At 41.2% G+C, this 144,179-nt stretch overlaps 1 protein-coding gene across 1 annotated transcript; it reads left to right on the forward strand.

Annotated features, from left to right (window-relative positions):
• The first annotated feature begins 34,831 nt into the window (after positions 1 to 34,831).
• Positions 34,832 to 107,079, forward strand: LOC118248097 (contactin-3-like). The gene is made up of 20 exons (XM_035546717.2): positions 34,832 to 34,902; positions 59,823 to 59,918; positions 71,204 to 71,407; positions 71,736 to 71,838; positions 72,843 to 73,027; positions 81,300 to 81,436; positions 83,720 to 83,849; positions 85,124 to 85,274; positions 92,476 to 92,603; positions 94,002 to 94,177; positions 97,178 to 97,295; positions 98,415 to 98,573; positions 98,655 to 98,804; positions 99,531 to 99,601; positions 100,469 to 100,703; positions 100,851 to 100,966; positions 101,651 to 101,837; positions 104,325 to 104,437; positions 106,227 to 106,395; positions 106,979 to 107,079. The coding sequence occupies exons 1-20, from the start codon at positions 34,848 to 34,850 to the stop codon at positions 107,077 to 107,079; spliced, it is 2,784 nt and encodes a 927-aa protein (XP_035402610.1). The 5' UTR covers positions 34,832 to 34,847.
• Positions 107,080 to 144,179: the final 37,100 nt, after the last annotated feature.

A 144,179-nucleotide genomic window follows, 5' to 3' on the forward strand; every position in this document is an offset into this window, starting at 1 on the left:
GAAGGCCCAGGAACACTGGGTAGTTGTTGTAAACAATTAACAAGTTGGAGCCCACTCAGTCCGTACTGTCCCATGCAGCTCATTCCAAGAGCAAGGAGTGAAGCTGCCTGCAAAAGCTGCCTGCAGATGGGGAGTATGTGGGGTTTCAGGGCTCAGGGGTAGAGACGGTCACACCAGCACAATCCTGGCATCATCTCTTGATGTCCCTAGCGTGGGAGAGACGCGTGCTGTGGCAGGCCACACTTCCCTGGTGCTGCTGTTGGGCCTGCCTGATTTACAAAGCACCCTGAGCAGTGACAGACCCCTGCTCTCAGAGTCTAAGAACATTCACTTGTCTTGAGCTTAACGCGTGTGTCACTGCAGTGCTCACCGCCAGCACCCAGGAGATGGCTGGTGCTCCAAGCTAGGGCTGCGCGGGCACGTTAGACCTGGCAGCACCCAATTCCTTGTGGCGTTTGAACAAGAGTCCCTCTTCGCTGCCTTTCCTTCTCCACCACTGCTGAATGTGGGCTTAGCTGCACAGTCCCAGTGGTTTTCTGTGCCTACTATAACTATTTCAACCCTTTCTCCTTTTTTTCATCCCAGTTAAACTTCCCCTGTGGTTTCGTGCAAAACATAAGGTGTCCCTCCCGCAGCATTTCAAATCCCTCCACCTGCCTCTCTGGTTGTGTTTCCATCTGCCTGGCCCTCCTGTTTTCTCGGGGCCATTTTTCTTTCCTTTACCCACACATGCTGCTGCATCTTTCCTTTTCAGCATATTTGAGCTTCATGGCAGTGGAACTGCGTTTTGCGCATGACAGAATCATTTGATACATTAAAATAATTTTCTGTTTCCACTGATTCAGCAAAGGTTCATAGTAGATTTTAAATAGCCCTTAACCTGGAATATTAAAGGATTCTTTTTTTCTTTGTCCAAAACAGAATTTGCAAAAAAGCTCGAATATGTTTGAAATGCATAGCAATTCAAAGCAATAGTCCTGCCTGAAATACTAATATTTACTTTTATTATAACTCGGTTCTGTGCAGAGAAGTCAGCAAAAAGAATTGTGTTGTAAGCACAAGTCTACCCTTTGCTTCAGTGTATGATTACAGTTCGTTTTCGTGGTGTAGTTTTGTCTGGCAACGAAGCACTTAATAGTGGACTGAGATTCCTGAAAGGCTGACCCCATGCTATTCGTACCTACCTCATTTCCAAATTCAGTTATTTACGAATAAAGCCAATTACAGGGTACATTATAACTTAATTCTATGATTAATGATTTTGCTTCCACTGGTAAATAAACTTTTTTTCTACTGGAGAGGGACAATGTTGAAGCCGAAACAAGGGGCAAGAATATGTTGGCCTCTTCAACTGGTGATTATTAAGTTTTCTGGAAGGTAATTATTTTTCTTCCTCTCTGATCAATGTAGTCTGATATCCATTTAATCTGTAGTCTGTAGCCACCACATTTTATAAAAGGCAAAAACCAAGGAACCTGAAACGATCTGTTTTCCCACTAGGCTAAAGGAAAAGCATGGAGCAGACTTGTAGGCTGTCGCCGCTTCCCACCTGGATGCTATAGCTATTTTAGATAAGAATGTTATTGCCATTGTGTTGAATGGATTTTATATGATGGTATAAATATGTCAATTAGTATTTCAATTAGCATCTGTGACTAATCCTGCCCACACTGGGAAGTTGCAGAATGCAAGTTTCTTACCAAAGAGTATGTTTTTGTTTCTTTGTTATTCAAGTGTAATGCCAATTGACAACTTCAATAGTGGGGGATAGGACAGAAAATTATAATCTTTCTTTTAAATGGAAGGTGAAGGATTGGCTAGAAGCATTTGCAGAGGGTGAGGTCCTAATTCTCCTGTATTACATGAAATTCTACATTCGACTGCACATTATGCATCAACTCCTACAGACTTTCTTTTAAACAGTTGAATACTCCAAAGTTTCATGACCTTTATACAGGATTTTGTCATACAGCTTTGTTCTCCTGCTCTCTAGCTGATAGTATAGCTCCTTAAAAGTTTAATTAAAAACAGTTATTTGTAACTCCATTAACATACTGTCCACACTATTACGTTCATCTATGACAGGGCCATTTTACAATGCCTTAACATTGTAAATAGTCCTTTTTATACTTAAAATTTCTTAAGTAATTAGTCTACTTATGTTTCATGTTGAAAATAACACAGCCTTCAAATGTGACTAAAGCATAGTCCACAAAAGATAATGAATAATAATAACAATTAAAAAAAAAAAAAAAGTTGGTTTTGGCACTCTTTTAATACATCTGGAAAGGTATTTCTTTTTCATTTTTCATTATTTCTTTTACGCCAGTAGAGGGCACAACTGTTTAAATCACATGCATTTCATATGCAGTGTACCATACTAAAGGCAATATAAAAATTCATAAAAAAGTAAAATACACATCTATTTTCAGTAATGAACACTTAGTGGAGTTTGACTGCATTATCAGCAACTGCTAATAGGAAAGAAAAAGGTTATTTAAATGATTTTGTATGCTAGAACTGCAAGAGCGTTTGGGTGTTTCTGCAGTTCACCAGCATAAAGCAATGTTTAGGCCAATGGGATTAAAAGAAAGAAGGATAAAGATACAGTAGTGCACTGATTAGAATAAAAACAATATTAGTCTGAAACCATAAAACATGAATTAGCTGCTTGTAAATACTAGGAATTAGAAGGTCTGGGATTTTTGTATTCAAATTTCATATATAAATTTGGCAAACTTTATTAAAAAAAAAATCTGTCATGGGAAATCAGTTCTTGGGCTAATTTTTTGTTGTATTATTCCATCTGACATCCATGTAATGGGAATGAGAGAGGAGTTAAAACCATGGGTTTAAAAATGACAAAAGAACAGTTCTACATTTTATGCATATCTCGTGGTAGTCTCATTCCAGTGCTTATTTTTGGAAGGGCTTTGAAAAATCCTCAATTCAATAGATGAACGGCTTACCTAAAATTGTAAAGGAACAATTAATTAACAGAAAGAGTATCTAGTAGGAAAAGGTTTTTTAAAAATACAGGAAAAAAAAAAAAAAAAAAGCAGGAACTTATTTTCCTCTACTTTCTGAGCAACGTCTGCCAATTTTTGAAGATAACTATGTGCAAGATTTCAGTGCACAGAAAGCCTAATATAGGATTTATTCTAACCCTGAAGTTACTCTGTTTCACCCAACCACCACATCGGTGTCAAAAACTTTGGCAAAATTATTAAAGAACATGGGAAACCGTGGCTTGAGTCATTGTTTGTGACAAAGTCACAGGAAGGATCAACACGGCTAGAAGTGCCAAGACCCCACCAACCCATGCTGAGAAAGGTGCTGGCTGAACCATTCAGCACGATGCCAGGAACTGAGTCAGAGACCCCTGGGTCTGCAGTGAGCTTAGAAAGGATAATAAGAATAATATATCGATGGAGAGTGAGCAATGCATGTACTAGAAAACAGCTAGCCTTAGCAGGGACTCTGCAAACTTTTCAAAGTCATTTTTGAGTTTGTGAACCTCTTCCCTTCATAATTTAAAACTGATTCTTTTTGTCTTGTCGCTCATTTTTGCTGATGTGCTGCAGCTGAAAAGCAGATTTTCTAGTGTCTGCAGTTCCTCTTACAATGTTCTGTGTAACTAAATTGAGCAGTAGAATAGGTTAGAGTTAGCAATTGCATCCTTAATAAGTGTTCCAGCATCTCCAAATCCCTCTCAGTCTTCAGATCGGGTGTCTCTACAAGGTAGAGCTACAAGGACTTTCCAAACATTAGCTTGAAAACAATGAGAAACAGCCAGCTGGGGACTTCTTCCCTCCTGGACCGCTCTTTATCGGTGCAGTGACACCGTGCAAACACAACTTAATGACTTTGGGTGATTAAGTATAAAGTCAATTGGAAACTGCAATTGTTGGACATTGTAGTCGTAGATATTACCCATGTGAAAAATGACAAGTTTAAAATAGGTACATGCAAATGCTAATTTAAGGGTTTGATTTCCATTCGTATTTGGAGGTGGGCTGGTTGGATGGCAATGTCATCCTTACATGTTTCTAATGCAATTCCCATAATTTGTTTGGGACTTCTAGACGAAAATCTTAGCAACTTCAATGCTCTCAGACTCTTCCTTTTTATTTTAGAATTTTCTAAGGATTTTTAAATTTGCTTTCAGTATGTTAAAGTCCAAAACTACCCTCATGCTGAGACGCAATAACATTTTGGTTGGAGGTCATTAATACGCTATTTTCCTTATTGTTTCTGTTTGAAGTGCACTTGCACGGAGACATTTGTATTCATTACAGATGAGGAGCCTTCTCATCAGGGTATTTATAGACTTCAAAATTATTAGTACTGATTTCGGAAAGTATTCTAGAGCAAGACAGGAATTAAAGCATATGTTTTCATAGCGATGAACATAGATACTGACTGAAGTACTTCACTGAACTGAAGTTCTTTGGACACTTTTTCATCTTGTTTGTCATTCAGGTATGCCATTTCTCCTTTTGTTTTATTTTTTCATAGGTCAGCATTATTTATGTTTGTGTTTTTACCTGCCTGCATCTGATCCTGCTGACAAAGTTTAGGATTAAGTGCCCTTACCCTTATGTTTGGGTTGCCTGCGCTAACTCATGAATGAAACTGCGTGGTATTAAAACCTGAATCTACATCATCATATTAAAATTTGAAAAGTCAGATGATTTTAAAGTTCTATGTACAGAAGTACACTGTTGGAGCACCACTCCATGGTTGCATGGAGGATGCATGCAAGAAATAAGAAATATCAGCTGACGGGTGCGATGCTGAAAGCATTTCCTTGTATTTGGGTGGCACGGCGACTGCCTTGAATTTCCCATCTGGAACTGGAAGCTTTGGGGGTGACTAAAATTCAGCTTTACATTAGAAATAAATATTGTCCATTACAGAGCTAACTTTACAAATGTGTATCCTTTGAAGTTCTGTTGAGTATAATGACAAATCACAATCACACTAAGAAGGGAAGGAGGAGCAGCCAACTGTTTCCTTCACTCCCCCGGCACTATCACATTTCCAAATGCTTTTAGGGGGTATTTCTTTGCTGCTCAAAAATTTACTAACCACATTTTTACTGGCATTGGCTGCCTCTGTTTTGGTTTCTGTCTCCCAGCCCTTAACAGCAGACTCAGAGTGGTGTTTGAATGCATTTAAGCTCTGGGTGTGGGAGCTCCTTGGGACTCGGTGAACAAAACATCTGACTTCCCCAATAAACTCTGCTGCATTCCTGGTAAAATTAAAACATCTAATTCAGAGGATGTTCTATATTTAGTAAACTGTTGAACAGTACATCAGGCAATTTGTTTGAACAAAGGATGGCAGGGGTTGTGGGAATATAATTTTGTGTTTAATTCTATTTGATTAGGAAAGTTACACAGCCTGTCCTTTAGCTGTTAGGACAGCCATAAAATGTCTTTGCCTTCTGCTGACTTGCTAGCCAGGCCTCCAGGCATCAGGCTTGTTTCTGCGTAGCATTTCAGCTCAAGGTTGCCAGTTAGTACATAAAGATAAGAACAGATCCATTGCATTTTAATAGATCAAAAAATCAGGCAACAGTACAGTGAAAATAACTTGATATATAAGGAAGTAACTGTATATTAATGCCTAGTAGCTGCAGATGTTCAGACTACTGTAATGCTATTAAAATGAGTATCTATTAATATACAAATATTTCAGTGACACAAAACCAGAGACAACAGAAACCTGAACTAAAAACAAAACTAAAATTGCCTCTTTATTGGAATTAGCCTTCAATCACTTATTCATTTCTAATGGGAAAAAGCCTGTACATCTGAAAATATCATGCTCTCACACATTTCTCCCTCCCATAATTCATAGATTGCTTTTATGCCTCCGTCCACCTATATGTGAAATCATTTCACCATTTTAATTTTCTCTCTCTGTGATTTCAAGATATTGTATATCAGTTTGCACTCAGAGGGCACTTAACCTTCCTATTACCATTTTCTTTCTGTCTCATGCTCTCCAATACTATAACACATAATTCACTTTCTTTTATCAGTTTTGTATTAGTCACTGTGGTCCGATCTAGGTTCTGGCCGCATTAAGGAAATTTGCATCCATATAACAACATCGCTCTGGTTATTACACCAGCGTAAACCTTTAATACATATAGTCTGCGTCAGGACAAAGTGAGGCTTTCAGTGCTGCCGTTTAATCCCGTCACATAATTAATTTCCTCAGTGCAGACAGGGCCTCTCGTTAGCCTCCTCCTCCCAGTCTTTCCCCCTGCTGCTCCAAACACCAGTTGCGCTCTGCTTTTATTAGCACAAGCGGGAGCTCATGGTGACAGTGAAATGGAATTTTTAAGATACTGGTGATTTGATCAATTGCATTTGATGCCAAAATAAATGTTACCATTGACTTCAGTGAAATTGGGCTAGACTGCTGCTGGATGCTTCTAAAAACACTCCTTTTTATCACAACACCTCCTAGACCTGTGGACAGCAGGATTATACAAAACGGTGATAAAATACAGATGGCCATGGGCATGGGGAGCGTGTCTGATGCTGGTGTCAGTGTTAGCCACACCAACGCTGTGAAATGACGGGAGCAAGGACACGAGAGAATGCCGCTTATCACCCATCACTGCCACAACAGGGAGTCTCCCTGTGCCTCGAGGAACTGGCAGATTATCTTGTGAGGTACCCATGCAAAATACCATCCAGTTACTACATTTGACCTTGGCCTTGAAAAAATGCATAATCCATTAACTGTGCCTGCAGAGCAAGGCCTCAGGTAAATTGATATCAATGTTGGCTTAAGAAGAGAAGCATTTAAAAATTAGAATGATTGGATTTACATTAAACGTATTTTTAAACAAGGTCCCATAAGTACCACTGGAAAAAGCAGATTTCATATGCCTTTAACTGCATCCAAAGCATCATATAATTTTGTCTATATATTTTGATTACTGACATTGCTATGCCTGAAAGCGTGTTTGGAAAATGAAGGTTAAAATAACCCTTATACCAAGAAAGACAGAAAACTAAATTTTCAACTTTTTTTTTTTTTAAATAATATTCTATTGTCTGGTAGTCATTTCAGACTCAAGGAATTGATTTATCTGCCTCCAAAGAAAGAGACAGTGGTGATTCTGGTCAGTGGTAAGACCAGAGCAATGGTCCATCAAATCATGTTGACTATACATCCCATGTTGACAACATCCTTGAGGTCTTTTGCGAAACAAGTTCAGTTTAAGCTTGAGGTGAATTAGTTGGTGTTTCTGCCAGTGGATAAGAGAGTCTTTGAAAATGAAAACGTCTAGGAGACAAGGTATGATTGATTTTTTTTTTTTCTGGAGGAAATTATGGTGGATCTGAGCCTACTTGTTACTGGTGGCTAAATTCCCATCAAAAACTTGGAAAAAAATATCGGTTGTCAAAGCAGACAGCAGACAACAGCAGTGCACAAAACAGTTATATAGGCAAACCATGTGCTGAAAGCACGTGAACATGGTGAGAAGCGCTACTTGAAAGTAGACACAGCAACTACAGCAGTGGCAGAGAGCGGTGTGTGGGGTGCAGCCAGGGAGAGCAGGGGTGCTCAGCTGGTGGTTCTCCTCTGTGCCAACTGACACCAGGATGGAGACGGTTAAGTTGGGTCTTCCAAGTAGATTATTAATTATTAATAGGGAACTTTCTTAGCTGATTTACTTAAATACCATATTCATTTATCTGCTTATACCCATACCATGCTCATAAATTAAAGTGTTTTTTTTTTTCTTCACTTTAATCCTTAGGAAGCATTAATTAGATAACACTACAGCAGAAGCATCCCTGTTCTTCTCATATAATTTGAGACATGCTGACAGTGATGTTTGAATGACAAGTGGAAATGAGAAGAAATCATTAGGCTAGAAGTAGCGTGAGACATTCAATTAAGTTGTTATTATTGAACACATATATTACAGCAGCGTCCAGAAGACCCAGATGGCAGAAGGGTACCATAGTATCAGGTGCTGTGTGAAAACATGCCATCTAGCCTCAGAGAGTTTAATGGCTGCAAATTGATTATCCTCACTAAGTATACAGTGATATTGCAAGTTTGCAGTGTTTCATGAAACGTTTAATATAGGAAAAAATACTTACTAAATGACTATTTCAAATACTACAAAATAAGTGAGAGAAAGAGTGCTTTATTTCCTCTTTTACTTGTATTCCCAAAGGTTAGAGTCATCTCTTTGACCTCACAATCTCCCAAAGTGCCTGTCTGGCAAACTTCAAGAAACCTGCATCTTCTATATATATTGGTACCCATGATAGGGTTTTGAAGTCCTTTATTTAAATAAATACTGAAACTGAAATATATATATATATATATTAGTAGGCCAAGGCAGTCAAAATGTGGGGCTGGGTTGGAGGTGGACAAGGATACTGGGCAAGGCAAACTGCATTCTCCAAGTTTTAACGACGACTGTGGTCAGTCAAGCATAAAAATACTGGCCAGCCTTCCCGTGCTGGTGTCTGGCACAGCTAAAACTAATATTTCTGAGTTGAGAACCATGCTTTAGGGCCGAAATCTTGTCAGATCTCAGAAAGCCAAGTGAATCGGTGTAGTGAATACATTCACAGGAGACCTCTGAGGAAGCTGGATCTGCAGAGGCCTACCTCCGGCATTTCAGGCTCTGCTTCCAGGTCCATGTTCAGTCAATGCACCAAGGAGGTGACCACGGCCACCGTAGTGCTCCCTGCGCTAGGGTGTGCTGGAAAGCTAAGGCTTGGCCCTCATCCTGTGATAAGACTTTGTGTAATAATAATAATATATAAAAAAAGGAAATATTCAAGGCAAAACCCCAAGTGGTGTTTCAGACATGAGGTGGAGTTTCCGTACTTTAATCCGTCAGCTGACATATGGTACCAGACCGAGTACGTGCTCCTGCTCGGTGCCAATGCTGAGCTGAACCGTGTTAGTCTGAGACTTGGTGCTCAGCTTGTGAACGGTAGCTCGTTAAATCACATTTACTGCATCATCTCTATGAGTCCTTTGTGATTGTGCTCTGCCAATTAAAAATGCATTTTGTAGTGTTTTCGAGATAATTTATTTTTCAACATCGTTCCTCAGACCAACTACATATTTCTTTACAGAAGTGCCTGCATTTCATTGCTGGACATGACATAATTATAGGCTCCTGCACTGGCAGAAGGGCAAAGATGGTCTCCTCAGGTCCCCCCAGAGCGGGCTCCCCAGCAGCCTGGCCCAGCAGACGCTTTGTCTAGCTCGTCCTTGTCCCAGACATGAGGCCACTGTCTCCCAGTTAGCACACTTCAATGTTTCACCTTACGGGCAAACAGAGGGGCAAACTTAAATCCCAGCTGTTGAAGAAGCTAAGTTTTCTTCTTGTCCTTCCTCTGGACAACCGGAGGGCCATGTATCGCCGCCCTGCCTAGAAGGCCAAGCCCTTCCCGTCCCTCACACCCAGCAGCGTTGCTGTGGTATTGCAGCTTCTTCCAGGCCGCCATGGAGGCCAACCGCATGGTGGACCTCACTCTGTGTTGGGATCCTGGAAGGTAACAGAGGTTTTGGGGAACTTCGTGCTGTTATGTAACCTGCTAAACAAGGGGCTGATAGGAATTCTGCTCAGGCTTAATTACAGCAACACAGCTATAACACTGCGATCAGCTGGAGCCAGACTCAATAAAATCTCCATCCGGCTCCTGCACGGAGACCTACACGAACCTGATTCTTTGCCTGGGCTCCCAGCCCAGAAATTAGATGAAGTTTTTTATTTAAGCTCCTGTGTCAACCTCCTTCATAACCACCCTGCCTGAGGCGCAGCGAAACTGCGGGGGGAGAGGCGGCTGCGGGAGGAGCCGTGCCCGCTGCCCGGGTTGAAGGCAGCCAAGCCCTCATAAACCCTCCTGCCACGACCCGGCTCCATTTTGGCACCGGTGCCTTTCTGCCCCCCTCACAACGTCTCCTGGTGCCCCAGGTCCACATCGCCCTGCCCGGGTTCCGCCTCCCCTCAGGCCCAGGAGCCCGGTGGCGGTGGGCGGGGAGTCGTGGCCGTGCCCGCCCCGCTCCGCCCCGCTCACCGCCCCAGCCGAGGCACCGGGCGCTGCAGGAGCCGCAGGATCGCGGCGGGGAGGGCGACGGCTGTGTGGCTCCGTGGCCGGGCTGAGGGGACGGCAGGGAAGGGAAGGCGAGAGGGCGGCTGTAACTTGGCGGAACAAAGTTGGGGAGGCTCGCACGGAGGGTAGCGAGCGCCTGGGGGCAGCCCCTCGGCGGGCGCCCTCCGCTCCCCGGGAGCTGCGAGCCGCTGCCGGGACCACCCGGGGCGTTCGTGCCTCTTGCACCCGGAGCCGCTAACCCCGGCCGGAGGGATTGCGGCTCTAAACTGCGCTTCTCCGGCTTTGCTTCTGCTGATAACCAGCCCGAAACACACCGACGAGAGTACGCGAGCCGCTCCGAGGTCAGTGATCACGCTGGCGCGTTGGGCTAAAAGCAACCGGGCTGCCGCTGTTCGGGCACCCTTGGGGTTCGGCCGGAGAACTTTTCCATCCGGCAGGAGCAGGGCTGTGCCGTGCCGTGCTCCACGCCAAGTTCCTGCGGCGGTGGCTGCGGGCTGGCCCCGGGCTGCCCCCCTGCCGGCTGAGCCCCCCGGGAGCCGCTGCCCCTCCGGAGCTCCGTGGGTGCTGTTGGGGTCGTACCGCCCTGGGGTGCCCGCTGCCGGTGTCCCCGGGGTCGCTGCTGGGTGACCTTGTTGCCACCAAACGCGGTGCCAGGCTGGGATTAACCCAAGCCCCATCCCTGCTGTATTGCGCACCGCTGAGAGCGGCCAGCCCAGGTGGGAAATGGTCCAGCCACAGCTTTGGGTGCAGCCTTGATTACCTTGCTAATGACACGGCAACTATTTTGTGTGTGTGCCATACTGATTTCAGCTGTCTTCAAAGTGTTTGCTTGACCCAAGGGGAGTTATTTTTATTCTGAAGTGCCAAAAAAAAAAAATCTTACAAAGACGAGTAAACTCTTTAAACTACGGACAGCTGTATTTTGCAAGAGAAACTTGAAGTATAGCTTAAGCTGCATGCTGAGTTTGTCCAGTGATATGCTCTTTGCTTTTTTAAATATACGTGGGAAGTTGTGAACAAGATACTGAAATTAATGGTAATGCTGAGCTAACTTTTAAGAGTTAAATGCATGTTGCTACTCCATGTGCGTCAATTATTCCTAGCATGTTATTTACTATGCAAGAGACTTTCCGTAATTAACTAGCAAAGGAATTTATGAGAGCATCAGGGGGAGAACAGCGTAGTAAATGCGTACAGTTCATACCAAAAATGCTGCCAATCAGATGGGGGGACTGCAGTTTAAAGGTGCGTTTTGTCCTGTGATTCTTCTGGGCTGCAGGCTCTCTGTTTCCCCGCGTACGGTCGCTTCCCTTGCTCATCAGTCACCTACAGGCTTTGTAGTATTTCTGCTCCTCCGTGTTCTTGCTCTCAGCATTGCCTTGTGCTGGGAACAGGCTGTGGGCTTTCTGAGCCGAAAGCGTCAGTGTTTCCTGCTCTGTTAGGAGAGAGGAGGTGTAACTCACTGCCACAGCTGTGCTCTCAGGGCTGAGGACGTGCAGGATGGTGCTGGCTGCCTTGGTCCAGCCTTGGGTTTGTGGGTGCTCCCCTAACGAACAGAGCGACGGGGAGGAGCTGCCAAAGGAGCCTGCAGCTCAGCACCGTGGGTGTCAGGGGAAGCGAGATGAGATCATAACTCCGCGTATCTTAAGGCTCTGGCAACATGCAGCAGTTACTTAATTAATGCTTGAGTGGAACCCGTGCATCTGGCATAACCTGCTGGTGGCTGGAGGTAGGCTGGGTTCGGGTCCGTGTGGTGGGAAGGCTGGAGGGAGCTGCTGGTAGAAGATGGGGATTTGGGTGGGCTGGTGGAGTCCTGCTCCAGATCACTCTTTAGGGTCTCCAGTGCCTGGAGCTCCTGCAAACTGGATTGATTTTTGCTTTGTTCCTTTGTGGTGGAGACTGATTCTTACAAGTGGCATAAGCCTATGGTCTTATATGCATGAAATTGATGATCAGGGGCTATTTTGATACCAGAAATGTTAAACTTGAACTGCTATCCGGAAACAAGATTTTTCACTATTCTGGAACAAAGAAAAACAAATGTTGTGTGCTGCTGTTATCTGTGAGAAGCCAGAAAGCCTGCTGAGAGAGGGAAGAAGTTATTAGTGCTGAGGAATGACTGCAGCTAGTGCTGAGTATGCTTCTTGGGTACGAAAAAGACTTTGGTTGAATTAAGAAATAATTGCAAGATTTACTAAAAATTGAGAAACATGGGTAGTCTGTTCATCAGTAAAGTTTGCGTCTTAGTTTTCATCCTTCTTGGTGCTGACTTTGTCACATAGGTCTGTCTTGTTCTGACGTCAAATATGTAGTCTTCTAGTTCATATTTAAAAATTAGTGAACAGTGGATTAGAGTGGAGTAAGATGCAAATATGAATGAATTCCAGCTGAACACTACTAAAATCACAGGTGACTGTACAGGATATGATTTCTTCAAGAGATGGTTGTGATGAATGCATTGCTTAAGCCTGTGTTGTACGTGGGTGGTGTCCAGGTGGGCTAAGTGTCAAGATACTTTGAAATCAGCTTTTGTTTAAAGAAGTTCAGAAACTTAACTGTCTCAGTTCTTCAGGATGGTTTCCATGGCATGCTCAGTCTCTGGAAATGAAGGAGCAGAAGACTTGTTTTGATGCTCGTGTTCCAAAAAATTGCACTGTTGCTGCATCCTTAATGAAACATCTGCAGTGACAGTAAATCCTTTTCCAGGTCTTTTTTGCAGCTCTACAACTTAAATTTCCCCCAGAGGCAGCCTCTTGCAGCCAAAATAGGGAAAGATCAGCTGGTGATTATACCAATTAAAAACAATTAAAATGCAGAAACATGAACCTGATAGAGCTGCAGTCTTCTCTTGTGCTAACATCTTCACCTTTCATTTAGTGAAGCTATTTAAAGTCACAGCCCCAGCTTCTCCATGCAGATTTGGGTATCCAGATTTTATAGCTTGTGGTGTAGGAGAAGACATTAGAGGAGAAATTTAAAGAATCATTGGCGATATCTTCTTGTGCCTCTGACACAGATGAAAATCAGCTCCAAGCTGATGGTGGTAGGTGGATGGCCTTTGCAACAGAAATCTATCCAGGAGGGTCTGGATGACTAAAATGGAGGGGAAACAATGATTTGACTGCAGTCAACTGAAACTTTACTGTATGTGGATTTTTAGCATGCTGTGTAATGCAAAGAAAAGAGGTCCTAATACAGACTGAAGGCAAGTGGCAGAAGTTCAAAAAATTCTTATGGATTCTTAGGCTTGTTCTTGGTTGAATGAAGCAAGAAAGGTGGTGGCGGCTGTTGGTGAAATAATGCAGATAGTTGGTCTTTTTGTGTCAAGCTAAAATATGCATATTGAAATCTGGGCTCAGAAAAGACATTAAAAGTTAGCTCATAAATTATACAGCAGTGGTATTATTTGAAAGAGACATTAGTTTCATACTTTTGAAGTAGCACTCTTTTAATGTAAGAAAGTATAATATTATTCCTTAAAATCAGCGAAATAGTTCAGTGAGTTTCATGCATTAAGGTGCAAGTTCACAGCATAAATATCTGGTTTGCTTTGAGGTACTTTCAAAGCAATAGGTTAGGTTTATTTTCTGGAAATATTACGTGTTGTCATCAGATAACACTTGACTAACTCCAGATAGTCAAGTTGACGCTTATGGTTATGAAGACTATGCTTCTGAAATTAAATGGTTGGCTGAATTGTCATTTTTCCTGAGCTGTCATGTTACCTTCTTTGTGTTGTCTGGAAGTTGTCTTGTAGCTGAACCCCAACACTGCAAAAAAATTGGGATCTCTCACCATTGGAGCGCAGCTCAATAGCAATGTGGCTTCAGATCTGCGCACGCAGGCAGGTGAATAACTGCAAAAATGCCGTGGGGGTTGTTTTCCTCTTCATTTAAGTGACTGTTCCTTCTGGTGAGGTTCGGTGATGGGCAGAGGGCAGTTTTGAGGTTATTACTTAGGAAAACGCACACTTAAACATTCAATTACAACGAAGAAAACTCTTGAACGTTACTGTAGTTTAACAGTTTGAGTTTTATTGAAAATCCACAGTTAAATCCAGGTTACTCTGCCACTTTCATTTAAGCTGAGCTGTAGGGGGCCACCCTCCATTAATTATATTTAAAAAAAAAAAAAAAAAGCTTTTCTCCTTATTCCTGTCTTCAGCATACTAACTTATATTAATAATAATAATAAAAAAAAAAAAGTATTCCTCTAGCTCTGCTGAAATCACAGTGCCATGTTCCCAATTTGGGGAGTATGTTGCGGTTCAATAGGCCTTGACAATTCTGAACAGTATTATCGCTCAACGTATTTTGGTCTTTCATGAAATTTAAAATATAATAAATTACAGCTGTTTGTAGCTGTAAGCCTGTATTTGGAGTAAATTGGTGAGGAAAATGAACTAGTTTTCCCCAAGCTGACTTAATGTAAAGCATGGCCAGTGTCCCTCTCGCCTGTGCTGAGGTCAGAATAATCATTTTCAGTGTTTTGCACTACTTGACTACATAAGGAGCAATCCAGTCTAATCCAATCCAGAGCAGGTCAGTGAATGATAAATTCTGTTTAGCTTACAAGCATACTGATGTTCACAGTTCATTTACAGAAAAATCATGCATCTCCGCTTTTGAAGACGCTTCATTTGTTGAAATCGGCTTCTCTTGGAATTCAAAGTAAGATGTGAGATGAAAAATACTGTTTTAATGCCATACTACTGTGGAGATATTTTGCATGGAGAAACTGTGAAATCAGGCTCTTACGCTTCATACAGAAGCCGTAATTTCTGAATATAACCAAATAGTTTAATTTCATCCTGGTTTGAAGTAAGGCTTATGCAGTCACCTAGACATGCTTCTATCTTGCTGGTCTCTTTCAACTAAAAAGCTCAAAGGTGGTCTGCTCCTTAAATGATAGAAACAAGGTCTCATCTTTGCTACCCAGCCAATTACTGGAGGTGCAGAGTCAGGGAACTAAAGGTTTTCTGATTAGAGACAGCTGGTGGCAATGCCAGGGAGTGACCCTTGGTGGGTCTGATCTTGCATACACAGGTGCAGGGGTGCAACACTCACCTGGGTAATGGGGCCGTGTTGGTAAAAACCTACCTCTGCAGAAGTGAGAGTCTTTGCATCCAAAGCCCATGACTTAAATGTCAGCGCTTACAAAAATAACTTCTTTCTTCGTTTAAATAGTAACTTTTTTGTCACTTACAAGTACAGGGCAGATCAGCGTGTGCCCAAAGGACTGCAAGTGAAGCCCACTGCTGCATCGTGTGTTATTTAACATCTCTGTCAGTGTGGGGTTTAAATGATAATGAAACAAAAAGGCTTTACATGTGTGGATGTTTTTTACAACGTTCCGAGTTTTGTTTTTTTAAATATATTTATCTATAAGGCTGTTCCACTGAGTTTTCTGTCTGCAGTCAACTATTTTGTTGCAGGAAATTGTTCCTTACAAGAAGACCAGAGGGTATTTTTAAATAGAATATCAATTGCAGCAATTATTTAAAACTTTTAAAACAGCATGATTTATAAATGTGATAGTATGAGAACTGTGGGATGATGATTATCCAGATAATTATTGCATGTTATCAAAGTACTGCAGGTCTGAAGGTGGGATTTCTTCTGGTATTTCCACGGTTACTGAAGAGAGCTGTGTTAAGAACCTTCCCTACCTCCTGCTAGCGGATATTCTTCTGGCCATATGTTTCTTTCTGGATGTTTATGGTTAGCAGAGGAGGAGGGTGTCTCTGGGCTCAGCCCTGGTGACAGGAGCAAACCTCATCACAGGTGGGGCAGGATGTCGGGGCCGTGGTGTGCATTTCTCTTGTAAAAGCAATTGTAAAGCAACTGAGTCATATTATGCCACTTCCCATTGCTGCTTACCTAGCAGGAGATAGCTCTTTTAAGAAAGAGCTTCATTAAAAAGTTCAGTGCTGTATTGTTTATTTCCATTCAAATAATTGACTGCGTTGAGGGCTTTGCTCCAACAGTGCTTTGGCTGTTAAGTCCCTCCAGCCACTGTTTTCCATCCCCTCTCCTCTAAAACGTAGTCACGTGCAGTACTGAAGGAAAGGATCGTTGCAGAGAAACCAGGAATGCATTAGAAGGAGCAGCTGGTGCTCTTCGGTTCTGCTCATGCTGCCAACCGTGGCTCACGAGAAGGAGAAATGAAGGGCACGGTAACAGGAGGGAGGCCGCTGCTCTGCGGGCTGTGCTTCGCTGCAGCCTTCAGCCTTCCCCAGCCCCGAGAACGACCAAAGGAGCCTGCTGCCAGTTGGGCTTGGAGTGGGGTGCCCGGTCTCAAGGTTTGAGCTCAAACCTGCTGGCATGGGGCTGAGTCTGTGGGTAAGGAGCAGAGCTGAGTTTTAGCTGCAATGGGTCTTTTCATTTTGATGGCGTGTTGTTTGGTTTTTACCACAGAGTCTGTAACCGGATGATGGGTAGGCCACTGTTGCCAGTGTTGAATTGCAAGGGCATGTTTTTACAAATGCTTGCCCTTGAAATTTGCATGAAATAGTTTAACAATTTCTCTATGTCACGTGTCTCTATGTCTCTATGTCTGCCCTGAATTCATTTCACTGGCCCGTAAAGTGAGATTGTTAACAATATTAGTAAAGTTTCTCTTTACCCTTAGGATTTAAGAATAGAGCACCTTATAGTTATCAAAAGGCAAGCTTCGCACTGAAAATTTGTGCTACATCATAGGGGAATTTATTTAATCTCTTGATTGAAGTTAAAACAAGCAAGCAGCCTTGCTGCCTTTGAAAGATGCCTGTTAGGTAAGTGCTCGTTTCAGGCAGCGCTCCCAGCTTCTGGACTGTTCAGGTCTGCATCTGGCTTTTTAGGAAAACTTCTAATGTTTTTGTACATGAGCTGGCATTTGCAATATACTAGTGCTGGCTCCAACTCTTTCCTTTCCATCTGTCCTAATTTCTGCTCGTGTTGACTAAATACGTTCAGCGTGTTTTTTGACTGTGAAGATGACTGTATGAAAATGAATGTCTGCTTTGGATAGCCTACAAGGAAAGGATGGATCTTGTAACTTATCTCTGTGTTAAGAGATTACATGCGAATATGCAAAGTGGATCATTTGTTAGCAAAATGACTTGTGAAGTGTAATGGGTGTTATTTATGTGGGGTTTCCAAGTGCTGTCCTGTAACTGTCCTTCCAATCAAGCTGAAGCCACAAGATGCAGGGAATTGAAGCCTTCCCAGAGACCGCTGATCCTGTCAGTGGGAAAATATAAATATCAGATCTCTCTTCCAAGTATCTTTTCCTGCCTCTGGATCTCATGAAGTGCACTGCTGTATATAATGGTTTAAATCAATGGCAAATGCTGCTGGGCAATGCCTCTGACAAATTTAATGGAAGCAAAAGCTATTTAGTTCTTCTTTAAATCAGATTAGCAGAGGTATAAAGTCAGTCCTTCTGATAAAGATGCGAAGTTGGTCCCAGTGCTTTCCCATTAAAGGCTGCTGGTAATAAGTTGATCAACTTGGAGCAGAGGAAGGGGAATAAAGAGCTAAGCTAGAGGATAGATTTCTACCTTGATCTGCCCCCTGTGGTTGTCTCCTGTTTGCGAGCTGAAATAGTTGCTTTAGTAGCTAATGTGTGGCTTAACCCTTAGATAAAAGGTCAAGTTCTGTGGAAGTTCTGCGAAAAGCTGCGCGGAGTACATCAGTGGGCTTAATGCTCTTGTTCCTTGCCTTTTCATCTGTGGCCAACATCTTTAGCTTACATCACTGAAAAACTCCAAAAGGGTCAGGTAGTTTGGGATCTTCAGAGACCATTGTTGAATTACACCAGTGCAGCTCGTCAGGTGGATACACGTTGAATGGGCTGGATGACTGCTGCTGTAAGCGTGGGGTATGATCGGGGTGGCGCTTGCTATTTAAAAAGAGATTTTGAGCATTAACTTGAGTGTAACTGCTGAGTGGGAGGGAGTACCGATGAATGGAAACGGGGAGAGATCTGTGTCACTTTATGAATGAATTAAATGCTCAGAAGGTTACGCAAATGAGCAAATATGAATAAATACTTAAAGGCCCTTAAATGTTGAATACTGAAATATGCAAAAATGTTGGAAACATGCAAATTGGCTGTAGAGGTTCGCTAAATCTTCTGGTCTGTGTAATAGTGCTTCAGATACATCCAGTTACCCAGCGGGACATCTGTGCTTCCCTGCCCGTGTGGCCTGGGGGGCTCCGGAGCCCCCCGAGACAGGGACAGCGCCGTGGTAAATGCGGAGGCTTTTTGCTGAACCATCTTCGGGGATTTTTTTATTTTATTTACTTTTGAGATGAAGCCTGAGAACATTAAAATGGAGAAGTGTTTGTTTGATTCTTTGCTTGAAGAAAGTGAATTGATTTCTTTGTTGTTTTTATCTGTTCTGTAACCTGATTTAAAACAGACAAACTAAAACAACTCCAACAGGGAGAGCTTTTATGTTTATCAGCCATATGGTATACTTTGTTATGTATCAGTCTCTAGCTCTCACATCTTATCTTTAGGGTTTTTTTTACCTCTTTTCTCTTAAATTCTGAAGCAAGCTGCTGGGGTCAGGAGGTTGCAGATGATGCTTTCATATGAAAAAGGAGAAGGGGAAGAGTTTACAGCAGAAATGAGTTTTAGATACAGACTTGAAGAATTCATGAGTTGAGGCGAGGAGGGAAAAAAAAAAGCTTTGCTACATGTGTGTTGGAGTTCTTGCCTCTTCCAAACAAAGCCCAAGACATAAGTTTTTAAGTTTCTTTTATGTGCAGTCATTGCTTTACAGAATAAAAAGCAGATTTCAAGCTTGAAGAAGAGCAGGAGGAGGAAGGTAAACAAAACAAACGTGCCAGCCAGGAAGGAAGGAAATGCATTCACGAACAGATTTTCAAGCCTAGAAGGGATTAAACAGATTTTCTTGGATAATGAGTAAAAAAAAATTAGAGATGCCTAAGTAACTTAACTCAAAGGTTATAGTTAAGAAACAGCTAAGGTTGACAAAAAAAAAAAAGATTGAGGAACCTATCCCATAACCCCTTCAGTTGACCTGCATCACTCTGACTGTTGCTTGGTCTGGGTGAATAAGGAGGTACGGGTTAAGACAGCATTGCTGCTGGAGAAGCATCCTTGTAACAGAAACCTCAAAATGGTGAAGTCTGAGGAAGAACAGAACTCGAGGTGCAAAAGCTTGTAGCACTTCATATGAGCTCTGTAGCTGTGTGGTCCGTAGCATCTGTTTGGGTGCGTAAGCTCACATTTTTAAACAACTCGCACCTCCTCTGAATAAAGATTTATTGATTGTACAGAGATGTTCTGTGTACTCGTTAGGCTTGTGTGCACATCATTAGTGGCATATGAATAGCCTCTCTGTGTGCTGAACTCTTTCCACCAGAGAAAACACATTCTTTCGTCTTGTGGACTGAAGATCTTATTTATGAAAAAATAATAATAATAAAAAAAATGTATGTACTTGACCAAATGGCTCCCTGAACTCGGGATGAGAACTTTTTTTTCTTCCCTGAGGTTAGGCATCAGCTAACTTGGACCCACGCTTGGACCCGTCCAATAAATGCTGGTAACGCTGTGTGATGCTGGTAATGCTGGTGAGCTCTGTGGCCACTGCCACCCAGCTGTAAGGGAAGTGCAGTTCCATGGCTCACTCTTTCTGACAAGGTAAAGGACAGCAGCTGCTCACGCTTGGACATCTATTTTTTTATTTTATTATTTTTTTTTTTAACTCTCGACTAGGTAAGAGTTAGCTTTTGTCTCAGAAGCAGCTAAATTAATATAAAACGTAATTATTTCCCTTCTGCCCTGCTCCCGACCCCTCATTTTGCATTGTGCTTTGTCGCATAGCAGTAACAAGAAGAATATTGCTGCTTTTCCAACGTCATTCTTATTCAGCAAAATTCTGCTGAAATTATACCAGAAAGAAGTGATGAAGCCTTCCAAAGAATGGGCAAATGGTTTGTGGAATCAAATACAATTATTGATGTAGTTACGTGTGTACAGTAGTTTTCCTTTTAGATGTTTAGCATAATCTGTTTATAGATCTTCCAGTTCATCCGTTTCTCACTAGAATTGTTGTAACTATTGGATTTTGAGTCTCATGTTGACTATCTTTGCTATCGTATTGCTAAAGAAAATAAGCATCTGTATAGTTCTGGGAAAGAGCTGTGATTCTAGTGCTTTAAATGATGTAGTTTAGTCTACTTGAAAATCCTTTTTCCTTGATAAGCTTAAAATGCAAACAGAAGCGGTATAATATTAAACTGTGCTATTTTTGTGTGACTGTTATATGAAGAACTAATAGGGCTTCCTTCCCTCTTCTCCTTGGGAGAACAAAATAAGATTTTGGCTCTTGCTTGGCACTTTGTTTTGTAGTAAGCTCTTCCTTGCCATGTAACTGTGGTTCACACTTTGAAATCCAGATTGAAAGCTGCAGTATTTCATCAGGTACTAGCACCAGTGCACCATAAAGCCCTTCTGCAGATCCTTTCTTTATCATTGATCTTCAAAAAGCAGCTGAAATAAGCGGATCTTCACCAAGAAATACACTGGGAGGTCCCTGGTTGGAGAGGTGAGTGGTCCCGGCCACCTCGAGAACCCGTACATCTGCCACCCCCAGGGGGAGCGACGTGTCCTCACCTGGTGTCTTCCATGAGGTGCTGGGACTGAAAAAGGCATCTCGGACTTCTTCCTCACATTTTCCCATATTTTCTTCAACAGCTTTTGGGAAGAGTGTAGTGTCTTTTTCACTTAGGTCCCAGCTTTCTTCAGCTGAAGACTAGCTGCAAGATTAAAGGCTTTGTCTTTATCCAAACCTGTACCAAGAATATTCTTGACTGAATCCATCGTGGGCTGATAGGATGTTTCATCCAAAAATAAACCAAATAGTTTATCAGAAGTCTGTTCTCTGACTAGAATACTTACAATACTTATACTTGTGTTATTTTTACAACTATTTGCAGAGGATGGTAAAGCAGCTGCTGCTTAGTCAGGCTCTGTTTGGAAACTGCAGAACAGTCTTGTTCGTGCTCCCAGAAGCTGGGCTTACTGTGCAGATACGCTGTTTCATACAAGGGAAGCATCAAGGAAAGCAAATAGGGCACTTGCCTCCTTTACTAAACTTGACCTAGGTTTTAGTGGGTGGATAGTTTTCACCCCCTTCTTTCCTCAGTAAGAGGGCAGAATAACATTACTCAAGAGGCATCAGTTCTGAGTGTAACTTAACTTGAAAACTGCTTTGGTATCACTTGCTGAATGTACTTCAGAGTTAGGAAAGTTGCATAAGCTCCTTATCTGAAGCTAAGCAGCTTAAGGTAGTAGCAAAGCTCTACCACCTCGTGCTTCCTGCTGTTAAGCTATTTTACCATATAATCATTTCTTCTTCCAGCATCTGAGCATCTTAAGTCTATAGATTTGGATAACTTGCATAGTTAACTGCTCATGTCTGTCTGTTTTCCTGAAAGAGCAAAAAGCTGCCTGACCTTTGGTATAGTTGTGACTTAAAAAAAATAAAAATTAAAAAAAAAAAAATCGGTAAAACATGCAAAAAAGTGACAGTAAATAGTAGTAAGGGTACTAAGCATTTGGTGAGATTAAACCTGAAGTTTTCTGCAGTCCCTTTTGATTCAGAGATGGATGTGGCTGTGGGTTCTGGATGTGGTTGAGGTTCTGTCCGAGCCCTTAAGATCACTGAGCACGCCACCCTGAGTGCACTGCCTCTGTGGGAGCATCAGGTGCTGGTGGGGCGGAGGTGTCCAGCTGCTCCTGCAGCCTTCCTGTTATGGTGGGAAGAGAATTATATGGAAGCCTTAAACATAAAAATCACAAATAGACACAGGTTCAAGTTGTCTCAATTGTTCTAGCAAAACAAATGCAGGAGCCAAACCGTGTTTGGCCTTATGTGTAGGACTTGAACTGCCATCCAAGTTTAAATAATGGACAGTTCAGAGCTTAATAATTTATTTGTTTCACATAATATAAGCCTAAGAACAACAGCAGAGACTGGAAACCTCATCTCTCACTGCTGCTTACTGCAGTGGGGCTTGCATAACCCATGTTTCTGTGGCTGAATTTCTTTTGTGCCCAAAGATTCTCTTTCAAGCAGATAAGTCCAGAGTGACATTTTTAAGAGAACCAGGCTAGGAATTTATTGTACTTGATGTATACAACATCATCCAGAAGGGAAAAATACCATCTTTCGCTACAGGTATCTTAGCAAAGTAAGCAGAAGAAAATAATTTCCTTTATCCTCGTGACCCTTTAAATACTGTAACAAAGGGAATCTTCTCCCAATGCTTGGTTCTCTTCAGCAGTCAGCTGAGGGAAGAATCCCTGTTTCTACTTGGCTTTCAGAAAAACTTCAAGTGCGTCAGTATGAGGGTTAAGCACTGCCGAGCGTTAGTGGCATGCAATTCTAATTAGAATTCTGTACAAATTCTAAATTTGTAAGGATTCACATCCCCTTTTGATCCCATTCTTCCTTTCCAAAAGGACTTGTGCAGAAAGTCTAACTAAGACAGGAATGAGCATATCCTACTTGGATTAATTTGTGCCTGTCTTTCTTGGGAAGCAGTATTGCATAGTGATTTGAACTAACTAAATAGCACACGTGAAAATAAAATGTTTGAAATTAAAACAGGTATTGCAGCAGAGAGACTTTTTTTATTTGCATAAGAGGAATGTTAATGTTACTGCCATGTAACATCTACATGCTAAATTTTATGCATTTACGCTTTCCATGTTTATATATGTTAAATTTAACCTAAAAACGGACTTATGAAAACGTGCAGTGTTACTTTTATGAACTGAGGAGAAGAAAAGTGGTAGTTCACACTTCTATTTTTCTTTAATTCTTGCTTTGGCAACAGAATTCTTTCCCAGGTATTTTTGGACCACCTTTTGCTGTTACTTACTCTTAAGTCTCCAAGTTAGCATGTTAAAGGGCTTGTGCTGGGGAATGTTCCACACAAAGAGCCAGCAGCAGTCACCTGGAGGATGGCACAACCAACCTGCCCTGGTCTGTGTCTTTATTGCCCCTGGTCCTAGCAGCTGGGTCCTCCCTCCGCAGGCCTGTGGGCCTGCAGCCTCAGGTCTCCCGGGGCCACCCAGTGCACTCTAGCTGCCCCCAAAAGCCTCCCAGTGACCCCAGTGTCCTCAAGGATTCCCTAGAGGCCTTCCAGTGCGGCCTCCAGGCCTCATGTGGCCCCCTCAGTGCTCTCGGAGACCCTCTGGAGGCCTCCAGGGCCCTGCAGTGAGCTCTAGCACCTCCTGAAGGCCTCACTGGACTCCCCAGTGCACTCCCCAGTCCCCTCCAGCCATCCCAGTGTCCCCCACAGGCCTCCTTCAGCTCTAGCTCCAGTGCCAGCTCGCTCCGCAACTGTGTGCAGCCCAAATTTTGAGCATGCTTCATTATTCGTGTTATTTATCTTGTTCTTTGTGAATGCTGCAGACTCCTGGTTGATGCATCCTGATATACTCCACAGATTTTCCGTGCATTGTGTGGAAGACTTATCTTCTTTAGATAAAGATGTGTGTATATACGTGTATATATGTGTGTATATACATGTATATATGTGTGTGTATAGGCGTACAAAACCCTACTTTGATTCACTGGGCTGTATTTTACATACTCTGGACTTTTCTTACTAAAAGTTGGTACTTCTAGAAACAAAATTACAGCAAGGCTTTATCATCAGTTGCCAAAGTTCTATTATGGCATTCTTCTCCTCTGCTATGTTAAATATGTGTAGATCTAATTAGTATTGTAAGAATGTGAAAGAAGTCTTGAAAGCCTCCCGTAATACTAGGCCTTGAAAACTGCTTCCTGGATTCGTTGTGTGGTTAGTTGAATTTAATGGTCTTGTTAGATTTAAAAAAAAAAAAAAGCTCCAAAAGCCTTTGAAGAACTAAAATTACTTTTTATGACTTGGAAACGTGCATTGTAGGCACAGCTTCAAATACTCTTGTACAAGGCTTTTTGTAGACCAGATTATGCTTTATATCCTTGCTTTAATAATACCTCTTCAAAACTAGGCATAATCTGTTCTTGAAGGGGCTGTTTCAGGCTACGTTCCAATCTTCTCATTCCCTGTCCTATGCAGTGAAGGATGCAGAGGCATCCCAAATATTTTTAGTAATTCAAACGTCTTTCATGCCATATAATGGAGATCTGACTATTGAAAATTCTTATTCAATTGTAAATAATTTCTTCCTGTGAGGAAGAGTAAGACCCCACGTAATACATGTTGAGTACATGTGAGTCTCATACTCCTCACAGAAGGTATTTCCTGTTGATGAGGGTAACTCCAGAAAAAAAAATGTGATTGAAGATCTCTGATCTTCTGTAGGAAGACTTGTAGGAGCATCTGAAAAGTGCTAAGGGTTGCTTCCTCTCAGTCTTGGGGATTAGGAACATGTTACGTAGGACTGTCCAGAAGTCTTTGCTCCTTTGCCTGTAGTGTAGGGTAGTACAAGCTCCATCACAGATGGAAGTTGCATATGACCAGTGATGGCTTTTTAAGCTATGCACCATGTCCCTAGCATAGCTGCTCATTTCTGTTGTCTACTGGCCTTTTTCTGGCTCAAAACATGGGTATGTTGTTAAAATATATATAAACAACTTCCACGCAGTGCTTTAAATAAAAGGCAGTACTGAATCTTGTGAAAGGGAGTAAGGAAGCTTGCCTGCTTGTAGCCTGCTGAGGAAGGGCTGAGCTTTCTGATTCAGTGGGTTTATTAGTTCTTAAAGAATTATGAATTTAGTTTGAGGTCATTTCTGGACAGGCACTTTCTTTTAGTCTGCAATACACGATTAATAGTGAGAGCAATGCCAAGTATATTAAGACGTGAAGTGAACCTTGGAGGTCCAAAAGAAAAATAGCATCTGGCGTCAGGGACTTGTTGCTACTTCCCTATTAGATGCTGTGGAAGTGCATTTTTTTTTTCTGTAAAGAAAAGGTAAAGTGAGATTTGAGAAGCAGAGAAGAAAAGTATAAGCTTTTTGGTTAGAAAAGCTTCAGGTTTCGTTCAGGCATAGGTATTCTGAAGCTGCATCTCAAACTTGCTTTGGCAGCCATGAATGATTTCAGAACAAGATTATAAATGAGATGAAATAGAACTCCTGAACCTAAAGAACTAAATTTGGATTTTTGAAAATTCCTTGTTATCTGTCTGTTTGACCTTCCTGCAGATTTGTTTTCCTGCCAGGGCATTTTGTATAAAATTACTTTTAATACTTTACAAACCAAATTAACCTTCCTCCCCCTTCTCCTCCTCCTTCCATGGTTTTCGGAACCTCTGTCAGCCAGAGATTTCCTAATTTGAATTTAGTTCCTCGGTCAGGAAATTGATCTTTCAGTACTTCCGATATTCTTAAGTTCATTGCCATTAAATGTTATCTCTGTATTTTCAGTTTAGCTCTCTGCTCCATTTTTTTTAAGCTGAAGCTGTCAAATGTATCCTGCAAAGCCACTGTAGTTGTTATCACATCTAACCTTGTACCGATATTTAAAGAGATCTTGTTAAGTAATTTACACACTGCTTTTGTCAAGCCCACTCCTTTTTTAGCATGGAAGTGAAGTTGTCTTATGTGGGAAATATAAACGGGATGTTTTGCAGCCATTTTGGCTAACAAGTCTAACGTTTGCTCATTACTGCTTTTTGTGGCCATTTTGTGGCACAGAACCTTTGTGTGCATTAATCTTGGGCTAGACCCTGAAGTTCTTCCTAGCGTTAATGGAAGAAAATTCAGTTGAAATTTAATTTCTTGCGTTCTGCTTGTTTCAAATCATGGTCTTATGTTGAGACTCAATTTCCTTCCTGGAGACCTAAGTAACAGGGATACCTGAATAATAACTATAATCCCTAAATTACGCAGAGCTCAGATTACCTGCTGCTGCTTCATTGTTCACTGTTTCCTCCTTCCTCCCCTCTACTTTCCAGCGTGGGGGTCTGAATATGGTCTTCTACTAGTGGTGAGGCAGCCAAGAAAGCGTGCGTGTAAATTGGTGCTGTAATTCCTTAAACAGTAACCCTGGGGTGAAGGGGAGTTGGGCTGTAGGGGACAAAAGAGAGAAAGCAAGGAGTGGGAGAAGGCAGGGGGAGTGTTTTGTTTAAATAAAATGATTAAGAAATACCGTTATCATGTGGTCTTAATAGTAACTGTGACATGGTTTGATTCAGTTATACAGTGCACTGGTGTGTTCAAGCTAATCAGCTGTAGTAATCAACTGAACATCTGTAACTACTTTATCATATTCTCCAGTGGGTGTTATTCTGTCTGTTGGTGCAGTTTGTGGTGTGTTTTTTTTTTTTCCTTTTAATAATCTCATTTGGGGGTTAATATGTCTGGTGCTAGTTTGAAATTTGGCTGAAATGCACTATTCAAGTTTTCAGGCAATATCTCATACTTTCTTTAAAAAAGAAAACTTTGCATAAAAATGCATAAAAATACTTAAGAACTTTATTTCTATTCATATGAGAGGAAAGTGTCTCAGGCTGAGTAACTTTTAAAGTGAAACTTCATAGACATCAATGCAGATTAAGCTGCCTAGGTCTCGGGTAAAAAATGGGGGAGTAGGGAGGAGGTGCTGAAATGGGTTCAGATGTAACCATTCAGCTGTGACTTTGAGCTTTTCTTTCTTTTCACATCAGTGCTCTATCCTGCAGGGGATTATTCTCTTGCATGTGACTTGGAGTGAGATAATCACAGACTTAGATTAAGGGTACCTGTGACCATATCTCCTGAAGCTCGCTTCCATGCTGAAATTGGTGAATTCTTCTAACTCACTCCTCTATTTCCAGGCTATATGTATTTTAAAAGAATAAGAGAAGGCTAGTAAGATTACATACAAAATGTATGTTTATATATATTAATATTTTAATATATTCTATAAAATATATATGATTCTTTTCCTCTTGTGTCAGTATACTTGAAGTATTTATGCCGTTTTGCCCTTCCTAGTATCTTACTGCTCAAGAATTTATTCTTCTTTTACAATTAAACAGTACATCTTTCCCACTGGGGTTCTGCTGTCCAGCTGCAGGACGGGCGTTGCGGCCCCGCTCTGCTGAGCAGTGGTGAAATGGGCTCTGTCCTGCCGCGGGCTGTGCGAGGTCCGGGTCTTGGAGTGGGACTGCCGTGCCTCGTTTCCCTGAGTGCTGTCGGTGTTATCTTCAGCCACGTAAAACTGCTTGATAAGAGTTATTCCTGAATGTGGCTGCCTTGAGGTGGAGAGCCACGCGTGGTGCAGCGTTTGCATTTGGTGACTGGGAGGTAAGCCTGGCTGAAGGATGTGCTGAGCATCCTTGCCAAAGGCTTTCCAGGGAGCCCTGCTGCTGGTGGCTTCCCCACCCACACTGCTCCATGTCTTCACACTGAGTTTAGCTTTCAGTAAAGGTCACCCAGCACATGCAGATTAACGTTTATTTCGTACCCTGAGGTCTCTGCTGATATTTAAAAACAAGAATTTACTGCTAGCTCATTGGTGTGTGACACCGTTCGACCTTGCCTACCATGGCGAAACTGTATATGTCTAATAGCAAAAGAAGAAACCAAAGAGGATCCCCTTTGCTCACCTGCAGGTTTCTTCCTCTGCCTATCTGCAGCAGAAAACAAGCCTGCGGAGTCTATCCTAAGTCTGCTTGCTTCTCCTTGGAGGGAGGAAAAATGAGGATTTTGCAAAGAGGGAAATGTTTTTAATTACTGTTGACGTGGAGCAATGCATCTCACCTGGCTGTATGGGTTTTTGATGTACTTTCCTTTGTGGTGACTTCCTGGTAAGTTATGTGAAGAGCTGAATTAGTGGTTCAGGGGGAGAAAAAAAAAGTGCACAAAACCTGACAATTGGACATCTGAAGCACAGTGCAGGAAAATCTGTCCTTTCTTGCTCTGAGTAAATTGGCTGGAAAAGTCTGCATTAAAATGTATTAATTTAAAGCCTTTAAAATGTGAAATCTTGGACCTCTTTTCCATTTAAAAGCAAAGTGGAGTCTAAGCTGCAGTGGAAAGCCACAAGGGCCCCAGTGGCAGCCTGGCTTGAGAGGTGAAACTGAAGTCCTGGCACTTAGGTGCCGCTCAGCCCTCATGGGGCTCCCCGGCCAGCTGCCTGCAGAGTGGGCGCTAATGCAGACTGCGACAGGGTGAGGTGTTCACGTCCTTTGAAGCTCCTTGGATCTGGCCAAGGAGCATCAAACTCCAACTGTTTGTGCGGTGGGAAGGGATGAGTTGTATTTTGGCAACCGTGCAGGATAAGACAAACTTTTGAAGTTGTGATTTATAGGAGGTAGAACCAAAAGTGTTTTGAAACAAATAGTGTGCTACTTGCAAGGGAGTGAGGAAGGGCTAATAAAAGTAACCCGAGCTGCCAAAGGTCAGTTGTATTTGTAGACCGAAGTATTGGCTCATCGGAAGCATCACTTTGCTATCCCGAGGTGCAGGAGGTCAGCGAGAGCTCTGGGCAGACTCCGTAGTCATTGGAGGCATGGAGATGGAAACAGAGTAGTTGGGTGCTACACAAGGCATAGTTCATCCAATTCCATATCAGTAACTTTATCATGATTCTAGAGCCTTAGATTATTTTTAACCGACTCACGACATCGGCTCATCTGGGATCAAAGAATTTCCGACCCTTGAAGTAACTGTCTTGGGACACCTGGTTAAAGGTGATGACCCATACGTGTTATCAAAAGGGTGTCTGAAATTGGTAAATCACAGGGGGAAAGCTTGGGACATACAAATTATAGGAATAGGGGCCTGAAAATAGCAGAAAATAAGTGTGTGTTTTTTTTTTGTGACGAGTCATTCTTCTGGAGGGATTTTTAGACAGAAGGAAAAGGGAAAAAAAAAAAAGCTTTTGGAAGTTAATGTTGTTTGAAATCTTATTCCAAGAAAGGAAGCATTGATGGGCAGAGCACAGGTTGTGTCACCAAGAGTATATTGAGATGTTAACATTACTGTGTGTTAAATGGTAGGATTGTGAAATCCAAGAGGCTGTTGTATGGACATTGTGTGCATGCATTTTGGGAAGACATTCAGTAATCTACTGAAGTGTAGAGGAGTGTATCTGTATAAGGGTAATAACCAGAGGTATTTGAAGTAGCAGCAGAAGTTAGCTTTTGGCGATGACTGAATGTGAAATATATATATTTTAAAGTTTAATAACTCTTGTGGGCAACTTCAAACTTCTCATTTTGCTGAATAGACACGGCTCCTCATTACTGTGGGTCGAGAATCTTTACAAAGAAGCGGCAGCCTGAAAGTCTTGGTGCACTAAAAATGCCCAGCCTACCACACGAAGTGGAGGCATTATTTTTGGCATTGAAGGTAACGTTTTACTTGGAAACTGGAAGTGAGCTTGATGGTAACTAGGGCACAGAAAGTCTGTATGCAGATGAGCACTGCAGCCACCTCCAAGCCTGTTCCTCAGGGCTCTACAGCCAGCGAGAGGCAGCAAGAACTCAATCTGCATTTCCCTATCAGGACCGTACCGTGCAATGTCTTAGCCGATGCCTGTGCACTTAACACTGTCAGAGAATAAGGTGCCTATAAGACAAAAAACCTGATATTTTGTCTGGGAATAGACATCTGTCTGTATTGTTGTTTTGTTTTTATGCTACGTCTTCTGTACCCAAACCTTTCAAAGAACATGGTAAGAAAACATCAAATGTTCGGTTTTGTGATGTTTCTGATTGAACTGGTTAATCACATGGCGTGACTAAGAGAGTGGTTTCTTGAAATGTAGTGGTTTCTGCTGACTTGCTGGGCAGAAAAAGCAGACGATATCAGGATAAACTTTAAGAGTGAACTTCTGTGCAAATATGCTTTCTCTCATCATCCATGGATTGGTAAATATGGAAGCTGTTTCCTGAAGTAAAGTAGAAAAAAAGCGATGTGACTTTTTCTTTAATATCTATATTTTGCATTTAAAAGTTTAACTTGCTATCAGTGCAATACCTTCACTGTACCAATGCAAAGAATATATAATGTATTTCTGAATGGCAATAACTAGACATACCAAACTTGATTCACTGTGTTCAGGATAACTGTATTCCGTGTGGCTTGGGAATGGAGTTAGTATCGCTTATAATGACTTATTAATTTTAAATTTTATCATGTAATTGATTTAATAGAAAGAGTTGAAAGAAATCTGACACTTTTTTTCCCCTGTACTTAAGGAAAAAATGCAAAGCTAGTTCCTTTGTGAAGCTTTCCCATAGGTGTACCGAAATTGATTTAGGTAGGCAGTCTCCACGGGTGGTCAAACTGTGCAAAGCAAAGACCTCTGGCTAGATTTAAAGAGGCTCTCAAATTGCTAGCACACAGGTTAATGCGCAGACTTGTAAAAGCTGGTGGTCTTACGATAAGGTAGGATTCCTGAGGAACTTTAAGATAAATGTCATTCTGTAATTCTTTTCTCTTTGCAATTTCTCTGCTTTTGTTGACGTGGAACAACTGTTTGTGGTAAAAGGCTCAGCCGAGTTACAGCTTTCTTTAGTGGGTAGTGCTCTTCAGGGGAAGAACTGTGGGTGCTGGGCTCAGGAGCCTGGCTGCTATGCTCAGAGAGCTCCTCAGTAACAAGAATAAAAGATATAAATAAGGTAGAGATGCACTGTGGTGCTGTTTGTAGAGAGATGATTGTATAGAGAGAGTGGGCATTCAATTATGACAATTATTCTTTGTTCCAGTGGGAAAAAGAAGGACAAGTATAGGGTTAGGGAAGATGCTCCGTAGACTAGAACCATCCACATGGTCCCTGTACCATAAAGCTCACAAGGCTTATATCACGTGCAAAGGATATATGGGCAGGGGAAGCGGGACCGTGGCTGAAAGAGTCAATAAATGCAGTAAGACGAGAGAAGTTGTAGCGCAACTCTCCACAGAACAGTTGCTGGTACTTCTCTTTTAAGCTTTTGTAAATTCATCTTGGTAAGAATGTCTATGATGCTTTTAATTAAGTCTCTGCTAATGACACTGTAGATGACTTTAATCCTACTTAGTGATTGTTAATGGTGGAGTTCATCTAAAACTTTCTCCTTGTCTTTTTATGCTTACAGTCCAGCTTCATAAGGATGATTTGTCTAGTGCTGATATCCCTGTAGGGACAGGAAGGCTGAGTAAGAGCCACAGGCAGCCTAACAACTGCTACAAGCCTGCAAAGGCTGCCTGCTAATGAGTGGTGCTACATGCAGTTGTGGAACAAAGTCCTAATGAGCCCCCAAAGGAGTTGGACCAGCCACAGTTCTCCTTGGAGCACCTTTTAAACTTTTCTTTGGAACGAGCCACAGTATTGCTTAGTAGGGTTTTTAACTGTTTTTTGTCATGATTCTTAGCTTTTAATTGGTTAATTCTCATTTATCTAGAGTTTAACACAGGTGTACTAGACATGCTTGCGTTTCTTCCAGTGGGACGTTACCAATAGCGGCCCCATCGCATTCAGTACTTGTACTGTAGCTCACTTTTTTAAAGCCTTGCCATCTCCAAAACAAATTTACACAGATACCTTTGTCTGGAGATTTGCCTGCTTGCAAATGGATGTTGTCAGAGTTGAATTAATGTTATTGAAATACTGAGATCCGCTGAGCGGTGCGGTAGCCTTCGTGATGCTGCTTTAGGTGAGGCATGCTGCTAGGCTCCTTGAGCAGACCAGTGTGAAAAATACATGTGGGTTTTCATGGGCTGGCTTGGATCTTGTTTATCCCTTAAAATACTCAGGTTTGCAAATGCGTTCACTTTCATAAATGATCTGCATGGAAGATGTATTCCCTTACCGTCCATACATCAGGCACGGAAACGTAAGGAACAAACTCAGAACTTTGGATCCCAATAGAAGCTCCAGTGAATTTAAATACACGCTTGTATTTCTTTTGCCAACTCTAGCACTGGATAGGTGTGCCTTGAGTTGGTATTTCCACGTACAGTCAGCACTTCTGAGGAGTTCATCTCAGCAGAGACCGATCCCAGGGAACCGGGCTGTCTTGTTATTGAAGCCAAGTGTAGAGATCGGAAAAGTCGCAGAAAGACTGGCTTGATAAATGATGTGCAAACGTAGCACTTCTCTAGTGGTTTTTATTGCATTCCTTTTGCACTTTCAGAAGTGCAACTCTCTTCAACTCAGACTTTTTTCCACTGCGTGTGGAAACTACACCGTTACATCTCCAAAGCCAGAGTCCTGCCATCCCAGCGTTGGTTCCTGTCAGCCTGAGAATATGAACTGCAAGAGGCAGAGACTTGATTCAGGGACGTGAAGGATTTAGAGCCCGCCATGTGGGTATTCTTCATTGAAACAGAGTATATTGGATGATTTTTCACAGCTAGCAATTGCATTTTGAGGGAAATGAAAAATGGATATTTTCAATTTATTTTTTTCCAAAAAAATAGATACGACTACTTGAAATGGCTGGGGGACATTTTACACTAATCAGCGCATCTCATTTTTATGATGCCCTGTGGAGATGACTTTAACTAAAATGTTGATCTCATAATTTATCAAGATGAGATTCTAATAACTGTTTTCCTTTGCAAAGATATGCTGACCTCTAGTGTCAGCACCTCAGTTTATTTTTTTGTTTTGTGGTTTGTAATCAATACTGAAAAACCTGTTCTTGGTCTTTGCAACTCTCCTGAGTTCCAGGAATTTCTGATCAGTTTAGACTCAGTGACGCTATGAATTCCTACAATTCAAACTGAAACTTTAACTTGGGCTCATCCAGATCTGAGAAATTCTATTGAATTCTATTTTGTCAAAGCTCTTTTGCAGCTTCTTCTCCTTGTTTCCTAGTCTCTTCCCTAGTCCCATTTTATTATTTCTCTATGATATTATTAATCCTTTTGCTTCATTGTCCTCTACTTCGCCTTTTCTAATTTTATTCCCAGCCAACCCCTCTTGTTCCTGTAGCTGCAGTAAGTCTGTATTCTGTTTGTCTAGTTTTTTAATATTCAGTTTAAGCACCTCCTTCAGGTATCTCCTATCTTGTTCTCTGCATGGACTTCTGCTGTCTGAGCATGCAAACTGTTGTAGAGCCTAAACTTGCTCCAGCCCTTTCAGAGCCTGTACCAGATGCCTTCAGGGCACATTAAATAAGGAGCATGCCTACCTCTGGAAAGCTCTTGGCAAACATACAGTGCAATTAGAGCCCAGCAGCTTACGCCAGCCTGGGTTTATCATTATATTACGGTGGCGTTGTGCAGCAATTATTACTTCTAGTTAATAAAATGCACAGGATCCCTCAGAAGCAACATGCAAAATACTGCGGTGCTGAGGCTTCCTGGTTCCCGATGCTTTGATTTCTTTCAGAACTTAACTCTTAGGGATATGTAAGGTACGTTTTTCTCAGCAGCAGATTTTTGGCCATTTCCTAGACTGTGAGAGCTAGACTCCTGCCACACCAGCGCTTCAGGGTTTTGGCTTTTACACACACGAAAAAGGAAGCCCAGCTTGTGTCATGCAGCTGCCACTTGAGTAGGACACAAGTTGGTAGTGGTGTCTGCATGAGCCAGGGGCTTGCAGGGAGAGAAAAGGTGCAGCTCTGGTGACAAAGAGCAGTGCCATCTTTCTCTGGGGAGATTACATTCTTCTGGAAAGTTGTGGGCTGGGGATGTGTCTGAGGGAATCCTCTGCGTGATCTCTCTGCCTGGGGTGCCTAGATTGAAACTCAAATGCTAGATCCCCAGAAATATTAGAAACTTTTAACTGTGATATGAAATAGACTGGAAAAAAATGTCCAGACATCTCAGACTGGCACCTCAGAATTAATGGTTGTTGTTTTGCCCTTCGTATTTCTGTGCGTTGATCCGTAGACTGCAGTGCCGGAAGGAAGCATTTGATCTCGCCTGATCTGTGTACTGCAGAACCTCAAATTTTGCCCAGCTACTCTTCTTCTGAAAAAAACAGATGCTGTGGAAGTGACACACACATAATGTAAAGGCCACAGTTGTCATACGACTTCAGAAAATTTACTGCAAAGCTTTTGTAGGAAATAGCAAAATTAGAATGCCATACCCAAGTTAGTAGACCTTGGCAGATCCTTTATAATCGAGCCAGTAACACAGATAGAAATGGAATCTAGCAAAACATTTCGTGGCATATCATCACATCTGATGTGCCTCAGTGCCACATGCTCATGTTCTGGTTTTTTGGTTGCTGCATCTTCCTCTTCAGGCTTCTGTGCTACTATTACGCACATCAAGTGCAGCTCTGGTATGGTAAAACATAAAGGGAAAGGTAGATGGGACTCTAATTAAATCAGTTATTGCACGTGTTCAGGCTGTTGTTAGCAAAGCGTATACAAGGCAAGTGGAACGAATTCTTCTAATAGTTGTGTTAAACTCAAACTTCTGTTCTTTATATGTGATTGTACCTCATGAACCCTCTTTTTTCTTTTAAAACTCCCGTTTCTTACAAATAAATGAATGTCAGAGATTGCCAGGAAGCAGGCAACTACAAAATCAACGTACTTGCCAGCTGTGCTCCTGCTGAATTACATAATTTCTAACACCTTGTATGCATACACATCTGCACTTCTGTTTGGGGTTTGGTCATAGGAAAAAGGAGGCATTTTAGAGCATCTGTCCATTTCGTATTTATTAAAAAGCATGTTTACAAGGAAGCCAATTCTTAAGTTTGAACCCAATCATCATCCCTCTTTTTGTTCTCTTAACAGGTTAAACATAAGAGTAGAGTAAATGTGCAGTTCATCTGAGAAGGAACCGAAATTACTGAATTTTGACAACTGAAGATGCTGCTGCTGTGGAAGCTGCTGTTCCTGGTATTACTTGCTGGCTGTCTTGGAGGTAACAAAATACAATAATGCATGCAATACAAGGGTTTCAAATATTAACAGTGAATGAATTAAAATAACTTCTGCTCCAAGGTTACTAGCTCTGCTTTCAAAGCAAGCAGAAGATAGTTGATAATGGTAGAGATGTTATTAGAAATGCATGCACCAGAGGTACGCTAATATAATAGCTGCAGCATGTGTTTCTCTGTAACTGGAAACTTCAAATTCTTGCTGCTACTGGGGATGATTGCTTCAGCTTTTCTCAAAGCTTCGTTTATTTTAGAATAGGTTTATTCATGAGGAGCTGTGCTGTGTTATCACTGCACCAATTCAGCAGTTCAGAGGTTTGCTTTCTCACTCTGCCAGACAGTAATCCAGCTAGTCTTTGGTGCTGGGAACTGTGCTGCTTTTCAGGTCTTCTCCTTCTGCCACGGCATCTCTTCTGAGCTGTTGTTCTTTACCTTTCTGAGTTCAGTACTCAGAGTAGCATCTGAAGTCCCTGACTCGTTTTGGTGGCTGCTCAGCACGTGCTGTGCTTGACCATCCCTAATGATGTTGCTTTGTGTGAGGGGGTGAGACGAGGCCCCTGGTCTGTCCTCGGTGGTGACTCCCGCCAGTGATTTTAGTGCGCGTTGGCACCATCAGAGTTGCAAAGAGCAGGCATCACTGACGGTTCCCAAACTACTAAAATGCGTGCTCTTCAGTAATTCAGTGCTATGTTGATGTTCTTAATTGCTGTAATGACAGCACTTGTCTTGAAAGAGGGAAGGAAGCCTTTTGTTGTTGTGACTCATCTCATTTGATAAAGGTCTGGGATGCTCTTGAATATGCAACACAAACAGAAAAAAAGAGAAGTTCCCTCTTGAGGCATCGCTTTGCTCCCTACAAGGGGGCTGGCTGAAGAACTGGAGGAAGGACTAAAGAGCAACAGTCAGAGCTGTCAGAATCTCAAGCTGATGGTCTTTTCCTTAGGGGTTCTGCTGGCAAGTGAACGTGGTTATGCCTGTTTCTGAATCAGGCCTCTGTAGAGGATGGCTCTAAAGAGTGATCTGAATTGGCTGCTTTGAAATTAGGGGTGTTTTGGGTGGTTTGAGGGAAGGGAAGGGTGATGTATATGTGTGTGCCTTAATTGAAAGAGCAACTACTGCTTGACACGTGAACCAGTTAGTAAATCAAAGGGATTATCGTCTGGGTCTGTTGGGAGTAGGTGCGTGTTTTCGTGGCAGCAGCTCCAGTGCAGGGGTGGAGAGAGAGGGGCCATGTGGTGATGCCCCTTCCCGCTTTCCTCTCACGCCTGTAACCTCTGCTCGTGTTTTGGCTGCCCTCAGGAGGATTGATTTCTTGTTTGAGGTGTGCTGGAACGTAACTGAGCAAGGTTTGTGGATTTGAGCTTTATGTGGGAATGCAGAGGGTCACGAATGGTTTAACAACATGGCTTCCCTGTCTTTAACATGAGAGGTACTAATATTGTCTCTGTGAAATCCAAGCACTTTTCCTTAGGGGGAAAAAAAAAAAGAGAGGCTTACATATATTTTTTTTCTTCTGCAGGACTACTTCCTAGTTTATGGTTTGCTTTCTAAGAGATACTGAATGTTTCTGACATTGAGCCAATCGTGAGATTTGCACAGATCTATTGGTTAAAATAGAGGGACTTTGCTTTTCTTTCCTTTGAACTGCAGGAAGCAAAGCTACGTTTTCATATTTCTGAGCAGACGCTGCCTTGCTACTGCTTCCATGCTTTCCCCATGTCAGTCTGTCTGGTCCTGCTGCCAGTCCACATGCCAGGCAGAAGTCTGGTTCCATCTGAGCCCCTGGGCAGCCCAAAACAGCGATGGGGGAGCAGCACGGAGCTGTTCGCCTACAGGGGGACTACAGGCAGTGTACTGTGGCATTCCTCAATGCTGCTCTTGTTCTTCCTGCTCTTCTGCTTTAGCAGTTAATGCATGTGGCAGTGGTCCGGAAAGTGAGGCTGTGAACATCCTGAGTTAGCTAAAAAGTGCAGCTGTGCCAGCCAGGATTGTGCTTCCCTTTGGGCTGCACCTGGAAATATTTCAAGTCGAAAATGTGTTTGTAGTCTTAAAACCACTTGAAGGATGTAAGTCCACTTTCTGCAATGCCTACTGCTATGTCTTTGGTATCATTGGGGAATTACTTGTAAGGCCAATTAGACACTGCAGCATCTGAATTGGCAAATCTTGACATTATAAATGTCAGCAAAACAAATTGTTTTTGCAGAATGTATGCATGCATTTCTGAATCTCTCATGTAATTTTGGAAATATGCTGACTGCTCAGTACAGTTACTATTCAAAGGAGATATGTTATTAGTTAATTAGAATACAGGCTAAGCCAAAAGAAATTTTAAGTGATTAGTTGATGTAATGAAGGATACTGGGAGGAGGATGGGGGTGGGGGGACCAACAAGTAGAATCCAAACATTGAAATTCATTAGCTACCTATGGATTTTTCTAAGTGTGCTCTCACTGGTTTTGCCCTGCCGATACTGTTTTTGCTAGCCTTACATTGCAGTACTTAACTAAAGTGTATGAGTATTTTTCAGGCAATAGTAACGTGCATTGGTGACTTGCATCATGTCTATCATTTGTAGTAGAATGAATGATTTCATTATGTTCATGGTTATGTTCGTGTTAAACGAGTATTAATGCTATAAGAAAAAAAATAAAAAATAACAACAAAGCCTGTTCTTAAATCTGCTAAAATAATTTAAGTTTTTCATGTGGTACTAGTCTTTATCCCTCTTACCTTAGAAACTTATTTTCCTTTAGTTTGGGATTGTATTGATAAAGTGTAATTCTTAGCATTTGGATCATAACAGATATCTGAGATGCAAACAGTATAAAAGGGAAAAACTAAATCTTAATATGTCATTCATAGACAACATGCAGTAAAATATCCTTTTGAAGAAAGGATAATCATCTTACTCTTACTAAAGTCGTATCTATCCTTAATTGCAAAACTTAGAAATTGATATTTTAAAACAGAAAAAACATTTTAGATAATAGATGAGGTGATGTTCAGGCACAGGAGGATATGTTGACTCTTACATAGCATAAAGTTCTCCCAGGCGCTGCTGATGTTACTGTTTTTGTCATAGACAATAATATGGAGAAAGCTGTAGGCACCACAAGTTGGAGTCATTCAAACAAATCTATTGAGTATGAGCTGCAACATCTGCAGAACTACTTTAACACCCTCAAAGCTTCACTCAGATCACTTTGACCTTGGTAGCGGTTCTTATGGAGGCATACATAACCTCCTTCGAAAAGGATGAAAGATTTTTCACCCATCTGTTGAAGGACTCTTTTGTCCTTTAATCTTCCTTATATTTTTATTTTGTCATCTCAGTTCTTTTCAGTCATGTTTGAAAGCAACTTAGATGAAAGTAAGTTTTGTTTTTGCTGCCTATGAAGAATTGTAGTCTTGAGGATTCAAGATGAATGCAAAAGTATCTTATGTTAAATCACGTCAACACCGGATGAACCAAATGAGTTCCTAGAGAGGAAGAAAAGAGAGGGGAAAAAAAAAAAGTTTGACTCTATGCAAATGTAACCGCAGAAAGGGACACAATATGAAAGCAATAATGTTAACTGCAGATTCATAAATTCACGTCTCAGGTTGGCATTGAGTATCATGGAGTTTGCAAATTAATGTCAGAGCTAATAGAAAAATACTCGTTATTGAGCTAATTGCTAGTAGAATATTTAATTTCTGATGGCCATTGCACTGTCTCCTGTAAGGCACTGTCCTCATTCCCTGTTCACCCTTGCTTTGCATCTGTTCCCGTTCATCTCTCTTCAGTTACGGTATTCCCCAAAAGTCCTCTGAGTAGCAATGCGGAGCTCATAGATCGGAGGACCGGCAAGAAGTCAAGCAAAAAAAAAAAAAGCCATTTTTCACGTTGCCAGAAGCCAGATGGTTGGATGGAGCAGGGCTGCTTAGAAGCCTTGAGCACCCATAATTGATATCCCTGACTTAATGTGGTTTTATTGCTGTCACTGACCATGCTGCTTGTAGCAACAGTCAGCACTTATGGAGACATGAGGCTGAGCCAGATGTAATTTGCTGAACAGCCTGAATTGAACAGTTCCAGCTGCCTACCCCCATCTCACTCAGCTCAGCACAAGGTCTCAATCCTGACGTGCAGTTCTTCTGCTATCTGGAGACTGCATGTGTTTAATTCTAACATTATCTTTTTGCTTAAATTGCTTCGATATTATGAATAGACCTTTGGAACACTGTACTTCTAAAATCTACCAGAGAATCCTGTAGTTGAGTCTTTTTCAAGACAAATTTTAGCGGGAGCACTCTGTAAACACGAAACAAGGCGTTAAACAGTTTTGAGAATATTACTTTAAAACTATAATCAAGACAGATCAGGACATATTCTGGCTTTCTATAGAAACATTTTTTCTGGTGTTGAGTTTATGACTGAAAAGACAGTTCTTCTAAGACTTGCCTGCAAATTAATGTTATGAAATAACATCATAGTTCCAGAAATGGAGATGTTGCTGGTCTTAAAGTTTTGATGTTCTTTGTCCTTACAGATAACGCACTTCAAACTAGTTCCTAGTTTGCAGTTGTTCTGTATTGAATTGCTTTTGGTTTATCCTGTGTGAATCTTCATCAAAGTGAAGATGTGAGAGTATCTAATAGAGGGGAAAAAAAAAAAGGCCTTTGGGTTTTTATTTATTGATGTATATTTATATCTGTATAACTAATGGTCTTGCTGTCTTTGCCTATTTACTGCAAGGAGAAAGAAGGTGATTATTCAGCATTAAGTATACATCTCAGGTTTGAAACAAGTAAGGGGAACATCCACCTAGTCAGGAAAGAAACTCCCTGCCCATTACAGGGGGGTTGAAACTTAATGATATTTAAGGTCCCTTCCAACCTAAGCCATTCTATGAGTCTATGAAATTGAAAAAAAACAGTTTATTATCAGTGCTTAAATGACTCTAAAGAACAAGCTGAAAGATCAATAAAATACAGAAACAACAATTAAAAAAAAAAAAGAGCAGTTCACAGACTCAGAGTGGTTTAGATTGAAGGGACCTCTGGAGTTCATTTGGTCTATCCAGTTGGAGTCTGAACCAAGTGATGGTCTGGGGTGAGGTTGTGAATTGATTCCAGGAGCGCTATGACTCTTCCTGACCCTCATAGATTTTCCCACCCCTCCCAAGTGACCCAGATGATTTCATTTAATCTTTTAATAAACTGGATTTCACTTAATCTTTTAGAAAACTGGATAGCAGGATTTTTTTTATTTCCCATGTGAGGGAAGAATAAATGACTGAGATGCATTGCTATAGCAGTGACTGGCGAATATCTAAGATAAACAGACAAGGTAAACGCCTATCCCATGAGTGTGCAAACTGCTTCTCTGCAGTTTGTGTGACAGCTGTCTTTTCTTACCGTTCCTGTTAGTTTTGGCTTCAAATTCCTACTGTGATTTATTGTACTGCTGCACCGAGGAGTCAGCTCTAAGGGGAGTGCCATCTCCATCAGCCTTGGCTGGCACAAGCTGTGCTGCTCACTTGCTCACCCAGCCTTTCCCAGCAATCTTGGTAGGAGAGCAGGCGTTAGATTCTCCTGCTCTCTCATCATTTCTTGCTGTTTTATACTGCTAAAACTGACTGGTCTGTTCTCTCTGAAAACGTATCTATTTAAAGTTTCTCCTGAGAATTAAGAGGAAAAACAAGTGTTGAAGTATATTTCAGGGGTAAAGAAGGCTACGAAAAAGAAAAAAAAAAGTTCAAAGGAATGAAACAAGGAGAATTGTGTGTGTAAACGTATATAATTTTTGTTCTTCAGAAGATGAAAGGACACACTTCGATCAGCGTGTCCAGAACAAGACCTGTAGAATCCACCTGCACTAACTTTCTCTCCTAAGCTTTAATTAGCCATCACCACAAATAGTATCCTAACTCTATTTTGATTGTACTTCATCTAAACAGAGCAAAAAATTGTCATTAACCGCCCCCTTTTAGCCATCGCAATCCTTGGCTGAATTTGACTGTAACTGTGGAGCTGGAAGGTTCTTCTCCTGTTAGTCCCTTTAGGCACCGTTCTCTTGCACACTTGAATGTGCTTAAAAAACATAAATGTGGGGTTTTCAACAAAGAACTACTTGTGTTGCACTAGTAAAGATATGAAGTACTAAGATGATTGTGTCAGGCAGGCTGCACTTTCCACTGAGCGTTAGGAAAAACAAACCTCTTGGCAGTGATGTGCTATACATGAGTTTACAACTCCACTGGAAAACTTCTAGAGGTGTCTAAATAGAAAAAGAAAATCAGAGTGCAGGTTTACTGGTATCCTCTAACTTGTTGTTTAGGACAAATACAGCTAATTAATGTTCTGTCTATCCAGTCTTAGAAATGCACAGTTCAAGCATTGATCATATTTTCCAGATGCATTGAGAAATGACCTTCCCAAGCATCTTAAAACAGTGATCTGCTGAAAAAAAAATCAAGTATCTGGTGTAACACACACAAACCATTTGGACATCAAAGCCTGGCTCCAGTTCTGGCCCTTTGCAGTGTAAAGGCTTTCCTTCTGGTTACTGATTTAATAGACTATTTGCACTTAAAACTAGATGATGTTATAATTGATTTAATGGCAATTTAGGTGTTTTCATTATTTTCATTTTTACTGTTTGTTTCATTTTTTGTCAGTCTAATTCTTAGAGAAGAACTCCATTTAAACCCTCAGGCTCAGCAATGTCATGCATCAGATCCACTGCTTTCCTTTTTATTAGTGTTAAGTTTAGGGGACTTATGAAATTGGGAGGCATGATTGGTACTTTTTAATATTTCCGAGAAGTATGAAAACCTTCCATATTCTTACTGATATATTGCTGCTGTTAAAAAGGCAGGAAAGCAGAAATATTTTTGTCAGAGGAGAACCCAGATCCAGAAGGATGCTTTATGAGCTGTTGCGGCAGACCTGGAGATTGCTTGCTGGAGCGCCTGCAAAGGGTCTCGTCAAGTTCCTGTTTTGGCCCCACATCCTCGGTCCTATTTTTGTCTAATTTTCTTGGTTTTCAGCAAAGTATTAGACACTGAAAATGAGGAACAAATTGTTTGAAATAAGTGTTGATTCTTGAATGTGAATGGTGGTATCTAGCTGTGCGTGACAGCAGTAGGTAGGAGAGTCATGAACTCAAGGTTCGAGGTGGAAACACCTTCAGGCTCTTAGTATTTTAAAATAAATAAATAAATGAAGCCACTGATAGGAGATCCTTGGCTTCGGAGTCCCTTTTTCTTCTCTCTAAAAACATCAGCTTCTTTCTTCTTCCCCATCTCCCAGCAGCAGCTACCAAAGTAATCCTACTTCGCTTGCCAGACTCTTGCTGGTGAGGAGATGGAAGCTGAGAGAGCTCAGCCGTTTTGCCTGTCCTTTGCTGATTTAGGTAATGAAGAGAGGGTTTTCGCTCATGACCTGAAGTGCCATCCTGTTGTTCTACCTTCTGATAGGGAACTAGACAAAAGCATCCTAGGCTGGCTGCTCAGCATCTTTATTGATTAAACGACCTCCCGAAGTAGCTATCGTTGGCTAGAATGTTTGAAGAATAAATGATGACCGAGATTCATGAGTAATCTCATCCTGTGAGATGATGCCTGGGGTTTTGGGTAATACCTTTAATCTTCTCTTTCTTACCTGCAAAATAGATCTAGTGGTGCTCCTTGCTTTATGAAGGCTGGAGATGTGTAGGTGAGTCATGCTGCGGAAATACCAAACCAGGGGAGGGAGGAACCCCTTCCTCTGCAAACAAAAAGGTAAAAGACATTAGGGAGGGGACACCAGGGAAGAGGACTTTGGTAGAAATTCACTGTGCTGAACGTAAGCTGTATCGGCCCCTTGGGAAGCTGAGGACACCGGCAGGGAGGTGGGGGAGATGTTGAAACGTTTGTGAATAACAGCTGAAAAATGGGGGAGGCACACTGAGGTTGAAATCTAAAGCTGAATGATGGCAGATGTTCAGGAATACACCAGAACTGAGAATAAATATTATTATTATTTATTTAAAAAAACCTTCCGGAAGAAACTGCTATAAATTTGGTTTTTCTTAATGATCATTCTGAAAAATGAATGATTTAGACACTTAATTTTTGGTAATCTTGCTTTGCTGCTACCATTTGGATAAATGCATGATTTTTTTGCTATAACCTTTAATTTCTTGTTTAATAACAAATGGGATAATATAAGCCTTTAACTTTTCCGATACAGGCTGTAGATAGCAGTGAAGGTATATCAGGGATCAGAACACAATTTTCTCACTTGGTTTTCAGGGAAAAAATAAGATAAGGTTGTAAAGAGAACTTAACCTCAATTTTATTGCTATACATGTCTGAAAATATAAGCAAATAAAGGCTCACCTATATTATTGTATGATTAGCATAATCAGAACTATTGATGCTAAAAATGAGTCAAATCTCCATAACTATAAAGAGAATGTTAAGATACAGCTGTTTAATGTAGTAGATTTTTTTTTCCTTCCTGGATGGAACGAACAGTTATGACATTCTGACATTCCTGTCAAATTTTTAGAAGCCTTGTAAGAAAGTCAAAAACATTTCAAGCACATGCCATTTGGCAGGAAAGCGGACCTTTTTCTAGATCGGTGCTGCTTGCTGTCTTGGAAGAGAAGGCAGAACATCATTTTAACGTGACACCTCAGTGCATGTTTTTGTGCTCGATTATCCTTTACCCTTTCACAGAGCTTTCAAGGGTCAAGTGTTCAGGGCCAGTGGAGAAACTTATGAGCGTAGAAACCATTTTGTTTGAACCAGTCACTAGAAATAGCTTCTAATATTTTAATCCAACAGCGAACAGAAACCCTTAGTGAAGAAGGGGAGGTATGGAGTAATTTCATGCAATAATAACATAAGGAACTCTTTTATACAGAACATTTCAATGATATTGAAAATAAGAGGCAAATAGTGACGGTAGCAGTTGTAGTAACAGGCAGAGGATGTGATTCCTGTTGATGTGAATTACCCTGACATAAATCTTGCACCTTAGAGGAGCCTCCAATCTGCTGCTTGGCCATTTTCGGAAGCCGTTATGTAGCAAGAGGAGCTATAGAGCAAATAAGAATCAGTCTTTTAAAGCTCTGCCATATGTTTAAGAAAAGTTTTTCAGCTGGTTCATGCCAGATTACTTTCTGGTCTTTATGTTGCCAGAGACGATCTATCAGTAGAGAGACCATGAATTGGACCTTTTAAGGCTTCATCACGTTTCTCATTTTTAAGATTCACTGTGTAAGGAGATCGTTTGGCACATTATTTAATGAGTCAAGGCAGCTATGCGGATATGTAATGAAAGGAAATACGTTTTCACCACATTTTACTGAATGTGATGAAACATTTGTCCTGCATCAACATTAGACGTGCTAGTGCTGTGACTGTATGCCAGCTTTAAAATGGGCCAGACTCATTCCTTGTTGTGATGTTTTCTGTTAAAAATGCTTGGGAGGGGGGACGGTGTGATAGCTCTTTCTGCCTTTAAAATTTGTAGGAATAGCCTTTGATTGCAGCTACGGGAAAACGAGATCTAAATTTAGTTAATAACCTATGCAAAATGTTATTGCGGGCCATAGACTGCAGTTTAAAGACAGAAATCTACACATCTGCGTCAACTTTTTATATATTTCATATATAAAATAAAAAGATTCATCCTACAGTCCAGTCCTACACCTGTAGCATTGATGCAGAATGGACTTATTTCAACTTTGAGTCTACAAGTGAATGACAATGACAATAGTAAGCAACATATTGGAAGGTACTACTTTTTAGTTCTAATTCGTTTTTTGTTGTTTTTTTAAGACTTTTTGAATCTTGATAGGAATTACATTGTTATTCTGTAAATAGTGTTTGAAGAGAAAATGAAATCTACGTAAAAGGATGGAGTAAATGAGGGAGAGAAAGCAGTCGTTACAGATCATAACCTTATCAGTTGAGGTGACAGTTTCAATTCTATTTGAGTTCTCTCCATTTGTCATCTTTTTATGTTGGATTAAGTAACAGTTTTTGTCACTTTATTCCCATAGCAACCTTATCTTTTTTTTTTGATGTAAATCTGCTTGTCTCCTATTATCTTCCAAAGCTTGTGCATGAATAGCTTGTGAAGGAGAGGAGTATGGTGAGGAGAGAGATTTTTCTGGCACAGAAAATAAGGGAAAGTGTTATATATAAATATTTTTTAAAAAATTAAGCTGTTTGTCATCTTCAATGTATTTTTCCCTCATGAGAATTAAAATTTTCGCACTGTTTTAGGAGGTTGTCTGGGGAAAAAAATTAAAAAATAAAAATACAAAAATTTGAAGGTCACCCTGTACCCCCAGCCAAAAACAGAGACTCAGTGACCTGTAACAGTGCCTTATATCTATGAAAAGTGCTAATTTTAATGAAGATAATTCCTAACTTGCTATGATTTTGCTCCTTTGGAATGCCTGAAGAGCAAGCTGTGTGCAAGGAGATGTTTGGTGCTATATGGGGTCCATGGTTTGTGTTCTTCAATCCTGCCTGCAAGCCTTTTTGGCCAGTAAGCTAACAGGAGAGCATGGCTGCTGACAGCAACATGGTTATTGTCTTCGTTTTCTGTGCTGGGTGTGTTGCACAGACCTGTTCTGGTACTGTTGATGCCTTGGATATTGACAGCTGTTTTATTGGGAAGCTATATTTCGTCCAGCCTTGATGATCTCCAAGGTTAATAGAAAATGTAATGCAGCTAAAAACTTGGCCATATAGTAATGTTTTTTTCTAGTTCTTTCACAATTTTTTTGTACTCGAAAAGACTAAACTTACACTGCAAAAATTATGTAGCTAACGTGGTGCTGAACAGTTTTATTAAAATGATTAACAATGAAGTTTAGCTTCTGTATATTAGATGTAAAGTGCTATTAAAAGGGCAGTACCCTTAACGTTCGTTTAGCACAAGGCACAACTGGGGAATGAGGAGAATGCAAAATTAAATGTACAAAAACTCTCAGAAGCTGCTTATGAAATTTGACTTATTTCATGCCAAAAAAAAAAAATCATAACTGAAATGTGGTGGCTAAGCAGGTGCCACTGCTAGTTATCAGGCCGTTTCGGGTAAGAAGCAAATTCCCTAGGCTGCTTTGCAAAGCTGGGGTACAGTGCATTGCTTTGATTTCAACTGTCACTTTATACTGTAGGAACCTACAAACCATGAAGTTTGGATCTAGACTGGAGTTTCACCATCATTTGTAGTAGACAGAATATTTCTCAGAATGCAAAGCAAATGAGCTGGTTCCTTGAAGAGGACGGAGAAGCTGTTGGTGCACAGCTGAAGACCATGACAGGTGAAATCAGCCCCAAACACGGGCACGTGTCCAGTAGTTGCAGGCACAGCGCCTGGCTTAACGAAGCAATTCAGAATTTTAATTGCATCTCTTTATCTGTCAGCCTTGGTTCTGCTGTTACCATTTAAAGCTGCATTTCTGTGAACACGAAGACTTGTGATCTTTTTTCATTGAATTTCACAGCCGTTCTTGCAAGTGAATGGAGATTACCATTTCTGTGAAGTTCTTGTTTTACACTGAAAACTGAATTTTGTCTGGAGGTGGCCCTTTAGTTTGACTGAAATTTTAGCTTGGATTCAGAGGAAAGGATGAGGCAAAACTGGGCTTGCTTTATGGATAGCATTATCTGTATTTTGGGCACATCCTGCTGCTCTGTGCTGCATTTGAAGAGCTGATGCCTTGTTTTTGTGAGGGGTGGTGGGATGGCTGATGTCCTTGGCCAGGTTCTGCCCGCACCATAGCGGCAGTGCTGTGGTGCCACTGCACAAAGAGCCGAGACGTGGTGGAGTTACTTGGCATTGCTTACCATCAAGTATGTACTGGCTGTGTACAGCTTTGAGCGATGAGATGGCAGAGGTGAGGAAGGCCCCACCCTGCTATACTTTGTCTAAATTGAGAAGAAAATGTCAGAAAAGTTCCGAATAGAAGTTTTACAAGAGACTAATGATTTGGGCATTATTTGCCCCCAGGGAAAGCTCTATACAAAAAGTGTTCCCATTTTAATTCTGGCAGATAATGATTTTTTTATTTATTTTTTTCAATTAAGAATGGTGACTTTCCTTAGAATTTTTGTACTTTGGGACTATTCTTAAATCTCTGCGTTATAGCTTCTTTGGAAAACAGCTTACATGCACTGAAAAATCAAAGAATCATCACTAGGGAAAACATTTCATCCCTTGTTTTGTTTGTCAGAGTTATCCTAATGGGGTCTTGTAAGCTCGTGTAGCACAGTACAGATAATATTAAGATAATGTTTAAAAACATCTAAATTGCATTAATACCATATTAAGGGCACGGTATAAAGCCCATTGAAGTTGATAGGAATGTTCAGTAGGAATTTAATGCTCCGATCTTTCAACTAAGTTGTAAAACCACAGAAAATCAAACACTAAAAATGTTTCAGTCTATAAACACATCTCTGTTGCCTCTGTCATACTTCATTCACCCTTTTTGACTAACCAGTTGGAGTTTCCTCAAACTGCAATTAATACTCCAGAAAGAAATAATATTTAAGTGTCCTGCACACATTTTACAGCAACAAGATCTCATATAGAGGAGAAAAAAAGTGTTGCTAAAAGAGTGTGTAACGAGTGCAGCTGTCTTAGCTATACACACAATCTACCAAATTCCACCAACACTAAATGAATATATAAATATACATTAAATTTTAACCTCAAGCAACCCATGGTTGCAACACATCAAATGTCAGGATTAAGAGGGATTGAGAATACCTTGTAAATGTCTTTGCTCGGGATCTCCTGACTTGAAGTGCAGTTGTTGAGGGCTCTGATTTGCTGCCAACCTGCCCGGTTTGCCTCCCGAGGTTTATTGTCAGTACAGCTACTGGCTAAGCAAAGGAGATGTTTTAATACCGAAGTCATGGAACTTGCAGAACTATCCCTATTACACTGCATTGCTTGTGTCTTTATCTCCTGTCAATAATATATTTACATAATTTACAGAGAGTGAGTTGTGGGGAGTGTAACTTTATGGCCATGGAAATTCTCCATACTTATGAGAAGAGAAGCATTACCTGTTTTTTATTTTCTTCTTATTACCTCTCTCAGCCCCGTGCAGTGAGAGATCTTCATTCTTTTTTATGAAACTGTATTTTTTCAGCCCTCGGCTTTTTATTAAATTGTAGTTAACAATATACTTCTGAGGATTACACCACCCTACACAGAGCAATTTGGCTTACACCGGAGATCAATCTGCACGTCGAGCATCTGTCACTTAAGATTCTGTTCAGATACCAGCAAAAAGATTTGAGGCCCCACTGTGTTTTCGGGGGTTTCTCTGTATGTATATGTCTCAATCTATTAAATTTGCTTCCATAGCACTGGGATTGTATTTGTTTTCATAAACAGAATCGCAGAAGAACAAAGTAGTATTTGTGGGCAGCTTTTCTCTGCTTCCCCAGCTTCTGTTGTCGAATAGTCTGGTACTGAATGTATTAATCTATGCAGTTGCTTGCTCAGGTGTAATCCCTTGTTCAGCCACATTTATTCATCCACTGAAGGATGTGCACATCGGTACATCATGGCATATTAAAGGTTTACTGCAGCCTGCCACAGCTGTCATCTCTTTGACCCTTCAGTAAACTAAGAGTCTTCCACATAATTTTGCTTTCATTCAAGTGTAATGCCATTACTGCAGAGGCAGACGGAATGCAATTCTCTAAAGGTTCGTCTCATTCCCTTCTCTTCCAAGGAGGTTAACGTGCTCAAATGATCCCTGCATTTTCTTTTTTTCACTTGTTGTTGCTGTGAGAAGAGCAAAGAAGAACGATCTGTTTGCACTAGGTTTTAAGGGATGAAGTGAAGTTGAAAGATGAACTCACCAGTTGGATAGAAGGCCTAGCACTTGAATTTCAAATACCCTCACTTGTTTCCTTGGCACGTTTGTTTTTTAGCTTTTTACTAAAGGGTTGTACAGATGTGTAAATATTTATTTATTTATTTTCCTGACACCACTTGCCGTGGAAATAAGCAAGTCAAAATCGCCTTACACAAAAACAGCTAAACAATATTCAAATGTTAGTGTTGTACGGAACTAACTTCAGGTAAATCAGTGTTTTGTTCATAGACATTTGTGCATTTACACGCGGTACCACTTCAAAAAAACATCTCATCTTCATATTAATTTTTGTTATGTTAGTACTTTGCAGGCCTTGGGAGCACCTCCTTTGTACCAAAGCTTGGAACAATCTGGTACACTTCTGTATTCAAAGCCACGTAGCTTCTCGGTGCTTTTCTACATTCATCCACAGCTACTCCAGAGGAAGGTGTTGTACAGCAGCGTGCTGGATTCCTGCTGCATTGGGATTGCAGAGCTGTTGGAGAAAATCAGTTTGTAGATGATGGGTTGAAACTGGATCTGTGGACGTCTACTCTAAGCTCCAGCATGTAAGAAGGCAACCTTGTGTGTTGCATCCTTGTAACATCACATCTAATGATTTGCATTTTCCTAGTGTTTTTATATTAATTACTTCTACTTTGTTCTAACATTTTATCCAGTAATGAAGTTAAACAGTCAAATGAGTCAGTAATTTATTGAGTTTCTTGTCTTAGAAGCTGGTTCTGCAGTGCTGCTGCTTCTCATCTGTTCTCTTCTCTGAACTCTTATTCATGATTTGCCAGGAGGCTTCCTTTCTCACTCCCTGACTACCAGAGATGTGTATGATGCAGTGCTTCAGATTATTAATATTTGATGTTAACAGTGGAGCTTTGCACTTCCTTATTGGTTGTTCACACTGCTTGGCATTTCTCCCCTTTGAAAAAGGGGGGAAAGTATTCAGCTATTTTTGAAAATCTCATTTCTTAAATATTTCTAAATTTCCTGTCTGTATTTAATGTTATTTCCAGAAGAATTTTTTTGAATGCTTAGCTGCTTTGGTTAGCAATCTGCCACCTTCCTCCTTAGTTCTGGTATTTCAGAACTTCACCTCTTAATAGCACATGGTATTATTTTATTTACCCTTTCAACTTTCTGTATAATCCCTTTGTTCACTTCCACTTAAAAGAAACTATGACCTCTCTTTAAGCCAGTTATGTCTTAGCCATCCTGTTTGTTTTACTTCTAGTTTTTCTGCTGGGGATTCACTGGAATTACTATCTCGTTTCTTTTTAGAAACCTTTATTCCTCACAGTAAATCCTTCACTATTGATAAATTTATCTGCAGATTCCAGTTCTGAGCTTTGTGTCTGAACTGTGGGACCCGAATGCTGTTCTGAACTCCCATTCCAAGGGTAAAATCCATTTCTTTTCACATCCCAGTGTCAGTGAGAAGGAGCTGTAGGTCTAGAAGCTGGAGGGGCACTGCTGTGCATTGCAAGTGGGTTTGATTGAAAGCACGACACTTGAGCACAGCATGGTACTTGCCTGCTATACACCCTGAATTGCATTTGTCACTATATAAAGTGTCAAAGTCAATGAAGTTAGAGTGAATTCTTCTCACAAAACATTGCTTTGTGTAATGAATTTAATTTATTCTAAGTCATGCTCGTAAGGTTCTCCTGTTCTTCCTCTGGACAGCGGAGTATCAAATACCAGTTCATTTTGAGCAAGACCAAATGTCATTTTATCATCTGTTTATTTCTTTAATTGCTTAAGAATCATTGTTCATGCTCTTGTGAATCAAAACATGGGATTTGTTATCCACATGGGGATTAAACTGTTTGATTTTTAAATATATCTCAACCATTTCTCTGACCCAGATATAATAAATACTGAAAGAGGTTTTGTAACCAGACTGATGCCCTGGTGCACACACCAAAATGTCCATTTGGGTTTTGTGGAGGATATGAGATGCAGAAGTAGATGTGTGACAAAGCAAATGAAATTTTGGCTTTAATAGCAGTCAGCAGATCTTGTCTTCAGTTCCATGCAGGCTGGCTAGCAGGTATTTGTGTAGAGGGTAGGAACTGAGCAGCTCTGTGGTAGGATAAAATGCAGTGCTTACAGCACTTAGATTTGAGAGAATAAGCTGTGCGATAGGATATTGCTGTCCTTCAAAGATGAAGGAGCAGCAGGAACTGTTGGATGATCTGTTTGATCTCCTGGATATTGCAATACAACTTAACTCAATATTAAGCCGTTATCAAGCAGGTAGATAACTCACTACCGCTTCTGATCTGTCCAGAGTTTTAATTATCACTCCAGGTTATCTGGCACCAACCTTAGGCCTTTGGATGTGGTCCTACAACCGAAATGACTGCATCGGACACCCTTGTGCAACCACTCGCAAGGCAGGCAGGCAGCGTGCAGCTGTCATCTGTTGCAAAGCCCGTGCTGGCCTCGCCAGGTGCCGTTTGGTTACTCCCGTGGTATGCGCTCACTCCAGTCTAAATGATTTCTTTTATTGACTGCTGTGAGTCCGTTGATGGGAGGGTACAAGTGTAAGAAAGTTGCTTACAGCGAAAATATATTTCGGCTGAGCTAAGTAGTGCTGTTGCAGCACGTGTAAAGTCTCGCTGTGTGTGTTAAAGCAACTGCAAGGCTGTCTGCTCATCAGGCTCTCCTAAATGGCCCACCAGGAACGCGGAGTCACTGCCCAGCACGAGCTGCCATGTATTCAGACCCTGCTGCAGCATGCCTTAGGTGCAAAATAGTTTGACATCTTCCAGTGAATGTTCAGGCTCTCGAAAACTAATTAAATGCGCTCAGCAGCACTTGAGGAAGGGAGAGGTTTCTAGATAAGATAAGGAAGTGACTGCTCTAATAGCAGGAGGCTGTTACAAATAATTAACTCGCTGTTTTGAGTGGCTCCAAAATGGGACCAGATCACCTTGAGATGGTTTGGGCTGTTCTGGTAGGGTTTACTCTTGGTCTTTGTTTTTGCTGCCTTATAGGCAGCGCCTCAGTCACGTTCTGCTCCCTGGAGCTTCTCAGAGGAGCTGAGGGTTCAGGTACCTGCAGCGTGTCCCTCCTACCGTACCGTAGGTACGGAAGGGAAAATCCCTTCCCATATCTTCCCCTCCCCTGAGTGGGGCCTCAGCTAAAATTGTGATCGATCATGGCTTAGCAAGAGTCCACATGCCTGGCTGGGCTGGGCTGTTTGGTTTCGTGCAGACTGGAGGGGTGGCCTGGGCTTCATCTCCCTCTCGTGATAGTTACAGCTGGGTTTGGACAGCCTGGCACGTGTTCACCTTCACATTTGGTGGAAACTGAGGCTGCCAAAGAAGCGTTAAGTTCACGTTGCTTTTTCTGTTGGGCAGCGTTCTGTGCCCTTTAGGAAGCCAGTTGGGCAGGACTGAAATGTCGCCGTCCTTGTCAGCTTTCCGGGCAGACCACACTGATTTGGAAGATGCACAGTCCCATGTTTCTGTCAAGAAGAACACAAACAACCCAGGTCTGGTGACAGCTGAATAACCATCCGTGAGCTTCTTGAGATCCTCAGCAGCTCAAGTTAAAAATACAGAACAGCAGCTGGAGCTAGAGGTGAAATCCAAGAGCTTCAGGAAAAGAAAATGGCACAGGTGATGTTGCAGTGTTGCCAGGGCAAGTTATGGGTTAAGGTTTGCTTTTTTTTTTCCCTGGCAAAAGACTAAATACAGTGGTGTAGTTCACCCACAGGTGCACGTTCCCTCGCAAGTGCCTGCTAGCTGAGAAGCGGGTGTTGGAGAGACAGGAACAAACAGATGAAGCTACTTCAGCGTTTTAATCACAGCAAGAAACGTGTGTCTCGAGGTTGGAGAGCTGTTGAGATTTTTACCTTTGGAGAATCTGATCCTCAAAGACGCTGTCTGCAGACTCCTAAGGCTGGAGGTTTGCTCTGTAAATCTGGAGCAGTCCTATAAGGACACCACGCTTCCCTCCAGGGGATGTGCTTTTAATTAGCCGTGTGGGAGGTAACTGCTCTTAGCAGCTTTCTGTGTGCATCCTCGGTATTCCTGCAGCTCTGTATCAGCTCGTGCGTTTCGTATTGTTTTGCTTAAGCCAGGTACTACCCATATTTTGAGATGAGAACTATAAATATTTTGAAGGTCTGTGGATATTAGGTTTTTACGCAGACAAGTTGCTGCGTTTTTAGGTGTGAAACAACAGCTGTGCTATGACATCTGTTGATAGGACACTTACTCATCTGCCGTATCTGTTATTTGTCATCATTACATCTGTTATAGTCCACATGGCTCTAATCAGAGCCTTGTGGCTTTCTGCCAGGTGCTCTGCACTGAGTGAGGTGGGGAAAGGACAGATTTTGGTTACCCATGTCCTGGTAATAGGGGTGACAACCCAGCTCTGCTCAGTACTGTTTGTTGGAGAATGTCCATTTCTCTGAGGAAGGCTGTAATCTTTAGAAAGACAAAGGAGTGAAGCCAGTGCCAAAATAATAACTAAAAAAATCATGATGTATCAACATGTTCTCAGTACTTAAAAAGAAAAAAAATGAAGTGTCACAAGATGTCTTTTATTTATATTTTGAGGAAAGTCAAAATACTGCTGCTTACATAAACAAACAAACCTTCAGGTAATTAAACCGAGATCTGGCAGTGCATTTAGCCATCTGTTTAGCTATTACAATATAAGTAGCACACAACTATAATTCTTCAACAACAATGTGAATAGCCTGATAGTTCAACACTAAACCTAAACCGCTTTGTGGCCACGAGTAGTTAATGATAGAGGTGCTTTAGAGACTGTCAGGATATTCATAGAGCTGCTTCTAGGAAGGCTTTGGGGGGGACAAAATTGTTTCATGTGAGAACTCGGATGCGAGATAATTTGCTTGAGCAAACATTGTTCCCTCCTGAGATATTTCTTAAATTGCTTGAGTTGCTTTGTTCAGCGCTGTATTTAAGTAAAGGGATAATTCCCAGATAATTTGAATTTTGAGAAGGTATATTTTTGGAAGTACTGGGGAATGCTTTTCCTTAAAAACATGTATTTTACTTGCAGTGTTGTTTTTTTCCAGTTCTTTTCGGTGTATTTTTGCCAATGCAAAATGCCTTAAAAAAAAAAAAAAAAGGAAATCTGCTCATCAGATAGATGTTGACTCAACTTCTATGCTATTGATGTTTCCCTACTGCTCCTTTTCTCTGCTATCTCTGATCTCTTCCTTCTGTTCCACGCAGCCCACAAACCTATCTCATCTCTCTTCCTTCCCTTTTTTCTCGCTTATTTCTGCAGTCTCTTCCGCCTTCTTGTACCCTGGAATTTTGTATCCACTTTGATGTATCTGTGCCTATGTGTTTTTAGGTTTTCATGTGAGTTTTTATAACAGAGACTTTGCTTTATGATTCTCACTTAATTGGTGTAACCGTGTTTGTTTCCTGTTGCATCTTTTTGCTGTACCCAAGTGACTAAGTGGAGCTGAAGAGGGCGAGTGTTCTGTAAATAAGTTCGCTGCTGAGAGTTGCTGCTGTTAGAGCCCGCTCATCGTGCATGACTTGCTGTCAGACACCGGTTGCACACAACAGACACAACTTGCAGGTCCTCGTCCCTGTCCCACCCGCTCTGTGGATAAGTTTGCTGCATTTTATTAGCAATATTTCTGCTGATATGAGATACTGAGCTCCAATATTCAAATGAGCGATGCTCTGGTGCCCTGTCTGCTCCTGTGCCGTGGAAGTGTGCCAGTCATGGGGGAGCTGCTCCTCTCGTACTAAAATGAGGCTTGAAGAATATTTCTGTGTATACGTAACCCATTGTACAGTTACCTTCCTACAGATAAATGCTCTATAAAATGAAAGTTCAGCAATATGTCATGGCATTAAGAGATTTGGTAGAGGCTGCTGTGACATTATATGATTTCCCTGTAATACCAGCATGACAAAAATGAAACCATGGAGATAATTCTCCAGTAGGCAGCAAATTTCTTCTCCAGTGACAAAGCACACAGTTTCTGCATACTTTCAGCAGCATTCAGTTTTGTGCTGTTAACGTTTTTCTTCCTTTTCCACCTCCCAAAAATAATTGATGATTATAGAGATAATTTTTGTTCTTTCCCTCCTCCCCACGTTATTCTTACAGGCTTGACCCAAAACCCAGTGAAGGCAGCACAAGGACCGGCTTTCTCCCCGTGCAGCTCTACTGCACTTGTTCCCTGTGCAGTAGGTCTGCAGGCAGTGCGTGCTGGCTAACCAACCATATCTCCCCAACTCCTTTCCTAAACAGATAAAAGTATTTTTAAGGAGCTTAAAATTATGTCAAGCATACATTGAGTTGCTAGCATCTGTCTCGAGGTATAAAATACATGGCCATGGAAATGCCTTGATAGAGCCAAGTTTGGGATATAGAGTAGCAGGGAATGCCTGTGTGCATAAGCAATGTAGGTGGTGGGAAAGCACTTTCAAAAAAGAAACAGATTTGTCTTATTTTCTCCAAAAGTTGTCACTACCAACGTAGCTATTACAACGTGCTTAGGCTGTTATTCTTGAGAGCTGAGAGACCGGTATTTCATTTCTTCTTAAATAATGTGACTTGTACAAAGCCGACCTGGTTGTGAATTAGTACTTAATTATGTGCTGACATGAACGAAGTCCCTACTTTAGGATTATATACTGAAGGAAACAGTTAAGTTTTGGATGTCTGGCTCATTTGAGGTACTTGAACATCGTACCAGTACAAAATTATACATAAAATATATTTAACAAGTTCTGCTGCATTGAAGAATGAGCCTAAAGAAGTAATGGAATAAATATTTTTTTCTGTCTGTCAGGGGACACTTCTGTTTGTAGCGCATGAACCATTTTTCTGCAGTTATCAAAACATAGTAGAATTGCTAATAAACCTGTGTCGACAATAAATATCAATTGATCTAAATGTGATTAGATGTCTGGTTGCTTCTGGACGACATGGAGTTGGAAACCTGGTGGAAATCCTGCTCATCTGCAGGGCGTCACTTTTTTTTATTCTTTCTTACCTGTTGACAGCAGGTGAACACATCTTCCCTTCTACAACGTGCTTCAGGTTCTGTATGCTCTGCCACTCCTAATTTTAAATACCCCATCTTTTAATTATGACAGATATCGATGAACTTTTTATTCCAGGGTAGTAACAGTATAAATGGTACTTGTGTTACTTTTGCTCCATATTTCTGAAATCTCTTAGCATCGTGCTTAAGGCTTGAAACCTGACTTAAGTGGAAGGAGAGAAACCAAGGGGATATCAAGGTTCCATATCCTTGCTGTTTATATGAACAAGAACGCATTTGATTATGCTGCCTAAAGAGAAGAAAAGACTTTCCAATAAACCCAAACTACACCTTTTTTTTGCTCCATTTTATTGCAGTGGTCCATGTATTTCAGTTGATGCAACTTCATGTACTTAAAGCAACGAGGCAAATGTAGGAATCAGCATGGGAAGGGAGAAGACAATGCTGTTTCAGGAATCCAAAATGTCTCAGTTGCAAATTTTAAGCTTTATTCTAAATGTCAAAGTATAAAAAGGCAATAAAAACATCTACTTTTCAAGTTACAGTGTTCTAGATTAGTTTTAAGTCGAATATTTTTCCTATATAGTCAGATTTTTGTAACACTTTTACAAAACTATTTTCAGTGTTAAGATTAGAGACTTTACCTGGCCAAGTTACATAATAAAGCTGCTTGTTTCCTACTGGAATGATAACATTTCAGATGAAAGGAAATAAGTGGGACAAAATAAATGCAAGGAAGAAGTAAAAAGATGTAGGCAAGCGAAGCTAATTAAAACACTTAATTGCAATGTCCAGTTTGAGGAAATAGATAACCTTTGTAAAAATCGAGTGATGAATAAGAACATTCATCTATCAATAAAAAGAAATAGATAAAATGCAGAAACACAGACCTGTATCGGGCTTTTGCTGGATGCAGGAGCGTGGGCTCTTGTCAGCCCATGTGGTGTTGGGATGCAACAGAAAATCATGGGAGGGGAAAGGAGAAGGGAGGTCAGATGGGAGACGAAGCAAAGCAAACACCCTTTCTCCCCACTTTTTGGTCAGTAAATACTGGATGATCAGTGCCTCCAGGGGCACTCCTCCAGCCAGGAGTTCCTTGTCCAGAGGTGACACAAGACACGGCCATCACTGCTTCTGAAGGAAGAGGCAGGGGCCTGCTCTGAGCCTTCCCTCGTCTTGCATATCACTGCACAGAAACATGCTGAAAAGCAAGTTGTGTTGGGACTCAGCACTTCCCAAAGCCATCCTCTGTCCCATTTTTGCCTTCATTCCTTGTTTCCAGTTGTGTTTGACCTATTAAGACGTTTGTGGGCTAAGAGCCCGTGATTTCAGAGAAACAAATCAAATTGTAAAAGAAAATCATTTCCATTATTTTCCCACATTTTACAGTAGTTTATTTACCCCATCAGTTTTCTGGGAACTTAATATTCCTTGCCAATGATTTCATTCAATTGCAATTGGTTTTGTAAGAAGACACAGCACTACTCCCTCGTGTTACTGCTTTGGGGATACTGGCTTTATTTAAAAACATATATAGATATGTATCTTCTGCTGTTCCACAGAGCAAGTCTGGCTTCGACCTTTATAATATTTTGAATATGCTACAGAGACCCCTGAAAATCAGACCAGAATCTTATATATAAGCAAGGAACGCTTTCCAAGGTCAGAGGTTTGGACTTCATTGCATAATACTAATAGAGGACGTTGGAGCTATTTTCTGTGGTAATTTATAATTATTTCTGAAGTGCCAGCAGCCAGTGCTGGTGATCACGAAGGTATCTAAATGAATTAAGTGATGATATTTCTGCAGCTGTCTGATTAGTCTGGTAATTCAAGCACTCCGCAAGGTGCGGTGGAGAACTTCCTGCTAATTAACGAAAAATCATTCTTTCATTGTAATAGGGCTCATATTCTTTGTTTTCTTGACGGATTCTGCTTGCCTCACGTTTCCCAAAAAAAAACTATTCCCCCGTGACAGCGGTCTTCACCTGCAGTCAGTGATGAGTAACTGCTGCAGCCCAAACTTGCAGCAGATCAGACCGGGTCGCAGCAGGATGCCTGCGGGGTCCTAACATGCCCGTTGGAGCACGCGTTCCCCAGGTCGCTCCCTTCCCACTTGCTCCAGCCTAGTCCCGTAATGCCCGTACGGCTCGTTGGACACAGAGACAGCTGTGTTTCTAAAGAGCTACATTTGCAATAAATGAACGTACGCACTCAGAAAGTAGCGATAAACTAGTTCATATTAATTACAGAAGTAATACATAAGATTTATGACTTGCAGCGGTTGTGTTATAAGGGGGTGAAATCCAGTCTGCTCCTTTTATGCATTAATTGCATATACTTCTGAGTTTTAAAATCCAAATTGCATAGCTGTTTTTGTCTAAATAAGGAGTAGCATGTCTCTCCTGCTCTGGGGTATGCCAGCAAACAAAGGTTTATAATCCACGTCGGGAAAAGTCTCAAGGTTGCAAGTGAAGGTGTCATTGGAAATATTTACCCGTTCTGGTTGGTGCTCCACAACCCAGCATGGGCTTTCGTAGCCATCCTTTTGCTGCCCAGCAGGGATGTAGGTACTGGGGGTGCTCTTTGTTCCCCATTTCATGACACGGTGCAATCGCTCAGGAGGGCTATGGAGTTTATATCGTTATGGAGGGAAGAGAAGGATGCTTACCAGGCCTGAAACAAATTGTGGGGCAGACTATTTTGATCTCTTAGAGAAATCAGTTCAGTTGTGGTTGTTTATGAACTCCAAAACACGTCCAGCTGAAGGACCCAAACTTATTATGTGAGAGAAGACATTGGTCCTTGAGATGTATTTGCAGATAAATTCAGCTGGAAAGCTGAAAGCAGCCCTTTTAAGAAACCCTCCTATGTTCAGTAACAAAGAATAGCAGAACAATATCTTATTGTGGCAATAAATGTATTATTTTTTTTAATGAAACATTGAAATTCTAATCACTGTGTGCTGGCTGTAGCAGCTGTTGCTTTTCAATATTAAAAAATATTACATTTTGGGAAATAGCTATTGCTGGTCAAGTCACTGCTGTTATGCTTTGTTATAAAGCCAGACTTATTTTAAGGACACCTCGCGGTTTTTGAGCATCTGTATGTATTAATATCCTTTACAAAGTTATAGACAAAACTTTGTTTTAGGTTGCTAGCTGACTTACTGCTGTTTGAATTGCGTTCTGTTTGGCTTTATTATGAGATTATTCGGGGAAAAGTCTCTCTTAGGGTAGAATCTCGCTGTCAGTGTGTATTGATGGTTATATCCAGCTTAATTCAGGGTTACAATGAGGCCGTACTTTCTTGGATCTCGAGTCATAAGTTTAGAGTGAAAGTTAAATTTAAGTTATAACAAATCCCACTGCTCTACAATTTTGCATTTATGCATAGCCAGCATTAATTGTTTCCCCTCTTATACAGCTTAAAATGATCCCAGGAGACCTGAAACCAGGCCAGGCGCTGGGTCAGGATGCTGAGGAGCAAGGCGCTTGCCTTAGCCGCGCTGCAAAGGATTAGCTTGGCAATGCTGCCCATGGGGAAGGTGGTTGAGGGTTTTTTTCTGTTTAAAGACATGCATCCTTCTTCCCTATAGCTGCGTTATTAGCGTTAACGTACAGTTGGTTAGAGGAGCTCAGTAGGATTGTGATGCTATTTTCATCAGAGCCTTCATTTCAGAAGAAACAGTGGCTTAAAGACCTGTTTTTATGACTCCTTTTTAATTAGCATAATTAGGGTGGCGTAAGCCTCGCGTAAAAACAAAGTTACCCATAGGATCTGTCCATTATGTTCTTGTAAATTATTTCACTTCAGTCCCAATTCTGCCATCCTCGCTTGTACGGAACAGCCATTTCTTCTGCCGTGAGCCGCTGAAATCACTGAACCTCTTGGCATCCCAAGACTCGATACCAAGAGCTAGAGAACGTGAAACCCTGTGTACTTTGCCTTTCTGTCTCCTAACATCCAGCTCATCTTTTTTTCAAAAACAGATCCCGAGAGCTCCCGGACGAAGATGAGGAGCGCGGTGTCGGTGCGAGAGGGGCAGGGAGTTGTGCTGCTGTGCGGCACGCCGCCTCGCGCGGGAGGTAAGGGGCACCCGCGGCTTTCTGCTTCCACCGGGGCTGGTTGTCGGGACGGGGAAATGTCTCTGTGCCACTACGGAAACCTGGCAGGGAGTTCCGTCAGGGAGAGCGAGAGCGAAACCAGCTTTCCTGAAGTAAATGCAAGCAGAAGGAAAACAAACCCAAAGCTAGTGGAGAAGAAGTGGGAGGGCAGCACCCAGGAGAATGTACTTTTATCTTGAAATATCTTTCTGTCCCCAGCAATTACTGTGCATTTAACATGTCCGATCTTTATGATATTTCCAGTAATTAACTGAGTCTTTTCTGGAGTTAAATTCTACCCAATTTTACAATTGCCAAGCCTCAGTGAATCTAGTTTTCTCTGTGGCCAGACAGTTGCAAAGATTCAGTTCTTGTCTGTTGTTACTCTAGCGTGTGCATGTTTTCTTGAAACCAAGGCATTTTGTAGCGTAATGCAATGATGCCGATATAATTAAAATATTGCCGTCTCGAGGGGGAAGAGAAAACCGGTTATATGGATTCTTTGGGAACCAGAAGTTGCAAGGACATTTTATCTTTTATCTGTCTTCAGTTTTCAACTAATTATTATTGAGCCTACTGTAATATTTGGAAATAACTATTTTTGTTTTTTGTTGTTGTCTTCTTTGTTTTTTTATTGATAAAGAGTCTCATTATTGAAGCTCTGTGACATTAAACATTAGACTTGATTGCAAAGACCCGGTAATATAAGCTAAACATTGTGAATACAATAATACAGGTATTGTGGCCTCTTAAATTTGGCAGAGCAGACACAGCCATAAAGTGGCAATTTTACAACCGTCTGAGCTTGCAGAATTTTTCTCTCTCCAAACCGATATGTACTCTTAAATCATCTTTATAGCCTTACGACAGCTTTGTCTTTTAGCTGCTGAGAAAATGGGTCATTCCCCTCTCTATCTGTAAGAATTAGAATGATTAAATTTTGCTTCTATGTGCAGTCCAGAGCCTGAATCACCCCAACCGTTCCCACACTCGCATGCGATGCGTGTGTGTGTGCAGAGGTGGCCACGTAACTAACTACAGCTCTGCACTATGAACGTTTGAGGTGTTAAAGAGGAGGCAATGCAAAACATGCTCACGTTGCTCAGAGCTGAGGTTTAAATCAACAGGTGGGAGAGGTGAGGATTTCCTTCACAGTCAGCAGATGGGATTTGATCGACACCCCCACACTAACGGTGTTATTCATGTGTAAAAAAGAGCTCCATGAATTATCAAATAGAATTGAGAATCCTCAGGTTTGTGTGTGTGAATTGGAGCATTAACCATTGAAGTTTTCTGGAGATGTGAAACACGGTGGAAGAAATCCTTCTTTCTTCACTGAAATTGTTTGTGTTTGGGGGGGGGGAGCATAGATGGTTTTGTTTGTTGTTTTTAAGAATGAGTTAATTTGTCTGGGATAGTTCAGAAACAGTTGACCTGAGCTATTTGGGGTTCTGATGGCTGTTCAGCCCTTTCCACATCTGTAGGCTGATTATTACTATTATTATTTGATTCTGTATTTGTTGCACCGAGCTATCAAATAAGTGCACAAATTCTATACAATACTAATTCTGAAAACCTTCTCAAATACCTTGTTTTCTCTCTCCCTTTAGCCTCCAAAATATTGTTCTTGTATATTTTGCTGCCTCTCACAATTTCCAAGTTCTTGTTAGCTTGATGGGGATTTGCACTTAGGTTTAAGAAGCTTTTGAGAAGAGATTTGATTAAATTGTGATTATTCCTCTATATACAACATTCCAGTTGAAATATAAACCAATGTTCATCCCAGAAGAAACACCAGTTTGTAGTATGGAAAAATGAAATTTTCCCTTCTACAGTTTGGCATATTTTTTGGCTTATCTTAGCTACAAATATTGATGTAAGTAATAAGAATATCCATGTCAATGGGGAGCAAATTATTCATGCAATTAACAGTACTTTTGCAATTCCATGAGGGTGTGGACATCTACTATTTTAACCAACAGTGAAATTCCATTTAACTTGCTGTTAGTGTGTGGGGAGAGGAAAAGGGTGTTCAATGCTTCCAGCTGAGTGCACCAATCCATTCTATGGTTCTGTGGTTAAATGTAAGCTGCATTACAAACCGCTCCAATATTTTCTTAAGAGTTAGTGCATTTTCCCTTTTTATCATTCCTTGTTTTAGCAGTCTTGTTCGAGATTTATTGAATGGGAGATGGAGTGAATGACTGACTTTGTGAAGATGTTCCCTATCTTTATGGTGTTTTTTTGTGTTTGTGTGTGTGTTATAGATGGAGATGTCTGTGTGACTCAATGATTGCTATTGGTTTGGGACTTCTAAGTAAAACTGAAGTAAAAAGTTTTAATAATTTAAGTGCTTTTTTTTCTTATCTTTGTGTTAAGTTGCATTCTAGTTGAACAGTGATTTTTGGATAATTAAGGTGTTCATTGGTCATTGTTCTCCAGATACGACAATATTTCTGTATATACTTTTAATTCTGTCAGAGGGAACCTGCTAAAAGACTTTTTTTTCACAAGTCATGACCCCCACATATTTGAAAGGTAATATGACATCTAAAATTGATCTATGTAGATCTACGGTTGTCTTTCTCAATTGTTATCATCATTAAATTCTACTGAACTCTATACAGCTGTTTTGACTTTCTAACGTGTGACTGGTATGTCTTTGATGGTTTTCAAGGAGTGCTGATGTAGCAAACATCTTAACGTATCTATTATTAAATTTTGTATAATAACGTGCAGCAGGTTTAAAAAAAAAAATCATGAAATGCTAATTTTTTCCATTCTGCCAAGAATTGAAAAGGCTAGGCATATGGAGATCTAAAAATGATTTTTCTCTACTATTGATTTTGTTCCAAATTCAGTATCTAAGGACTGACAAAGCCCCGAGTAAAGCAAATCTGGAAGTTCCTTTAGGGTATTACCTATTAATGCTACTCTGCGTGTGTCTTGATTATCATGTAGTTTTGACTTCGGGCATTATGATTTCTATTATCTTAATATTATGTTTTCTATTAATTTAATACGGTCAATTTTACGAATTTAACAATGATTTTGGATTTCAGAAGATGTTACTCGTTTGAGGTGGTTTTTATTACAGAATCACAGAATCTTTGGAGAAGGCAGTGTTGCATAGTGTTCTTACTGTTGTCTGGGTTGATTTCAGGACTGCTTTATACACAGAGAAAATTATGGTAAAGGTAGAGGTAAAGATTTTCTTGATAGTTACTTACACTTTCCAAGGCATTCGGACTTGCCCAAAAAGCTAGGAATTAGTTCTGTGTTGATGGATACAATATGAGATATGAACATAACTCACAAGATCTTAAGTAAATGGCAAGAACGTTGTGGAGCCAACAAGCTGTTGCTTACAGCTCTGGGAGGAAATTCCACTTGTTTTGTATTCATGATTAGCCTTGTGTGACGTGTGTTCCTATTTCCTCCAATATGGCAAGGATATTTCTACATAAATAAAGAAGAAAAAATGTTCTCCATCTTAATATCATGCCCTGACAAATGAAGACTTAATTGATAAATGAGGCCATATTTGAATGATAGTGATCAATCTAGCTCACGGCTTATTATTTTAAAGCTGTGACATGCTGGTTTGAAACAATATTAGATCACTGAGAAATAGATCCCAATTTATTGCTCACTGCTTGGTATGACAAATCATTCAGTGAATAATGTCATGTCTGTTTCAAATTAGTATTTAGACTTGCAAATTTTTGCTCATGTCTCTGTACTGCCATTTGGAGACCTGCAAGTTCCAGCAAGATCGTACTTCATGAATAACATAGCATGGAAAGTATCTCAAACGCCAGAAATATTTTGAGGATTTGACTATTTATTTCTTTTCCACAACTCTTGAATCACAATGTGTGATTTTTTTCAAGGAGCTATGCATTGAATTAATTTTGCTGGCTTTGTAAACATTTCATACCTTTAAAACAAAGCAACACCAAGCTGATAGAACTCCAGAATAATTTTTCTCCTGCCCATCTGTGTGTTTTCAGTAGGTGCAAAGCAGCCTGTCTTTGCACATCTACTTTTGCTTTTGTTGCAGATTGTGGGTGACACTCATCTGGGCATGAACAATAAATCATCCTTGCAGTAAGCACATTATGAGGTTTTTGCTCAAAAATGCATTCTAAGGAGAATAGCAAGTTGAATATTGTAAAAGCAGTGGCCTTAAAAATTGTTCCACAGCGTTCTCAAGCCGTTCTCAATCTGCCAAGGAGAAATGGTGTTTTTATTAAAAATATATATGTTTTGCAATAGCCCTTCTGGTGTCGTCATCAGCAGCAGCACAAATTCCAGCTGACAGTTTGAAATCAAATGGTACCTGAGAGACACTTATATTTGTCCATACAAGAGACAATAATACATGTTCACAGCTGGAGTTTACAATGATTTCTCTCTGTCAAAGCCTTATTCTCACCGCCAGTAACAAACCAACGCTACAGAGAGATGCTTTCTCCATGTTCTGCACTTTATCTAATCCAGTCTTGCTAATGCACCTTTCCTGTTGATAATGCCTGTGTTCCCGGCTGAAGTAAAACAGACCGAAATTAGTATATCGTTATTTATATATTTGTGCAACATGTGCAGCTACTGCTACGTGCTTTTAAGCTAGTGTGAATGTCTATAACTGGCCTAAGAAACCTGCAGCAGCAGATGCATGATTCCAGTTTGGGAAAGGGCAAACTAGACAAGCCAAGTACCACTCCAGATTCTTTACAGAACTCTTTTTTAACTCCATGTTAAATGCATATGCATAAATGGGTTTGTGCCTCTTCTCGTCCAGAATTGTTTTTATTCCTAGGTTGTTTCTGTGGATTTTTCTCTCACTTCTATCTTCTCTACTAAAATATTTTAATTTTTCCTTTAGAAATAGGATAACTGATTAGAAAGTGGCAGGAGGGAGTGGCTGCAATCCCAGCCCACACTCAGAGCTGATCATTGCATTGTTAACAAGAGTACAGAAAGTAATTCTTTTTCACAAGGGTTTACCAAGTAACTTCTCCTAAATGAGTTCAAGGCTACTCGAAGTTGGCCACTAATTACTACTACCACTATAAACATTGGAATATTTCTTTGAAAATTTACACTTGTGTATTTTTCTTAGTTTGTCACTAGTATTTAACATTCAGAATAAATCAGATGTGTTATATTTGAACAACAAGCTAAACTGTCATCTTTTTATCCTCAATTGTTATACGCAAGAAGCAATTTAAAATACTTTCAACTGTTGAGAAGGCACAACAGAGCTGTTAGAAAATGCTCTGAGCAATTCCATATAAAGTTCTAGGGAGGTGATTAAAAGAATAATTTGTCATTTGAAATGGATATGGCTAATGGGTATATGCTTAAATATTGCTTCCTAGTGCAGTTTCTTACTTTTGTGCATACGTCCAGAGTATGAACAATTTGATCAGAGCCAGTACATTTTGAATGACATTGCTAGTCTGAAACAATTAGTTTAGAAATGTGATAAAGAGAAACTAATCCATCATCCCTCACAGCTACAGGGCAAAAGAAATTGTGATTTTATTCAGCCCAATGCAGAAAAGCATTTTGTTAGACTTTTCCATTAGTGTCTGGATTTCCTTCAGAGAACCAAGCAACATTTAACCTGCCAGTTAAGGAGCACTTCTGTATTACAAGGTCACGTTTGGTTTGAAACTTAGCACTAGCTAATGGTCAAATCACACGTGTGACAGGAGGGGGCAAGGACGGGGGCAAGAAAAAAGCAGCAGGCAAGGCCGTATTGCTGAGCTGCTTTTCCAGTGGTTATGCTGTTTGGAAATGTACTTAACGTGAGTTTTTCTTTTGTATTAATAAGGAAAGAATGCTGCCAGTCTTGAATATCTGTGTTTCCCAAGGATGAGCTTAGAAACATCTTCATTTCAATTACAGTTGTGTGCTTTGCTTTTGGTGTTGCTTTGAAAGTCTTTAGGAAAAACTGTATGAAATGTTGAATACAGAGAAGGACAGACCTTTCTTTATGGACCGTTTTACGGTGCTGGAGCTTTGTCACTGGTGGCAGCCGTGCTGATTACCCAACCTGGTTTGTCTGATCGCCACTACATCAGCCTGTAGCTGTGGCATAGTAGAGAAAAATACCATTCCTGATGTAACTACATTCAAGGAACTGCATCTTTTTTTTTTTTTTAACATCATGCTAGCTCATTTCAGAATCAAAAAAGTAGACTGTTACCATATTCCATTTAAAAATGAAAATTAGGTGCTAGCTGAAATTGCAAGGATCCCACTTCAAGCTGAAACATTTCAATATTCTTATTAAATGTGTAGATTGAAATTGCAAGACATTACATAGGTCTCTGGCACTGCTCTCATTGTTGTGGGTTATTCCATACACAGAAGTTGCATGCCTAATTACCTGCACAGCATGCTGAAAATTGATCTTTTATATTTTATCTACAAAATAATTCACCTTTTATGCCAGAAAGATTAATGGTGTACATTAGTTTCAAATCAGAGTATTTCCCATTATACTCTGGAATAAAATGAGTTTCTAAGGATACGTTCTTCACTTTTTGTAGTTGGACTCAGATTCCCATCATACAATTTACATTTTATATGAACAAAAAATATCTTTAAGCAAAAGAAGAGTTATTCTAAAAGTTTTGGGGGTAATTTCAGCAGCTCTTGTACTCCAAACTTTTTTCATCTAGTATGGTGAGTGTTACAACTCTTTTAACCGGATACTCAGGCAATGCCAGAGGTGGTCTCTACGTGTTGGACGTGTTGCAGAAATACAGTTTTCTTCATTCTAGTGAGCAAAATACTTAGGCAAATTCTATCTACTTTAAGAAATGAGAGGTAGTTACTGAGAATTTTGAAGCTAGCATATACAAGATAAAGCGCATGATAGCGCCGGGGCCTCCAGAAGTACAGCGGCCTAACCTCGCAGTAGTGCAGTCCCCTCAGGATTAAGCTGCAGCGAGGTGGTTTTCTTCCAGAAAAGAGCATCTTTAGGGGGTTCAACGCATGTTTACCTCATGCAGATTAACTCCCTACCTTTAATTAATTAGTGTCCCGTTGGCAGGGCATTCCCCACACAGGGCCATGCTGGCAGATGGGCGCTGCGGCCTATGGCCGTGAGGTGCCGCGTTCTTCACACTTTCAGCTGAGGCTGGGCCAAATGACAAACTAATTGGTTTCGTTCGTAATTACGTAATCTGTCATTATCCTCTCAAAATCAGTGTTGCTTTCCCATTACTTTTAATTTTAACTCTGAGGTAGATAATTTCAAAATACTTGGATTTTCTTCCAGATTTCCATGTCTTTAATTGCAGTTGGTATCATTACTAAATTTTCTCTGATTACTCCCTTACAAACAGTTTTTTGAAGGCATATGCAATCCCGTGGTTTAGGTGGAATTGTAATTGAGGAGAAAATAGCAAGATACTTCAGCTTCTTATTATGTCTCTAGTACAGAATATTTTAAAATCTAAACTGTAGGACTTCATGAAATAATACGGATTTCAGGCTCAATGAAGGCCATGAAACTTCTTTTGTTAAAAATGAAAACAACCAAAAACAACAGCAACAAAAAAACAACAGAACCCCTAAATGTTGTTGAGTCAGCTCAGTGCACTCCAAAATCAAATACATCCATTTCTTTTCAGGATTACTTATGGAAACACCAGCTTAAGTAACCAAAATGTAATCAATTTTGAAAATAGGAACTTTCAATCAGTTTCAGAACAATATTATTCACATCATTTACTTCTGGCTGTCTTAGAAATCTCATTTAAGGTGTGAATTAGGGAACTAGTTGATGCGTATTAAATAGGTGTAAAGGAGTGGTGGTCCAGAAGAAAAGGATTAAAAGACAGTGGGGGAATGATGAGCAGAGAAAACCTTCAGACCCTAGGCTTTAGTGTATCAAACCATTTTTATGAATGATCCTGCTCCTTTGTTGCAGGCCTGCCTCCACTGTTGTTTTCTAGCTTTTGCTGTGCCAACTTCCTGAATTCATTTATAGATTCCCCAAACCTATATTGACTCTAACATTCTGTTCATTAAAAATAAAATAATTCCAGTACCATTCAGTGGTTCCCCACTGACGTGCTGGTCTGTCTTAGAAAGGAAATGTGCAGTATAATTAAAAGTAATTTTTCTTCAAAAGCATTCAGATGTACTTAAGACCTGGTTTTGAACCTGGTTAAAAGCTACTAAATGTGTGGGGCTTTCCTCCCCCCTATGTTCCTTTAGCAACATTACATTTTTCTTGCATAGGAAGTTTTCTCAAGGCTTGCAGATGGCAGGAAATGACCATGGCAGACCACAACAGTTGTGGTGATTTAATTGTTGAATCTTATAAAATTTCAGTTTAAAAGTGACAGGCAATTTTATGAGATTTTTTTAATTGAACATTTAAGTGCACAAAGGGCCTAGAACAGTATGAGCATGTTGTGGCTGGTAAACTGCACAGTAAATAATAATCAAATAATACTAAATAAAGAGTAGAAGCCAACCATGATGTAGTAAACAAATAAAAATTGAGTAATAACTGTAATTTCCAATACCTTATCCATGTATGGTCTCCAAATAAGGAAAAAATGCATTGGAAAGCAAAGGCTTAGATCTCTAAGGAAGCCCAGGAGAGACGTATTATTTTCATTTATAACAGAAAATCAACTGAAAATTTGTAATTGACAGAAAGGGAGTGAATTTATATCCCTTGAGATGCTGTAAGATCAGCAACAAGCAAGGGGTGTAAACATAATAAATCACAGAACAAGTTGTTTAATACAAATTTGGGGGGGAAATCAGAATACAATCCTGTAAAGTACAGCAAATGTAGAATGAGATAGTGGCTGTGGGGCACTGGTAACGAAATGCTCTGTGTTTAAGAGATTCAATGAAAATGTATGTTGAATGGGAAATTAGGTTTCCAGGAGTGCTTATTCACAGGCTGTCGAAGGGTCTGATTAAAGTGAAATACACTTTGTGTGGTTTTCATAATCATAATGACTGATTCCAGTGAATTTACTCTTAACCCAGTATAATGATAATGAAATCAAGCTGCTTTTTGTCCTGCTGGGTATACAGACCTGTCCATCCCCGTTGAATGTTAAGAATAATATCTTGGTTTTTTTTGTTGTTGTTTTGTTTTTGTTTTTTTTTTGTTGGTGGTGGTGGTGGTGGTGGTTTTTTGTTTGTTTTGTTTTGTTTTGTTTTAGAATAAAATAATATTTTGAGTTGAAGGAAAACAAGTAGCTTAATAAATACCAGAACTAATACTGTGACTTCCCAAACTTTAGAATGTGGTATAAAGCTGAAAATGTAGATCTTTCTTTCATTTTTTTCCTACTGTTCCTGAATTGATACCTACTTTATGCTTTCCCCCGTTCTCATGATCACTCTCATCCCCTAGCAGATCTCATAAAATGTAGTAATTTTCTAGTCTTTAACAAGACCATACACAGAGGTTGTGGTCCCGTTCAAAACTGTAGGTGTACTCTCTATCATCTTTTTTATTTATGCATTTATTTATTCACTATTTGTAGTGGTTGTGATAGAGTATTGAACCTTAGCCAGAGCCATGCACCACCGATGGCCCTCCCATCACACTACTTACGCAAGCCCTCTCTGTTCAACAGCAAAACATTGACGCATTGGTATCTTTGTTGTAAGATGGGAGAATAGCTATATGGGGTATATTTTCGTTGTTGACTATATGTACGTGTCTTTCTTATGAGACTCTTGTGGCATATCTCAGACATCTTACTGAAGTCAAGCTCTGTCGCAAGGTTTTGTTTCCTACTGCACTAACTGCTCTGTCTTTTTGTAACAAATCCATGTTGGCTTCCTTGTGATAAATTAATTCAACCTCTCTTGTTACCTAGGAATAAACTTTTTGGCTCTGTTTCACTGGAGGAGACATGCTGCACAACTAGGATAGTTGGCTGTTTCCAACAGTAAAAATTTCCTGGTATAACAAAAGTTTAACTCTTGGGAATATTCCTGAGAATGTTAATTGTTCACACACACATTGTTCCTGCAAAATTATGGTAATGGAAGGAGTTTAAATATTGATTGAAGAAAATTAAATGCAATTATGATAAGCCATTTCATTTGATGCCCTTTTTGCATTAACCAGTCCATAAATATTTTAATAATTTAATTTGTTGAGTGTTTTTTATCAGCACTATCTTACCTTTTGTTAAATTATTCTGTTGGCATGGTGCTTTTCTGGCTGCATGTTCATACTCAGCTATGGGGTTATGAAAATGCCTACCCTTCCTTTGGAGACTGCATCCAAATGTATGCACTTTCAAATTAAACCTGTGCAAAAAAAAAAAAAAAGGAATGATCTCCATTTTGTAGGGGCAGTGCAAATGCTACAAGATATTTTAGTGTCAAGGCAGGTCAATCAAACTATAATCGTTTCTAATTAGCACTTGCAGAAGCTCTAATCTTTTTATAAACTTTCGGCTGAGTGGCACTTGGGTGAAAAATTATTTCTTGCCTGGAAAACCATTAAAAATTAATTTCCTTTCATTCTGTAGGATATGAATGAAAGAGGCACATGGCTTCTCACATGCCAATTAGAATTGGATACACAGCTCAGAGTGCTGTTCAGAGGGGAAAAAAATTAAATGTAATTTTTGCCAAATCTTGTGATTCGTCTTTTGAAGTTTAGTTTTCCTTTAAAATGCCTGTAAAGTACTCCAGTGAGGGCCAGTTTGCCATTTCATGCAAAGATCTAATTTTTGTGTGAAAAACACAGTTTTGCTGTGTGCTGAGCTCCTCTAGGTGTTTTTACTTCTTTTGACATTCCTTTCAGTTGCATATACTCCTGTGCCATTTCTGCTAAGTATCTAGCTGGGCTGCTAAGTAGATGCTGAATGATATTTCCATTTTAACGAAGTCTGGTCTCATTTTTTGCTGTCTACTCCTCTTCCCATCATATTAAGTCTTAAATGAGTAGATCAAAAAATATTATTGTGTAAAAGATTTTGAATTCCTTTCACGTTTTTCTTCTACTGGAAGAGGTGTGGTTTCATTGAAAAAGTGTTTTGTTTTAACTTTTCGGGGTTTCACTTGTTTCTGATACGTTTTTAGTTTTGTGTGTTTTTTTTTTTTTATCACTGGTTCTCTGGTCTTGTTTAATACGTAATGCAATATTTCTATAATAATGCTGTAAGATACAATAAATAAAAAGAAATCTCTCTGAAAAAAAAAATGTGGAAAACCCTACCAAACATCTTTACTTATTTTTTATAACCAATTAGAATTGTCATTTGCTTGGATCTTCAATGAGTATCCATCATTTGTACAAGAGGACAGCCGTCGATTTGTGTCTCAGGAGACCGGTCACCTCTACATAGCCAAAGTGGAGCCATCAGACGTAGGAAATTACACCTGTGTCGTAACCAGCACGGTGACAAACAGCCACGTTCTTGGGTCACCTACTCCTCTAGTGCTGCGCACCGATGGTATGACTTCCCTTTTACCTGCAACTAAACACCCCTCCTTTCATTACGTTATGTACAGCTAGTTGCCAGTGAAAGATTTTGTATCTTACGGTGTAATCTTTCATGCATTCTCAGAATATTGGTTGCTTATAAGAAGACAAACTGTATTTGTTGTGTATACCTCTTCCTCTCCTACCTCTGACAATTTCATTGGAAGGTCCCTGTGCTTGAATTTCTAAATGGAGTGTGGCAGGAATAAACTTAATTTTGAATCTAATGTTATGCAGCACTAAAGAGAGAAAGGTAGCTTCAAAAATGAAATATGACCCTTTCTAATTGTCTTGTATAGGTGTAATGGGAGAATATGAACCCAAAATAGAAGTTCAGTTTCCTGAGACACTTCCTGCAGCTAAAGGCTCGACTGTGAAGCTAGAATGCTTTGCACTAGGAAAGTAAGTTCTCATCTTCACCTATACTGCAAAGCTGAAGCATGTTAGCGTTCATTGGCACTACAGGTGTGGACATCTGGCAGTCTTTCGGTAGTTTTTTCTAAAGATCTTGCTTTGACCATCACAGTTACTGCCTTGGAATAAGAGGGGAAAGAGCTTTGGAGTCATTTTACTTGTTTAGAATTAAAATGTGCATGTTGGCAACACAGGAATTTACATTTCACTTCAAATTCTCTTGAATGAGATCAGTGCAGTTTTGCAGATGTCCTTTGAAGTAGCTCCACTTTCTCAGGGTAAAGGAATTGTTGTTGAAGTCAGTGAGAATTTTCACTGAATTTTACCGCTAAATATACTTGATGCTTTCATAATATTGTTCTTCCTTTATAGCTGAAATAAAGATTAAAATACATTCCTCTTCTCAATGACATTTCACACACAATTGATATCTTTTCTGTTTCATAAATGATCTGAGAATGCATTTATGTTTCTGTAAATGTATTTACTAACCACTCTGCGGTTTATTTGTAGACAGTTTGTCAAGCACTCGTAATTTTAAACTCCAGAACGGTAACTTAATCGTATGCTTTTGCTTCTGTTCCCCAGCTACATGACGGAAAGTTTTCAAATCGGAAAATGAAAGGCTCCTCTAGGATGGGAATTGCAGAAGACTTGCCTTGATTCCCCTTCCATGGAGGGCACTGGTGTAAATCTCTCCTGTCTTCAGGGGAGGCCAGTGCTGATTTACAGGAAATTTTACAGTCACTGGACATTCAAGCAGATATTCATGAAAAATTTGATGCCACAAATAATAGCATAAGGAACAGAACAGCATATGCAAATCAGTTACCATGCTGTCTGACCATCTGTCATGTACAGTATTAATACTACTTTTAACACAAGCTTTTGTCACTTCTGGGGTGTATTACATATTAGTTTAAGTGCCTAATTTTGACAGTCAAGTACATGAAGCAAAGTTGTTTACTTATATCCCATTATCTTCCATTTAGCCCTGTGCCTCAGATTAACTGGAGAAGAACCGATGGTGTGCCGTTTCCAAGTAAAATAAAGCTAAGGAAATCCAATGGCATGATTGAAATACCTAATTTCCAGCAGGAAGATGCAGGACTGTATGAATGTATTACTGAGAACTCAAGAGGAAAAAACATTGCAAGAGGACGTCTCACTTACTATGGTAGGAAACTTTCTTTCTCCCTCTCTCCCACCCTTCTTTGCACATGAAATGCAAACCACTCTCAAGTACTTCTGGGTTTACAGCTTCTACAATACCATCAAAAATTTGTTCTTAAAAATCACTGGCATCTTAACAGCTTGTAGAGAAAGAAGAGAAATTTTCCACCAGGTTTTTGCATAACTTTTCTGATAAACATCCATGCTCAAAAAAAATAGCTAAGAGTAGTGTAGAAAGTGCTTGTATTTATTTAATAAAACATGCTGGAAAGATATATGTGTGTATATATATATATATGTGTGTGTGTGTGTATATATATATATAAACACCTCAGATTGGTCATGGGTGAAACCTTAAATTTCCAGTCAGTTAGATTTATTTAAGGTATTATATAGTCCTCACATTTGCAGGAAATACAAATTTTATATTGCTTTAGGAAAAGATGTTTGATGGATGTTGTCAATCCTTTGCTTTCAAAAAAGACAATTTTACTTAAAAAATTAAATAGGACAATATAATCCAGTATAGGAGATGAAATAATAGGAAATGTAATAGCTGGAAAACTGGCAGAGTCTCTTGTGCGTTTATAGAGTGAAATGAATATTAGCAAAGCACATTGATAGTGGTTTAAAGATAGAGTGATTTGCAACAAAGTGGTAATTGACAATTTTTGTGAAAGCCAGATCTTAGCAAATTTAGTTTTCTTTTGGTAAATGCCAATTTAAAGAATGTTTCAGTCTTTGTTTTCAAATATTTTCCTCATGTAGGAATATTTGAGAGTTTTTTTTAGAAAAAAAGTTGTGTAAAAAAACACAGAGAATACCTACTATGCCACTTTGTACCAATGTTCTGTCCATTTACTTACTCTGTATGGGAAGCTACTTTTTACTAGAAAACAGTGTTGCAATGTAGATTTCAGTCAATGAAGATTTTAATTTAAGAAACAACATTTGCTAAAGAGGAAGGAAAAAAGGTGTCCCCACTCCAGCTTCCAAATAAATAGCTGTATTAAATTTTCCATATATTAGTTCTAATTCTTTTTGATAATAATTATGGATAACAGGACAAAAGAGCTAGATGTTTTATCTGCTAGTATCATCTGTAATTCTAAACTTGGTACTATGTATTTGATTCTATAAAGTGGCTTTTTGAGCAACTTGGTCTAGTAGAAAGCATCTCTTCTTACGGCAGGAGGGTTGGAACTGGATGATTTTTAAGGTCCCTTCCTACACAAACCATTCTATGATTCTAGGATTTTATTAGCTACTTGAAAAGTTTCAAATGAATTGCAGTTTGTCATCAGTTTGGTTCAGTACTTCTATGCCACTTTGAAATCAGAGCAGTTGTAAGATACACGGATGTAAACTACATGCCAGATAGAATTTGATTTGTTCATGAGTTATTATATATAAATAAATTATTGTATTATATAGTTATTAGTTTTATCATTATAAGATAATTTTATGACAGTGAGTAATTTTCAGGTATGCGACATGCTTCCCAAGTTTCATTTTCATCATTCAAGGGCACAGAGATCAAATAAAAGAAGTCGCTAATCAATAAAAGTAAGCAAGTTGCAGTTTTGTAACAAGGAAATTGTGATTTGCAAGTGCTCAGTGTGAATATTTTCATTCCAAATCCAGAAAGGGATCAAAACTCTCAAATGGAGTTAATATTCCAGTATAAATATCTGTCTGTGTTAGACTCGTCCCTAATATGGGTGTTTAGACTGAAGAGAATAATGAGACTTCTAATGGCATTAATGGTACTCCAACTGTTTTATTTCATTTGTTTTGCTTAATGAATCCCATTCTGCAGAATTAAGTAGATTTGAGGTTTTTTTTCTTATTTTATTACTTGCTTTCATTTTTACAAACAGAATACCAACAAGTCTGTTGTCAGGATAGGGTAATTTTAAACTTTTCTGATAATTAGTATTTTTGTTCCGTGTGAAAACGAATAGTGTTCTATAACTGAAGATTGTACCTTCTGATGACTTGCCACTATATCTGATATCAGAGCTCAGAAATCTGCCTGGTAAAGAAACATAATCGTATGCCAGTTACTCTTCCAATAGAAGATCAATATTTATGCACTTTTAAGGAACTTGTTCTGAAAGCCGATGAGGATTTGGGGGAAAATTAATGCAGTATACTGAAGACTTAGAATAAAAATCATCCATCTGCCATAAAGCACCAGCTCTGGCAAAGATGACTCAAATCGGTGTGGCAATGTTAGTGGATACTGGTTGCTGTCTAAAAATTATTTTGGTGGAAATCTAGGATGGATCTGATAATCATATATAGAAAAATATATGCATTAGAAATGCCTTTTTTATTTCAACAGTGGCAGCATTTATTTTTCTCTCAGCAGAACAAAAAAAGGTTTCTGTCTTATCCAAAAAAGTTTAAGAAGAGCTGGGGTTAATGTTTTCCATGTTGTCTTAGTGAAACAATGTGTAAAATACATCTCTTAAGGGGAAAAAATGGGCAAAAATGTGTCATTTGACTGAAAATAGGGAATTTTCCTTTCTTTGCAGGTTTTTAAATTTTTTTTTAAGTGAAACTTAAACCTAATACTAAGCAAAAGCTTTAAATATTTTGTTGCTCTGCTAGGAAACATCTGAAACTGTAAATCTTGAATTCTGTAACTTAGGGTTTTAATGCATTACTTGTCTGATTTAAAAAAAATTCAATTGTTTACTCTTCTTCCAGTAATGAATCATGGTATTGAAATCATAAAGCACTTTAATATAGGCTCAACTTCAGTCGTGCCTGTTGTCATTATGTCAAGAAGGATTATAAATATGTTTGGGTTTAGAAATCCTGTGGACCTCTATAACTCTCTTTATAAAAAATGAAATGGGTCCATTTTTTTCTAATTTCATTGTGGGTTTTAAATATAACTCTGAAGACATAGTTCAAATTGATAATTTACATAGATATTCCACAACAGATATTATGGGTTCTTTCATAACATTACTAACAGACTATTAATCTTCTTTTTTCCTTGTGAAGGATTATATCAAGAAAAGCCCAACATCAAATGTTTGGTTCATTGTGCTCTGTACAGTTCCAACTTGTGTTTAATGATATTTTTTCTCCCCAGTGGAGTTCAACATGCGCTAAATATAGGATGAGATTATCTAACTTTGATTTAATATAAAACCTGAATATATAAATAATTTGCTTTCACTTTAGTAGTATATTCGCTTATCTTTGCTATTACCCCTGTAAAGAGATAATGGAAGAAAGAATCCATGACTTTTCATAGCATGGAAAAATAAGAAGAAATTCATTACATTTTTAAGGTGCAGTTAAACAACATGTAATATGGTAGAGTTATGTAAAGCTGTTAATTTTAAGTATAATTGAAGAAAATATACTCTTAATTAGCACAGGCTGATTCAACGGAACTCATGCTTGACAGTCAGTACTAAGGTAAAATGTTTTATAGGGAGAAAAAATACCCTCTGTTTTGTTTTTGCTCTGCATTAGTGTTTTTTAATAGCAAAGGTGAGTTGTTGCGCTGACCAGGATGCTGATGGTCAAAGTCAGGCAGCAAGGTCGCTTATAACAGCTGCCATTTCTGTGTGCTTAGCTAAGGCATGCAGGGATGTCAGGGGGCAGAATTTCCATTTTGTGAACATACAGACCCCCAGTAGGAAATAGACTCTACATAAAATACATTAAAGATATACCAAAAAATACTAAAGTTCTGTTAATAATGTACCACCAAAATTATACTGAAAACGCATTACTCCTGAATGTGGAAGAGCCTCACTGTTCAAAGCTTTGGTCTGATAGCCTGACCCCATCTTGTTCACGGAGAGGTCTTCAAAACATTAGCTACAAAACTATAAAGAACTAAATATTGTCAAGGAGTTGCTGATATTTTTGACAAGTAAACTTCAAGTTGATCACTGTCTAATTTAATTGCCCATCTTTTTTATATACTAAGACTTTTCCCAATGATGTAGCAATTGCTTGTTGCTTCAGAGCATTTTTATTTGGAATGGAAGTGGAAAAAAATGACATTTTCAGGGACCTCTGAATTGAAGTTATTACATGCTTCTTTAGGCCCCATTGTTTTATCAGAAAGAGCTATCTGTGCTTAAAGTCACTTGAATTTTTTAGATAAAAGTAGGCTCATCACTGCTGTAGGCATCAGTATGAGTGTCGTAGTCTGACTTTCAGAGAGATATTACCTTGGAAAATGAAGGTTACATTTTCTGTTTTTACAAAACTTTGTGAATTCCCAGTATGCTTCATAGCTGCTTTCTCTTGAACTATGGAAAGTGCCTTTTGACTCTGATTTATTGCCTGACTGCTGAGCTATACAAAAGTATTTTCAAAAGAGATTTCCAGCCCAGCTTTCAGACTGTAAATTTCAAAGTAAGAATGTGTGTATAAGCAGGCTGCATCTTATGTGTGAGCTCCAATTAGGGACTGTTCTGGAAGAGCTTCCCGTGGTCTCCTGCCTCCGAGCAGAGGTAAGGCAGACCTCAGTGCTCTCTGGGAGAGCACAGTGCGTCTGAACAGAAGTCATGGTCCTGAAGCTCTGCCTTTCCTGCATGTTCTTCCTATGGTTTACACAATTTTAAAAGAGCTTTTCATTGGAGCCTCTGACTCAGAAGGAAATCAGATGTAAAGTTTCCTGTTAACATGCATCATTGCTGTTGAGGAGGCTGAAAGGTACCCCACAAATTATTTACAAATTAGGTCTCAACACAGCGTCTGAAAGGTGTCAGCTTCTTCAGCCACTGCTTCAAAGAGCCTCGGCACAGTCACTCCTTGCAGTTGGTCTTCGCTCTCACCAAACCCCAGAACAGTCATTGCAAAGAGGTTTCTTAAAAAGCTAAAACAGTGGATCTTTTTCCCCTTGTGGCCAACAGGGATTCCCCTGGGTGTAGTGAAGTAACAGTTGTTCTCTTCAGGATGACCGGCCTGGCCTATTAGCTGGAAGCAAAAGGTGGTCATAGTCAATAAGAAAAAGATGACAGTCTTCTTACCAGGCTAAATTTCATTATTACGCACTTGTATCACTTTTGCCTGTGCGACCACAAGTATTACAAGCAATATATGAGGCAATATAACAAATGAAGTAAAATGTAGGCTGATGCTTTTACAAGTAACTAACTGTGAGGCTGATGGCTATGTTTTTTAGAAAATCAGTTACCTACAAGTATTTTGTCCTAAGGGAACCTCTTATGAATGTTTCGTGAAGATTGTACTGCAAGTTCCTGAGAATTGCAAGTATTATCACACAGTTACAGATTCCTATCATGGTCACAAACCTTGTGCTACAAACTCCCATTAAAATTCACTTCCAACCTCACAACTTACAGAGCATCTTTTTTTTTTTTTTTCATCTCAATGGAAATGTGTTGTCCGTTTGCCTGTTCCCTGCTGAAGGAGGGAGTGGTGTCTCCAGAAAGAGGTTTTTTACCAAGTCATTACAGTCTTCGTTCAGGAGCACAGATACAGTGGTATTGTCTCCAGACTGAAAGCAGATGTTCTAAGCAGGTAACGTTTGCCTACCAGTGACTAGACTTGAAGAGGAATATGGTTGTTTATTCAGAATCGTTTAGGTACAGTTGGGCAGAGCTCAATAAAAAGGGCAGTGCCAGGCTTGGAAAGTGGTGTTTATCTTTTGGGTGTTTATCTAGGATACGTAGATCTACCAGTACATGACCTTCTGTCTGCACTTTTCTCGGTTGCTGCAATGTGGACATCTTTACTTTTGCCAAGATTCAGAGTATTTCGTGGAATACTCCCGGCTGTAATTGCCCTGCTTAAGCTGTCTACTCAATTTTGAACTGTTTAGTTGAATGATTTTTTTCTCAAAGAATTTCCAATATTTTCTACAGTCATCTTTAGAAACTTTTTAGATGTGGAAGATTGAAAAGGGTATTTTTCTTTCTGCTGGATTCCTTGGTCAGTAATTGAAAGAGACAAAGAGCATCCGTCAAGAAAATCACTGAAGTCTACATCAACACTTTCTTGCAAATGCTTAAGCACCATGAATTTCACACGCTGTGGAAAGCCAAACACTGGGGCTTTGGAAGCTCTGTTCTGGTTGTTTCTGTTCTGAGTGGTGGTCTTGCTCCCACACTTTCAGAGAAGTTTGTCATATATGCCCTGGAGACTTGGGAAAAACCTCCTATGGAGACTGCCTGACATAAAGAGTCCTAAAATGCATTTACAGTGAAGTCGGTGTTTTTCTCCATAATGAAATTGAATCCAAGATCTTGAACTTGAAAATAGACCACAGTTAACCTACTTTCAAGTGAAGATATGCAGCAGATGTGAAATACTGCACATGTATGGATCCATCAATAATTCACGGACTGTTGCTTGTTGCATAAATATTTAGGTATGCAAAGTGCAGGAAGCGTGCTGACACGGAGAACTGAGCTTTCAGCCCCTTGATGCATGTGGGACAAATACACCAAATGACAACATGAGACAAAGCAATGGCTCTTTCTTGAACTCCAGTGTAGTAACGTTAGCTTTCAGTATTTAACCAACATTAATATCAGTAAGATAGTACGTTTGTCTGATGCAAAGATTAGGTTATCCTGTATTTCAGAGCTAACCTTGGTAAAGAGAGTGTAAAAAAATATATGATCCCCAAATCAGTTAAAGGTATTAATCCTCATGTGGTATGAGAGACATGCAAAACAAAAGAAACAAGAGCAGGTTTCACTGTCAGCAAATACTGGTTGAATTCCAAACCCTCCTAAGTTAATATCTAAATGAATACGTTCTAGTAAATTCTTCCTATGAGAAGTTAATCCTGAATATTTACACACAAATCAGAAACAGAATTAATCCTTGTTATCCTAAAAGTATGGTGCAGTATGTGATCATGTTGAGATCTTATCGCTGCGTTTCAGAACATAAGATGGAGAGAGAATTTCTGTGCTAGAAAGGAATGAATCTTTTTAACAAAATGAATACTAGCTCTCATCCAAATGTTGGTCTGTTGGTCTCGTGCCTTTGGCAATGGAATAGGTTCAGCTCCCAGCTGTGCTGCAGACTTCCCTTCTGACCATAGGCAAGTCATTAATTTTCCTGGTCTGAATTAATTGCTGGTATAATACTATTGTAGTGAGAAGTTCAGCGGGAATTAATCTGACCTTATGTGCTTCCAAAAGTCATCTATAAAATAATGGTATTTTCCTTTTTTTTTTTCTTTTTTTTTTCTTTCTATTTGTTTTGGTATGAGAGTGTTAGAGCCTGTATTTAAGGAAATAAAGGATTAAATTTCAAATGTCCTTTGTGTTTTAGAAGCTGATGCTTTCTATTTAGTAGCCAAAGTCTTCCTAAAAGAAAGTCTTCTAAACATTTATCTACATGGCTGTGTCTCATGTACATTATATAGCTTTTGCTTTTTATATGGGGAAAAAAGTATATAATAATAAGTATATATAATATTTTAATGTAATGTGTCCAGATTATCCAGAAACTAAGGTATATAGTTGTCAATGTACAGCACTGTCCTGCTAGATCATCAATGTCAACATTATTCCTGAAGTAACAAGTACTCAGAGATGTCTAAAGATATGTCCTCATTCGGTGCAGATTTCTGGTAGAGCAAGGAACTTTAAAACTTAACTTTTTGATCCATAGATCAACTAGAAGCTTTCAAAAATTTGCCTTTTGATTTGTAAATATTATCGTTATATAAATATATAGTATATATTACTTCTGAAGGATGTATAGTTTTAATAAATCAAAATGTTGTTCAAAAATTCGCTATTTTTATGGACTTTGCTAAGGACTTTTTCTGGGTTGCATCACCCAAAGGCTGTGTTATGTCTACTGCTATCAAAACCAGTCTTAACATCTTTATGTTTTCACCCATAGAGGTGGATGTTAGTACTGAAAACAATTCAAATGGTATTTGAAATTAAGACTGACGTACCATTACATTTTTTAGGACTTAACGGATTCTCTTCAATATTAATTTGATGATTTGGCTACATCAATTATTTAATTCCAATATTGCTGCTAATTTCTTTATCTTACATTTACCTCAATTTTAAAGTTGTGTTATTTAATCATTAGTGATTTTAATATTGGTTTGACTGGTTCAGCTTTAGTGATCTGTAATCTCAATTTTCTTTTGTTTTACTACTCACAGTAAAGATGTTTAGAAGGAACAGTGAGTAATTTCTTTCATTAGGTGACTTGAAGCAGAACCAGTGCGAATCTCTGGTGGTACAATAGCTTGTTAGAGTCTTTGTTGTTGATACGTATTTCATCTGCAGCAAAACCTCACTGGATCCAGACAATAAAAGATACCGAAGTTGCCGTCGAGGACACCTTATACTGGGATTGCAGAGCAAGTGGGAAGCCCAAACCGTCGTATAGGTGGCTGAAGAATGGAGAACAGCTGTCAATAGAGGTAACATTCACTTCTGAAAAACACGATGACGTGCAAAAGTAGCAGTACCTCATACAACAATGAGAATTCACAAAAGTTCATGTATTTATGTCCAGAGAAATACTTTTATATAATTTTCATGTTTGTTTGTCAAGAGCATCCAGTTGGAAACTTCAAAAGCTGATACACCAGAAACACAAAGACAAATTATATTACACAAAAATAACCTAAAAGGAGATTTAAAAACAATGGTAGAACCAAAGAAATAATTACATAAGGAAGGACTGGAGAAAGAAGTAAATTAAAGTTACTTATTAACAGCCATAAATAAGGAATGGAGAACTTAAATTATTTTGTTATACTTGCCGTTGTAATTTCATTAAAGGTAATAAGAAAAGATTTTCAAACTTCTTGAGGAAAGGAGACAAAAATTGTAAAAAGCTGCAGGTCACCAGTGTTTGATGCAAAGTTTGAAATGTACATAGCAATGTAACATAGTTCTTTGCTTTAATACAATTGTTAACCTAGTGGAAAGTAATACATTTGGTGACAAGGGAAAACTGTTGTACTGAGGATGTCTGCCAGATCAGGAGTGCAGAAAAGCATCTGATACCCCTATTGATTTTAGTTCTCACTGCTACATTGAGAAAACTGCAGAATTCAGGTTATCAGAACTATAAACCAGGGGCAGTAGCCCATAGTAGGAAGGCATTTTGCCCTTAGCCAGTGCTGTCAAGAGTACTTGAGTGTTGTGCTCAATGTTGGCACCCACAGTTGAAGAAGGGAGGACTGCTCAAGTGAATTCAGTGGATGGCTATGAAAAATGATCTAAGCACTGAAAAACAATTCTTACCATTCAGACTGTTATAGTTATATGATCACTGAAAGGATTGGTAGTGTTTCATGGACAGGTTCAGTGAGGGAGTACAAAATATCTCAGTGATTTAAGAGCGCTGTTACTATATTACACAAAGTCACTGAGGTAATGCACTATTTTACCTTACCAGTAAGTACAAAAAATACCTTCTCTCGTTCAGATTTTGCAATTCTCCACCATGGAGCATTGGTGTCAAGCCTTTAGGCATGATGTAAGGGAATAAGCGTGGCTTTGGAAACGCTTAAGGGCTGTACGCTGTAGGACTAACTCATTAAAGGCCGGCACTGAGGAGGCAGCAGAAGAGGAGTTCTTTGTGTATCATGAATTGTCTTCAGCTCCTGTACTGCAATAATCCTCCTTCATGCTGGGTCTGCTCCACAAAAGTTTCCTGCCGGGGTTATTCTGCTAAGCTCCTCTTCCCCATAAATGAATCTGACGTAAGGAAGAATAAGAGCAGCTCAGGATGCTAGAAATAGGATCAAGATGTGGAGATTCAGGCCTGTTCCTTTTAGGGCCTGTTTTGTCCTTTGTCTAACAGCCTGAGCACCTTGCAGTTAACGGGGAAAGGACCTGTTAGGAAGGGAAGGAGCTGAGCTGAGCTGCCTTAGCCAGAGTCACCCTTCAGTGGGGCCAGCTGTAAGCAGCCCTTAGCAGAAAGGGCAAAGAGGGAGTACTGCTGCAGTAGGCCTAGGGAGCCATATTCGGGGCATTTGTTAGGCACTGCTGCTCAAAAAAAAAAAAAAAAAAAAAAAAAAAAATTGTTTTTAAGAAAATAGTTTGTCCCTCTCTTTATTATTGTTTCTCTGTCTTTCCCCAGAGGAGAAGCTCTTTTAGTTTTGTCTTTGTCACTGGTTCCTTTTGTCACCAGTCCCTATCACTCCATCCTTCAAAGTAGTCACTTCTTACCATAATTCATGTAGTTTTCCAAGAAGTATCGAGGTGAGAAGCACCCTATACTTCAGTAGCTTTGTCAGCTCTGAGGCACTGAAATACGTCTTCCTTTTAATGACTGTTGGAATTTTTTCTGCATAGTATTACAGAGAGCTCATTAACAAATGGCAAGTGTGAAATCTCTAAATAGTATGAAATGCCAGTGCCATCTGTATATTTTGGATACTCTAGTCTGCTGTGAGGTGCTTTGTATGATTTTGTCCACATTTCTGGGGAAATATGAGGGTATTTGAGACTAAAAAGCCTCTGTGAAACCAAGCAAGTTTGAAGAATTGATTTTATACGCTGCATTGCTAAATCTCAGTGCTACCATACCATGATACGGTTATATCAATTATTTTAGAACTGTTCTCACATATATGCTGTTACATCTACCCCATTTATCATATTTATGCTGTCCTATTCATATTTCTTACTTATTTTAAATTTTTCACAGGAAATATATCATCAATAAAGGTATTTTTCTTAATATTCAGGGAAGGATCCAAATTGAAAATGGTGCACTTACAATATCAAATCTAAATCTGACAGATTCTGGCAGATACCAATGCATAGCTGAAAATAAACATGGTGTCATCTATTCGAGTGCAGCGCTCAGGGTTGTAGGTAAGATTTTCCTTTCTACTAAAACAAAGACCTCATTCTCCCTCTCCACACCCCATCCACTACTCCACCTCGTTATTATTTCTACTTTATAACTCACTCTGTTGCTGTGACTGAAATAAACAGTTTTGGCAACCTAATATCTTTTTATCTGCAGTGCCGAGGACTTTATTCATCTGTTTCCAGAGGATTCGCAGTCCAATCATTCATTGTTTTAGAACAGAACACAGATACATTATTAATTAGGGGAAAAGCATACACAAGGGCTTGGACACAGGCCTAGAGATTAAAACCTCTCACAGGGTCTGGAATCAGCACTGGCTCAGCACATCAGTCAGCTGCACTGACCTTCTGCAGCGTGGCTCCAGCGTTCCCAGGGGAGCAATGTCATTTAAAAGCAATAGGCTGCTCTTGTGTGCAGCCATTCTTGATCGAGGGGACAAAGAATTGTCATTCAGTCATTCAAATGATGCGTGCTGGAGTCTAGAATAAATGACAACCATTTATTTGAGGGAAACAGTGAACTTGCAGAATACCATATGCATTGATATGTTTGTGCAATTTCTGCTTCCAACATAGGAAGATTGATATCAAAACTAAGCCTGTAAGAGCAGTGTGTTTTGGGGCATGAGTTATTTCCTTTATATTGTATAAGGTTACACTCAATCAGCAGACTGCTCGCTCAGTCTCGTTCTCCTAAAATACTGAATTTCCTTCCAAAGTTCACTGTTGACATAGATAGAAGCCATGTGCCTTTTCTTAACTGCTAGCTAATACCAACTACACCCAATACCGAAGGAGCTGTGCTGTAGTTTTGTGTCATTTAACGTACCTGATGTGGCATTGTACTCTGACATGAAAATAGAAGCCACACAATTCCTTGAGTTTAAATGAGTTTTAATGAGTTTTAATGGTGTTGACTGCCCTTACTGAACTTAGACAAGTCATGTAAGCTCAAGTTCAGCAAAGCGTAAAGTTAGGCATGTGCTTGAAGCTTGTTGGGTTCAGTGAGCTTCAGATCAAATAAAGTCAGTATGATCTTACGTGCATGCTTCATTAGGTGACATACTTTGCAAAGTGGAAACCTTTACTTTTTGTATCAGTGTAAGGAAAAGAAACACATAATTGCCCAGCAGTAGATGTGTTGGAATTATCTAATTCATTCATGTTTTTAATTATGGTTGGAAGTTGAGAAGTGTCATGTAAGTGCTAAATAGTAATATCATTACTATAATTCAAGATGCTTTATTTCACTGTTAGTATCCCTTCTGTTTTAGCTTCTGCTCCAGATTTTTCCAGGAATCCAATGAAGAAAATGATTCAGGTTCAAATAGGCAGCACAGTTGATTTTGAATGCAGACCAAAAGCTTCCCCTAAGGCCAAATGTTCCTGGAAGAAGGGAGGTGAGCAGCTACACGAAAATGAAAGGTATTACGTCTATATTGGTTTATTTGTTTTAAGCTTACAAAAAGTGTGTTTAATGTCTTTTTATGCAATAACATCATCTGTAGATCCAAATGGTTGTAAAGCCTCTCTGGAATCTGCCTAGCTGGGGGAGCTTGGTTGTTTTTTAATTGTCATTGTGTCTGAGCACTGAGAGACCATGTATACAGCTTTCTTTAAGGTCAAGGGTCAGCTTTTACTTTCAGTTTAATGTAGAGTTTGGCCTCATTTAGAGAAAATCAGGTACTGACAGAAAACCTGGAAAGGCAAAGCCTATAAAACACTACTAAAAGCCTTCAGCAAAATTCTCTGAAAACAGTGGCAGGCAGACGGTTGAGGCATATTACAGCCACGATGATAATGTGGCCAAGAAACAGAAAGAAAAAAAGAAATAAATTTCCAGTTGGCAAAAATTAATAATTGGGAGGTCTAGAATAGCACTCTCACCATTCTAGTATTTCGATTTTTGCTGTTCTGCTACTGTGTTTGTTTTTCTGGGGAAAGTTATTACAAAGATGACTCAAAGTTATAGGTATATTTTAAAAGATCTATGAAAATATGCAAGGTTTGCTATGTAATTGCAAGAGGGACCTGATGAACCCAGACAACTGAGCTGAATGGTGACAGATTAGTGATGTCTAACCTGTGTACAGATGTGTAACGTGCTGTACACATACACTTTGGAAAGAAAACCGCTTCTATACAAGTATTGTAAATTAACTATGAACATTTAGGAGAGTAATACAAGCATCAGTGTGCAAAGGTGGGTGTAAAGGTGGGGTGACTTTTTCAGCTTTCTGTCTGAACAGACACCGGACCTGGTCTTAATGATTGCTTTAAATTGCCCTTCAAAAGCTGTACGCACTGGTTTCAGTCGTGGCGATGGCAGCAGGCAAAAGAAAGTAATGTTCAGTTTCAGAAAATGCTTTGAGCACACCTAATGCTGCCTGCTTACAATTACGCATTTGCTTGAAAACACAAATTAGGGCTTTTAGTTCTGCAAAGTGCAGATATTTCCAAAATATGTCCCAGAGTGTTTCCCACCGTATTTTTGATAACACACTATAAATGGCTTACAGAGGGAACATAATAACAAGCCAGTACTCCTGAATTAATCTAAATGAAGTCCACTTTCCTTCAGAGAAAAGGAGAAATGTGATTCTTTGCAGAAAGCACCATAGTTCATTACTGTCTGCTATGGATAATTACTATTCATTAATTCCTTGCAGTTCTACAATTCTTCCAATTCAGGAATGGGATTCCAATTAGCAGTACATTTTTCAACCATTAACTGAATTTCTAAGGGAGAAGTCTGTATTGGGGGTGTGTTGGGGCAGAGTGTGCCTTTTTTAATTGCAGAGAAAGGGATCGGTGAGTTCCCAAAAGGGATAACGCAGGGCACGCAGGTCCAGCATGCTCTCTACCTGGGAGAGGCAGAACAAGCTTAAGTACATTTGGACCTCAGACCTACAGTAGCATTCAGGCTCTCTCATAGAGCACTCCTTGAGAAAGAGATTGAGGGAAGAGATTTCCCCTCACTTTACAATTCCTATTTGCATGTAGAGAGCAAGCAGAGAATTCACAGTCTTAAGAGTGCAGCAGGTTGCTTCCTTTCTGGAAGTAGGCTCCTGCGAGGGAACAGCTCTTGCCCTGTATCCCAAGTGTACATGTAGATACATACATGTATAGTTCCCCAGTCCCTTTGTCCTTGAGTAGTTAAAACTATATTCTTGCTGGTTTGGTAGGTTTTCTTGTGGTGTACCGGACTTGTCAGCTTTGTTAAAGTATGGGGGCGATGGAATATTTTGTGTGTTTTTTTGTGTAAACTTAGGCAAATGTTGGAGCTTATCCTCTCTGGAGAGTATGCCAGCACAGTCATGTCCAGGCAGTCCCAAGCACACTCCACCAGCGCTCTGATACAATAAAGCCAAACACTCCATTACTTAGAAGTATCCTTGGTATTTCATTTTAAGGAATGTTACATTTCACTGGGGTTACTGATCACATTACTTTTGTAAAGCCTGAAAAATCTTCATTTTGCTGGCACTGTTGCTTGTATTTTTAATTTATTTTTAAATGATACTGCGTTTTCAGTGTGTAGAAGATCTGGATAATGACTCAGTAAATTTTAATTAAATGAGCTGAATCTCATGTATCTTGTGGAGGGGAGAAGATAGAAGTAAAAATGGATTTGTGAGCCTCTGGACTGAGAAATAGCTCAACATAAAGAATACAATCTTGCTTCTTGTTAGTTTTGCAAAATGTGTGACTTTTTTTAGAATATCTTGAATAAAGAAAGCTAGACAATGAAGAACATTGGAATGTAGAAAGCATTAAGGTACATGGATCACTGTAGAATATGCAGAAGTAAAGGCAAAAAAACAGGAATTAAATGAATTGGGTACTAAAGCAAGAAATACTTCCCTCCAAAATAGTTTTGGACCTCTGAAACAAATCATTTTGGATGTAATGAGCATGATAATAAAGAATTAGCAATAATTATCTTGTCTTCAATGATGCCAGATCAGGTACTGAGTTTAGGAATCTGTGATTAACTGGCACAGGTCAATTTTTACCCGGTATTATGGTTATCGTGTGTATCACCATGCTAGGAGCCGCTTGTATTCACTTAGGCTGTTCTTTCCCAACCAGCTCATATAATAAGGCCTTTAATTTTTTTCTGTAGAGTATATTATATCTGCAGTCATTAAACCTGGTTGTTTTTATTGTAAATGATTCTGGGGCGGCTTCTACTGATGGTAGACCACAGGCCCCAAGGCCTCTATGGGGGCAAGCCTGCCACCTTCTCTGTTGAAAGTTGGCCTAAGAAACCCCATCTCCTGGTGGATGAGCTTTTATTTTTCTTGTATCCTCCAAAAAATGAGTATTCGTCATTTTAACAAAGGTTAAATGCACTTGATGCTAGTTTAACTCGCATCTCCATCAAAAACGTAAGGCACTAAAATATGACAGGTCCTAGATAAATAACCCTTTTAAAGATTTCTTTAAAGATATTTATATTACATTCTAATATCTGGCTGAAGGAAGATTAAGATTGTGAGATCATGCAGAGCAGTATTTCAATGTAAACAAATCCACCTTTATTCCTAGAGCTTTCTAAATTTACCAAGAGCAGAAAAAGATGAAAAGATACTGCAAACTTTTAACTTCACTAAGAAGCACTGCAGTGCAAGTCTCTCAAAATAATTTTTAGTTTTAGCATCTTTAACTATGGCAAAATGATGTCAAAGGAAGGGGGAAAGAAAAGAAGAGGAATTGTTCCTGATAAAATGTTGCATAAGTCTTATAAGGATCAGTGACTGGTTTTATCGTCACTGCAGTTTGAATTAAGTACTTCTACTTCATTTTGCGTTGCAGTCTGAAACGCTGTGATCTGGAAAGCAACACATTTACTTACCAGCGCTTCAGTAAGAGCTTATTTTGGCTGGCTTTCTTGTAAAGTAATCTGGTTTAATTTAGTTGGAATTTGCTTGATATATCAAAAGCAGTTTTGACCCACATTTTCACTGATCCTTTGTACTGAAGAGTTATGAACAGGAAAGTAATACATTTATGTTTGGTATCATATTAATAAAGGTCTAAAATACTTGGCTTTTCTGATGAATAATCTGACAAATATAAGAAGGCAGTGATTATTTAGTTTAACTATGTCTGTTATTTTAGCAACAAAGTATTCTAATGGGAAGATGAGATTAGTTAACAGTTGCATTAATGACACCAAATTTCAGGTGGCAGCCTTGACTCAGAAGGGCTGGGATCTTGGATCCTGAGGCTTATGCTGGCCCTCAGCTGTGTGTGTGGTTGTACTGCACCAACACTTCCATTTAATGGGATTTTGATGAGTAAGGCAAAAATATGTAAGCTTCTAGCTAGTACTGACACAGTTCTCTAAGCAAGCAAATATGGGGACAGTGAACGTGGAATAGCTGGAATGCTCTTACAGGCAGACAGTGAGGTCAACAGATTTCGGATTGGCTTCCTGGAGCATCGCTTGCTCTCTAATCCCAGATGATATTTGTCTCAGTATCTGTAAATATTGAAAATAAGGTGTGGTCCATAACAATAGTAAAATAATTTATCAGTATTAGAAGTGTATGAGCTTGTTCCACAGTTGGATCTCTGCATGGTCAGTTGTGATTAACGTAACTGATAACAAGTGATAATCTGAGGAGTAAAGCACACCTGACGTACTGGGTGCAATTAATGGAGTCTGTAACCTCACTGAAGTCCCTCAGCTGTTTGGAAGGCCTGTAATGCCAAATACACCCTCCTAGTTCAGGGGAGAACAGGAAATCTCTCCTAGTTTTGCCTCTCAAGTCAGTAACCCTAAAGTCCTGACGTTGGTTAAGCCCTCTCCCATTCTTTTGACCTCAGTCAAGGAGCATAAGAGTGTGGACCTGAGTTAAGACATGTAGGTGTTCTAGGTATTTTTTATGCCATTCGTTTGACTGTTGGAGAAAAGAGTCTTCTCAAAGACTGATTTCCCACAGGCTTGCTCAAGAGGATGATTTCATTTTTGTCAATCATACTTTGATCTGAGGAGCAGATAGATCCTAAATCAGTCTCCAGTTTTGCTAACATATGTGCCAAAGCATTATTCAGCCAATTATCTTCGTTTTACAGGGCTAAAAAGTTTCTGCTGTTTGCCAGCACATCAGAAGTATGCAGGTCATGAAATTCACTCTGAAAATTGCTGGCCTTCAGCAAAATGTATTGGAAAAAACTCTTGTAGATACAGGGAACACTAAAGGGTGTATTATTTTTCTGTGTTAGAAATCTAGATCGCTTCCTGGCAGCAGGCCAGCCGCAGTCTGTTTGTTTTGTAACAGCGTGTGAATATCTAATAATTTTAAGTGTACTAAAAGCTTCGGTTTCTCTAATGCTTCAGCAGGAAGGGGTAGAGCTATTTCTGGAGTTTGTGTTTTCATAAGCTGCACTGCATGTACTGCTTTGTATTTGAAAAAGTAAAGAGTTGCTCTTTCTAATTCACCGGTAAAGATTTTATTTTGATGATAAAATTTTTCTTGAATTGATTTGTTGTTTTTTGTTAGTTTGTTTGTTTTTAACTCTGAAAACAAACCAAAAAAAAAAAAACTCTGTCTTGGTTTTAATAAGCCTATTGCTTCGTTATTTTAGACAAGCTAGGTTTGAAGATAGCTTAGAGCACTCCAAAAGTGATTTGCTTTAATTAAACAATAGGCATTTTCTATTTTATACCCCTGCCCTATTTTTAGTTTGTTTGATCTAAGGCATTGTCAACACTTGTTTTTTTTTATTATTTGTTTTTAGCTTTTTTTTCTGCTGGAAACTGCTTCAAAGTAGATGATGCAGTACAAGCCCTTGCAGGATATACAGATAGAAGGTCCAAAAACTAAGTAGCTTCCTTGCAATCATTATTTCAGTCCAGAAAGTCTTCCCAGTCTTGCCCTGCAGCCAGTGCTGCACTTCCCTGCTTGCGTTACCCTTCATCAGCTGGCACAGCACAGGCAGGTTCACGCAGCGCTGCTCACGCTGAGCTGGTAGGTGCAGCCTTTGAGTGACAGAAGAGCAGGGAACTCGTAGCTTCAAACGGGCATCCTGCTTAGCCCAGGCTTGGGACAGGTTTTGAGAAGAAAGGCAGTGCTCCCAGTTCCCAGCTAAACACGGCAGCCTTCTTAGCTACTTCTTGTCATATGTATTTAAGTGTAGAGGACTGAATCTCAGTTGGGACAAATTATTGATACAAATTTGCCCCACCTATACTAAAAATAAAGCAGCAGGGGTGTGCATTTAATTTTGTACTGAATAAAGCAGGAGGTTAATAATGAAGTACATGAAAGAGAGAGGACCAAAAGTCCACACGACTCTTCTGAAGAGGGAAGACAGCAATGTTAAGTTTCATGACATTTGCCGTCTTCTCTGATTATACTTATTTTGACAACTGTGTAAGACTCTCCAACTAATGCGGTTAGAGGTTTGCCTCGAGTATTAATGTTGTTTGCTGTTCTGTTGATTCTGTTTAGCGAGATGTGGGGTGTTTGGGACGTTTCCAAAATGCCTGCTAGCTAAGGTGCCTAGGGACCTGGCAGCATAACCTCGCCGTGATTCATTTGATGCCTTTGAAATGGATTGGTGTGATATGAGATAGAAGCTCTGAAGCCTCTTGGCTCAGGTGTATCAGGAAACTGTGTTTACTTTTTTTTTTTTCTTGCAATTATTCTGAACGTTTTTATGTACAGCTGGTTCTGTAGCTGCTCCAGGTTATCTCTCGGTTGGTGGAAGGTCCTGCATCTAAGGATATGACAGATGGAAGGCCCAGAAAGAGGGGATTAAATTAACCTTTCCTTTAGGTCCTTACAGTGCTGTTGTCTGGTATGTCAACTCTACTACTGGGATGTTGGTGCTCTTAACGTCTGTAACAGTAATGCACGTCTCCTTCGGTTTACAGTTTTAGGAGTGTTTCTGTTTTGTTCCATGCTATCTGTCCTCTGGGCATGATTCTGACTGCCTGAGTTTGTTTGGAATGGAGGGAATTTTTTCCCTCAAGTCCCCCCACAAAGCATACCTCTGTCTGCATGTCTGCAGGTCACTGCTGCATAGTGTAGGCGAGGAGAGAAGACAGAAATCTGCCACAGCATGAAGTCTTGAGACTGCTTTCTAAACAAAACCTGAATTTATACTTGCATGAGCTCAGTTCTGCTCTGAGGAGTCAGTGGTGCAAATGAGCTATTGACTTGAGTGAGTCCAGCGTGTTGGGCTTGCATATGTGAATACTGAAAAGTGCAAAATGTGGATTGCTTATGAAAAATCCTAGTGCATCATCCCCATAATGGTATGGTTATTTCAAAGCTGCCATGCAAGACTGTGTAAACAACATGATGCAGCTGAAAATTATTCCAGTTTCAGTTGGTACAGCTGGAAAAGATGAAGTTAATGTGGGGTCTCTCAGGTACATACACGTGTACATATCTTAAACATTGGTTCTCCTGGTGTCCAAAATAGTAACTGAAGGCGGGGTGCAGCTCTGTTGTGTACCATCAGTAACAGAGCATCAAAACTTTCCAACACCAGCTTGGTAGTTGATGCGGTTTGATCTACCTGGTGTAACAGAATGAGTATTCAGACATTGCGTCCACAAACCAATACGGCAACTTTTAAATCTTTTCTCTTTTAAAATCTCTTTTAGAATCATGTTCTTAAAGGACGGAGGACTGAGAATTGCCAACGTGACGAAAGTTGACACTGGTAGCTACACCTGTGTGGCAGCAAACCAGTTCGGAACAGCCAGTGGGACGACAAACTTGATAGTTACAGGTGGGTGAGCTGGAAAGGGAGAGGGTCATCTGAACGACGATTTACATTGAACTGGAAACTTTGCAACAGAAGTCTGCAATGATGTGAATTCTGTTTCCTCTTTGAACAAATAACAAATATGTTGAAAAGTAAAGTGTGAGAAGTTATGCATTTAACAATATATAAAAATAAAAGAATAAATGTTTGATTAGTTGACAGAAAAGAGACTGACAGATGGTCTTTGGTTGGCAGAGATGTTTCTTAGCCCTGGGATCTCAGATCAGGGAGTTCTGAATGCCTTCCTCCACTCTCTTACATACTTAAATACTACACAATGCAATTACACTTCTAAGTACTTCTTAACTTGTTTAAAAAAAAAAAAGACAATGCATGCCAACCAAAAATATTTAAGGTCATTATACAATCTAATCCAAAAACCTCTTTAGCGCTAAGGAACTATGCACTTATTTGTTTATGGAAAAAGATATGGAAGAAGCTCCAGCTGCAGGAGTGTTCAGGGACTCCACAGGCAGTAAAATATAAAGTCTTTTGAAAGCTAATTGTGTACATAATTACTGTTAAAAGGGTTCTTGCCCCTTTCTCCAAGCCATCCATTACTAGCTGCTGTCTTAAGATACTGGATTAAAAGGACAAGTGGTTTGTGAAGTTTTGCTGAATACTGGCTTTTCTCATGATGTTCTTTTCTGAAGATTGGAATATCTGAAATATTCTCCAGATGCAAAATTATTTAATATCCTACTGCATAACGTATCCTATATATCTCATAGATCCAAACAGAATTATTTTGTTCAGTGAATTAACAGCTACAGATTTTCAGTCTGTTTCTAAATGATTCATGCCTTGTTATATACCAATAATAGAATTATGTGCAGAGGATTTATGGAATGAAATTTAATTTTTGCAGTATTTACAGCACTTGATTTTTTTTCTGTTAGTATGATTCAGGAATTGCAAGCAGCTATTCTTAATGACACTATTTATGTTTGATATGATATATGGGCCCAAATATCCAGTGGATCCTACCCTATATAGATTTCCTCTAGTTTCCAGGTTTTGTTAGCTTTTCTTCCCACTCCCACCTCTTAATTTTCCCAATGGCTGCTACTACAGCTTCCTGCTCCAAAACATGCAGGCTATTGCTGAGATCCACACATGCTTATGAATGGTTATTTCATTGCTGGGGGTTGCAGTGCATTTAGCTTGGTAAAATAAAATCTACCTGGTAAATGTGTAGTGATGCAATGCTCCAACAAGAGAGGTCAATCAGTGGCATTTATAGTCCAGCTGCATAATTCAAAGTGACAGTCATTAATCAGGTTTGAAGAACACGGTAGAATTAGTAGCAGGCAAAGCTCAGTAATACAGAAATCCAATAACTGATATTTCTTCTCTCAACAGAGCCAACGAGGATTACTTTGGCACCTTCAAACATGGATGTCACTGTTGGAGAAAGTGTTGTCTTGCCTTGCCAGGTTCAGCATGATCCTATCCTGGACATCAGCTTCACGTGGTATTTCAATGGGACGCTCACCGACTTCAAAAAAGATGCCTCTCATTTTGAGAAGGTCGGGGGGGTAAGTTCGAAACACCATCTCTTCACTTCCTTGTAGATGTATGCAGCACGAACAGGCACACTTTATTTTTCAACATAAAAACATATTTTATTTTAAAAATGTTTCTTCTTTTGGGCCTGTAGAATATTCTTCTAAGTTGGAGAGAAATCATTAATTGAGCTAGCTTACTGCACATAACTTGCTGTACAGCCACCTAATGCTTTAGACCTGAAGTGTAAGTGCCTACCTCTGTATCTGAATCTGGCCCTGTGTGATTTTCCCAAGAACACATGAAACATAACAATGACAGATTGAGGAACTCAACTCAGATTTTGTGTGCTCCAGCCTAAAACCTAATCAAAAAATCACATCTTTCTTTACTTTTCCTACACTTGTGTCCCTAGCGTATTTCTCACCATTCTCTCTGAGCCTCCTCCAGTGAGAGAGAGAGACCATAAATCTCTTTAAATATTTCTTATGTAGGATGAAGCGATGCTGCTGGTGGGGGAATGGTTACAGTAATGCTTTTCAGAATTTAGCTTTCTAATCAAAACACGAGAAGTTAAGCATTAAGACAGATGAAAGATATAATCAATTACAGCAATGGGCCTTATTTCAAGCAAGCCATGGCCAAGTAATAAAAAGACAGACAGCTGAGCATCAGCACGAAACTGGTCATTTTAAGCCTTCATAAAGTTTCCTTTCATGTCATCTTGCCAGATCTTCTGTTCTGTAGGGATAGCTGTGGGTTACACACTTCTGTCTGTGAAACTCTGAAATTTCAGCACCTAACTTTTTTTTTTTTGCCTGTAAAACATCAAAAGATTTAGCATTTAATCAGTAGGCACCAAACACACAGGACTGTTCCACAGCTTGCAATTGATAAAAGCACACCTGCATGTGGAGATGATGAGATTTCCTTGTAAGAGACATGAGATGTTCGTATATCATGTACATTTTGATAGAAATGTTTCTAGAATTACAAACTGACCATCTGTCATGCTGTAATGGGAATGCTCGGATTTCATAGCCCGTTACCTTCCAGTATTGCTACATGGCCTTTATTTATTTAGTAATATTTCCCCCCAGCTGTACTCTTGTCGTGTATACAAATAGTGATGCGAGACAGGAAAGGTTAAAAACATTCAGAAACCTCAATCTCACAGTTTTATTGGCTCAGTTAAGGATTCATAAGCTGACTGGAAAATGAAATATTTTTTCTCACTAAAAATTCCAGCTTTTTTTTTTTTTAAACAAACACAGACATACTTCCAAATCAAAGCCATGTTTACGTTCCCACACCCTTCCCACCCCCACCCCCACCCCCAAAAAAAAAAAAACAAGCATCAAAAATCAGTTTTTCACAGAAAATTATCAGGCAGTCCTGAAGAAAATCTGAGAGTGAGTACTGACTAACTCAGACCTCTGAATCTGGAACATTTTTCTTGGGAGTTTGTCATAAGGGACAGAACTAGGAGTTCTTATCGAATACAGATATTTAGTTTTAGTTTTGTTTTTTAATCTCTTACTTGCGTAAAGAAGGGATTGAGGCTTGTAAGTAGAAAACTCGCTATGTTACGAAGAGATAGACACAACTATTTTGTAGACTTCGTCTGGATCCCACTAAGGGTGATGGAATAATTTCTTGTGGAGTTGCACGAGCATCGCAGTAAGTAAATAAGCCTAAGTAAGTCACAGTGCGTATTTGTTAAATGAAAATACCTGTGCGTAACTCAGCTTTGTTGGATTACATGGCAAAAGAAAATAATTTTTCAGTGGATAGATTCCTATGTAATGATGTCTTGGAAGTCCCTGGCATGCATGCCTGAGGTCCCCAACATGTAGTTATTAGTGAGAACATTATGGGATCACCACCTGGTCTTGCAGATGGTTAGAAAAATATAGGATGTAACACTGTCATACTGGTCTTCTTTGTTAAACAAACAGTTTATACAAAGGGGATGGCAAACCAAGCAGATTCCCAAGTAGCTCCTGGTATCACCTGCTTACACAGCCCAGCACTGGCTGAAATTGTTATGCAGTCAGGAAAAGCAAAAGCAATTCCAGCAAGTGTTGGTACTGTGCGTGCACTTCTCCTTATTTGTATTCCATCTAGCATGGAGAAAGGAAGGTGACCTTACTGTCACCTGGACTTGTCCACACTGACAAAGATTTAATCTGGCTAGGCAAGAATGTGGATACTGCTAATGGTCTGCAGCGCCATGAGAGGTGAGAGTGCCTCCTACATTGTCTTATTTTTGCTGCTGCACATTTCTCCATTTTCCACAATACTTTGGGATGCTTCCCCAAAATAGCCACAAATAATTAAAATGCAGTGTTAATGTTTCATTGTGGGTTTTGTTGTTGTTGTTGTCGTTGTTGTTTTGCTTTTTAATTTTAGTAAAATTATTCTATTTGACAGTCCCCTTTGCCCGGATTTTAAATAAGGTTTGCTAAATTTAGTTCATGTAGAACATGATTTGCTTGTGACTATCTGTTGCTGATCATTTCCTAAACATCCCATTCCAATCAAGTAGATAGATTTTAGATTGCTTTCAACTTAACTTTTAGGGTATTGTAAGCAATCAGCGCTGGATTGTCCTCTAAATGCTTACATCTTTGTTTTCGTAGAAGAGCTGGAATTGTATTTATATTGTCACACATGAAAGGGAAGCAGGCAGAATTGTTTTCAGCTTGTGAGTGAGACATACTAATGCGCATCCTACAATTTAACTACAGATGTTGACATCAGTGAATTAGACTCAAGCTCAAAAAGAAATACTTGTGACAAAATGGCACAGCTGATTTGCATATTGTTAGAGATTTGTCTGAAATAATAGCATTCTCCATGAAAATAAATTATTCTTGAAAAATAAGGATGAAAACAGAAATACTTTCTGCCCAGTCATTTTAGGGCAACTTTATCTTCAGCTGTTTTGGTTGATATCGTCTCCACTTGCAAAATATGAGCTTAATATTAAATCACACGGTCGTTCATTTAAGACCTTTGTATTTTGACAGAGTGCATCAGGAGATTTAATGATTAGAAACATCCAGCTGAAACATAGTGGAAAATATGTTTGTATGGTGAAGACAGAAGTGGATAGTGTAGCATCTGCAGCAGACCTTATAGTACGAGGTAAATTTCAGCTTTGGTTACCATAAATTGTGTTTTCTTACTGTTGTGTATTGTAGATTACAGAAACCACGGATGATGTAGATTACAAAACTAATTCATCTGTGACTTGAATTATGTGATTCTGCCTTGCAGTTACGGAGAATTTTAGTTCAGTTTGGGATGAAGCTTGCTTTTTCCCAGAGAAATTAATATAAGAATATAATAAATCTTGATGTGTCGTATTTTCTCACTGACAGTCTTTCAAGTCACTGATGAGTGGGAACTCAGCACTGGCAGCTGTGATGTGGTTGTGAGTTGCTGCCTCTGCTAAATGACTGAATGGGGTTGGTGACTCCATGGTCCAGCATCCTTCCTGTGAAATGCGCATCTGCTGCCAAAGCCTAGGAAAGGCTTTGTCCTAGGGACACACTGGAATTTAAAGTATATAATGCAGGGTTTGTTTGTTTTTCCAGAGCAGGAACGCTTACAGCTAAGTCTGAACTGTAGCTTTCATTGCTGATGATGCAGCTACATTTATTGCAAGAGAAAATCTGTAATCCAGGAATGAACATTATGCAATCAACATTTATTCTGTGTATTTTAAAATATGTCATGTATTTTATAATTGCTTTTGTAGTTACTTCAGCTCTATTTGGTTGTGCAGAATGAGGATTTTTCCAGAATGCAGCAGGACACTTGCCTGACTGAATAGCTGCTTAGGGTGCTGCTTAGGTGGTCTGCTGAAAAATTGCTACAGCACATCATACACTAAAACAGCTGTAGATAATAAATTGGCAGACTACAGAGATGTAATAGTAGATTAAAAGAGGATATCAAGGACCAAAGTAAAAGACAATGTGGAAAGGTACAGAAATCATGCTGAATAAAGGTTCTTGAACTAAAACAAAACCCTGTCATATGTATAGTAGTTCAGGGTTACTATTTCAGAATTATTTTATCAGATGCAAGCTTAGTGAATGTTAAAAAACAAAAAAATATATATATAAATATTCTTATTCCAAGCTAAATTGTTTTCTTCCTTGCACAGTATTCGATACAATGGGAATCCATACTGCGATTTTAGGGATTTTCAGGGTACTGGTTTTACAAAATACCTTCTCTTTTTCAATCTTATCCTAGGCTCACCTGGGCCCCCTGAACATGTAAAAGTGGATGAAATAACTGATACCACAGCTCAGATCTCCTGGCAAGAAGGCACAGATAATCACAGCCCAGTAACCACTTACACCGTACAAGCAAGAACACCTTTTTCAGTTGGCTGGCAGCGAGTTACAACAGGTAAAACACAATTCTTGTTACAAGTTCTGTTGGAATATGTTCGACTAGGGGACATCATGGTTCTTTTTCTCTTTTTAATAGTTCCAGATGTGATTGACGGAAAAACGTTCACAACCACGGTGGTGGATTTAAATCCTTGGGTTGAATATGAATTTCGTGTAGTTGCCAGTAACAAAATAGGAGGTGGAGAGCCTAGTTTACCCTCAGAAAAAGTAAGAACCGAAGAGGCAGGTTAGTGGGTTCTTTTATTTGTTTTTAATTCAAGAATCATAGATATGTTCAAAAAAAAATCATATCCTTGGCTCACTGCAAACAGGCTTGGCGTTGCCATCGAATATAAAAGTCTATAACTAGTTTGTTGATGATTTTTCCATTTAGCTGTGGGACAGTTTGTGTTGCATTACACATAACATTTAAATAAATTTCAACTGTATTTAGTATGCCAAAAGCTGTCTGTTTAGTTAGTGCTGCAGAGTATAAAAATGTTAATGGATAGGAAGAGGTGAATTTTGACTATTTTTTTTTCCCCTTCCTGGTGTTTGGTCAGTGTATACCTTTCATGTAATAAGCATGTAGCTCAGAACACATTAAAACCCCCAGTGGTATTTGGAATAAGGCCATTGCCTGATACATCTGCATGAGTTAACCCTGTTGAAAACCTGAAGTATGCCACTGGCTTTTGGAAGTTCATAAACATTAAAGCAGATACAGCATATAATATGTGAGGTTCTACAAACGCTGAGAAAAATATCTGTCTGCCCCAAGGAGGTAAAAAGCCAGCTGACTGAAGGAGCTGGGCCTTTCCAGGACTGCTCACGCTGGTTCAAAAGCACTTGCCTTGATTTGCAAAAGAAATAGGAAAAGTGCTGGGTTAGCTTCAAAGAATGAGGTTAACATTATATGATGTCACCTTGTCTATCTATACTGCACAGACAGCTGTACATTTCTTTTTCACAGTTCCTGATATTCCCCCATCTGAAGTCAGTGGGGGTGGCGGCAGCAGGTCTGAACTGGTCATAACATGGGATGTAAGTTTTCTGGCAAGCAATTTTCTTCACAGAATGGTTGTTTTCATTCAAACTGTTCTTAAAAGATGAGTTTTCTTGGCTGCAGCAGCTTCTCATCTGGGATGTATATGTGCTTGGTAACATTCTGCTATGTGAGCTATGCACGTTTGCCTTCCCTCCTTTGCTTGCTACTGTGCTAGACTGCGATCAGTAAGAAATTTAGTTTGTCTAAGGTGATTGCTTCTGTTCTCAAACAATTGTTGGGCTGGGAAATGGGCGTTGCTCAAAGGTGGAGCCAAAGCGTTGTGCTGGTCAGTGCAACTTTACAGTCTGTACTTTGTTACCATTAACTGTGAATGCATGTGCTAACCCATACAAAGAATCAGATACTACTTTAAGTTATGTATCCCATTTCTAATGAGTTAAAAAATGTTAACATACTATTATGTACTAATATTGATGACTCCCTGTGGTTACTTAATCATAATCACATGGGGGGAAGGTATAAGCCACTGTACAAAGGTAGTATTGGATTCTCCAACAATTGACTAAGCAATTAATATTTTTGAACTATGAATTTTGACTAGAAATTGAAAATAAGCGTTTACTGAATGGCGCCTTAAAACTAAGCACTTAGTGGAAAACAAGGAGTATACCTGAGAAGTATGAACTTCTCTTGAAGGGCAAGCCTTAAAATAGGTTCAAAAGAAAGCATTTCACTCTACCGTACCAGAGTCAATTTGTTGATGGAATGATCCCAGATGTAGTACCAGAACCTGTTTACAACCTTGGGCATTAGCATGGTGGCGCTTTCCTCCTGCAAAGCTTTTCCAGTGCTGTATGTAGTGTCACAGACCAGACTTCTGTCATTGTTTTCTTTTCTCACAGCCCATCCCTGAGGAGTTACAAAATGGAGAAGGATTTGGATATGTTGTTGCTTTCCGTCCCTTTGGCACCACAACATGGATACAGACAGTAGTCACCTCTCCTGACACACCCAGATACGTCTTTAGGAATGAAAGCATCTTGCCCTTTTCACCGTATGAAGTCAAAGTTGGAGTCTATAATAACAAAGGAGAAGGGCCGTTTAGTTCAGTAACCACAGTTTTTTCAGCTGAAGAAGGTATGTGGTTGTCTCCAGCTATTTAACAAGCTATGTTTCATCAGAGAACATAGAAACAATTGATGCAACTAAGATTAACTGGAATATAAACATATTTGCACCATTACCAATGTTGCTGATCTCTCGTGTTTTGATTTCCCATTACAGAGCCTACTGTAGCCCCTTCTGGTGTATCAGCGACTAGCCTGTCCTCCTCAGCCATCGAAGTCTCCTGGACAGCCATTCCCTGGAAGATGAGTAGTGGAAGGCTACTGGGTTATGAGGTGAATTCATTTAAAATACATTAAGTCCTGAGTTCAGCCCAATCACTATTGAGAAATCAAGATTCTGTTTAAAAAAAAAAAAAGGTTTTTTTTTTTTTTTTTCATAAAAGCAATTGAAATCAAAGCAAACAGCTACTTGTTTAGAGTATTAGACTTTAGTAATGCCTAATTTACAGAAGATTACCACCGGTCTTGCTGTCTCTCTGCCCCCACCTTCACCCAGAAAAAGGATATTTTCTTCTAAGCATCTTTGAAAATGAATATGGAATGAAATTGTTTTGCTTTCTATGATGAGTCATGTGTTTAACAGTATTTTCAAACTGACATATTTTTTCAGAATTGCATTTATTTTCGTAGAAACTATTTTGTAAGATACAGTTTTCTGAGTTTAGTTTGTTTATTTCTGGGTGAAGTAATGATTTTCCTCTGGTTGTCATTTTTTAATTCAAGCAACATTTAATATTTCAGTTTCTTTTTTTCTACAGTAAAAAGAGCAGCAAGCTTGAAAGGCAGATGGATAAGAAGAATTTTGTTTACATAGTTTACATATTTTTGAAATTTTTTAAGTTTTTCTACCTTTTTCAGCTGAGAAAAAAAATGTACCTAAAGGAGTCAAATGCAATGCTGTGGGTAAACGCTCCATTCCATTCAACATATTAAATAGTTTTGTTTTATATCTACTAGGTTAGATACTGGAATAATGGTGGAAAAGAAGAATCTTCAAACAGAGTGAAAGCTGCAGGGAATGAGACATCAATAAGAATAACAGGTTTGAAGAGCAACTTGGCATACTACACAGCTGTCCGTGCTTATAACAGTGCTGGAGCGGGTCCCTTTAGTGCCACGGTAAATGCTACCACAAAAAAGACACGTAAGTATATCAAATGTATGATGGGGAGAGGCATAATGGGATGTTAGCATTTGCAGGCAAATGAAAAATAGACACATTAGTGGGAATCACGGTACACATACATGACCTACATTTTCATACAGACCAGAAGAGTTACACAAGTAAGTCAAGCATAGATCTTCTGTTTTCTAACCTCTGCTACTTTAGCACAATAGTAAGTAAAACTCAGCTATGCCAGTAGAGCTGAAATAAGATGCATCCTTTTTTTGTATAAAACCTTTATATTCTTCTAGTGGCTGGAAGAATTTAATAAATAAAAAAAAAAAAAAGTGGGAAGAATGAACAGTGACTTGTTGAATTTTTCAGGGTTTTATAACATATTTATAAATTCTCTAGGGCATGACTTTTGCAGCGTAATGATCCTTGTACAATTAATGCAAAACAACCATTCACATCCATTGTTTCCCCTTTAAGAAGTTACACAAGAGGCCACTTTCCTATTAAAAAGGAGAAATGAAGCTGGAGAACAGATTGTCAAAGGCTGCAATAATTTTTCTACAAATGAAATGTGTTTGGTATGCTCTTGCACTGTAATACAACTCAAAATCAGGGTCATCAACCTTGACATATTTCTTCCAGATTCACAAGAATGTACAATTAAATCTGTATGAAAGGTCAAATTCCCTGGTATCCTTACTAATGTCTTTCTACTGAAAGTAGTTGTATCATCAATATTATGAAATAATACATTCATAATAATAATTTTAGATGTAGAAATAAGTGTCACTGTCTATCACCAATGACTAAAACAACTCAGATTAACTGAGATTAACTGGAAGATCTGCCTGAGTTTATAAGGTAAGACGTTACAATTATTTAATATTTAAGTCTTACAATACAACAAAATCTTCTGCAACATAATGCATTTGCAACATAATGTTCTGCCCATCAGCTGTAATTCAGAGAAATATTAGTGTGGGTGACTAACTTTAAGCATCCGAGGAGTCTTACGGAAATCCATGTCACTATTTGCATACTTAGTACTGGACGTGTAATTACAATAGTTACAATATAGTTTGGTATTATTACAAATTAAGTTCTGTTCTGAACACCAAAGATTATTGGAGATTTGGGTAGGTGAAGTGAATTGGAGCCCTTTGAATCACTTCTATAAGTCAAGTGGTAGATAGAGGATTACAGTTTTTATATATAATTACTCTTCTTTTTTTCAGATGACGTTAATATTTAGTTTTGGATTTAAGAGTGTGACTCATTTCTTCTCAAATTCAGCATTAATATCTGAGTGTGTAAACTATTTATAAATGCTATAATACTCAAATCTCAGGAGTAAAACAATTTCCTCTTAAATTTACACAAATTGGCTATTGGTGCATCAGGTTGAATCCTATTTAGTATTTAGAATGAGGCAAATTCTGCAGGGAAAAAAAAAAATAATCTTTAAACAATTGTTTGACTTTAATTCATGTAAGTTTTGGTCGTATGTTTTGTGTCCATGTAGTGCTAAACTGGATAATCAGGTGGGTTTTTTATCTGATGGCTAATGGAGCTATCTGTGCAAAAGAGTTTAAAAATGAAGGGAAGAACTAAAAACACAAGCATGAGTGCATGCACAAAACTATTTAAAACCACTGTTAGTTTTTAATACTGGATGTCTTTAGCATCAAAGCTTAGAGCAGTCCACCTAAGCAGCAGTTGCCTCCACTAGGTGACAGCAACAGTAAATTGTTTTCCTTAACACATTTAGAAAAGATTTTAATAGTTGAGTGGTTCACTGCATGACCCATTTTCTGGGAAGCCAACTTGAGGCATCTGAAAAGGTTTGTACTTACCTTCACCTTTCATGACAGCTTGGCAATTTCAAGATGTATTGAAGTGTACAGCCAAAAGCATGCTACTCCTGGGTTGTTAATGATCAACAACAACAAGAAGTTGCTTGGTCCACTATTGTTCCAACTGGAATTACTGAAATGGTACAGACTGCATTTCAAAATCATGTCTCAAGTTAACAACAAAAAAAAAAAAGCTGTCACATATTTGTACATTACAAACATGTTAAAGGAAATCAGCATAGTATATAGGTTAGTATATTCACTAAGACTAACAATTTATTGTGAAGTATTTGCTTATTCTTGAAAACATACTAAAAATGGATATTGTCTGTTATCATCATTGGTCTCATTAGAGTATGTTCTAATTGATCACACGTGTCTTAAGACACATGCTTTTGTTTGACAATATTTAATGAAAGACCATCAACAGATAATACAACTTCAGAAATAACATTTATGTGCCATTCTATTTCTCATTCCTTCTGTTTTTTCAATTTAGTCTCTGAACCATAAAGTGTACAAATGACGAGGCTGTATTTGAGTTGCTTTTACATCCAACATGTAATGACAGTCAATTACCTGAGCTATTATTTCCTACTGTAGAATAAGTCACTAATGCCAATTAAATTAAAGTCATGCTTTTATTATGTATTTAAAGCACCCAGTCAACCACCAGGAAATATCGTGTGGAATGTTACTGACTCCAGAGTAATCCTCAACTGGGAAGAAGTAAGAGCCATGGAGAACGAGTCTGAGGTGACTGGGTATAAGGTACGCAAAAAAACACCAACAGAGTATCTGAAAGCAATCCACACTTCTTTATCTTGTCTGTTTGCAAGGCAGTAAGTTTAAAAGATGCATATTTCAGTACTGTCTCTTTTTTCTAGATTTTAATCATATTCTGATGTCTCACAAACCATAGGCCTTTTACCAATAATGGTACATTAATGCTTTCTATTGCTGACCAACTAGAATTATTAGTACCACATATCAAACTGATGTACTTCTCATATTATTAAACCTTTTTCTTCTTACCTACAGTGAGACATGCTCATTGTCTTTACAGAAACTATACCACCACATTTATTCCAAAGCTGATCAGTGCATAAATCTACAAGTATTTAAATATGACATGTATCTTAAGTATACTTACGAGAATTGCTGAGGATGTTCTTGATGATCAGTGTAGAACTGTATCCCACATGATACATACCTGTAAAAAATATTTATTTGAAGATTTGACTATTCAGTGTTCTCGGTTTTATTGGCAAGAAATACACGTTTAAAGCTTACCTCGCTTTAGCTAGCACAGAAGGTAGCTGAACGAAAAGCATCCAACGTACAGTTGCAAACTGCATCCTCTGTCTCCCAAAGCACTTTCAGGTCTCCCCATTGAAAGCATTGCTAAGTACATAACATAAGCTGAATTTTGATAATGCTGGTTAATTTTACCCAAGTAAAGCATTTAGGGGTGTCATTTTTATCCCCCAAAGCAAGGGCTCTGCAGTTAACAGAAAGCTGGTTTGTCAAGCAGAGAACATCCAACAAATGACCTTGAAAGCACAAGAGCAGCCGTAGCGCAGGCGTTGTGCAAGCCAGCCATATGGTTGTGTCCCTCAGAGCTTTTTTCAGCAAAGCACGACATTAGGGAGCATGTCCCAAGGGTGGCAGCATGTAGCACAGAGCTGGGAAGGTTCTGAGAAACTGCTGTAATTTAAATGAATACAAGGTTTGGTGGCAGGTCATCATGTATATAATTCCAGTGGCTTTGCATTTTTTTGCTGTCCACTACTATTGCCATTATTTTGGTAGAGTTTGGATTGCTTTTTTTGAGTTTTTCACTGCAGTAAGAAACTCCCAGGCTTACCTGATTGTCAATTTTGTGAAGCTCTGCCAGGAAAATGCGCTGGATACATATATTCTTTGGAATATAACTCCGCTGGATCACATCCTTGTCCTTAGGCGGGCCAACGGCACTAGGGGTTCTTTGGGCTCATCAGGCCTACGGACCAGCAGAGAGGCTGTTGTTGCTCTTAAATCCCTTGTCTGATCATACTTGAGTAGAGAGGACTTGACCTTTAGATGTAGCTCCTGTTGTTTGAGACATAGCACATTGTATGAAGTTAAGTTTTGTGGCAATAATTAATCAGTGCTTGCAGAACATGGTCTGTAATTTTCACATTCTGACTTATCTCCTTGCTCATACTTTGTGTTGGCTTAAGTAGTTGATCTAGATAATGACTGATTTCAAATGGTGGAGTAATTTATAGAACAATACATTATTAAGATACTCAACAGAATATATTATTCATTATCATTATACATTGTGCCATTTTAGATTAAAGTTGGAATAAAAGACATTGTTTCATGTTACCTTCTTTCACTACTTCTCTAGATACTGAATGCAATTCTGCTCTGTAATATTTGCCAAAAATTAGACCTTTTTTAAAGACCTAAATCCTTGTTTTCAAGAATCATTAATAAAAATTGCATGGCAGGTCCTACTGGAAGAAATAACCCACTACAGCTATGCAAAAGATGGTGTTTGCTTTTGTTGCAGGTTTTGTACAGGACAAGCAGTCAGACCAATATGAACATTCTGAACACAGACAAGACAACAGCTGAAATTCTGCTCCAGCTTAATGACGATTACATTATAGAAGTAAAAGCAACAACTGATGGTGGAGATGGCACTAGCAGCGATCAGATCCTGATTCCCAGACTAGCAAGTATGTTGAAGATGAATCACTTTTGTTTTGTCACATGTGTTTGTCCTCAACAAATATCAGAACCTGCTTTATACCAGCCACAGTACAAAGAGACTGCCTCTGCCTTAGCATAGTGAAGCATTACTAAATTTGCAGCTGACACTAAGCAGTTGTCACAGCTTATCTGTATAGGAATTGAGTCCGTATTGATAGGAGAAAAAAATTAAAGCCTGTATGTTGTATGATAATAAGGTAATAAAAAGAAAAGCAATTAACAATCTTCATGCCCTTATGCATGACAAACTTCATTCTATTGAATTGGTAAATTACCATGTAAATTGGTATTAAAAAACACTTTAAAAAAAATGTTTCTCTTTTTTTATAATTATCTGGAAAGACTATTCATATAGTTTCTAAAGACTATTCATATAGTTTCAGCATCTTGCAATGCATTTTTATAGCTTAAAATATTTTTCTAAATTTTCATTGCTTATCAAAAATATAAATTTAAAGTATTTTTTGTTTAGAATCTAATAAGAGTAATAATTTGACACAGCAGATACTCATGCTTTCATTTAATCCTTACCTTTTTTATTTGTCACAGGTATGGATGCAAGAGGTTCTGGTCCACCAGTCTTGAATACATTCAGTCTATCCAGCTTCTTACCGACAATATTTTACTTGACTCTTAATTCAGTGTTGTGATGATGCATTTTCATTTGCTGGAAAAAAAAAAAAGGAATCAGTTATTACAGAAAAGTGCTTTTTTTAACAAAATGCAGTGGTTAATGCATGTTTTTCTTCTGACGTGTTTTTAAATTCTTTATATTTCACTGTAGGTTGAAGTAAAAATATCATGTAAAGTTTAGCAAATCCTTTAAAAAGGAATCTAAAATGCCTTAATACTTGAACCAAAGGAGTTTACATATTACATACTTCAGATACAATGTAAAAGAGAGGGTGAAAGCAATGGCACTGTGATCAGCTACAAGGAAGAGTTTAGCTCTATGAGAAATTCCATTTTTGCAATGACAAGAATTGTTTTGAGTATGTTCTGTATTGTTATGATAACACCATTGTACATATGAAAGATGAGATCAGAGACATACCTTCAAATCAGAATAGAAAACATCAACCAACCGGCAGTTCTTAAGACAGTGTCGTAATCTAGGAGATTTGGATCCGTTTGCTTGCAGCCCTTTACACAAGTTATTCTAAATCTAGCACGAAATCAAAGCTAAAAGGTAGAGAAAAGTCACAGTATGAATGTTAGTTTTGCACAGTCCATGTTGGGGTGTCTAAGAGGCAGGGCTTCCACTACTACTCATAAGAAATTATCTCACAGCCATGTTTCAAAGAAGGCTCTCTGTTTTATCACAGTGCACGTTTATGTACCCTTCAAGCACCTGACTCTCCTCTTAATCAATAGACTTCTAAGTTAATTTCCTTACATCTCTGCCTTACATTTTGTAACCAGGTTCTTTATTCATAACCAAGTTCTCCCACCTTCAGGATTGTTCTAATTGCCCTTCTCTGAACGCCTGTCATTGTGTTTTGCTAACAGAAGTGCCCATTTCTAAGCATTACTGAAATGCAGTTGCACCATGGCCTTACCAAAAGGGACTATTACCACCTCCCTACCTTGTGATGTGGTGCTTCCCAATATGCAGCCCAAAATTATCTTGCTCTTTTGTCTACCACACTGCAACGTGAACTCATCCTTAGTTCAGTGTTTGCTGTTACATTCGTAACTCTCCTTCCAGCTGCTCTTTAACCAGTTCAAAGTATTTCACTTGGTCTGGCACTGTAATGCACCCATTACTATCATGTAATTCCAGTAAGTTTATGGCAATAGTATAGTTTATAATACAAAAAAATACACAAAGACACTTCAAGCTTGATATTACAGAGAAATCTATGCTTTCTTTCATAGCAATATATTAAAGATACATTAAACCTGGTACATTGGACTTTCACAGTTGTGAATTTAGACCAAGTGAGCCTTCTAGACACCTTTTAAAGAGCTACCCACACCCATGGTAGAGCAAGTGTTCACGTGACATAAAGCATATCCTTTTAAAGAGCTTCATTTTTAATCTCACAGTATTATTACAACACACAGAAATATATAGAGAGAGAACCAGGATTAATGAACCCATGATAGCACTGTAGAAATACCTTGATATGCACTCAAATAGCAAATTACATTATTAGTATCACATCCATATGAAACTATGTGCTAACTGTTGAGGTAAGCAAGATCTGTATATACTGTACATACGTGGTGATAAATGGCTAGTTGCTTTTCAATGTGGCTAACCAATGATGTTTTCAGACACTTGCAAATGGGGGGAGGGGGGAAAATGAAGAAGAGATGTTACTAGTAAGTATACAGTTATGTTTCATGCAACAAAGGGTGAATCTTTCTATTCTTGTTTCACAAAATTCTAGTTCACGTTCCTGTGTTGCCATTTTCATGCTATTACGTTGTATTATTTAATTTCTAGTTATATATCTCCATGAGATATGTACCAAGTACTTTGTTTCATATTGAAAAGTTTGAAATTTATCCTTAAACTTCCAGTCGTGTGTGTATCCTATGGTTATCTGTATGCATTTTTTTCTATTATTCTAATAAAATATTTATTACATTGAGGGATACAAGGCTATTTCAAAGTATTACTGCCTGTCCGTATTATGTATTCACACACGTGGGGATTTACCACAGCTAAAGTCCCCAGCCTACACTCTTCATATTCCTGCTAACTGGCCCTTCCTGGCAGGACAGGAGTGGTTTCCCTTGCGGTAGCTCTGCTGCCATAAAACTAAAATCCTAACCTATACCCAGGCCTATGTCCCCATCTCTCCCTGGAGGAGTCATGCCCAGAGGCAGGGACGCGAGGTCCAGCTCCAGGTGCTGAGCTCCCTCTGCCCATAGGTTTGCAGCACGGCAGACAAAAAGCCGCCTCGCCTTCCCTGGCTTGCTTTCCCATCTATCCAATTAGGCTGTTTCCTCTTCTCTGAGATGAAATAAAATGTAATTATATTAAAGAAGAGTTGGTTCTTTTTAGTAATTTATGTTGTATATCACTATTTATCATTAAATTCCATGGCCTGTTTTCCCCTGCAAATTGCCTATTCTTCACGTACTGCAGTTTCCCATAAAGCTGGTGACTTTCTAGCACTAAAACCTGCTCCATGGAAACATGGGCAGAACAGAAACCATATTTTAAGTTTTCAGAGAATGGAATACGTGGCTTCAACGTAACCTACATAACGGGGAGCTGATCCAAATGCTGCAGTAAGGGCTAATAATAATCCCAATGTGTTTCTAAGTATACATGCAAGAGGCAAGACTAAAGCCCTTTTCCTTGAATAAAGCAGGTTCTTTATCAGACAACTGTAGATGGACATGTGCCTTGCTCCCTATTTCACCCATATTTAGATTAGTCTTCCTATAAACTGACCTCTGTTTGTTCCTAAGCTCATTCCAGTTCAGTTAATGTTTATTTGCTATAATAAGACTGACTTAATGCTCCAGGGAGAGTTGGAAAAAAAATACATTACTACTGGGAAAGTATTGGAGGAAAACATGAAGAGTCATCAAAGGATAATGTGAGTTCCCAAAGCCTGCTTACCTTTCGCAGGCTTTTCCAGAGCAGTTTCTGTCACTAAACAAGTTTAGGAATTCAGTCCTGAAAAAAAAGAAAAAAAGAAAACTGTAGCTGCATTCCTCCAAGCTGCTTAATAACGCTCAAAACTAACAAACAGCAAAGCCAAAAGCTGGCATGAGGCAGAGGGGGAGAAGGGGCTGAGAGGAGGAGGCTGCCCTTGGAAGGACAAGCCCGGCCTTCCTCTGGTCCCTGCGACACCTACGTTTGGAAGCAGGGATGTGAGGATGCTGCAAGGGTGCTGAGCACCCGCAGCGCCATCACCACAGCACGCTCGGCGTCACTGCAGGAGCGCCACCAGCCCCATACATGCACGCGAGGCAGGCTGGAACCACCCCCAGCTGGAAGCCCTTTCTGGAGGTGCTGTGAGCCCTGCGGTTTGGGATGTGGAGGTCTGGCACGTGAGGGGCTTGGGGGGTTGTTTTAGGCGTGGGTTTAAAGTTACTCACCCTGCCCCACTGTTCCCCCAAGACTTGCTTTCTAAACAGTTTCTTGTGCCATCCGATTTTTTTTTCCTTTTTCCCTGGCACACGTTTATACGAGGGGAACTGATGTCTCCTGTGACTGAAATCCAAATTTCTCTAAGAATTAAAAAAGCCTTTTTCTTTGGACAGTTTACTCCATCAGATATGTTGTAAAAAGGCAGAATCCCTTCTGAATACAAAATGAGTTAAAAACTAATATCACTTTAGCCCTAAGAAATATTGGAGATCTCCATTTTCTACTTAATTTGCCTTTCACCAGTGGATTGCAGACATGGGCAGTGCCTGTCAGGTTATATATGTTATATCTTAATAACAGGCAATAAAGCAAGCTGTCCTGCATGAGGGAATACATTAATCTGACAGCTTTCTGTCTGAAATAAATAACAATGGAATATTGTGAAAATAAAATGAGTTTGTAAACAGCCACTCTCTCTCTTAGGAAAAACAACCTCCTTGATTGTTTTATGCTAATGCTTTGAACTACTGGAAGGCAATAAAAAAGGATATGTTTAGCAGAGATATAACTGAGTGTACATTATTGTTCTTTTATCAAGCGTGTTTGATAAAAAGTGGCACTACTTTTCTTTAAATCTGATGCAGGTATAGTACACACTACAAAATGGGGGGAGGAAAAAAAAGACAGTATGACACTTGCTATATCTCTAGCTATCAGTTTTAACATCTTAGAAAAGAGCTTTTGTGTGAAGACCTTTCATATTTGCCTTCCTGGCACACACACAGCTTGGGTTTCACTGGGAAGCAGGACGTACAGCCTAAAAGAAGGAACGGGCATTCGTCTTCTTCCAACCTTAAACCTTTTTCAGCAGCCTCAGCCGGCAGAGAAGGGAAGCTGCCTGCACCCAGCTGAGCCCTGAGCCTGCCCCCATCCCCTATGGGAGCTGTACCTCCCCCAGAGGTGCTGTTAGTGTCTCACCTTCGGTGTGGAGGTGCTTCCAAAGCCAGCTGAAGTGTTTGGTGGGGGAAGTCTCCTTACCGTGAGCAGAACCGGTCACTACCACGCCGTCAGGGCACTGGCTGCAGGACGAGAAGATGCAAACAGGGCCTTGGCATCCTCTCAGGTCACCCTCTGGTCTCCTGGGCAGCTGCCATCCTGCCAGCCCAGCGGGGAGTTGCTGTGGGCAGCACGCTGCTTCCAAGGCACAGCCAGCACAGCAGGCATGACCTGCATGGCAGGCAGGTAGTGTCCTGCCTCAGGAGAAATAGATACTGCTAGGAGATACCCTGACAGCACACAGGTATGTCTGTGTGTGCCATCACTATCCATAAACACAGACACTTGGAGTCTGAGATAACCCCAGGCAGCCACCGGTTTTGACTCTTGTGTCGTGTTTTCCTTGCTCTGGTGGGGGCTGTGCTGCCTCTGCCTCTGTCCTGCCCTACGCTAGGTGCGCCGAGCAGTTCCCTCCCCAGCTCTCTGCTGTTCCTATGAACAGATGCAAACACCACCTTTCCTCTTAACCTCTTTCTCTTACAGGTCCTCTTCACCAGCCTTAGCTACCAGATACATGCTCTCGTTCATCGCCATGCCACAGTGTCTGCCATGGCGCTCGTTATAACTCCAACCACACTCCCCTTTTGGTTTTGAACTGTTCTGAGGCTTTTCAGTTTGCACATGAGTGTGTTCCAGAGATGCGTGAGGCCTTCATGTGCATCTGTCCTTCGTTTCTTTCCCATCTCCAAGGGTCAAGAAAACTTCATGAACTCATTTGGTATTAAATTTTGGTACTAAATATCTTCCCTTGAGTTCCCTGCTGGTCTTTTTCAGGTCAAGAAGTATCTTTGAAAGTCTCTTTTTCTTTTTTTTAACAGACAAGTACTGGAGATACACCAGTAACTCCGGGCATATGAGCATTATGTAGCATCACTAAGACACTTTCTTTCCAATGTACCTAAGACTACTTTCTTACCCTTTAAGAACATAATTAGTCCCTTGAGGTCTGGACCATGCCTGCTTTCTGTGCTGTGCTCTTCATGCCATCCCGGCGATTAATTCCCCCTCGGATGGCAGAACGTCAAGGCATTGCAAATGCTGAAAAAGGAAGAATCAAAAGCATCCCATTAGGAGCCTATGCAACCTCAAGATGTTCATTAATTCAGCCAATGACAATTTAAAGTCAAAGCAACTCCTGTGACAGGGGAACATCCCAGAACTGTCCGTCAGGAAGGAGCCCCCTTTGAGAGAGCCTGGCTCACTGCTGCCTGCCTCTCGGCCCCGCACTGCTCACAGGACCAAGAGGAGGGAGGCAGAGCCTCCGGTGCCAGCTGAGGATGCAGGCTGCTGGCTGGAGCCCTCCGGCAGCACAGGCAGGGGGTTGCATTCCCTCAGTCAACGGTTTGACCAAGAACCAGTGACCAAACCATTACAAAGCGGTGCCTGTCTCTGAGGTGCGACGGGCACTTCAAGGCATGCACAGGGACTTATTTTTAGGCACTCTGCTGCTCTGCAGCCCTTGGTAGAAGCACAGATTCATTTTTGCCATACCCAAGGAAAGCGCTGTGAATGCTCCCCTGAGACCAGAGCACCTCCGTGTGCTCCCCGTGCCTGCTCATTTAGTGGGAACACTGAGAGCCGGGTGATGCTTTAGGGCCACTTAGCAGGAAAGGTGTTCAGCAGCACTGCTCTCCCCGGTGATTTCATTTTAGGGGATCTTTCCCTTTTATGCTGGCACACGAGCAATGGCCTGTTACATCAGCTCGAGACATAAAAAGAAACAAGGCACAGAAAACAAGGGAAAACCCTCTCTTTCATGCCCCTTATGATACAAACAATAAATCATTTTCCCAGCTGAGGACGTGAAAAGGAGTCTATCAAAAAGGACATATGTTTAACAAGGATCTCTCTCATTAGAAGTCCAAGAAGGGCCACGGTTAAAGCAGACAAATAATTTAATTTTTGTCACAGTTTCTAACGTTGCCACCAAACAGGCAGTCGGAATTACACTTGTCACAACACTCATTATCTATGTGAGCACCACAGCTCTCAGCTGATTGAATGAGCTCTGCAGCAAGAGCAGATTATTTCATCAGCTGCATCTGATTGTCATTAGTTTTTGGATACGGGATGTAAATTGACTACAAAGACAGAAAATATGGCTTTCATACCTTTATGGCAGTTTCATGAGAAACATAGAGGAAAACTCTTCTGCAGCAGCCAGAAGCTTCAGCTCATGTACTGAAAACCAGTGTCTTGGGGTTTTGTGTTGCCTTGGAAACATGAAAAATAAAATGATATTTAATTACTTATTTTCAAGCAACCATAGTATCCAGTGCTGGGGGCCAGATCCAAGACTAATGAAACCCTTACCCCAGTTTCAGAAGATTTGTCTGGTCAGGCCTTCTAAACAAGGGAAGGGCCAAGGAAGAACAAATCTCAGCCAAGTTTCACTTGTGATTGTGTTTCTAGAAGATTTATCAGAAGTTTTTCACAGGATCCCCACGAACACCCCCCTCAGACAAGAAGAGACCACCATGGCTCCTGTCACTCATGAGGACAGCACCCGCACGTGCCGGGGGCTGTTACTGAGCTCCCAGGATTGAGAGCGAGCCTGAGAGCATCGCCCACGCCAGCGGGACGGGAAGGCTTTGGGCAGACGCTCGCAGCAGCTCACAGAGGTTCCTTCTCGCCTTCACATCCACGACTTTATCAACATTGTCATCTGCTTGTTTCTGAAAATATGCGCCCTCTTCCTTCAAAGAGACAGCAGCAGCTGGCCTGATAAACATCCATGCAAACTCAGACACGACCTATGTGCATAAACCCCACATATGCAATTTGTACTGTTCCTGCTCACTGGCACAGAAGCAGGACTCCAGCACCGCTTCCAGCTTGCGACGCTACGTGAACGTGCCAATTGCTATTTTTACATCTGGTCCCAAGCTATTTTAAGCAAAAATTTGCTTAAAAAGACACCTCAAGGCAACCTCATCCTTTAGTTAGATGTTCATTTCTAAACAAGCTGTTACACAGATAATGTTAGGTTTGCTTTCTTTTCTCCAGTTTTCCTCAGGAAAATCTCCACGAATCTCTTTTGACTCCTGAAGGTTAAACCGGCTCCAAGAAAACTGGATCAAAGGGAAAAACAACTTTATACTAGAAGCACAGAAGTATTTACATAACAGAAGATAAGCTCAAACTTCACATCTACCATACAGACATGCTTATGAGAAGCGTATAAAAATAGGCCATTTTCAATTTGATTGGGGAGGGGATGAGCAAACGCTTTTTATAGCTAATGTAAGAGAAGAAAGACAAGGCTGGCAATCAGCACAGTTTGCAATGCATCTAATTGAAAAGTTCCAGCATTTTCAGGATTTCCTGCCTGAAGGAGAAGAATCTCTTGGAGCCATTTTCATGCACAAGAGGAAAAGAGAATAAAGCATCCTGCCGGAGCCTGGGGATAACGCTTCCTCGGAGCAGCAAACCCAGGATTGGGAGGAGCCCTGCTAAACAAGCTGGAGGTTCACAACGTCAGACGACAAACCTGCCTGTTGAGTGGGGAATGACTGCCAGAAACAAATGGATGAAGGCAGCACATGGAAAGCAAGAAGAGAGCTTTATTTCAGCCTCCTCTTCTGTGCTCCCTGTGCTCCTCAGCTGCGACCACAAATTTCGGCAGTAGTCTACTAATAGGACTGATTACAAAAATACAAGTTGATGTAGGGTTGGTCATTGCAGAACTATAATAAAAATGAGGGAAAAGAAACATTTTTTTCACGACATACATCCAAGAAGTGTCCTCTTTTGGGCCAGCTCTGGTACATTCAGAATAATGGACAGCTCAATACACACATCGATGTTTAGTCTAATGGCTTCATCATCTCTCCTTACAGATGTACTGGAACCAAACCCATAAACGCTTTGATATCAAACACCCACTTCTGCCTGCCCTCAGCAGGAGCAGAGCTATCCATTCCGTGGTTAATTAGCTATCCTCTATAAAGCAATGGGAAAGGCCATGCTTTCATTTAGACCCATCTGGTAAAAGCTTTCTTGAAAAGATGAGACTTGTGTCATATTTTGGAACTATCAGAGCCAGAGGTTGCCCAGCAGAGGCCATCTGTCACAGATAACTGCTCCCAGTCCTCCAGATTATCAATTAGGCCATAATGACTGTTTCCATGAAAAGGTGACTGAAGGGTCAGGAACAGATCCCTCACACTGGCTGACCCGTGCCCTAGGAGCCTCGCAGTTGAACCTAAAAAAAGCCCATGTGCTGAGACGAGGGCTGGGACATAGATTCCCAGCACACAAAAAAATAAAATAAAAAAATATATATTACAGAGAAATATTTCAGCCCACTCAAGGTGCAGAGCACAGGGGTCTTCCTAAAGGCCCTCACTGTCTTTCCTTCCAGAAAATACCAGAATTTGTGGGGTTTTCTGAGTTCAGGTAAGAACCGAGATGCTGCTGCATGTGGACACTTTCCTACTTAGCTGGAGGATGCACTAGAAAGTGTTGGACAGGTTCAGTTCCCTCCCCTGGACCATATTTCTGATTTTCTTTAAGCCCTGTGTATCAGAGCCCTCCACATCTGGGATGAAAGCCCAACTTCTAGATATGAAGATACCCTAATATCTAGACCCAGGTTGTGCTACCCAGGCTCTGTTACACACAGCCCATGGCACAGCCACAATCAAAACTTCACGACCTAATTGCCACAAACCTCACCTCCTCAGTTCTTGAAGGAGCCTCAGACCTCAGCAGGCCTCGGATCTGATTTTCTTCTCCTATTCTATGCAGTTTCAATTCATTTCCAAAGTGCTGTCTGCTCTATTCTCTGGTTACAGAGCAGCTGAAGTGCAGTCGCACGAGTCCTGCAGTTACTAAAGCGGCTTCTGTCTCACTGCTCTTATCTGGGCAGCACAGGGCTGGGACCTGCTTGTAAGGAGAGAAATTGCTTACATAATTTATGATGCCTCTTGTTGTCAAAATAACCAGACAAGCTTAAAAATATAAGCAGACACTGTTAGGAACAATACACTTAAAATGTTGAATTACACGGTAGAGGCACAGAATGGAAATGACGTGAAATTATAAGAGAATAAAAATGCAAGGTATTAGAGAAATGTCAAACCTTTCCTGTATTTCACCCATCAATAACACATCACACGCTGCTTTAAAGACAGATGTTGATGTCCAGGTAGCCCAAGGGAGATATTTGAAGTGCCAAGCAAACATTACGGCAGTAGTGGACACTGGTGGTGTGTCACATGAGCACGTGTAACCTCCAGGAACAGACTCACCAGACAGCTCCTGTACCTGGGCTTTTCAGGCATTTTCCGTTAGTGATATAAATAAAAACATTTGGATATCTGTTTATATGCACGGGACACCTAAGTTGCATGAGCACAGCAACTCATAGGCAGAGAAAAGAGCTGCACAGAAGAACACACCGGAAGGCCCCAGAGCATCACTGCTGGTGGAGGGAAACCTTTCCTCTGCACACCTACGGCAGGGCAGGACCCCGGCCCCCAACTTCAGATCCACTCCCTTACATGGATGCGGAGCAATGCATAAAGTGCATACACAGAAGACTGGCTGGCTGTTTTCTAAACACCTGAGAAGATGCTGAATGCCAAGTTTTGGATGGACATGACACATTTCAGAAATTAAAATACTAGCTTCATTTTTTTAACCATATCAGTTGGATTTCTATCTGTGGGAAACTTTTCCTCGGAGAGGCTCTTTTCATATGAACAGCAGGGCAGGGAGCAGCAACAGCGTGAAAAGAGAGATCTTGAAAAGCGGAGACACTGCAGAAGGCACTGCGTTTGCATTTTAAGCTACATCTATTCCCCAAATGCTCAGACACATGAAAGCAAGCCTGGATTTTTATGTAGCACCAGATCTTTCCATTTCAGCCTGAATTTAAAGGTCGTATGTGTTCAGAGCTTTCGCACTTACCCCGAGCAGCCCAGCCCAGCCCTCCCTGGGAGGAGCCGCAGGCCAGGTGCCAGACCTGCCTCAGGGAGTAGAGCCCCACGTCCGACCCTGCTCCCAGTGACAGCAGCCCCAGTACAAGGGGATGCTGAATGGGACACGATGCTCTGATATCGCTGCCCTTAGCAAGAGCTTCTTGGCACTTGTCAGCGCACTGACAGCTGAATCTTTCCAGCCACGTAACTCTAGTGTGAGAGGTAAGCAGCCAAGCGAGCCCCACCGTCCTTTCCACAAAACACAGTCCCACAGGAAATTCAAGACATTTAAACTTAATTTTAACCTTTTTCACCTTTGGGAATCAGATTTACTTTAGACCGGGCTGAAAGTTTCCTACCTGCCACGGCAGTTCTGCATGGGCTTTGCGCCGTGCAGCTGGAGGGCAGGCAGGGGTAATGCTGGCAGCAGCCAGGCAGGGCTGCAAGGCAGTGATGCTCAGCTCTGCTTCCCACTCCTCCTCGGCCTCCCACGAGGTGCTTGGGAACCGTCAGGGTTGTCTTCAACACCACTGAACTCCCCAGTATGCCACTTCCTTCCTTCGGCGGCCTGGAGCAGATAAAAAGGGAGATAAAGAATGAAACTCTGACCCTTGTCAGCTTCCAAACGAGAACCACTGGCGTGGCAGCATGTCTGAGTCTCAGGCAAGGGGCAGACCACACGCTGGATTTACTGACACAAACACTGGTCTCGGTTATTGAATTTCTAGCGCTGCAGGAGCTGGCAGGAAAATGATACGTATGCAGAATGGAGAAGAGGTGAGGGTTTGCTTTTGCCCGTCAATATGTACAGGACTTGAATGACTGTTGGTTTGTTGAGGGTTTGTGATTAAATTGATAGGGCTTCTGCCTAATTATACTGCCGATATAGATCGGCAATTAAACAGCAGTAAAGAAGCAGAAGCCAAGATCTCTGGAGTCAACTGCAGTGCACGGGAGAGCCGGTAGGGAAGGACCCTAACGGAGCAGGCACAAGCCCAAAGGAAACCCTCCAGAGGGCTGCTCCTTCACCTCTTCGGGCTGCTCCTTCGTCTCGCACAGGCCGGTGAGGAGGAGGCGGCCTTAACTCCTCCGAAGCTGACGTGTGAATCCCAAAGCTGTGAGGGAGAGGGCAGGCAGAGGTGGGGACATCCCTGGTCTCACACGCTGACACCCACCAGTGACACACACCAGTGCCGTGAGCAGGGACAAAACCCAAAAAAGCACCCGGGCTGCCCAGCACGACCCCTTCCAAGGTGCCTTCCTTCCCCTCCCTCCTCTTCATGATCCTGCGAGCCAGCTTCTCCCATAACTGACGGCAAGAGCCTACCCTCCCAAGAATATCACTTTCGAGATGGGCTTGACATGCTCAGAAATCCCCGAGGCACTGGCTCAGCGCTTCGTTACAGGGTGGGTTCGGGCCTGGCAGCAGCTGCTGTCAGGTGCACAGCTGGTGCCACCAAGCGAGCAGGCTCGCTTCTCCGACGCTCAGCAAGGCAAAAGAGCCACCGGGGGCTCCTGAAGACTCAGGCTCTGGCCCCCTGATTCCCTTGCACGAACGCGTTTGTGCTTGGCTCTATTGCCTCCACAAAAGCTGGCGTTTAGGCAGCTGGTGTGCTGAGACCACCACTTACCCTAATGAAGAATGGAACAGAACTGCTTGGAGTTTGGTGCGGATTTTTTTAGCCACTTGTTTGTCTGTATCCAGGTAAGTCCCTTGTCTTACACTTGGAGAATATTTTCTGAGAAGAACGGGGTTTCTGCCTGTAAACCTCCTACCTAAAGGCATCTTCCTGCGTTATCCCAGCCCCCTAGGCATCTGTCAGCGATAATATTTGACACTGCGACATCTCCCAGCACCACAGAGCCCTCTCAGCCCCAAAGCACCACGAAATGTGCCACAGGACTGCCTGCAGGAGACCCACTGCACTTCTGCCAACAGCACAGCACCACACTCTGGATCAGACCATGTGCTAAGCAGGAGGGAGGAGGAGGAAAACAGATTCCCCTTTTCCCTCTCTCCCTCCAATAAATCCACACCTGGCTATTGCACTGGCTTACTGCATCTGATGCTGCCTCGTACCCCGTTGCATTCACTCCTTATCTCTTGGTCTTCGGGCAGGCTGTAGATCTGGTACCAGTCCGGTACTCAGGAAATGCAAAATGCTACTGATGGGCCCAGCTGAACTTCCCCAGCACTCTTCTTTTCTACTATATCCTCTCTCTGCTTGTTACACTAAGTTACCCAGCTTTATTGCTACCTTTAGGGTACAGGGTAGAAGTTATATAAAGTAGCAGCATCCCTGTGTGCAAGTCAAAAATGATTTTATGTACAGCATGAAAACATTTGTAGCTCACAATGGCTGCCTGAAATGGGGTTATATAAAATTGCATCTAGTATCAAGAATTTTGAAATAGAGAAAAAAAATCTGACACCTATAAAATAGAAATATCGTATATTACTTTTAAACCCATTATTTTATGAGAAACGTGGTCACGTGGCATTTAAATAAGCAACTATCTCAGGATTCAGTGCATCAGCTGAAAAATTTCATGGTCAAGAATGGGGAAAAGAAAAAAAAAAAAGGCTTTGGATCAGTTGCTCACCTGTGGCACGCTCAGCAGGGGCCTGCCCAGGCTCTCCAGCACAAGCAGCTCCACGGCTTACAAGAGGCAGCACGAGCGGCACAGTCAGGGCGGATTGCCTTTGGGAAGGGGAGCAAGAAAAAAGAAGGTGAAGCACCACAGAGTCAGTATTTGGGGAACAGTGAGGAGTATTACAATAATAAAATTACCGTGTTTACCCTCATGGACTACTACAGAACGGATCACTTAATACAAGGCAAACGAAGCTGTCCCACACGAGCATCTCCTGAGAAGGGGCTTCTCCCTGAACACAGTTACAGGGACTGGGGCCACGGCCCCAAGCTGGCTGCCCCGGGGGTTAAACAAGTTGGATGGCACAAACCGTCCCTACGGCAGCAGCTTTCACTACAGAGTACTGCCATAGGGGAGCAGCTTAGAAACGTTTTGCATATGAAAATGCAAAGCAAGCACTTACTGTGTGAGGACTGATGTTCTTACGAACAAGTTATTGACAATATCTAGCTCTTTTAGAGCAAGTTCAAAGCCCACAGATGAAGCCTGGGCCCGTCAAAGAAAGAAGGAAACCACTTTTATAATTAGAATTTTCTATTAATCTCATTGTAGGCTATTAGGCTGAGGGCTCCACACTTGATATCCACGTTTATAATTCAGTTCTTATATAATGGACAATTCTTACATAATGGGCAAAAATGCAAAATAAATAAATAAATAAATAAAGTGTAGAGTAGAGATATTTGTGGTTTCTTACTGTGGTTAAAAAAAAAAAAAAAGGTGAGTTCAAAACAGTTTTAAAAATGTCTGTCTCAAAAACAGACACTGAAAAATAAATCAATAATTAGCAAACGTTGGAGTTGCAATACAGAAATTTCTGGCCTAGTATAGGTGCAAGGCAACGGTATCAATGGGGAATTCTCGGCCTGAAAACCTAATGCCTTTGTACAGTCAGAAGGTTAGGAAAAAAAAAAAAAAAACACACACATCTATCTCCTTCTCCTTGATCTGCAACAGGCAACAGAAAGCACAGGAGCAGCCAACAAGAAGGGCTGTTCAGTGGCCAACTCCCTCATCCTTTCCTTAAACATATATAAAGCTGGAAGAAGAAAAGACAAAAAGGCAGGCTGATGTGTGCCAGGCTTCACATTTCAGACTTAACTCTGTCTCCTGATCGTGCACGCATGCCTGGCTAAATGTAGTAAGGCAAGGGACTGGAAATTACCAAGCAGGTGTTTAAAAGACATCCGTAAGCAGTTCTGCTGTAGTCTAATTAGTGCTCTAATACATATTACAGTGCCGAGTCATCATTATTTCCTCTTCATTAGCTGCTGATATATAATGCATCTTTTAAAAGTCTTACCAGTTTTCTTTCTAAAAAAATAAAAGAAAACCAGGAGCTTATTTCTCCCATTAACATAACAAAGGCAATAGGAATATGATTAATGCATACCAGCTAAACTATTTGCATTAAATATTAAAAAACAATGCACCAGCTCAGCCTAATGTGCATTTGCAAATTATAAAATATACTTGTCAATATTAACATTTGCACCAAAATGAACTGCCATTTTAGAAAGAAAAGGACAGAAAAATAAACCCTTTACTTCTAGCTGTCTTTTCATAACTGCTGTTCCCTATTCCATTTATTTGGAAAGAGCGAGACCACCAAGTCCGCCAGGACGCCTCAGAGTTACTCGAGGCACGGTCTGACAGGGCGGGCAGGGTACCACAGGACGTGTCTATCTCGCAACCACCCTGCGAGAGCCATCGGTGCGGCTCGCTGCGGCTGGTGGCAGCGCTGTTCCTGCCCGAGCAGGCGGACGGGGACACAGCATTTGCCGAAGCGCTGCCGCTCCCTCTCCCCAGCCTTCGCCGGGTGCTCGGTGCCACTGCAGCTGAACTACTCGCAGAGCCCCTGACACGCGTCCTAAGAGCAACCACAGCGATACAGAAGCACCTTCAGAGCCAGGGTTTGTCAAACGTCGCTGTGCATCCTTCGGAGCACCTCTGTCCACCGGGCACCCTTGGTACCTCTCCCCCTTCGTGTATGAAAATTAACAGCTAGCAGAGTGGAGGAGATTCAAGCGCTCCTTTCCTGGAAGTTGCTGTTACCTCTGATGCCCCAAACTCAACTTAAAGCTGCTCTGCAGTTCTGCTCCCACCTCCTCCGACACAGCAATAGCAGATGCTTCCCAAACCGATCCCTTACAAAATGTAACACCAAGTCTATAACGAGGTTTTACTGCAACAACAACAGATTTCTGTCCTCCCCTGGAGATCTACAGAAATCTGGTTGATTTTCAGAAGAACTCAAGCTTTGGGCCATCTCCTCGCTATGGAAGGAGGCAGCTTTTTAGTTTTAAGGTTTTTTTTTTTAGTTTTAAGTTTCAAAATCACCACGCAAACACAAGCCAAGAGATGCCACGGACAGCGTAGGTAAGGCTCAGGGCCCTCGCTTTATAGGCAAGGAGTCAGCAGCTAACAGGTTACACAATTTAGCACGGGCTATTCAATAAAAGAGTCTCAGAGCCTGGGTTACAATCCAGAATCTTGTCTCCTGCTACAGTCTTCATTTAACTTTGCTACAACCACCTTAATTATTTTCTTTTGTTGTTAAAGGCAAAAGCTCAAGCATAGCAAACAGCATAAAGCAGCGTGCGATGCTTAGAAGGACGCTTGATGGGATTTTGTCTCCTTTGCTGCAAATACCCAGGACAAAGAGCAAAAAGTTGAAAGTAGATGGGCAAATGAGTTTTCTTGTTTAGATTTTACAGTGTGTGTTTTTTTTTCTTATTTTTATTATTAGCCAGGAACACTCTGAAGTTTCCAAAGGAAAGGGTAATGGTGTCAAGAAAATTTAACGTATTTGAGATGAATTCAGTGCAGCTCTATTAGCTTTAGGTCTGCTTCTTTTTTTTTCCCTCATTTTTTTTTTCTTTTAAAGACATTCACATCTCAATTTAAAGAAACTATTGAACCACACATAACTGGAGTGGTGTGCTATACCTTGAGGCATATTAAAGGAGCCAAGAAGCACAGCAGTTTGATAATATCTTAATGCACCATGGAAATAACATTTGATTTCATATATTGATCACTCTGTTTACAGAGCTTTAGCTGAATAAGTGCAAGTTTACAATTGGTGCTGGTCCTTAGCCTTGTTTTCTGTAGTGAATAAAACTGACTGAAGTGTAAGTGTGGGAAAACAATCACATTTTATGACCTTAGAAGTGATATCCATCCACAGTAATGAAGCATGAAGGTTTCTTAAATCTACACAGAAGAGCAGTCCATTGGAGTTACGCTGACTGGTCTCTCACCTTTGATTTAAAATCCTTTTAAGTGGATACTTACAGAAACATGATTTTAAAATGTATTTTTAATTGAGGTTAACCTTCAGCTTTAAGAAAGTCAGAGGAAGGACTACTTGCTTAATTCCAGTTCCAGACACTTCTGTAGTTGATCAGTAAAAACTGCAAAAATGTTTTGTATATTTAAAGTTTTACTTCCCCTTTTGTCTGATTAAAGGTTGCAGGTATTTATATTGCATCCTAACTGTTGGTTACTCAATATACACAGGTCCATTGGTCCAAAACATCTTTTACCAGTGAGACTTTTCAAGTTATTTGGACTTGGCCACTCCAGCCACCACCCACTTAGCACACAAGGAAGCAACTGTAAAATCAATTCATTCAACAGCCATTTCTGCTGTATAAAACATAACTACCCATGCAATGTTGATGGTTTTTTCTGGGTTACAGAAACTCATCATTTATGCTGAAACCAGGTTCTCTTTTCCCTCCATCCACCCAAGAACAACCAAGCAGTGCTGGGATGTGCTGACAGCCGCAGCTCGCTGCCGCCTGCCAAATTCCCGGGCCATGCGACGGGGCTGGGCTCTCAAAGCGCTCCGCACCCACCACGCAGACCTGTGTCAAGATGTTTGCTCTAGCTACAGATGCTGGGTCTTAACAACAATTCTCAACATAATAATTAGTTCGTATATCTTGGTCTTACAGTAGCCTATGTGTAAAAGTGTTTTACAGTTCAATAACTGTGATTCTCTCTATGTAAAACAGGCAGCATCAGTATAACCCTTAGAATCTAATAAAGATTCCATCAGTGTAAAATCATTATCCTTAGGCAAGAAGGGAACCAATTCAATTATAGTGTTGGTTGAAAAATCAAGGGTAAAAAGTTGTAGTACATATTAAACTTGAGGCTGGAAAAGTTGTAGTACATATTAAAATGGTTACTACAAAATTTGTGCATCCAGGCTAACAAATGCTAATATGTTCTTTTGTTACCTTCTAATTTATATGATTCATGTAAGCCTGCAGCAAGAGAAACTTGTTTTAAATTTCATCTACGTTAAAAAATAGCAATGCAATGAATTGTAAAGTTATTAGCATTCACGTCTAGTTGTGTTATTAAGCTGTACACATCAAATCTGGTAGTACAAGTACAGAAATGTCATAATGAAGTAGAACAGCATTTAATCAGAAGAATTTCTAAAGGTCATCAGAGCATCATATAAATCCATCCATGCATGACAGCAATAAGAAAAAGAGTAACTGAAAGAACACAATGAAAATAAACTTCAATCTTTGAGCTTTGTTTCCAATAGTAGAAGAATTAGTTAAATTTCATGCTGAGAGCACAGCTAAGAAAAATGCTGAATTCTGTAGCTTTAATTAATGAAAGACTAATAAGACATAGATAAGGAATTTTACACAAGGGAGCTAACGAGGTATGTACACTGATAGATTCCAACGAACAGCTGATCTCGTACGTCGCCGTAGAACTGAAAAGAAGTGTTCAGTTCATTTTTTTCTTCCTCATTAGCCAGATGAGCTCTAAATGATTCAGTTTAAACAACCAATGATTTATTAATATTTTTTGCACTCGTAACAACAGCCTGACTGCTTTAGGACATGTATTATACGCCTGATACTTGGCAGCACCCAACGTTGGAGCCATTTTAGTATTTCGTGGTAATGGTTTCCCTGCCGAGCGCTCTGACGCTCCGGTTAGAGCAGATACAGCGGTCACCCAGAGCCAGGCACCGGTACCCTCGGCCGTGTTTAGCCACACCTCGTTCTGCACGAGCCCTAATTGATTTCAGTGGGACACCTCCCGAAGAAAGTTCAGTTCGCGGTGATTAAAGGCACCGGAGCCTGGCTCGCAAGGTGCAGCTGTAGGGCCTGGAAAGGCAAGGCAGCGCAGTGGCACACAAGTAGAGTGAGACAGCCGAAATAACTAATTCATCAAAGACAGCTTCTGAAGCCCTGCACGTACCTGTGACTTTCACCTCATTATTGGCTTGAACACAAAAGGATGGGCCCGTTGTTTCGGGCCAGTCCCCAGCCCCAGGCACTGCCCGACCAGGCACACGGAGCCGGCTTCCATCCTCTGGGTGGCCACGTTGGGGCAGCACCAGGAGCACTGCACCGGGGACCTAATCCTTGGTTCTGTTTCAACATGGTCACTGTTACCTTTTAATGATTTAAAGGATTAAGGATTTACATTTTTTGTAGTGGTAGTTCTGTGTCAAATCCAAGCCAGCTATATTCCTCGTGCTGGCAAAGAGAAGAGCCAGCAGACAGAGGTGCTTTGCCCCGGTGCACTCGTGGTGGCCAAGGCGCCTAGCCCAGACACTCCTGTCAAGTGGCTCTCTGGGCTTCCTCAGCTGAACAGAAAATGGGAATTTCTTCTGAAGTAACCACTTCTCTCTGGCCAGCCTGTAAATGCTCTGGTGTTGTGTGTGCACCCACGTCTGCATGGCCCTTTCGCTCTGAAAGGAGCGCTGATCGTGGTGGAGGACACCGGGGATCTGGCACTAGAGGAGAGAGAAAATACAGCCCCTATGCAGTCCTATAGCAACAAGCCAGCTGGATTATCGTGGTACTGCCACTTACCACGAAGAGGAAAAGAACACGTGCTACTCTCTGCATTTCACACTGACCTGGAGAGCCCACCACCATCCCTGCAGCTCGCACTACGCATGAGGATGGCTCCCAGCCCAGCTCCTCCATGGATAGAATTCACAGGAATATATAATATATAATATATAATATATATATTTAAATCTAACAAATGACTGCAAAAGCAACAGACAATTCCAGAGGCTGAGTACATTCTCATGCATCGTTTTCAGATTTTTTTTTTAATTCATTAGTGTCTGCTCTAAATGAAAGAATTTATAACCACGCTCAGGTTTCTTGAGAAATCATCCTAGCAGCATGTTTACTGAATCAGCAGGAAAAAGGAATAAACAAAATGAAATCAGAGAAGAACAAAGAAAAAAAAGCACCATCAAAATAAAAGCAAGAGAAACTGAAAAAATCATGAGATTTTAATCCCAAATTAAAACCGCAGTGAGGTTAATATAAAAGTTATTCTAGTCACTCCACCCAATTAAATGAAGTAAATCACTAAAGCATGTTAAGTGCCTTAACTATTGCGATAATTAAGAATCAAACAGAAATCAAGCATGTTTGAAGGATTGACGATGCGCATGCATGAACAGGGGACGTGAATGCAGAGGCAGGGCAGGAAGGTGGGCATCCCGAGGAGGGACCCCTGGGGGACTGGGCCAGCTCCTTGCCCTGCGCCAGGGAAGCCCTTTCCGTAGGAGCTGTGCCCCTGCCCGACCGCACTCTGCTCCTGCTGAAGCCCCCCTAACGCTGGCACATCCCAGCTGCAGCCCAGCGCCAAACCACAACCGTTTGGGTAGGACCCTGCAGTCCGTACGTCTCTCCTTACATCCCCTTACATCGCCGCCTTGCGCAGCCCACCTTCCTGTGCTAAATCAGCGAGTCTGTGCGCTGCTGACAGATATTTTAATTAGCAAAATTAGCAGCCTAGAAGCACACAATTTAGATACAAGATTTATCTGCTAATGATAATTTCCCAACTTTTCGGCAAGAGCTAGAGCTGTGCAAGCTTGCTGAATACGAAAACACTGCGCCAGTCTGAACCAGCAGCCTACACCCAGACCCCACCACCGACTCCCCGACTTTCAGAGAGGTTTCCAGTGAATCTCTTCTTCAGAGTCAAATCATCCCTGTTTATAAAGGACCAGTTTTTCCTAAATTCCACGTATCTAGGGCTTGCTTGCTTTCAGAAAGCTAAGCTAAATATTTCAGCGGAGTTTTAATGATGCAAACTTTAAGCCTGCAGTCAGAAGCCTGCTTTGTCTAGACAAAATGTGCTCGTATTTGGAAAGAAGGGCTACAGACAGGTTCAAGGGAGGGAAAATTGTCCTGCTGGAGTGTTTTGTTGCATGAAGCCTCCTGGAGCACAGCAGGACATTTTCACAAGGTGCATTGACCACAGTGAAGGAGGCATCATTTTGTACTTTGTTTTTGTTTTGTTTGGCCAATTCTGTAGCTCAGGAGATAATAAATATCCCTGACGGTTTATTCAGCCATGTGGCCCTGCACTTCAGAGCAGGAATATTGTTTGAAGGGCTAGGTGCATACCAGATTTAAAGGGCTTATAAGTAATTATTTTTAAAATTTCTTCCTCCACTTTGCCTTTGCACATCTATTTTGCCTGATAAAAGTTTGTGAATAAAATGCTCACTAAGAAAAAAAATGAATTGATTTTTTTCCTCTTGTTATTCCTATTTGTTTTCACTGGAAAAAAAGCTCACTGAAGTGCTCAGGGTGGGATCTCACACACTGCAATCTTACCTCAAGAACGTAACGTCTCCCACAGCATTGTACAAAGGAAGAGACTACAGCAGCAACGTGGGTTTTTTCATCCCAACCACTTCTTTATTGCTAGCAAATAAATACAATTACACGTTATGCACAATAACCCATGCTAAAACTATGAAATAGCTGCAGTGCATCTAAGTTCATTTGCGAACTATCCAGCCTCCATTAGGGTAAAAGAGAAGAAAAGAGAAAACTCACAGAAGTACAAGCTCCCTGGTTGTGTTGGCAGCATGAGGGAGCCTGGGTAGCAACAGGAGCGATCTCCAAACCCAAAGGCCAATCCACCACTCAGACAGCACCAAAACTTTTATTAGAAGCCTGTAACGCTCCCCACCCTGCAGTTGCATTTGCAATATTACATTTAAGAGGCTCATTTTCACCAACTCCAACTCATAATCCGTTCTTTGCCTTGAACCACAGAACTGCTAAAACGGCTCAGTGGACAGCCAGTATCTGCTGCGATCTCCCTGCCCAGATTTGGCCCTCTTCACAGGCTCTGCCCATACACCCTTAGATGATTTCTGCCTTTTCTTATCCCAATAGTGAGAAATCTGCATCTCTAGCAGCACAAGGGGGACTGGCATTCCCCAGGCGAGGAGGCACAGGAGGACCTGAGCAGGGCCTGTGGTTCCCCTCCCCAGCAGCTGGGCCAGGCGAAGATGCCAGCAGTGCCAGAGGCAGCTGAACCAGTCCCTACGTCCCTAAGTCTTCCATTAAGACTTAAATTCCTAAATTTAATTTCCAGCTAGTTTTTCAGCTCTTCAAAAATATATCTTCATTAATGGAATTCTGGATGTTCTCATTACACATTCTGCTTTTTAAGCACAGTAAATTGTGGTCCTGAATGCTACCTAGTGGCAGTAAGTTCTGTAGGGTTCTTGTACACAGTGTTGCTCTTTCCATTAAATTTCCAATAAAGTATTTCCATTTTTATATCTGAAGTCCCAGAAATGGCACTAGAGAAACCTGGCATTTTACTCTTAAATTTAATACAAACTATTTCACTCAGCATGAAAGCATTTTAAAATGACTCCAGTGCAGATTGTGGTTCACTCTGTTGTATTTGGTGAGCTTAGTATGTCCATGGCAACTGATGAATATTACCGCTGCTATTGCTATAAATAACAAACCTATTTGGCAAAGCCTGAGATGTAAATATTAAGTCCCGCACAAAGGCAATTTTCTGTTCCTTCCTTTGCTCCCTTCTGAATTAAGAACCTATATTTGCCTGTCAGTAGATTATTTCCAAATAGATCTGCAGGTGTCACAATATTGCAGAAACTAGCAATTTTGATTGACACTGCTTTCAACAAGAAGCACACATTTCGGGTCAGGTGCAGGAGCGATGCTGTGTGGCGCCAGGCTGGCGGCAGCACCAGCGCTCCCCGAGTCTGCACCGCGAGGGCGCAGACAGAGAGCGCTCAGCCCTCCGACAGCCGGCGGTGCGACTCGGGGCTTCGTCTTCAGAAAGTTACAGCTGAGTCTCACCTGCAGGAGCCTGCATGTAACCTGGTCGCTAGTTTGTATGCACAAATTAGGCATGAGGGCACGCGAATGGAGCCAAAACCCTTCCCAACAGATGGTGCCACTGCTGCGAGCCCCTGTTCAGGAGCACGCTGCTTCATCAGGAGTGCCAGGAGCCGTGCGCGCCACCAGGCGAACCGGGCGCTGTCACACCTCCCGAAGCGTTGGCAAGTCACGTACCACCAGACCTCTCCACGTGCTCCTGCTCCTCTTGGCCACCTTCCCAACCCAGTGAGGACACGCAGCATGTCCCCACTACCTGCACCTTTGCACTAACACCAGGATGGAGCCCGCCAGGCACACCTCCCTGGCCGGGCTCCCATGTGCTGGGGATGGCAGCAGCAGGCGGCGGTTCCTCCCCACGGGCCTGGTGCCCACCTGGTGACGTGCAGGGGAGCAGAGCTGTCCCCTCCCCGGTACTCGCTGCAGCCAGGCCCTGGCAGGGCTGGTAGCTGGTTCTGGGCTGCCACATCACATGAAGGATTCAGATAACTGCAGAAGCGCTCCTCTTCTGCTCGGTCACTGCTGGGCCACCAGGCGGCCACAGGCCGCGCCAAGGCCTGCTGAAATACCCTGTGACAGCACCAGAAAAAGCAGTGTGGAAAGCACTTGAGTCAAAAGGAAAACACTAGGCTTCCCCTCCACCCAGGAATTTGCTTTTAGTCCTATTAGTTGAATCTTGTCTTGTTAGGCAAAGCAGCGTGCGTCGAGGTGTGCTGCTCTTGACATTTCGGGATGTGAGTAAACAAGGTAAACACGAGCGTGGGAGAAACAACCGGGAATGGCAGAGAATTGCTGCTCAGATGCAAGGCGAAACCCTCAGGCACTCAACGCTACAATTCTTTGTCATAAACACATCAATTACAGTGTTTGTATCAAAGCTCTGCATAGATTATTCTACTAATGTAAAAACGACAGCTGTCATGCAACACACACAGCAATGTCACAGCTTCCAAGCCTGCCTCAAAAACAGGGGGTTGACTCTGCACAACCCAGGTCCTGGCTTAGGCAAACACTCGATTAAATTCAGGGAAACCACTCAGCTACATAAAGAACCACCTCGGAATTAGTGCCAAAATGCTTGTAATGCAATTTAAGTACATAATTCTCAAACAACTAATTCTTAACATAATACTAAGTAATTAAATTGTAAGAGTGAGCAACTGTGGATATCCCAGGGTATATAAAGTAACGTTTGCAACTGCAGAATTGCTGTGACGTGGGCAGGACCCATCTGTATCCTGGGCCAGTTAAACCACGTTCAACACAGGGATCGCCTTTCGGAAAGGGATCGCCCTTGTGAAAGTGCTGCGTTTGGAGCTGACGCCCTGCAATATGATGTCTATCCGCAGTCAACGCACCGAAGATGGATGAAGGCAAAGTGAGACCCCTGCCCGCTGCCCAAGAGCAGCCAGTGCACGCTGTGAGCAACTGGGATGGGAATCCCAGGGCAGGGCTGCAGCCACCCCTCGGCCCTGCCTGCCCCCAGTGCTCAGTGGGCTGGGTCGGGGCATCTCCTCCCAGCCATCGCCTCCCCCTCTGCAGGCTCAGTGCCAGGACGCGCCTTGTACCGGGCTTTAAATTCTCCTGCACTCAACACGGCAAGGCTGAAATCCTCCGCTGAATCTTGCCCCGTTTGCCATTTTAAATGCACAAACAGATGCAAAATGAGTCTTTCCACAGTGGAAACACCTCTCAAGAGCCTAACCACCTCCCAAATAGCTTCCCATTTTGTTTACTGAGTTTTATTGCCCTACTTACCAAGTGCCAGCTTTTAAAATCACTGCTGCTAATTTTACCCATTTGAGGCACTTCAAGTTCCTTTCCACCAGCAACTTTCTTTGCTTTCTCTCATTGTTAATACCAAACTGTCCACTGCAGAACACCACAGACCTTCCCCAGTCAGTTGTTTTTTAATCTCCCTCATCCTGCCACCAGCACAGCACTTTTTTTACCCTTCCTCCCGGCCCCACCAGGATGCCCACCCCCAGCACATGAGGCTGGCTGCAGCAAGCGCTGCGCTGAGTTATTTTGCAACCTTTCTTTTATCTCCGAGACTCTGAGAGCATAAGAAAGTCTTTCAGAGAAAATAGGTTTTACTGCCACAAACACTAAGGAAAATCAATTTATCTTTGTTTTTATCTATAGCCTTATCTGCAAGAAAATACCAGCCCAATAGTTCAATATACTGCTGCCAGTTCTCATTGCCTGGATTAAACACTCCCATTTTTCCATAAATTGCCACACTTCAAATATTTTATTGCCAATTTTAGAAATGGAAAGCCCCTGTTGTTTAAAAAAAAAGATCATCCCTGCAGTACGAAAGAGAATCATTGCTCCGCCAGCTGAACCGACCAAGTGCGGGGCGGAAATTCCCCCCCACCAGGAGCACCTGCAGCAGTGTGCCCGTCCCCAAGGGACAGATTAGAATCATCTCCATCAGCTTCTAATTGTTGTTTCGTTGGTTTTTCCCCTAACTTACAATGGCGAGGCTAAAAAAGGATTCCCAAAGGCAAGAGGTGACTGACCGGGAGTCCAGAATCCGGGTTTGACCCAGAAGCGTCTGGTGTCCTGGCACCTACCTCGGGGTTTCTCGGCCCTGCTGCTGATGGGCAGCCCCATCCTTGCTGCTGCCCGCTGGGCTGGCACCTCGGAGCTCCTATATTTACCTAACCACACGGGGCCGCTGAGCACTCGCACCCGATTAAAAGCTGAGCCACGCAGGGGGTGCTTGGCAGGTGCTGACCGGGGGAGGAGGCTGCTCCCTCCCGGCTGTTCACCACGAGCTCCACGTCCCAGGGCAGCGGAAGCAGCGAGCGGCTCCTCTCCTGGTGCTGCACATTGCTCTCAGCTGCCGTGCTTCCTGATCGCAGCCCTGTCGATTCCGAAATTGTTTTACACCCCATAAATTCCATAATGCGCCAAAGTAAAGATCTACAAACCATCATCATTTGGGGTGATATACATTTAATTTCATACACTAAAGCTGCTAGCGCTTGTCACAGCACCTTCCCCAGAAAAAAACTCGGTGTCATCTAAGCAGCGTGCCTCCCATAACAGCACTTTCCAGACAATACAGAGCTGGGGCAACGGGGCCGAGCCTGAGCAGGGGCAAACACAAACCCTGCCGCAGCACCGGGGCTCCCACTGAGCCTGACCCGGTGCAGGCAGAGCTGGGGCTGGATTGGTGCTGGCACAAAGTCCGAAAGGTCTGAGGCAAACGGCCAACACCGATCTTTTTTTGTATTTGTCTGAGCAAATTAGCACGCTGACAGCCCGCGGTGTCAGTCTGGCCCTCCCCCAGCACATCTCCGCTGGGGAAGGCTGGTACGGACCCCGCTGCGGTGTGGGCGGACACAAATCACACACCGGCCCTCACTCTCCTACCACTCCCAGCACACAGGGCAGAAGATCTTAACATGACCTGGCCTGGGGGAACAACAAATCAAAACGGTGCTCAGAAGATATCCAACAAACCCAACAAAATAGGGGCACGGCTGCGTATGTCCCCACCCCAGCCTGCTGCCATTTCCATCGCCTTTTATACAGCCCTCCTCAGGTGAACCCCTCCTTCCAACACACTTTTACACCTCTCAGTGCTAACTCGCAATCAAATTTATTTCCATAGATGCACTGAACTGTAGATTACAGTAAAACGTTTCCTTTGCTGGCTAATGTCTCCCCTGTGTTTGAGCGTTTAAAGCCACTTCCAAGCTCACTTCGCTATCTCGCCTTAGCACGCGCTGCAAAGTCCCCATGCAGGGTTCTCGGGGTGGAAGTGGCCACCACAGACAGGAGCTAAACAGAGAAATGCTGTCACGGAGAAAAGGGAGGGAGGGGGAAAAAAAAAAAAAAAAAGAAAGAGAGAAAACGACAAGAAGAAAAACTGGCACTGGAAAAATGCCAGCCCCGCGCAGTCAGTCTTTGGGTTGGCAGCAGAAACACCATTAAGTGCTCAAGGAAGAGGGGACCTGGTGACAGATGTATGCACAGGCTTAACACAAGGTTGATTAAAAAATAAGCAACTATCAAAAAGTCACATTTCTCTCTATTTAGTGATCCTAACAATCTATGGCAATTTACAACCGTGACTGTGCAGAAGTTCACAGCAGGCACAGACAGCCCTTTCCCAACCCCACTGACCAGAAGGGCCCCGTTAAACCATCCAGCCCCAAATACTCGCTGTTCCTACTGGTCAGCTTCTTCTCCAAGATGGGGCAAACCCAGAAAACCCAAGAGAACTGCCAGCAGGAGCGGGTGCAGCCACAGCAAGTTGGTCCCATGGGGTGCAGCACCCTCACCCTGCTTCTGCCCATGGTGACGTTCTAGCGATGGCTCCACTGGCACTGGGGTATCCTAAGAGAGCCCCAGGCTCGAACGTCCCTGCCCAAGCTCTTCACCTCTAGGGACAAAGCAGGCCTTGGCCATTTTACCACAAAATTGGCAGAAATATTCTTTATTTATCAGTAGCGCTCCATGCAGCCGTACCTTCAAAAAATTCCCTACTACAGAAAGGGAAGCTCTTTTCAAAAAGCCCATCCCAAATAAATTCACTTTTAGGATTTTTCCTGATGATCACAACATTTAGTATTTTCCAGAAATACCTATAAGAACTAAGATCTTCAGTTGAAAGTAACACGGGCTCATTAAAAGAATTAAAACAAACAGGACGAGGAAGTTGATTTTCTAAATGTCAGATATATAAAAGTATTTAGAAGTCTAAGGATGCAGATAGTCATCCAGTGGGATTTTTCTTCTGACTGCATATTTTTGCATTTAAAATCTATGAAAACTGGCTCGCTGCTGCATTTTAGAAGCAGGAGTATGCAGCAAGATCTTTAAACAAGTTTAGATACCCAACTCCCATACATTTTGCCCATGGCCCCTAAATCATTGCATGGTTTTTGAAATGTTTATCTTCGCACTAAGCAGTATCAGTTGTCTGAAAACCCTAAGTGCAACAAATATCTGCCATGGTAAATTACCCAACCAGTACAGCGAGTGCTCAGACACATGATTAAGCTGCCGTGGATTAACAAGCAACTACATTTCACTATGCTGCCTGTACCAACAGCTTTAGCCCAATGCAAATTAAGAAAAATGTGTTAGCATAAACGTATTTCACCAGGGTCTGAGCCTGCATTTGTCACGGGCAGAGGACGCCCGCAATCAGTTATCGCAGCTCAGCCGAGCACGGCGCGTGCTGGGGCTCTGCACGGGAGCTCCGACAGCTCCATGGGCAGCCACCAGACAGCTCTACCTGGGAGCGCAAAGGCCTCGCACGAGACCCCGGGGAAGAGTCATCGCAATGTGGATGTGTGATACGGGGCTTGGAGGAGGGCAGAGGACAGATGAGCGATGCGCGCTTCGCTCTGCCGTTTGGCCGAAGCCTGGCGCAGGCGGCTGCTCCCCAGCAAACACCACGGTGGCAGGAGGGCGAGGGCAGAGCCAGAGGCTGCACAGCTGGATGGGAAGGGGGTGATGGACACCGAACAACCCAACTTCACCTAGTAATAGCTTGCTACGAAGCATCGACTAAGCGCGTTGCTGACAGAACTAGGAACTCACTGCCAAGTCTTACCGGAGTAGGACACCCGTTCCTCCCCCTTCCCACCCGGGCATCCAAATAGATATTGCAGATATTGCAAATGGATATCGATTCAAAATCATCCGTGATATGTAGACTTCCACGTGGGAGGAGAAAGAAAATTCCCCTAACGACTCCCCTGTGTTTTTCTCAGATGCAGCTGATGCTGGCCACTGCGAGGGGAAGGATGGTCTTGCACGGTACTGCAACGTTTTCGTTCCTATTCCACTATGTCAATACTATGCCCTTACTTCGTTTATTGCACCTTGTACAAAAGCCAGCTTTCCGACCTTAGGAGAAAAGGGTGACCACAGTATTCTCACTTTGTTTTCTGCACAGACTTTTATAAATGAGGGACACAACACTTCCTGGAGACTACTCCTTCTCTTTCTTTGTTTTTCTCTTCGACTAAAATAACACTTTCTCAACAAAATGTATTTGTACAGTTTTTGTCAGCAAAGAGCTATAGTCAAAGCTGGCTAAGAAACAAAAAAATGGCTTTTTCAAAACCGAAATTCATGTTTTAATGACTGCTCCGATTCCACGTGAGGATGGAGAGAAGCAGAAGGAGCCCGAGCACACAGCAGTGCCCACCCCACGAGGAGAGGGGAGGCAGAGGTTTGGATCCCCAGCCTGAAGAGGTGATGCAGAGCCCCAGGAAGCCACTCACGCTGCCAGGGCATGAGCGAAGAATTTCTCGACCACATAATTACTTCCCTATACCCTCAAGTCATCCGTTCCCCACAATCAATTACTAATTCAAAGCAAGAGCATCCCAACAGCACAGACAGAGATGACCCCACAAGGTGGGAGGGAGCAGGACTTTCCTCTCCACCTGCAACCTTTATAAAGAAATTATTTTTGTTCTCATGAATTGACTCTTGGCCCTCTTCTTACCTTCCCCCTTTTGCCTACAAACCTAATTGAAGCTTTTCGGTAGCAGTGATCCCAAATCAATGAACTGACGGAAGAGCCGACAACACACATCCCAAGGGGGAAGCAAATCTCATTGCCTGCAATCTAAGTTGTGCAAGGGCGAAGCTGAAGTTTTTAAGCCAAGGTTCAGCTTGGAAGTAACTCCAGGTACAATTCAGACAACACAGAATTAAAGGGGATGGGATGGAGGGGGAAGAAAGCTTTTGTCTGGGGAAAGGGAGTGATTTCAAACCAAGAGACAGTTAGTTAGTGTCCATTCTGGAAACATCTCAAAACTGCCCAGAGGCAAAACAAACAAACCCAGTTCACTTCTGGCATTTGGGACACTTGGAAGCTACTTGCCCCAGGTACTTGATTTAATATAAAATAAATCACCCTGGAGCAACAAACAGAAAATTTGCTAGTAAACAAGGCAGCTCTAATTTTTTAACAGTGGTATCCAGAATAATTAAGCCAGGGCATCCAGAGCAGCTAAAAGCTAATTACATAGATACCTGCAAGATACCTGCAGCTATCTTTTGAGAGACAGCAAGCTGGCTGTTTAACTCCTCGACTGGAGAGCAGCCAGCCCCCCCCCCAGGACAGCCCTGCCAGGTGCCTGGGACGCGGCTCCTTGCCCGGAGCACCCACCCTGCCAGAGCAACTGGCACCCTTGGGTGCTGCTGGCAGCCACCCTGCTCCCAGCCCCACTCCCTGGGATGCTGCCAGCTCTGCTCTGCCATGCACCCGCTCGCTCCCCTGCCCTGCTGCAGCCTGGCTTGGAGACAGCTCTCCCCGCGCGGGTTTTTAGGGAGCTGTGGGGGTCTGAGACCTCCGGGCGTGTGCTGGAGGAGCTGGCAGCGCCGCTGGGCCTGGGAGGGACAGTATGGCCCTGGGACAGGCATCTGGAAGGCTGGCGAGGTGTCTGCGTGGCAGAGAGCTCAGAGGCTGTGTCATTTCATCAGGCAGCTTTGGCAGCGCAAGGAACAGGTTTGAAAGATGCCAGGAACATGCGAGATGCCAGAAAAGGTCGAGGCTGCTGCCTGTGTACCAGGATAAAGCAGCCATTTCTCTTCATGTAGGGGTGTGCGTAGTAGCCAAGGACATAAAGCTCCCAAATGTGCCAGAACCAAGGGCTGCTATATCAGCTCCACTCAGTACCTCAGTGTCTCATTACCCTGCACCACATGGGTGATGCTAAACGCAGCATCCTTATGAGAAAACTGCAGGCAGAGCGTCCCAGAGTAACACTTCCCTCTCACCCAGGAGCTGGGATCAACGTCTTCTTCTGCGGGGCTCAGGTGCACAAACCTCGGTGAGGGTTTGGGACCTGGTTCCCCAACTCCCTGCTGTTACACAGCGCTCACACGCACACAGCCTCTGATTTCAGCTTCTGCAGTAATCTCGGCTCTGTCCAGCTCTGCGTTAACGTCACTCCCAGGACGTGGGCACGAGGCACAGAGCCGCAGGTGGGACTAGCAAAGCTCTCGGCGAAGCAGCCACCGGGGGCAAAGCGGCTGCCAGCGGGCACAGCTGGCTGCGGGTCCCCACCTCCCACGCCCCGCTCATCGGCAGCCACCACAGCAGCTCTGCAGATGTTTTTAGGCATCTGGGCCACGTGCCAAATCCTCATTTCTGACCTTTGAGCAAAAGCCATTATTCCGTGACCACGCTCAGAGCATCAGCCTCCGCTGAAACCATCAGTCTCCGAAGTGATGATTCAGTCTCCGTTTCCCTTCAGACTTCATCATAACAAGGTCATCAAGCACAGCATGCTTTAAAACGCGCATAAAGCAGCCACCGGAGTTCTTACGAATATCAAGCAGTTTCGGTATCTTTCTGCAAGACTTCAATCTGGCTGCTGATTAACTCGCGCTTTATGTTTAAAATTCCCCTTGCCAAAAGAATGTCTGAGGGGGCGTACAAACGCTGAATGACATGGCTGTAATTACAGGCAAATGGATGTTGCATGTGTGGAACAGGATGGCTGCAGAAAGACCACAGAGTGAAATTAAATACTTGTGAGAAGTATTAAGAAAACGTGAATGAAGCCTCAAAATCATCAGGAGTTGAGTGAACTGCTTTTCAATTTCTTTAAACGTGCCTTCTGGCTTTGGAATACCTCACTCAGGTTTCTGTCTATTATTACGAGAGTTAGAAACATGCTTAAAAATAGAAGATGAGTTTCTCACCGATCGCATGAGTCAGAGAACATGGGCGTTAAGAATTTGCAAGGTATTGCACAGCTCGAATGTACACCGTGAACATCGGCAGCGCAGCCGTCCGGCCAATTTCTCCTGCACCCAGGGAAAGCCTCCAAAGGCTCTAACCACCTCTCCTCTGCTTGCTGCCAGTGGCACCCACACCTTGACCAATTCCTCTGACTTTCTGCCAAAACTCATCCCTTCTCCCCTCTCCTCTCTTTTAAACTCGTGCTTTAGATCACTGCAACCTCTTTGTGCCAAACCCCCAGGCTTTTCATCTCCTTTCAGAGCATGCACTGAGCAGGGTAGCCAAAACAACTTTTGTTCTCTTGAATTGAGCCCTTTTTGAGCCAGCTGTAAGCTGCCTTCACAGCCTGCAGCACAGCAGAGCCTGCTGATGCAGCAGATCCTACCTGCTACTGCACTTCTCACATCCCGCTGCGCGCTCCCAGCCTCGCCCCAAGTCCCGCTTCCACCACGTGCCCAGGGAGCCGCCAGCTCTGCCCCGGGCCCACAGCTCACACCATTTCCCCAGCTGCTCCCCCTTCCGAGCCCACACACCGCGCACCCCTGGGGGCTGTAAAGCTCCATGCAGACCAGTACAACGTCCGAGTCCCAGAGATGTAAGGGTTAGAGGCACCGCCTGCCTTGGGCTGGGTTGTTCGGGACTGCGACACATTGCTGTGCTGATCCCGTTGCAGTTAGTCCCACTGCTGCTGGAAACCCACTTGTTCGAGCTGGCTGCCTTATCATTTGAGCTGTTAATTTAATGGTTTTATTAAGTGACTCTGAACGAATGCCATTAAAGCACATGGTAGTTGGGCTGATTGAATGATTGATTTTACTCATGTCTTCTTCCTGCACCTCTAAGTACTTTTATTTGTGATTAACAAACCTCACCATTTCGCTGTTCCACTTCACAACGCTTTAGCTCATTCTCAGCTTCACTTTTTTACATGTTCTTTACGGTGCAAAGATCCTGCTTACCCATCCTAAAATGAAAAGCTAAAAACCCCAAAAGGTAGCTATCTGTAAGAGATCAGAGCTGCCCGCACGCTTTTAGGAACCGATAGGGATGCAGGATGTGATGGCAGGGTGCAGACACAGCCCCTTCCTCCATCCAGCTCAGCACCTCGAAATTCTGTAAGGCTTATCTGCTCTTCAGGTTTGGATACAGAAAAGAAGGCTGAAGGTCAAAGGTCAAGAAGAATTTTTTTTCCCCGCCAGAACTGGTGGGAGAGGTGCGGACAGTAACCACTGCTCCAGCTTCATCCCCTGCCAGCCTGGATTGCTGTATTTTCACACAACATAAGCCAGGGCAAATGTAGAAATAAACCGCAAACTGAACAAACTCTGAGGGTCTGGTCAACCCACATTGTTTGTTCCATTTTTAGTAAGAAAGCAATCTATATAACATAAAGTTGCTATTACAGAGCATCAAACATCCCCACATATATATAACAGTCCTGCTAAGACTAAATGCAAGTAGAACCTTATGTTCTAGAAGAAACGTTTTTGTTAATATACTGCTGATATAAAAAAGATTAGGGAAAGTGAAATATACAAGTAATTAGTAAAGTGTTTTTCAGAAAGAAATATCCAGAAACTTTTCTCATTCCATCACAATTGGATATTTTTGAGCCTTCGTAAAGTGGCACGAAAATTCAAAATCTTGACATTCAACATAACTCAGCTGCAATGCTCCATCTAGATTTTTGCTGTGATTATTTTTAACTCTCTTAAGAAAACTAAAACAAATTCAGTATATGTTTTTATAGAAAAAGTTATTTTGATTCACAAAAGGTACCACAGAAATATAAGGAACGCTAGATCCTGAGCCTGAGGCATACAGAAGATACAGCAAGCTTTTGGCAAGATGAAAGCTCGGCGCAGAAGGAACATGTGCTTTAAGAAATCCTTAAAATAGAAGAGGCACAAGATGATATCCCAGAAAAGAAGTGAAAGATTGTAGGGCTCTGAGATGCTCTGTCTGGAGAGTGCAGAAAGCAATCAAAAGTTCTCTATACATTAGAAAACTTAATACTGCTCACCCAAATAAAAGAGCATGGTGAAAAAGAAATTCCCTCAAGTCCTCAGAGAATTTAAGGGTAGAACAAGCTGGGACTCCTGGACTAAGACAAATAAGACAGTTTAGATTGCTTTTCAATTATTTTAGGCCAAGGATCACAATGGAGGAAAGGAAAAATGTCAAGCAGAGACACGGAGCAGAACATAGCTCAATAGCGAAGGTGGATTTTCAAAGCACTGTGTGTTGCTCCAGCCACAAAACTCTCTGCCTTAATGCCCAAAGCTGAAGCCTGCCTTCTTCCCGTGCAAATCTGGAGTCGGAACAGGGTTTGGTCCCAGGAGGGGAAAGGCACACAGTGCACAAAGATCACACACCACTAATGTGAGGCTGGGCTTGCAGGGAGAGGCGGCATTTCCATTAGTGAGCAGATGACAGAGCTGGAGAAAACAGAGGAGCCTTCCCCTTACCCAACACATGAAGAAGAATTGTGGTCTTTTTTTTTTAAAAAAGTCAGCATCCAGAGACCAGTGATGTGGTTGAGGAAGCGTTTGAGCACATGGACTAGATCCAGAAAGGACAGCAAGGAGGTGCCTGCTTAGCCACGAGGAAACGCCAAGGGGCGAGAGGGTTTAGGTGTGGATCTGGAGAGCAAGGAGCCAACTGCTTCGTTTGGGATACACACATCTGAACAGGCTCCTTGTATCACAGAGAAAAGACCTTTCTTTAAAACATGAGATGAGGGAGAGGGTTCAGCGGCGTGTTATAACACAGATGAGCCAGGACAGTGGAGCTGCCTGTACCTAATAGCTCAGCAATTTGGGCTCTGCTCTCTCTTCTCTGCTGCTGGACTCAAAATGCTTCCCATTTCCCACAAGACAGCCCTAGCTGCCAGCCTGCAGGCAGCTATTCCACTTCGTGCAGGATTACTGAAGATTTGTTGTGCCATTCAGACAGAATTTTTTTGTCATCATCACCACCATCTGGCCCATCTTCAGATTCATCCATGAAGGAGACATGGGGTCCCAATCCGCGCTCCGGTGATTATTTAAGTACCTTGTCTAATGAGCGTTTAAAGTAAAATCAACATATATTCACTGGGGTATGGACTAAAGAGGAGGAAAGAAATCAAACTCCTAATTCAAAGGGCAAGAGGAGCATTTCTGAACAAAGTTGAAGTCTTCTATAGCAGGAAAGCAGCACCACCACCAACGAAGGCGGAGAGGAGGCAGGAGGTGTTTGTGATGGTGCTGAGATCAAAATAGCAAAGAGAAGAGTTTTGAAGAGGAATGACGGGGGGACTGAGGAGCCTGAGTGTGCTGGAGGGGAAAATCCGAGTAAGTAGAGAGGATGTGGTAAGGTCAACCGGAATGAAAAGCACCTTGGCAGCTCCACGGAGCCGGACAAGGAGGCTGACACAGCGGGCGTTCCTGAGAACGGGACACCGTCATCCGACCTGAAGGGGAAGAGCACGGTGCACAGATACGGACAGAAGAAAAAGAGCCGAATTTTGGAGAAATAGTACCTTTTGCATGGACAAACAAGGCACAGAAACCGAGTTCAATGTTTGTTAAGGTTACGAGTGTCCAGATGGTGAGAAAGAGACAGGCCAGTGTGAGGGATTAGGCTGATCCAGACTGTACAGGTCCTCACGCCTCATAGTCTGACGGTTTGAAGGTTTCCTGGCCAACTTTTCAAACCTTCTTTGGTGTAATCCTTCTGTGACAGAATCCCGCTCTCCTATCTCCTGATTACACTCTTTATCCCACAAAGTCCACCCCCTGCCCAAGTACAATCCTAGTGGTAAGCCCTAATATTAAAAACATGCGTAAGCCAGTACAGCACTGAACTGCTCTATCCTCATAATTACAGCCACAATAACGCTTGATCTAGTCAAACAAAATCTGTGCACATTCACCAGGAACAGAGCTTACAGCTGCTAGAAGTCTGATGCTTAAAAGCAGCATTAGAAAAAAAAAATGCAGATTTGTCAGAAAAAGAAAAACCTATTGTTACAGATTTACCCACACACCAATCCGTTTTCTCCTCCAAGCTGAAACAGGTTTTTGTTTGGCGACTGACACATATTTGAGACACAGCTGAGGGGAGAGCATAATACCCACCTGCTGTCATATTGTTCCCCAGCTGATTGTCCTCTTGATCTGCAGTGCTCACATTCGCAATGGGGAGCGCACGGAGACAGAGAGGGAAAAGGGGTTGGACAGACGTGCAAGATGTGCTGGAGGGAATCATCAAAAATGTGCAAAATGGCCTAATCAGCAAAGAGAAAAGCAGGGTCTTTACAGGAGGGAAGGAAAAAAAAAAAAAAGAAACAGAAGAAAAGGTCATTGGGTGAGAGCTTTTTTATACAATAACCAGTATGAAATTAAGCCTTAAATATCACTCAAATAAAGAGCCCAGACAATCTTGCCAACTAAGGGCGCTTTTTCCTTCCTAAATCCGACAACATTGTGGACTTTTTCATGCTGAAATCTGCCTTTTGTGATGCTTCTGGGGAGCTCTGCAGAGAGCAGCTTGTCTTTGCACACAACCATCCTCCACCAAACCCCAGGACAGCTCCGGGGTGTGAGATGGGCAGCTCAGAAAGTCACATCAGCCTGCTGCTTCAGCCTGGCCCTCAGCACAGCGTGAGGCAATGTCTTCCTGGCGCGTTTTTGCCCCGTGCATAATAACCCAATAATAAATATCCTGTCATCGTTAATGCTGTATCGTCAGCAGTTAGCAGAATGGAAACAAAAATCATTCTGATCGTATCACTTTGTCTTGCTTACTATAACAAAAATATTAAAATGGCTTACATACATTTTACCTCAATATTGAATACCAACTCCAACACAAATAGCTTTAGTAGCCAGACACGCATATTATTTCACAGCGTTTTCAGAAGCTCACGAGCTGTGATTATTTAGCAGGTACCTGCAAGAGTCAGTTTTCCTTTCAGTGGCCTGGAGGCTCTTTCTGTAGCACCCAAACTACTTTGCTGCAATCTATTCTGGATGCCAAAACTGAACTTACAGTCTACAGACCCCTTCTGCAACACTGCGTTAAGCAAAGACTACACTGAATCAGACTGTGATTACACACAAAGCCTGAGCCCTAGCAGTTCTCACTAAAACGAGCACTGTTTTTGTTTGTTTTTTCATTAATCATTTTTACAGAATTGCCTAGAGCAGTGGTGTCCAACATCCCTACTATCTGCATACAGAAATATTCGTACAACTGAGAGCAACAAGTCCTACAGAAGGAGGGCTGCAAGCTCAGCTCACGGCGGGAGATGCTGAGGACTCCCTTAGCATCCCTGTCTCTGCAGGATGATGAAAGACAAGCTACCCTCTGATGCCATTTTACATCTCCCCACAGCTGCTGGACTAGGTCAGGAGCTCTAATACCACTCAAGTCCTTCTGCCACTCACTCAATACAGTCCTGACGTGGGAAAGCATGTTAAATGCCCAAGAACTATGTGGAAACCAAGAGCCAACCTGTGACCAAGTCCAAAAATGAGAATTCATCTGCTGAGGTTGAACCTCAGCTGCTGCACTTAAAGGCTTTCCGTTTAAATGTTCAAGGTAAGCAAAAGCCTGACAAACGCAAAATAAAAAAAATAAGCCAGATTTTTCGAGTGTGACCAGGCTCTTAGTGCTGCTGTTAGGACAGTCCTGTCCTGTGCTCAGCACTGGGAATTTGCAGCTGCCCCTGCACTCGTGGGTGCACGCTGTAACTGCTCTCCTTCAAAGCAAGTGTTGCCTTTGAGCTATGTTTTTACAGCTTCGTTGTTTGTACAGATGGATTGCTTTTTGAAATGCCCATGATCCCTTGGGATCCAGGCTGCTGATCCACTCCCATGGCTCCTGGTCGGAGCCCAGGGCGTGCCAAGGCTGCGTTGTGGTCCTGCTGCAGCCCCTGCCCCACGTCCCGGTCATCGTCATACCCAGTGACCCCAAAGTGTCACAGCCAGGTGAGTTAGAAAAGGTAGCACCTAAAATTGATGTTTATCTGTGACAGACCAGGACAGCTTTGACAAAAGTCCAGTCTTAATTATAATGTTTCAATTCATCCTGCTGTCTTTAACAAGGAAGACTGAAGAACACAGCCAAAGTTTGGTTTCCCCACCTC

The sequence above is a fragment of the Cygnus atratus genome, chromosome 10 (genome assembly GCF_013377495.2).
Source record: "Cygnus atratus isolate AKBS03 ecotype Queensland, Australia chromosome 10, CAtr_DNAZoo_HiC_assembly, whole genome shotgun sequence".
Lineage (NCBI taxonomy): Eukaryota > Metazoa > Chordata > Aves > Anseriformes > Anatidae > Cygnus > Cygnus atratus.

Bases quoted from the DNA above. Each gene is read 5' to 3' on its own strand.
- LOC118248097 (XM_035546717.2), top strand. From the start codon at position 34,848: ATGCTGCTGCTGTGGAAGCTGCTGTTCCTGGTATTACTTGCTGGCTGT. The intron at 34,903-59,822 runs GTAACAAAATAC...TTTCAAAAACAG, and splicing joins ACTTGCTGGCTGTCTTGGAG to ATCCCGAGAGCTCCCGGACG. The intron at 106,396-106,978 runs GTATGTTGAAGA...TATTTGTCACAG, and splicing joins CCTGATTCCCAGACTAGCAA to GTATGGATGCAAGAGGTTCT.